Consider the following 121896-nt stretch of genomic DNA (forward strand, 5'->3'; position numbering starts at 1 on the left):
TGACATCTGAGTTCATAAGTGTGCACCGAACACAGATTCAGCATTTATTATTTCTTTTTTTGTTGTTCTGTTTTCCAAATGGTCCCTTTCAAAATTTTTTTCTTCTTTTTCTCTCTAATCATGTTTCATGGATTTTCTTTATGGCTCCTTTTCCCTTCTTTGTATATTTTTCTTACAGATTGTTCAACTTCTTCCTTTTCCTCCTCTGATTTCTCTCATTCCCTCTTGTTGGAGGTGTTCTTCTTAAAAGAATAATACAACTACATAAAAAAGGTTAGTCAGATCCACATAACCGTGCATTCCTACCATTTTTACACATCCTTCACTTTCTTCCATTCCCTTGGGCTGTCCATGACTTTACAAAGCACCCTGGAGTCACTGCATGAGTCTCAGTGAGCTGTGCCCAAAACGGTTGGTGGCCGAGCTGCCTGTTGGCAGTGGCAGCTGCTCGGTGCCGACACCTGCGTAAGGTGAGCGCAGTCTGCCTCAGGCCATTGTTAACATGGGATGAAGCCATGCAAACACTGAAGCAAAACAAAAGATTTCAGTACAGTGCTCAGGTCTGTGCTTCTGCCTGGTTAGTTTACTAATGCAAATATCCCATGTTGCAGGAGCCCAGAGGGAGTTGTTTTCGAGGTGTGGTTAGTGGCCATTGCTGTTTTTCCCCCCTGATCCTTATATCCAGTGTGGATGCAAAGTGAGTGCATGAGGTTCTCCCAGAAGTTAGACTATAAGGGACACCTCCATCTTTTGGATGGAAATCTGCAGCTGATGCAGCCTCACTCATTACAGATTTTTCACAGCAACTAATTTCTGCCTTGGTTTTGTTTGTTTCTTAAACACACTCCTCCAATTTATACTCAAAGAGGTCAAAAGATTTTAGTGCTTTTTTACCAATAAGTGTTTCTTGGTGTTCGATAATTGCTTGAGCAAATAACCTTGGCCATAGCCAGTAACTGTACAGATTCCCAAATTAACTAGCGAGCTGGAGTTGATCTATTACCTATAGTTGGCATTAAGACAAAGGGGCTGCAGACATAATATGTGTGCAGAATTGACAAATGGAAAGGAGAAAATGGATTTTAAAGATCAAATAAAACAGTAGACACGGTATTTCTACTGAATATAGTGCCATAAAAAGGGAAAGTATTATGCAGCAAAAGAAGAAAAAATAAGGGAAGGTCATTCTTCTGGGTTTTGTGGGTGTCAATGCACATCCCCAGCACCAGCCATCAAACAGTTCACACAGGCTGGCTTCTAGAGCTCACCTATGAGTGCTTTGAAAGAGACTGAAGATAAATTAGTATATACTCATGGTGCATATTAATTTTTAAAAGTCCTTCCTTCCTGTGCTGGAAAAGCAATTTAGAAAAGCCTCTCTGTCCATTCAATGCAATCACAGGCTCCGTAGACAGAAATTCCTGATGCACTGAAATCAATCTGCCTGTGATACTCCTCCTCCTCCATCACAGACAGCACAGTAAATCCTGATTTGGTTCCAGAGACCTGCTGTGGAGAACTGCTTTTAGAGTCCTTACGTGTCCCAGTGTCCTCATATTACGAGAAATGTAAAAGGCAGTGACACCAGGAGTCTGCATCTCCTACCCCGCCGTGGGGGAGGTGAATGAAAAGGGAGTTCCCTGTCTGTAGTTTCTAGGAAAATCAGGTATTTGTGTGTCTGTCTAATTACAGGAGGGAATTGCTGACCTTCAGCTACATATTTTGCCCTTTGTCAGTCCCTTTTTCCTTTTCCTACAGCCCCTGAGGCTCTGCATCTTGTCACGCCTACCCAGAAGGTGATCAATAATGTATTGGCCTTACATTGATTCAGTTCAGCCTTGCCACAGATAACAGCAGCATTGATAGAGGAGGAGGCTGCGTTGGGAGCGGAATAACTGTTTTCAGCCCATCACCCTCAGCCGGGAAATGCGCATGTTTTTTGAGTTATGAAAGCCTGGACCCTGCTGCTAGTGGGTATTTAAAAGCTGCATATCTTGATACTTGGGAGGAAAACCAGAAAGAAGCTAAATGACACACAGCATCTTCTGATTGCTTACAATCAGGAGTGCTTGACATGTGAAAATCATACAAGTTTTGCTTCACCTTTACTCTGGACATACAGGCACACACAACCCATAAATGGTGTGCTGGAAAACTCCCAAATTCTTAAGGCAATAGTCAAGTCAGTCTCGAGTAATATCAGATTAATCCGTCCCAAATAAAATAGAAATGAAAGCCACAGAGCTTGACTGCATTTTCAAAGGGAATTTTAGCTGCCAGCCATCTAATTATGTTTACATGTTTCTCTGCCCAAAATGCAAGTTATGGTACACTGGTGAAAGAGGAAACTTTCACATTCCATAGGGTCCAGACATCACAGAAACAACCGTGAAAAGTTCACACGGCAGGTCAGCTCGTCCTGTATTGCTTCAGTCAGGCACCATGCATTTGTGAGCTGGTAAACTCATTGTCAGTGCAGCCCTGGCAGGACTGCAGACATGCCAGAAGGTGTGCCAAAACACTGCTTAGGGCTGTGTGGGTGTGCAAGTGAGTTGCTGTTTAAAACCATTAGGTGTCTAACATGAATGTACTCACTATTAACTGAGAATATTACAGTTAGATAATCCCTGCTTAAGCTGATATTCAGTTGTCAGATATCCTTTATTAGAGATGCAGTACAATTCTCAGCTTCTCCCGTTTCCTTGACACAGTAGTACGTAACAATGATAGAAGTCAGTCTAAATTGCTAGTATGATAAATATAAATTCTTCACGGTAAAAAAAGTCACCTCTTTTGCTTTCCAGCCATGACCACAGGCCCATTTAGCTTCCAGCCTTTGTTATTCTGAGTAAATTAATCAAATAGAGGGTTTAAATTAGAGAGGAGCCAGAATCAGAAACCTGGATCCTCACCAACACTCTGACCTTGGGCATGTTTCAATTATTTTCAAGGCGTTTCAGCTGGGCCACTTTCTATAAAAAAGGCCAGACGTAAACCCTTGATCTGGACATGCTGAAACTGCAAAGGGATTCAGTTTCAGGTCTAAACAACATGGCTTGAGCTTGCGAAGAGCTGAAACCAGGTTTGTCATTGCAAAATAGTGACTTTGGGTGACTCCATTTTGGGCTGTTGTATACAAGATAAAATTAAGGATGTTGATTTTTTTAATGTGGGTGCTTGAAATATTTTGAACATCCCATTATTTTAGAGGCACTTATACCTCAAATCACTTATCGTTATTCAAATTCTTTTTCCTCCATAGAACTGTTTAATGGTGGCCAGGACTTACTTGGAATTAATTGTTTCACAGATAACGGATTTAATAACAGAAGGATGGTGATTCTACATATATTAACTCATCTGGCACACTTTAATGTATTTGGAAATCTAATTCAATGTGTACAACTCTATGCTTCTGCTTTACAACTTTGCCAGCAATACAATCTGTATCATTCACTCAGAGATGTCCACTGAGGTTTTACACTTCAATATCTGCTAAGTAAATCCTATAAGCATGCAGCTGTCCCCACATTTTGGCACCACAAGTAGATATATCCTGAGCCTTTGGCTTGTAATCAAGAGGGTCCTGGAAAACACAAGCCACCTACCATTTTGGGTAAAAAGTTCCTTTAGCCCACAACAGCATCTAGAAAGCTGGGTAAGGTGAAGGTAATGTCCCTCTGCAGAGCTCGCTGGTCTAATGGTGTCGTAAGAATTAAGCATGGCCAAAGACAAATTTTGTTCTGATTTGTGCCTTCTGAATTACAACTCCGATGACAAGGAAATTACCCTTGTGTAAATGGCAACAGATCTCAAGCCCAAAGTGAAGTCCATCTTAAAGTTAAACCAGTTTCAGTACTTACTTAATATTGATTATGCTGTCCGTTACACTTCAAGGTAAACATCTTGTCTGTAAAAGTCTGTTACAGTCTTTCAGCAGAGCAGTCTGTACTTGCTTCCAACTGTCCTTAAAATAGCACTGCACCAAGACTTTTGCTCTAACACTCTCGCTGTTTACTGGCCTTTCTCTGTTAATGTCTGTGTTTTTTATATGAACACAAAACATACGTTTTTCATTTCCTTAGAATAGTAAGAAATCTTTTTACAGAAACTGCTGCCTAAGCAAATTACAAGTCTATAATATTTCCATTAAGAGATCTTACTTTCCCAAAGTCGAATGCTTTTGGTGGTGTGTTATGAAGTCCAGAAACATGGAGTGAAAATTGTTCTTGTGACCACAGAAGCATTTTAGATTTTTCTGGTGAGGCCCATATCCAGGTCATTTAAATATATGTTTGCTTTATGCTTTCTTTTTCCCTTTGCAAGTTATAGGGATTTAAAAGAGATACAGGTTTCTTTCTGAAGATTGTTGTCTAAATGAGAGCAGACTAACTTTTACAGGACTCATGTTATACTTCGCCTTACTGGGGAGAAATAGGCACATCTGGATGGTAGCTGCACCAGCAGTCCACGACTACCTTAATGTCCTTATGGGGATCATTGCTGGCCAGTACAGGTTAAAGCCATCATTGGCTTTCTGAGGACCTGGTGGGGTAAGAGGCAGGGGAAGTGAAGAAAGACGCAAACCCGCATTCACCAAAGTGATCCATCTCACTTTTGCTCCACACAAAGCTCCTTCTTTTGGGAATGAAGTAATTCTGTTGGGCCCAACATAGTGGATCAAAGTGTCAAAAGTTTAAAGCTGTCTATAGTAAAACCTGTATTACAGACTCAAATACGTGGCCTGAGATCCTGATTTACATATGTGTGCAGGTTAGGAAGTTGTTGACTTTTTTATACACATATTGTAGATCTATGTCAAACTGAACCTCACATTTACTAGTCAGGTTTTCAGTAACTACAGGTGCAGTTTCACTTAGTCATGTAATCACAAAACAACTTTTGCAGGTATTGCAGTTGTATGTCCTAGCCAGCTACCTGGTTGTGTGCCCGTGGACTGATAAGGACCCAATGTATGAGGCCTCTGACTGTGTTTGGATATATACAGTCACGGTTTTCTCTAACTTGTTTGCTGTGACATCTACTTCCCATTTCACTCAGCTTGAAGGAGTCAAGGGAGGGTCCTTGTATTTTATGAAGCTAAACAGATGTCGCAGTGCAAACACCCAAGGCAGGGATGGTACACAGTGCTTTATTTGCATAGTTATCTCAAACAAAAAAAAGCCACTGAATCCAAGAGTCCCACTTGGACCACCTCCAGCTGCAGAGGAATGTAAGGATAAAGACAGAGTAAGAGTTTACTCAGGAAGAAACAGGATCTGGCTTTGCATTGCAAGGCTGGAAACAAGATTACAATAAGTAAACAAAAGAGAAAATCTCCTTCTTCACTGCTTCACTGGCCTGTCCCTTTCCTGTAATTCCTCTGGCCTGCTCTGTACTGCAGATGCTGGGGCATGTGTGCCTGGCGTCCCCTGCCTCGGCAACCAGACAATCCAGTGAGACCCAGGTTTCCCTTCTGTCCCCCCCGTTACAGCTCTCTAGCTATACTGGACCTTTCCTGCCCATGGAAAAGCTCCATGGCTTAATCAGGACCGTGATATTCAAGTCCTGTAGGGATTCTGGCTCCCGTCCTGCCCGTCTTTCCCAGTTAGGAAGGCCACTGTCTTACATTTTTCTCCAACTCCTCCTTCACTAGGCAGCGTAATATACATGGGAAAGTCCTTCTTAGCTCCACTGTATTCGCACTCTGCTATGTATTCACTGTAAAACACTTCTATTTTGTTTAGCGGTTTTGGTTTGCTACTGGAGATCTCACCCCATAAGGCAGGTCAGGCCACTGGGCACGTTGACTGTCCCAGCTTGCTGTGAGCTACAGTACTTCCCTGCATCACAGGTGAAGAGGTCACTGCAAAGGACTCAGGCTCAAGCTGGTTGAGTTCATTACCCAGTTAGCACAGGTCTGGAAGGAGTAAATAGGAAGGGACTAAGGCAGGAGCTGTGTGATGAGACTCGGGGGGGAAAGGCATCTCTGCATTAAGGTCTGGAAAGGCTAATGAACAAAGGTGGGTAATGGTGGAGCTGGGAAATTCAAGCTCTCAGACCTTGATTGGATTTGACACTAGTTGTGAAAGGAAGGCGAAAGTCTGATCAAGCTGATTAGGCTGGGATGGCACTCATCTCAAGGGACTGCAAAGGGTTAGGGCCGATGCTGCCTGGGACAGGCAGGGTGGCTGTATGCTGACACTGCAGCAGGGCTTGGATTAACCCCAGGAGCATTCAGGGATAGTGTTTCGGTTGTCAGGAGCTGATGAATTGGCTGTGGTTCAGAGGTGATGCTGAGCTAGGGGAAGCGAGTAACTCGTCTGTGTTTCAGTCTGACTCTGCATACGTGGTCTGTGAATCCATTTATTTAGCCTTCTCACTGGCCAAGAGTCAGCAGGCAGCTGGTCAGTCAGATTTCCTGTATCTCTTGGTCTCTTGGCTGGCTGTGATTGACTCTTTATCCAGACCACGATTCAATGGAAAGGAGAGGATTTGGAAGGGAAAGGGGAAGGTGGGAAAATTGTGTGTGCAGGGAGCAGGGGTGCAAGCTGTTTTTACTTGAGCATCCATGAAGATTTTGAGCCAGTGTTGGATTTTTTACCAGTGCATCCATTCAAGTGAGTTAGGCACAACTGCTCAATATATTTAACTGTGTCTTCCAGATCTGGTCCTTGAAAATGCTTGAATCATGCTGTGACAGCAAACAACCTTTCATTTGGTAGGCTGGATAAAAGTAACGGTGGTGTACAAATCAATCATCACCTCTGCCTCAGAAGCAGAATCCATAACTTCATTTCAAATTTGTGTCTTCCAGAACTGTCTGACATGTCATCAATCTGGCTTCTGCTCCTTCCACTCCACTCAGCAGACACAATCCTCAAAATGCTGTTCTCCCTCAATTTCACTGCTCCATCCTGTCCTGATATTCCTCAGACCTCCCTGATTTTCCACTCTTGTTCTGTGGGTTCCTGTCTTTGTCCTCTCCACCATATTGGGCTGATCTTCACATTGTTATCCCTTCTCTCTTTCCTCCGCTTACCCGCAGATCAGTCTCTCCATTTCTGAGGCAAACTTTGTAGATGTTTTTCCCAACAGCTACACCTGCCTAACCAGTTCCTACCCACGCTCCTGGTTGTGTCATCCTCACGCCTCCCTGTTACTCACACTAAAAACAACTGTTTATGGTGCCACATGTGATGTTACATGTTGGAGCGGGTCAATGAATTCCTCTATGCTAAAAGTGTGTAGGGAGAAGGAGAAAAAGGCATTGCCCATTGCAATTCCCTTCAGCGCTCCTCAGGCTGCTGTGTGGGAATAACGCGGGGGTGGCGAGGGGAGAGGAACGAGTGCTGGGAGCACTTGAAAACCACAGGCTTAACTTGGCTTCCTTCAGACACGCCTATCGCTCTGGGCATTTGCATGGGTGGTGTATGGTGAGTGGAAACAGTCTCGCCTTGCCTGTGCTTGGGGCTCCCTGGAAGCTGTGTGACTATGTTTGTGTGGCCCAAAGTCCAAACTAATAAGCTTCGTTAAAGACAGGTTATACTGAACCAGCCTCAAACCACCCTCCCCTGTGCTTCGTCTGTTCTTCTCACAACTGACATGGACAGAACTGAATTCCTCTCTCTCCGGCTCTCTTCCTCGCACAGCGCACAGCACCACAGGGGCTCCAAATCAACTGTGTCCAGCACATTTTTCCCGTGATTTTGTGTGCATTCTTTGGATGTCAGCCTCATGGACTTAAGGCAGTTTGTGCGTGCTGATGCCTACATCGGTACTACCTAGCAGATCCTGCTAGCTGCTTTGCTTCTTCTTCTATGGAAAAGTGTTCAGCATTTAATAGGGATGAAAATAATAGTTTTATATAGAAACAAAGTTGGAAATATCTGGGATATACCCAACAAATGAAAATTCAATACTGAATGAGATCCTTCCAGGTGAACTTTTAGCCCCACCTAAGCAATTTAATAGAAAATTCTATCCATACAAATTGCTATAGACTGGTTTAAATATTTTGTACAAAGGCACTAACCTTCTGTGAAATTCACTTGGCCCTTTCCATAATGTTCCTCAGCTGCTTCTGTTTAATATTTTCATTCTGATGGACAGTGTTTCCTGAAGATGCTTATTCTAGATTACACTTTCTGTCCACTGGTTTAATGGAAAAATTAAATAGAAATATTAAAAATATCACTTGATTGGCATATTGGTGAGAAAACATCCAGAGTTAAAGACTAAAAGGTTGCTTTGCTATGAGGACTGGAATTCTTTGGTGTGCCAACAAAGTTGCCAGCTGGCTATAATAGAAGAAAAATGAGCAGAGCATCTGCAAGATATTTACAGTAATGGTAGAGGGAGGAGGGGAGCAGCCTTCAGAGTTTATCAGTGGTATGCAGAGGTCAAAACGTTTATCAAACTAATTTGATGTGAAAAACCCTAATGAGAAAGGGATTTTGAATATTCTGAGCAAGTCCCAGGCTGATGAGTTGCGTCTTCCTGAGTGCACTTTGGTTCCCTTGGGAACGGGCGGAGGGGAAGGCAAGGGGCAGTGGGAGGAAGGGGGAGGAGGCTGAAGGAAGCCGATTCCTGCGTGTAAGGGTGTATGGCCACGGTGTGGAACCGCTGGGCTGTTGCCTGTGCACAGCCAAGGCCTTGGCTTGGGCCTCCTGTGCTGCCTTACCTGCTGTCCCCATTCCCCCTGCCCTGAATGGATTTCATTATCCCTGTCTGGAATGCAGAAGGCATTTCTTCCAGACAGTAATATACGCATATAAACCAAGTGAAAAGGCAGAGGAAGTAGATGCTGGTCTCCCCCAGTCTCAGCTGACCCCTGGTAACGCCTGTCCCACATGGGATGCTAGGGGAGGAAGGAAAAATCCCCTCAGTCATCCTCATTTTCCTGGATTATTCCCTGCCCAGGCTCCTCTCCACCACCCTCTCCTACTGTCCTTCACCATCCTGTAGCTCCCAGTCCTGTTGTTTTGCAGCATGTGCTGCTCTGCCCCACTGACTGTGATGCTCTCCGCAGCCCCTGCCCAGCTCCGCAGCCTGGTTGGGCTTTCCAGGAGTGTAACACTGGTCATTTCAGGCTCACCTCCCCAGCTGGGGGCTGATGGAGCTGCCAGGGGATTTCCAGGAATGGGGAAGTTTTCCAGTCTTTGCTGTCACTGCACTGCTGGAGCACAAGGGGCTTTCCAACATGCAGACTCTGATTTCCGACACTGACTCAGAATGAAGGCTAAAGGGGGTGGGTGTTTTAGCCTGACTCTCCCTCAAGAGGTGAAAAGTGAGCTTTAAATCCCCAGGTTTAGATTAGTTCAAGTCCTCAGGTATGAAGGGTATCAAAGATGGTATGAAGAAAGTTTTGTCTTCCCACTTTTCTGCTCTCATTTCTCATATATTAAAGCAGGCTGGTTCAGGGTCGCAGCTCTCCCCACCACAGAAAGTGTGCAGCTCCTGATGGCTGCTTCTTCCCCAGGACAGAGAGAAGTAGGGCTCTCCTCAAGTGAAAATTTCAAATTTCATTGCCAGGAGAGTTCACCCCATCCTTTTCCCTGTCGTCTCTCTGACCACTCTTCATCCAGTATGTCAGTGATACTAACCAGTTCAGCCAGAGGTGAGGTGGTCAGGCTGGCAAGGATCGATGGGAAGGATGAGTGTGAGAAGCAGTGATGTTTGCACAGTTACTGGGCAGTACAAAGAAGTGTGCTTATAGTGCAGCTCCTGAGCTGTTCCGCAGAGCCTTGTTCAGCCCAACATCGGGGCGAGCTGTGAGGCAGCAGGACCGTGCAGCAGCAATGTCCCACCGCAGCCATTCCTGGCGGATTAGTCACTGACTTCCCAGGAAACGGGATCCAGTCCTGAGGGTCAAAAACTTTGTTCTCTGGTTTGTGCATGATGGTTGGGGTGACTCCTATGAAGCAAACGCAAGCACAGAACTGATTTAAGCAAGAGCCTTTGCCTTTTTTCCTCCACGCCCTGTCCGAGGACATTTATTAGCTGCTGGTGGCAGTTGTTCAGAGGGAGATGAGTGAAAGCACACTTTAGACATCAGCCATGAGCAATGGCAACTGGTTTCAGTCATATGACTACCAAGGAGAAGTAGCAACTCCTTGTTCCTCGCGCTGTGCCTACTCTGCTTGCAGTTGCAGTGTACGTTAGAGCTCTTTTCTGGCTGCTCTCAATGAAGTTAATTAATCCTAAGAGACCAAAACCACAGCAGGACTAAACTGCATACAGTCTGGTTTCCCTCCTCTCCCTGCCCTCTTTTCCTCGACAAACTGCCCTACCCTGAGGCTGACCTGAATCTCAGGTAGATGAGACTTCCCTGACACTCCTGCCTTCAGCTGTCTGAAAACACCTATATAAAAACCTGTTGTAAAGTGCTTTAGTTAAATGTTTATGATCAAATTTGTCAAACTTAGTAGGCCACATACCTGACCTCTGGTAAAAATTACGTTGGCTTATTCACAGCATCCTGCTGGCAATTTCAGTCCTGCAAAACTAAAACCAAATAGAGGTTGTGAGGCGGTTGTTTCGATTAGAAAGCTATGAGCTGCTCAGTGCGTGGCAAGCCTGGGTAAGCGATGGGTAGAGAAGAGCAGAACAAGATCCTTCCCTGCTCCTCAAGCACCTCACACTAAGCTTTCTTGGCATTTGCAAGTCACTGCATTGCCCACCTAATACCCTGAGATACATGTTTCAAGAGAGGAAGGACTATGGAGAGTTTTGGAGTGGTCAGCTGTGGCTAGTCTGTGCAAGGCACAGAACAAGGTTTTGATGGGAAATTTACTCTGAGAAAACAGTGACAAATGACTGGTCTGTGGAGAAGGGATTAGGAAGGAGGGGAGAGGAGAGAAAAGGGAAGATAATAGGGAAGGAATGTTGTTCTTGGAAGAACATTTTAAAGAGGAAGCATATCGTGTAACAGCCATGGGCAATACCACTTGCATCTTTCATAAAACAAGGGAAATCAGAGCTATGATTCACCTCGTAGCATGATACCATCAGCCTTGGACAAAGAGGCAGTGAGGGTCAGGGCTGGCTGTGCACGTGTCTCTTGGACAGTCACAAGCCTTCTGCTCCCCTTGTGATTTGATTTACCTAGGAAATGAAGACATATCTCCAGGACTATAACTCCAGCAGAGCACAGCTTACCACGTGAGATGGCTTTTTTCCTAAACCCCTCTTGAAAACAGGGCATAAACCCACTCTGAGGCTCCATAGCATGCAGGCAGCCCTGCTCCGCTCCAGCTCTTTGCAGGGAAGAGGGATGAGTGCTGCCAGCCCAGGGAGCACAGTGCCCAGGCATGACTCCAGCTCTGAGGTAGCAGCAGTGCAGCGAGACGATGCAGAAAATGGCTGCGTCAGGCCATATAGTGCCACAGCATGGTGCATAAAGCTGGTATCAGCATCACTTTGATATTCCTGGGTTTCATTGCATTTGGAATTGCAATTACTGCTCCATTATATTTTGCTCCTGCTTCTGGGACTCCTGCCTGTGCCCATAACTTATTTAATTACCCCTGTTTCATCTTGGGAGAAACCAAATTACCTCCAAAAGCACTGAGCCCTTCAGTGCCTTCTCCCATGCTTCTTTTAATACCTATCGTTTTATTGCCGTTGACCCCATCCACAAAAACTTTGTGTGTCCATTAAAAGCAGCCTCAGCTCTGATCTGCAGCAGGCACGCAGGAGCCACGCAAACCTTTCCACTTCCTCCAAGGCCGGTGCCTCCTGCTCTGTAACGTGGTTCCTCTGGGCACAGCATTGCTTCAAAGTACAAATTCCATCTGGAAGGGATCTGATAGCTCGTTGTCTGGTAGGAGTCATTTCCTTTAGGTAAAATGCCTTTTTTTACACTTGGCAGGGACAACAGTTTCCGAAACAACTCTCTGCATAGAAGTGTTAGCACAGAGTGTTTTTCTGTTGCTTTTTGTCTGGAGTCTTGGTAGGAGGCATACAGGGAGACTGTTCAGGCAGGGACCTCTTGACAGAAAGCTTGGTCTCCTGTGAGCAGCTCCACGGGGTGTGACTCTGGGGGGCTCCTCGGTGCCTCCACGGGGAGCAGCAAAGGCTGTGCCACTTGTCCCTATGGTGTGAGAAAAACACTGTCAAATATAAATAGGAATGCACACACAGAAATGCTGGAAAGGGAGCTCCAAGAGCTATTAACTCACTAATTTCATTATTCTGCTGGTTTTTTCATGGGTCCTGTATTCCTGTTCCGTGAAGTTTTTCAGTGACCTATTTTCTCAGCAAGCCACAGACTCCAGGGATGGAAAGGTAAATATGGAATAACCTGGTGTGGACAAGCCTGTCTCCCTCAGATGTGGGCTGCTGGGGGACATCACATCCCAGCGTGGCTGCGACAGGAGCGGGCAGCTGAACAGCCACTGACAAGCTCCAGCAAGAAGCACGGGGTGGGAAGTGGCCTGCAGCAGCCTCACCACACTGGTCTCTTCCCCCACCACAAAGGATGACCTGAATCTCTCCCAGAGGTCCACATACCACAGCCTGCTTTTCCTTCAAGGCAACCACAGAATGATTTATTTGTCTAAAGAAAGAGGAAGCAAGGCTTTTAACTCCGTACTGCTGTAACTGGTCGGTGGATTGCTCCCTTATGTAGCTACCTACCAGGTGGTCTAAGCTTCCCAAGTCAGGGAGCTCTAGGACTGTGGGATGCTGTTATTTAACTCTTCCTTTTCTCGGGAGGAACGGATATCTCCCTCATCACGGGAGGTAACACCTTAAATCACTACAGCTGTTCCAGCAATGATCAGGCCCTGGCAGCTGTTAGAGATTTTAGCTATATGATCTCCCCAGTTTCAATACAGCTGTGCTGAAATAGCTTTGCTTTGCGCTCCAGACACTCCCAATCAGCCGCTCACCCTTGTTTCTTGGGGTCTAAGTCTATACCCATACTGTGTCCCTTGCAGCACTAATCACAGACCTTTTGCTTACACTGGGATGTTTCAATTTCCATCACAGGCTCCAGAGAAACTGCCACCGTCCGCAGGATTTATCCTTCCACAGCTCTGGCATCTTGGCATATGTCACATGGAAAATGCAACCAAAGCAAATACTGATGCTGTAGGAAATGTGCTTGGCAGTGCAAAGACATCGTTCTGCTCTCTGCCTTGGACCAGGAGCTCTACTCTCCCCCTCCATCCCACCACTCCTGTCTTTTCTGGGCTGTGATATTTTGCCCTTGTAACTGTCCTGCTCCATACCTTATCCAGCAAAAATAACTTCACTTGTTTTTAGAAGCTTTGCCCTGAGCTATGCAATGGGCCATTATTTATTATTCTGTAAAACAGGTTGAAGCTTTAAGAAGGTACATGGCTACATTTCTACTCTGCTGTGGCAAACCTTGCTCCTCTTCTCTGTCAGGAGGTCAGAGATTTCTTGACATGTGCACTGTGGAGAGGAGAGGAGAGGAGAGGAGAGGAGAGGAGAGGAGAGGAGAGGAGAGGAGAGGAGAGGAGAGGAGAGGAGGGGAGGGGAGGGGAGGGGAGGGGAGGGGAGGGGAGGGGAGGGGAGGGGGCTAGGGTGCAGATTCTACACCAAATGCCTGCAGAAGAAGGCCTGGTTTCAGACAGCTTCTCATTTTCCAGCATTTCAGTTAAGTTGCTTGTTCAGTGTCTGCAGACAGTGTCTCATGGTGTGTTTGTTTAACCATGACAGCAAGTGATTCTGGGGGACCACAAAATGCATTTTTCTAATAATAAACACTCCCCATTCTGTTAAGTGACTATGGACCACACATAACTTAGCCTGGATTTTCTTCAGGTCTGGATGCCTGGAGCCCTATTTATGCTCCTGTGGAATTTCTGCTAATTGTCCTGAGACCTCTGTTTGGACTATGCTTTTCCAAATACACAAGAATGCTTGATATCATTTTATCTCAAGCAAAAGATGGAAAAACTTCTATCTCTGAGCAGAATCGTTGGGCCAGGAAACCTAAAGACCTTTGTGATTACAGAGTGGGATACCACTCATTTAATTTTAGCCATCTCAAAGCCATGGCACCTCACCTAAGCTATTTGTCTGGTCTCTCTCTCTCTAACCAGTGGAAGCAGATAAGCCTGTCTGGGGATGACTCATTCCATCTATTTTAGGGTGGGGTGAATCACCCCTTTGCAGCTGGCTTTCTCTATCTGTTGACTACAGAAGGAATCAAAACAAATCCCTTAGACCAGATACCTAATCTGAAGTAGCTAGAGTTACAGCTAGAATCACCCACTCTTGGTAATGCTGAGAAGCACAGTCAAAGAACCCTTTCTGCTGCCTGGATGTGATGCATCTTCATCTCATTTCCATGCACTGCTATGAAGGACCCAGCAGTTCCTTTTAACCTATTGCATTTTCACCTTCTGTCTCTTCTTTGGATGCCAGAGAAGTTTTTTTAGCAGTTAAATAGGTTGACTGAGTGTATCAATGGCAGCTGTCCCAGCCTGTCCCCTGCATGTTCCCAGAGCGATGAAGAGGCCCCCCATAAGCCACACAGGGGACAGGTGCAGGAACTAAAGACCATTTCCTCAGCAACTTAGTCCTGGATTGCTGGCTGACTGCAGGAGCAGGAAGAGCATAATATATGATACAACATATAGAATAACTATAAATGCAATTAAGCATCACAGCGCCTTTCCTATGACTTTGACCTAGAGCTGCCTCCGTTCTGTATTCCCTTTTGTGCATGAGAGCTCACTTTGACCTTGCTCACTGCAGCTGCACACCAATACATTCTCCACTTAAATGCTAATACTATATTCCCGCTTAAACACAAGTGAGATGTGAATCTGGCCCAGCTCCTCATTATGTTCTTCTTGCCTCCTGATTCAGTGAAAGCGGCCATTGGGTAAGAAACCTTGCCTGGCCCAGGTGGTCCAGCTTTCAGTATGGCTGGCTGGCTGCACCTCCAGATGAGAAGGTCTGCGAAGGGGCATTGGATATATGTTGGGGGACCAGCAGATCCCCGACGTGTGCATGTGGCCTGGATTGGCCCTGAGGAATGTCATGTGAAACTGAAGTGAGGTGGTGTGCAGCAAAAGGAAAAAATTAAAGAAAGTTTGGAGGGAGGGAGAGGCAAGTGGTTGTTTTTTAACAGGCGTGTAACATCACTCTGTAATTGCTGTCTTTATGTCTGTGTTGGTGCTTGCATGGTCTTATTACTCTTGTACTTCTGTCACTGACTAAAATTGTTTAAGCAGTGTGTAAATTACAATTAAAAAGTATCCACGCTAGCTTGTCCAAGGGGCTGATTTTTTTACTCAGAAGTACCTGGTCCCAGGCCAAGGTCTTTTCCGCAGGATGCCAATGTGCTACGTGGCGAGAGCTTCTGTTTCAGAGTTTTCCATCCGGACTTTTGAATCTTAGGCATTTGCCAAGCTGCCCGCCAGGCCAGTTAAGAGATCACTCAGGGTAGCAGTCCAGAGTCTGTTTAACTAACATTTTCCTACAGTTACGTAAGGAGGGTGTAGAATACCAGTTAGGGAGGAAAATTTAAGCTTGTCTCTAAAAGGCGAAGTGAATTTCCCCCGTCTCACCTGCTATATCTGACCTCACCCTCTGCTCGTGTACCGCCAGTTCGCTGTCACTCGATAGCTGTTTTCATCTTCTGTGCTAGTGCTGTTGTGGAAACCTCTTGTAAGAGCTCATTCCCTGGCCAAGAATATTTGCTTATCGAGTATTTCTTTATCAGTCCTGGCTGACTGGCGGTCTCGCAGTTTGCAGCTTCTTCTTTAGCTTCCCTTCCAGTATGTCCAAACTGGCAGCACGTTCTGCACTGGTTTTCACTGTGTCTAGTCCCTCCTCAGATCCCTTCCCCAGGCTGCAGCTGCGCAGTCCCATCTCAGCCAGGCAATGCAAATTCAAATTCTCTCCAGCCATTTGTTCTAATATTGCTTTTAAAAGAGTGGTGCTGCGAGCTCTGGGATACCTGGGCAAATTCCAGCTGGAAAATCCTGCTTAAAAGAACTTCCTTTAGTAGTGACTGCATGAAATGTTATTCTTCCCTCTCTGTCCTACCAAAAATGGGTGCGATCTCACTGCTGTCATCCCATCCTTGGCTGAATTTCAATAGGAGGATGCAAATATGATGAAAATGGTTTCAAGACAGATTTGTATGAAAGTGTCTTCAAATAATTAATACCAGGATCAATCTAGGGAAAAACTGTTATTAGCAATTCACATGTGGGTGTTAAGTGTCAGTCCCCAAAAACTGCTTCCATGAGTCACCTTAGAGTACCTTGTGCCTTGATACAATGAATAGTGTATCTGCAAAAGAGTTGTCATGGAAACATAAAAATAGCTCTGGAAGGGATGTTGAAGGGGCAGTTAGTCCCTTCCCCTGTTACAAGATAAGATCAAATATAATTTAACCATTTCCGACAGATGTTCTCTAACCTATTCTTAGAAACCTCCTCAGCTTCCCAAGGCAACCTGCTCCATTACTTCACATTAGTTCATTTTTTTCTGGAAAGATAGCACTTTCTAGACAGCTGATCATTCTTGTTGGCATCCTTATTCCTCTTGGTCTGCATCTTTTGTGAAGAACATTTCCCCAAAACAGGTTCTGCAGATGAAGCTTTACTAGTGCTGATTTGAGGTGAATTACTTTCTGCATCGTATTTATTACACTTCAATGTGGTGTTTACATTCTTGCATCAGTATGGCACTGCTGGCACATGGCAGGATTGCAACCTTCCAGAGCTCCCACAAAACATATTCCTTCTCCAAAAGAGAGTGAATGAACTGTGAATATATCATATAGTCCTAATAGCACATTACCAAGGGGGCCTTCCCTTTCCACAGCTTTGAAAACCTTATGTAGCAGGGTAATTTGGATAGCAGGAATCATGGTGAAATTCAGGTACTCCTGTTTGGACTGAAATGGTTTTAGCTGGGACAAATACCACATCCCTAAAGATGAGTTCAGAGTTTGCTGCCTGAAGCCCCAGATGTGCATGGAGGAACGGGTCCACGGTGATTGGTCTGGCGCAGTCAGAGGTGACTCCTTCCCCCTGGGAAGCCAGTGTTTGTGTCATGTGTTTACCACTGAGCAGGGCTATTGCCAAGGTTCACGTGCAAGATTATCGATTAGGCTGTGCTTGGAAAGCTAACCCACCCAGAGTTCGCAGGCTGTTTTGTTCCCTGTTGGGGATGTGTCTGCTGGGGGTGGCGTGGCTTCTTATGCTGTCTTAACCAGTTTTTACTTCTTAGTATTATTTGAAACAAAATAATTTGATAAAACTATTTGAATTGTTTTATTTAAACTGTTTTACCATTGAAAAATATGGGGTTTCATTGCATGTGTTTTCTGGGGGGGGGAAAAGAAAGGTGTTTTTAAAATTTGTCTTTAATTTATATACTGAAATTATTTAGTTTGGACATTGCATTTGACTTTTCTGGGAAAAGGTGCAGTCGGGTTTCTTTATACCTCTGTACTTTTCTGTACTCAGGGTTCTCAGCTGAACTATATCTTCTGTGATATGGTTCCTGCAATATAACTGTCTCTCTTTATCATGATGAATGATGGTGGTATTTAACAGTTTGATAAGCTTCTATTTAGGAAACACCTGAATTCCAGCTTCTGGGGTTTAAGGTGAATATTTCAGGCTTCAACTTCTCTGCCAGTGAAAAGCTATCTTCTTCCTCCAGAGTAAATTAAATTGTACTGTTCTGAGAAAAAAGTTGGTGCCTTGAGCAGCTCTGGGTCTTGCTGTGGACTTGAGAAATGTCCATTTGCAGCAGGGCAGGTGGGATGCCCTGCTGTAATGGCACTTGTCCCTTACCAAAGAAACCCTCTTAAATGTGCTGCTTGAAGACACCTCCAGGCACTCATTCTTGGAGGCACCCTCCCTTCACAGGGGATGGGACCCTTCGGACCTACACCTGGATGTGGGGATGATTTGGTGTCCACGAGAGAACAAAACCCTCTCTGTGTCCTCCATCAGGTCTTTCTGCTGAACTGGACCCAGTACCTCGAGCACAGTGGCACCACTTTGCTCCCCCTTACCCCCAGTATCTGTGTTCTCCCTGCAGGTGCCTGCTGGGCTCACAGTTGTGCTGGAATTAATTGGCAATACTTCTCATCAAGCTCAAAGGGCTGCCGTGATTTCATATGGCAGAAGGGAGAGGGTGCAGAGGGACAAGATGCAAGCTTGCTGCCAGCCTTCGGTAGCCACGAGTGGAGTTAAAGCTCCTTGGCCTTTGTGTAGCAGCGATAGGCATGTAACCAGTAATTTCAATCTACTTGCTAACAGGTAAATGAAAACTCCACAAGGACATTGTTGTTCTAGTGCTTGAACAGGCATTTGACATCTGGTGAAGTGAAGAGTGTGTATTGCTAGGGTGGAGACCTAGGTATCATTCAAGGGAAAATGTGCCTGGCAGGGAAGAAGAAATCTGTAGTAAAAGCATCTTGCAGCGACCCAAGAGCATCCGTTCACACCATGGCGAAGGGTGTGGAGGGCTGCCACAAGCAGCCCCCAGCCAATTTATTGCTTGCTTTAGGGCAGGAGAGGACTTCATGCAGGGGGACTGGGCATCCAGGACACATCTGCCTGTGCCAACTACAAGGGCCAGGGCAGCGGCTTGCACAGCCCTTCCCTGCTGTTTAATCATGAGCTCAGGTCTCACACTCTCAAGGACAACAGCAGGGTCAGTGGGTAGCATGAACCAGGGACAGTTTTCGGTAGGCCAAGGACGTGGCCACCCTCTTATTGAGGGACAATAACTGAACATGAGCTTTTCTGTGCTTGTTGCTCCCAGAACACCAACATTTTCTCCCTGCAGAAAATGGGGATCAAATGAAAGTGTGGGATTCAGAAGACACAGCAGCCAGCCTCTGAGCTATGATGGGCCACATAGCCACTGCAGGTGTTTGAGGGACACATGCCATGTCCTCTCCTGCCGTGTCTCATCAGATGTGCTCCAGAGAAGGAGTAGCTCATCTATGACCAGAGACTGTTGCGTGTCTCCTTGGACAGCTGGATGCGTGTCCATCACATCCAGTCTGGGTCAGAGGACTGACCGTCAAATCAACAACCTGACAGGCGATCGGAGGAGAAGGGAATCATGTCTGTGGCCACATGGTTGCACATCTTGGGGACTGAGGAAAGGGGGAAGCTGGAAGTGGTCTGCCAGCACAGTTCAAATTGGTCCTGAGGAAAGATGGTGGAAGACTTGGACAGGTGACAAGCTTTTTTGGGACTTGCCTTTGAGGAGGCCAAAGAAGGGCACTCTTGCTGCTTGTGTCAGCATCTGCTTCCCTGTGTCTCCGCTGAGACTCTGTCCTGGTGTGTCTTAGCACCAGTTCTCCCACGTCAGCACATTTCCATAATATCCTTTCTAGTTTCTGCTAGGCAAAAATATACCAGTGAAAATGTTTTCCCCATTTCTAAAGAAAAGACAATCATGAGGATAAACCTGATCTCTTTTCCATTCACTAGTAAAGACTGACTTTTGCATAATAAAGTTGCAAATACCCAAATGGAAGGGGGACAATACAGTATGCACTAGATTAGAGGTAAGATTTCTTAACCTGGCTATATGACTCAGTTATTTGAATACCTGCATCTCTACACCTTACAAAGGAACAATGCTCATCACCTTCCTTCCTACAGCTGGTACAGCCAAGACTGTTGAAACTGTCTGCCTAAAGTTGTGTCCCCAGGCCTGCTGTTCAGCCATCTGAATAAGCTGCCTGATTTTCAGACATTCTGAGCCTTTTACAATTCCCACGTGATTCTGCTAACAGAAAATCTTGGCCTCCAAGCCTCGCTGTTAAATTAAGCAGCGCCAGGTCTGGCTGTGATTATCAGAGCTGAGAAAAACCTCCATTTATGTTTCAGTGCATGCCAGGCAGAACTGGCTGGTGTCCCGAGCAGACTTGTGCTAGGTTGCCTTTTCAAGCAGATTTGCGCAGCTGTGCTCAAACAAGCCCCCAAAAATGTGGCCCCACATATAAAAATGCTGTGATAGGACTTCTGTAACTCTAGTATTGATGCAAAGCAGCTCTGAAACCGGTGTAGGCACCAGCAATGGAAGTGGTGAAATAAGCAGCGGTGGAAAAGCCTGCTAGGATATGCCCATCTGAGGAATTTGAGATATTCTGAGAAATGGAATTAAATTTGCTGAGGTTTCAGCTCATGAGATGGAAGAAAAAGTCCTGTTTCAACATATGTTTCTAGTTTGTATACTAAACTGCTTTCGCTTAGATATTTTTGAATATACAAACATTTTTAAACTGTGTTATATAATACAATACAAAATACAAACACTCCCATTTTGTCAAAATTAAATCTTCATAGGCTTGAGGCAAGGTTTCTCTTCATAAAATAAATTCAGAAGGTTTGTTCCAGTTTCAAATGAATCAACCAGGAAAATCTTTAAATCTTCCACAAAACAGAATTTTCTTCCTCCAGACATATGTCAGCAGCTGCTGCAGCTGGTGTGTCTGCCTGGATCAAAGGGATAGGGAAGGGGCGGCGAGACGGCGTAGCATTCATCCAGCATGTGATAACGAGCGCAAGGGTTAGTGCCTGGAATCATGATGTCATCGTATGTATTATAGAATATCATCGGAGTCAAGGGAGACTTTTGTGTCCCTTTCCTGGTTTGGAGAATATTTATTTTGTAAACTGACTGTGGAAATATTTAAGAACAAGTTACTGTCAGTCAAACCTTTACATTTCAATTGGAGTTTTGTATTACTCAGGAATAAAGAGTTTAAAAGTTAGACTGATATTCCTGCAGATGTGCTCTACTTGAATACAGAGACTTGAACATTTGAGTCACTAAATGTGATACCTGGCAACAACAGTGGCTTTTAGGACAATACTGTTCTTCTTGTGCTCTGTTTTTTGCAGGAATATTAAGCTGTCAAGGTTAATTCGAAGTTATGCAGAATTTCCCACCTCCCAGGTGGCTTAGCTTGAACGTGGCCAGTGAGTTCATGTGACTTTGAACTCAGCATTGCTCTCCTCCCTCCGCTTTAGTTCTTTAATGATGTCTTTTTGTTGATTCATTGCCTGTGAGTGCATAGATAACGCCTCGTTTTCCTTGTAGCTCAAATCATCTGTGAGCACAATATAGCCTGTATGATCCAGCTGTCTGATTACCAGAGCTGCCTGAGCTTGGAAATTATGCTTTCCATGTTCATCGAATTCCAGATATTCAGTGGGAGAAGCAGTTCAGAAATTACAAATTACAGGCCTGGTGCATGAAAGAGAACCAAAATTGGTACTAGTTTACCTTAACATGCCAGGTTATAGTTTGGTTACAGTTATAGACAGTTCAAGAGTGTATAAGGAGACATTTAGCTATGCCTGCAGCTGGGGTGGGAACCTCCAAAAGAGAGGGGGCAGGTGGTCACGTCAGCTCTTCCATACTTATCATAAGCCCATTAGTGAGTTAGAGCCCTCACCCCAGCTGAAGTCGTTACAGCTTTTGTGTGTCTCTAGCAATCAGACACATGATGCAAATGTGGGTGTCAACCGCCAGTGTTGCAAACTGTACTTCCTTGAACGGGCGTAGTGAACCACATGGGGGGAACCACAGGCACTGATATTTATGAAGCAACATAAAAAGCTTTGCTTCAGGACCCATGTATGGGTTGGGTTTATGTATGTAATTACCCTATGCTTTGCAAAGTGCCTTTTATTAGAAAAATATAATTTTAAACAAAATGCAGTCATTTTTGATTGATAGCAAAACTCTGTAGATGTAATACTCCTCTGGGATGGGTTCTTTGGAAGGCAAAGGGAATGTTAGTGCTGTCTGGAGTTATCTAATGGGAGGGCATGACTGAGCCAGGCAACTCACCTCAAAGGTGTATGGTGGTAGGACAAGAGGCAACAGGCACAAGTTGGAGCATTAGATAAAAGGAAAAACTTTTTCATTGTGTCGGTGAACAAATCTTGAAGCGGGGGCCAGAGATATAGGGAATCCGCATACTTGGAAATCTTCAACACTCGGCCAGAAAAGTGCCTGAGCAACCTGATCTCACCTGCTTGGAGCAGGGTGTTGAACTGGGCGACCTCCACTTGGGTGTCCCTCACAAAATTATTATTTTTAATGATTCTATGAATGCAACCAGCTGAAACCCACATGTATTCCTCAAAGAAAAGCAGATTCCTATGGAAAAGGTCTCTAAAGGTGAAGTTACAACTAACATTTCCCACCAAGAAGAGTAAGAGCGCTCCTGTGCTCCTCGCTTGCATCTCTGCTCCCAGACGTGTCTTGCCCTCTCCCTGGTGTTTGTTCTGGCACTCACTGGGCCTTCCATGGGGCCACCCCGGTCCCCAGCCTGGCAGTGCTATCAGGGGTGGTGCAGGCTCAGGGCAAGCCAGGTCCCACAGAGCGAGGGTGGTCATGATGTTTGGAGCAGGTGGGATGTCGCAGAGAAGAAGCCTTCTCCTTCCTTTCAGCCATGGTGACCTATTTGATTAGCTCAAGCCGATACATACAACTGCACCCTGGTGAAGCATCCATGATGCAGACCATTCAAAAAAGAAAAAGCACCGTGCTTCCAATTAAAGTCGCATAAATCATGCAGCGATGCAACTTAACATTTGTTGGACAATTATCCCTAAGCAACTCACAGCAAATATTAGGAGTGCTGAATACCGGTATGCTCACGATACAGGCACTAGAATATGTTTTACTCGCTTTTCCAGAGAGCTCAACCAGAGGAGCTTTGCAGGATCTTGGCCATCCTAGACCTGTGACTGCCATCTAGAGGGCTCTGCTCTTCAAGCAAGCTCCAGCGAGGCTGGTGCCTCCTGGAGCAGCTTGCTGCAAACGGCTGTGCCGTGTCCTTTCCTGCCTTTGCCGGATGGTAGATCCTATCCCATCTCCTCTGGGCTGTGTGTGTCCCTGCTGTGCTCTGTCCCACCAGCGTTTGCAGATGGAGCTGTTGCTGCCATCCCACTGCCCAGCTCCGTTGCTGGTAACTGGCTGAGTCCCAGGGCACTGCAGGGCCTGTTCAGAGGCGCCCAGGAGGACACACACTCACCCCTTGTGCCAGTGAGCAAGGTGTCCTCTCATCACATCACCGAAGACATTGTATTTATCCCCTGCCGCATGAGGCTATCTAGAGAGAGCGGGTTTGGGAGGTCTCTTGCTCAGGGAAGCTAATGCAAGGCATTTTCTGAGCAGTGCATGAAGCAGGGCCCATGCCTACACCAAGGAGACTGGTTACACTCCCTTGGGGCATGAGTGCTTTCTTGCTTTGCAAACTGCCCGTGTGGATGGCTGTCTCCAGAAATAGAGGACCACACTTGCCTGACAGCAGCAGGATGGCGTGAGCTCTAACCTGGCCTCTGCTAGATCAGGCTGCCTGACAGACTGCAGCTTTTCCATACGATGGCATCCCACAGTAATGAATGATGCATTTAGCCTGAACCAGAGCTCTGTCCTGCAAACAGAGATGGGAACCACTGGACAGGTATGGACTTGGGCTTCTCACCATGTGCTGGGGAAGGGAAAAGCCTGTCTGGGCATGGATGCAGGGACTGGGTTCCTGTGTCACTACATATCCCATTGCATGGTATGTCTGTGGCATGGCCTGAGGATGAAACTGCTTTATTTCAGTCTGACCTGTACAATTAATTGGACCTGCTTGTCCTTTCTGTGGCATTAATGGCTGAGGTCTTCCGTTCGGGGGAGGACACAGGGGTAAGAAGCTGCCGAGGGAAGCTGTGGAGAGGGCAGAGGTCCACAGAGAGGTGAGCAGACCCCTCAGGGCTCCACTGTAAGGCATGAGCTGCACTCAACCTCCAGCCATGGTCCAAAAGGAGCTCTGCCACCAGCCTCCCCGCTCCCAGGCATCACTAGAGGGAGACGGAGCACCATCTTGTGGCACTGCCCAGAAGAAGCTCCTTAAGCCCCATTTTCGATGCCTTTTCTTTCTGCCTGAGATTATTAATGGAAATACAACACAGCGGAGTACGCCAGACTCACTGGACCCTTGGCATCTTCTGCCAGGACCCCGCGGAGCTGCCCCTGCCGACACTGGGGGCCCGGAGCCCTGTGATAGCAGCCTGCAACAACATGAATGCACCCAATCTGTAAAGCAGCTAAGAGACAGTGCATATATTAGGGCCTATACTGAACGTGTAAGAAGACATCAGAAAGAAGAGTAAGCTGGGGAGGGCTTGCGCCATTGCAAGGGAAAAGCAGCAAGAGGTCCCGCCAAGCAGGAGTGTAAGTGACAGTGGGGGGAAACGAGAAGCTGAGAACGGCTGAATTGCAGGAAAAAGGCAGGGTTTGAAGAAAGAAATCTGTTTTTACTGAGGAATGTTTGTATAAATATGGCCAGGAGCGACCACTCTTCCCATGCACAACAGATAGCCTAGATCTTGGGTTAAAGCAGTGGGTGGCTGGGAGCTGAGTGAAGCCAGAGGAAGGACAGCAAGTGGTGACAGCCACTGCTGCCTGATCACATCAGATTGAAAGGGACTGTCAGGCAGAACCAGGACTCACCTCACAGAACTTTTTCTGAAGGTTAAGTGTCGAGAAGAAGCTGTATCATCTCCCAGTCCAAATAACAGAGAAAGACACCCAAATAAGGCAACTCATCACCTCCTGGGACTGACATCTGAGATAAATGGTGTGATTCATTCTCTTGATTTACTGTCTCTGTAGGCTACTGAAGGTGCCTACACACCTCACCTAGAAGAGCTGCCTCATTGCTGGTTTGTGCTGGACTTTTAATTTAGCTTTTAATTGGATCCACTGTGCGTCTTTGCCCATTCCACACTAACCTATTCCTCCTCCATCAAAACCAAACATATCCCCCAGCAGAATGCCTGACAGGCATATCAAGGACTGGGCAATGCATTACTTGCATAGCTTTTCTAGTTTCTGATTTGAATTCACCTAATTTTAGGTTCTAGTCACAAGTTCTTGCGATGTGTTTCTCTCTTGGTAAGTGTTTTCTCCCCATGAATTTATTTAGTCACGATATTCAAATGCCCTCTCAATCTACATTTTGATAAAAAGATGAAGGAAGAGGTTCTTAAAGGCATTTTGAATAATTTCATTACTCTTACCTTCTCCAGATTTTTTGAAATCTTTAAAAAATATTGCCAGCAGAACAGTTTGCCTGGTTCCACAGCTGGACTCATGAAGGCTACGTACAGGATCAAAATTACCTCCCTGATCATGCGTGTTTGTCCCTTGGGTACAAATTCAATTTTGTCACATCACACTGGGAACTTTTGCTGAGCTGTTGAATCACTGTGACTGTTGTGTTGTCTCACCGCCAGAGCTTTCCAGGAGACAATCCATAGCATATGTCCGATATTTTTGTCTACAGCTTTGTAACTTTGCTTCAGTTGTGTTAGAAATACATTTTTACAGGACACTTCCAAGATAAATACAGTAGTATTGGAAACTTTGCCCTGAATTTTTTCGATTTGATGAAATAAGGCCTTTTGGGAAAGGTTAATTTTTTGTCCTCTCTAGTTCACTTTCCATGTCTCCTTTATTTCTGCATTATATTTACCTTCTTCTCCTGCCTTTCCTCAGGACAGACATACAGATACAGATGAATCTGCATCTCTCAAACATTTGTTTCCTAGTCTTTGTCATGTGGATTGTTTTCCCAATTCAAAACTTATGCAAGTTGGAGGGTTTGCATTCTGAAATATGAATGCCACATTATATGAGAAGATTATAGCAAACAGCGTGAAATCCAGCTATCATGATGTTCTCAGCAGTTATTTTTCTCTGGTACATTACACTTTTAAATTTATGTCGCTGCTGGTGTAACACTATCTTATGTATAAAATTGCAACAAATTCTATTTGAGATGGTCTTGTGTTTCCTTCAAACTTGTTTTAGAGAAAATAAGAAATGCCAGTCCCAGGACTGGAAGTGGGAGATGCCTGGGGACTGGGGGACTTATAGTACTGTTTTTTACCAGTGGGTAAATCCGTTCTCCTTTTTCTGTTTGATTTATCCACTTGTGTTGTGGTTTAACCCCAGCCGGCAACTAAGCACCACACAGCCGCTCGCTCACTCCCCCCACCCCAGTGGGATGGGGGATGGGGGATGAGAATCAGGAGGGTGAAAGTCAGAAAACTCGTGGGTTGAGATAAGAACAGTTTAATAATTGAAGTACAATGAAATAGAATAGTAGTAGTAGTAATAATGATAATATAATAATAATATAATAATATACAAAGCAAGTGATACACAATACAGTTGCTCACCACCTGCTGACCGATGCGCAGCCCCTTCCCAAGCAGTGATCCCTGTCCCCCAGCCAGCTCCCCCAGTTTATATACTGAGTGTGACGCCATACAGTATGGAACAGCCCTGTGGCCAGTCTGGGTCAGCTGTCCTGGCTGTGCCCCCTCCCAGCTTCTTGTGCACCAGGCAGAGCATGGGAAGCTGAAAAGGCCTTGACCAGTGTGAGCACTGCTTAGCAACAACTAAAACACCACACCAACGTGCTGTCAACGTTATTCTGATACTAAATCCAAAACACAGCACTATACCAGCTACTAGGAAGAAAAAATCAACTCTATCCCAGCTGAAACCAGGACACTATCCACCCCTTATACCATCTACATCACGCCCAGGTCTTACACTTTCCAATACATTCCAATTAATCAGTACCACTTTTCCCATCTTTTGAGATAGATATATATAAATATATATATACACACATACACATACATTGATATAATTTTTTTAGTCTATAGGCTATCCCTCTAAAATGTTTGTTGAGTTCATTTAGTCCATTACTTTGGGGTTCATCCATCATAACAGTCTTTCAGGGCAGGAGAGATGGTGTGTGGTGTTGGATTGTTGCATGCTGGTCAGTTCTGGTTCCATCACCACTCCACTTTGCTCGGTTTCCTCAAAGTTCATTCTTCATTAATTTGGGTGATTCTTACTGTATACTATTGATATGGCACATAGTGATCATTGAAGTGATGACATCCAGTATTATATAGCAACTAACATTATATAATTCCGTTTATTGGCTATTTTCACCCAAAATCAAATCCCCTTGAGGTACACATCAGACTTCCCCATCCTCCCCCATCACCCACCAAGTGCACCCAGGCCCTTGAGCAAAAGCAATTCCACGAATGGGTTTGCCTCTGCCTGAGGCAGGAGTAACCCAGACTGTCTTCCCTGTCATATTTTTTAGGTGCACTACAGGGACTTTACCCCCCTCTACAATACAAAAAAGTCTTGATTGGGCAGGGCCAGCTCGATTGGCAGATCCCCTAGTGTTGACTAACCAGGTGGCCTTTGCTAAATGTGTATCCCAGTGTTTCAATGTCCCAGCACCCATTGCTCTCAGTGTAGTCTTTAACTGTCCGTTGTATCATTCGATTTTCCCGGAGGCTGGTGCGTGATAGGGGATGTGATATACCCACTCAATGCCATGCCCGTTGGCCCAGGTGTCTATGAGGTTGTTTCAGAAATGAGTTCCGTTATCTGACTCAATTCTTTCTGGGGTGCCATGTTGCCATAGGACTTGCTTTTCAAGGCCCAGGATAATGTTCCGGGCAGTGGCATGGGGCACGGGATACGTTTCCAGCCATCTGGTGGTTGCTTCCACCATTGTAAGCACATGGCGCTTGCCTTGGCGGGTTTGTGGGAGTGTGATATAATCAATCTTCCAGGCCTCCCCATATTTATATTTCAGCCATCGTCCTCCATACCAGAGAGGCTTGAACTCCTTGGCTTGTTTTCGCATTCATGGATAACCTGTGCAATAGTGTCCATGGTCAGGTCCACCCCTCGATTATGAGTCCATCTATACGTTGCCGCTCTTCCTTGATGGCCTGAGGTGTCAAATAATGATGACTGCAGTGCCATACTGCCATACCTTACAAAATGATTTGACACCTATGGACAGAAAGTACATTTATAAACAGGGACTTATGATTAGAAAGAAAAAGTTTGCATTAGATCAGCTATGAATGTGCATATAAAAGGTCAGCAAAATCCATGCAGTTCTCCTCATATTGCCATCACAGTCCTGGGCAAAAAAGATCCTTTCTGCAGAGCAGCAGCAGTGGATGAAGAGGAGTGCTAGTGTTTGGGAACAGCCAGCTCTGCTCTGAGGACTGCACCAACTGGGATGCTCCAGACCAGCTGGCAGCATGAGGAAGTGACCTTCCTTTAGCTGAAAGGCTGTTTGGCCCAGCCAGAGAAGCCCTGTGGTCTCCTCTGAGAGTATCACTTCTGCCCCTTTGGGTCCACCAAGCTTTTCACAACCTCCTCCTTCAGCAGGGCTTCGCTGCTTGCCCTGCCCGGCTGTGTGAGCTGTTGGTGTGGCTGGCAGCCGTCCTTCCTGCTGTCAAACCAAACTTCTCATCATTAGAAATCATTGCCTTGGGAACCCGAAAAACCACCTCCCAGCTTTCTCAGAGACCATTCAAAAGGTTGAGGCACTACAAGCCTGTCTTCTTCTTCTGTCCTCTTGAGGACATGGTATAGATGGACTTGGCAGTGTTTGTTAGGTTAACGGTTGGACTCGATGATCTTAAGGGTCTTTTCCAACCTTGACGATTCTATGATTCTATGATTCTTCCAGCTCCAGGCAGCCAACCTGTCTAAACGGAGCCCTCCATCCTTCCCTGCCAAGTGCGAGTGCTGCACTGGGCGCCCAGAGCCCTCTGCCAAGTAGCTGGTGTTGCCCTGCGTGCTGTGTCCCACCTCCTTCTTCCTGAGACAGCCTGACCATCTCCATTGGTGAAACACTGGCACAGGTTGCCCAGAGAGGTGGTAGATGCCCCATTCTTGGAAACATTCAAGGCCAGGCTGGATGGGGCTCTGAGCAACCTGATCTGGTTGAAGATGTCCCTGTCAATTGCAGGGGGATTGGACTAGATGGCCTTTAAAGGTCCCTTCCAACCCAAACCATTCTATGATTCTGTGATTCTATGATTATGTCTTTAAACAAATGATCAGATATGAAATTGCAAGATTGGGTCATTAGGAGGAGGGGGAAACAAAAGGAAATGAAAAAGAAAAAAGGAAAAAGGGAAAAGAAAAATAAAAAGAAAAAGAAAAAAGGGAAAAGAAAAAGGGGAAAAAACCAAAACGAGGAAGAAAAACAAAAAAGGGAAAAATAAAAAGAAAAATAAAAAGGAAAAAAAGGAAAGAAAAAAAAAAAGGAAAGAAAAAGGAAAAAAAAAAAAGAAACTGCAGCATTTCCTGGGTCTGAAGGAGTAGACAGCCGGAGGGAAGCTGTGTACTTTGAAGTGGCTGTGCTCCCCCAACAGCAGCAGCTAAGCAAAGGCTGACCAGGGTTATATTCCACACGCACAGCTTTGCTCGCGGTGGTGTCAGGATGTATGACTGAACTGTGGGGAGAAAGGAAAGGGAGGAAAGGGAAGAAAGATTACAGTCAGATCCCCCCTTCCAGTGCACACTGTTTGAATGGTTGCTGGTGGTATGGTGAACCCCTTAGAAAATGCTGCAATTCGCCTTCTCCCTTTCTCTAAGAAAATGAAGATGAGCAAATTCATGCAACCACTGTATTTCATTCAGGCTTCTCCAAATCCTGGTGGAAAGCTCCTGAGGAAAAATCTAGTTAGTATGGGACCTGTGCCTCAGAGCTACAGGTCCTGCATCTTCCTTGAGTGCCCTTGACTGAGTGTGACATTTGGAGAAACATAAAATATTTAGAATGGGAATGCTCCTGCGGAGAGTCCTCAGATGATGCTCACTGTAGCACAAGACATTGTATTTCACAGACGTGGCGAGATCCCTTCTAAGTTTGTACATTCAAGCTCTTCCTCAGCTGCTCAAAATGCCTGAGAGACAAGAAGCCATGTGTGTACCTACATGTACGTCAAGCCCATCACCTGATCCTGCGGCTCCTTTTTGTTCACCCTCCAGACTCACCGAGAGTCACTCTCACATCTGCTTCTATTTCTAGGATGCCTGTGACCCCTCTGCTCCCCACCTTGTGGCAGGGCCGATGTGGGGACACCCTGTCATGCTCTGCTGGTGGCACCGCTCTCCTCCATGTGTGCCCTGGTCTCTGCCCCATGCTAGGGGCTCTTCATGCACCTCGATTTGTTTTCCTACGACTCCAGTTCTCCTCTTCCCACCTCTTACTGTGTCCCTGGCTGCATTTACCCTCTGCTGTGTGCCCAAGGGCCACCCTGTATCCTTCAGGCCTTTTTCCACCTTTAGCTCCCTGTCTGTCAGGACTACATGCCACAGAAATCCAGTCTGGTTCATGCTTTAAGACACTCTGAAATTCAAAGATGGTCGCTATCCAGGGATCTGGCAGCTAAAGATACAACACATTTGTGAAACTGAGATCCTATCTGCAATTTCAGACATGTCCAAATTCAGAGGATGTTCAGACATTTTCTTATTTTCGCTCATGCCTGTCTTGAATTAAGACCCTTGAAGAATAGCTGTGTGACTGTGTGGTCATGCTGGCACACTCCGAGAGTTGCCAGCAAGTCACTGACCATGAGCAAACACTGCCCTTGGCAGGGGGGCCTGAAGCACTGGCCAGGCTGAAACAAGGGGACCTCGGCTGAGACAACCGCAATTGCTTCTCCTTCTGCTTGTTCCAGCTGTTTGCAGGGCCATGGGACCGAGGGCATGTTATGTGTTAATGAACTGTAGTATGCTGGAAAGATGGCTGAATTGTATAGTCAGGTTTTTCCTCCTAATGGAAACAAGGACCCAAGTATCACTAATCATCCTAATTGGAGGCAGTAATGTGACAGATCCAATAATAAGAAGAAATAAATGCCTATTTCCCAGGAGGAATCTCCATGGAGATGAGAGGGTATGGGACACATTTGGCCCCAAATACCCAGGATCAATACATACCTTACGAATAGCAGTGGCCGATGTGTGCACTCCCATCACCTCCAACGTAACAGCCCGCCACCAGCCTGTTTATGTCTGTCACAGTGTAATTTCATTGCCTGGGGATTTCTCCTCAGCCTGCAATTCAAGAAGGGGGGACCATGACTGCAGGTTGTCGCGTTTCTCTCTGAACCTACCTACCTTCAGCAATATCTGGCTAAGCAGCTTCAAATACTTGTCAGAAGACATGGAGCATCAGTGGACATATTGCTGTTACATGAAAGAGCCACAGGTGGTTTTCCTCGGGTTAGACCAAGCCCCAGACAAGGCTCTTCTCCAGACGTCTTCTCTGAAGCATGACACTGTCTCATGCTGGGCAATGGCAGGGCTCATTGGCTGAGGTCCTTGTGAGCCTCCCCGCTGCGCTTGCAGCAATGAGTCACACATACAGCTCCTTCTGATCCCCAGCTGCATAGCTGGTGCTCCCCAAAAGCCCTGGAATGTCTGCTTCATTCCTGCTGAGCCCCCCAGCACTCCCAGTTGGGATGAACACCAGCCCTTTCTGCGGCAGTCAGCCGAACATGTCCTGCTTGGCCCTTTTTCTGTTGTGTGTGGCATCCACTTTACCCCTTTGCCCCACCAGACACAGTGTTTCAGATGTTTTCATGGACCACAGCATCTTCTGCTCATTTGTCCCACCAGAAATCCAAGTCATGCCCCAGCCTGGCAACCCTTGTGGCCTACCCAACACTGACACTTACATCCTATTAATCATGAGATTAGCCCATGGGTTAATAACCCGGAAGGTAAGATACCTACATGCACTGAGTATAAACTGGGCCTATGGTGTGAAAAGTGATGTCTTCCGCTAGAAGTTGACTTGTATGAAGGACATCATGTGCTCCATACTTGCAGGGATTTGCTTCTATTATTTTCAACACATGCAAATATCCAGTCTTGGCTCCATCTCTCCTAATTAGGGAGGCCTCATGATTCACCAGCATTACACTTAGTAGATGTCTGTGAACAAACTTTAAAATATCAAGGTTCCAGGGCACAAAAGCTCTTTTATAGCCTTCATTCACAATTAGGCTTGTGCTACATTCTTGGCATTTTGAAATGACCCTTGTCTTGAACACTGCATCTTGTGATGCGCAAATTGACTACAGGAAAACGTTTCAAAACTAACATAATTCATTATTGATAATACAACAGTTGTACGTTTTATCTACAGATCTCTGGTCTAGGGAGTCATTATTTCTTAGAGCTTTTGCCATACCAAGGGAAAAACACAGCAGAGTATTATTCAACATTATTGTGTGTGAACAGCACATTATTTTACAATATTTTCATAACATAAGCCTGTTCTAAGTACCAGAAGAGTGCTCTTAACCAATGGTTCCAAATTCCCCATTGGCACCACGTTTCAAAGTGGCAGCTATAACCTCCCCAGTCCTTGCATGCATTTCTCATCTCCTACGAAATGCGTGTATTTATACAGAGCCTGGCATGACTCCAAGGAATCTGTTGTGATTTATCAAGTGAATATCCCGCATTCAGAAATTGTCTGCATACTTATCTATACAATGGGGTCCTCTGCTACATGAACCCTGTTGAGACAGCTCCTTCCCCAGTTCCCCCCACCCCCTCCTCCTGTTTCCTTGTTTATTCTCTTGCACATCGGCATTTCTGGCTGTGCGCCTCCATATTCCCACACGACTTTTTGGGAACAGCAGGTCACGCTGTCTGCTGAGCCATTTACCCCTCATATGTGCATGTGCGGTGCTGGAGAAACATATCTTCATTTCACAGAGAAAAGCCTATTTATTTTTCTAGGCTCTTTATGGCACATGGGTAAGCAATGCTGAGGTGAGTCAAATTCCTGTTGGATTTGCAAAGTGGCTGCTTTAATTTAAGCACGAAAAACCTTGTCTTCCATCACAGTTCTTTTCATAACAGACCTATAATCCTCCGATAAATTATACTTCATTTTATATATTATACTAATTACTTAACTGATACTCCAGGAGTAGTTTTCACTAATCCAGCCCATGTAAAGCTCTGACTAAACCAGTCCCGTGGCCTTTTCCCCAAAAGCTCACTCTTCCCATGCAAACACACTCCCAGAGTTCCTCTCCTTCCCCAGAAACCTTTAAAAACACACGGCTCAGCCATGCGAAATAGTTGTTCTGGTTTTATTTATGCTGCAGAAGTGAATGCCAGCATGGCAGGACCCAGGCTGGGCACTGGTGTTGCCCTCAGCCACAGCCACGGTTTCAGCAATGTGGGACATCCCTGTGGTTTTCCCAGACTAGGGGCTGGGGGAGGTGAACAAGTCTCCTTCTTCTTGAACGCAAGCAGAGACGGTAGCAGGGTTCCCTCCATCTATTGCAGAGATGGAAAAATATGTAGGAGAAATGCTTCTTTCAGCTTTCAGGATTTCTCCCCCTTTCAGATTACCTTGCGTGTCCCAGCAGGTGAGAGGCAGCACCTGAGTAAGCACTGCAGAGCAGACAGGGCATACGTGCTGACACCCATCAAAGCAGCCATGTCAGCCGAGCCCGGGCAAAGGAAGGTCTGTGGTGGGAACCGAGAGACATGGAGGAGAGGGAATGGATTTGTAGGAGAGCCTTTCAGTGAAGAAATGAACCTTGTGTTTTTTTAAAAGAAAAACTTAGCCTCTCAGCTATTTGTAAGGGCAGCAGCAGCAGGTTCAGCGGGACTCCTGTTTGGGAGGTAACAGCAATTAGGCTTGCAACTAGTAATGATAAATGAGGATGTCTACAGCTGTGCAAGCTTGCTGCCCCACTCTGCTCCTGTATTCAGGTGGGTGCATCTGTGGCAATGTCAATCTGTTAGTTGTATCCCAGAGTTATTAGTGTAGCCCTATCAAGAAGGCGCATCTGTTCTTGCTTATGTTCAGCTCATCTTTTCCAGCTTCTCTTCATAGCTGTCAGGGGCTATTTTCTCAAAGCAGAAGCTGACAGATGAGCCTGGAGTTAACAACTTCATCTAAAAAGCTGGGCTGCATGTATAAGCCTAAAGCGTTTGTCCATATGGATATATAGGCTAGACATTGGTGCTGCTTTCAGCCAGCCTAAGTCATGTGAATCCCAGTCCCTGTCTATATTTCACTATGAGGGCAGCACCAAAGTCTTCTATGTTGTACTTTGTATTTCTTGACCATGGCACTGAGATGTTTAGCACTCTCTCATGGAGCTGCTCTGTGGGCTTGTAGCTCCTTCTGAGCTTTTCTCTGCTGTTGAGAGTTACTGTGTTGACAGCTGGTGGAAATGGGTCTTGCAGGGGTCTGAAGGTCAGTTTGAACTAGTAGGATAGGTGTGGCCACAGTGGTTCTTTTCAGCTCCCAGACCCAGCCACTCTGCAAAACTATTCAAACTTCTCAAGACTATTTCATCAAACCCTTTTGATGCTGATTTTGTGCTGTGACTGTGTGTGAAAGCTGCAGGGGACGTGCCTTTATATCACCACAGAGACATGTGAGGGGAAGAACGGTTCTTATTAACAATTAATCTTCCCCTCAGGAGCATGGATGAAAGACTGTTGTAGCATAAAAAGGGTATGAAGTCAAAGGACCAAAAATATAGCAGATGTGAACTTGCAGACAGCTCCTCTTTCAGCCAAATTTTGCACTCAGTTCCTTCCTATACTACTTCAGGCACAGCAGTGCCATCAGTTTGAGTATTATTCCTTCTTTTTGTGTTTGTTTGCGTGAAGGCCTTTGACTTTGGTATCAAACTGTAGGTCTCATCACACCAGGACATTGAACATGTATGTAAGAAACAAGTAGCCAGTGGCTTGGACTCCACAATACAAGAAAAGTATGGGCATGAAACTCAAGAATATATTTTTTTCCCCTTAAGAATGCATTTCTATTGCTTTGTAGAATCATTTTTATATTTCTTTTCAGGACATAAAGAATATGTTAGCCCTGGATATACATAGTGAAGTGTCTGCATCTGAATTTAAGTACTGAAAAGGACTGTGCTTGGACTAGTGTGACAGGTGTCTCTCCATCAGTGACCATCCTAGATATTTTCAGAGATACAGGTGCTTCGGAGAATGTGCTGGAGCTTGAGATTTGGGCAGGATGATTGGAGCTGCCCTTGCTGGCAAGAGGAACAACACTGGCTCAGCTGTGGTTGGTCTCTGTGGGACGCCTTGAGGCCAGGTTATGGTTTCCCTTGCTGGCAGTTATACTGGTGTGAAGGTGAACAGCGCTGAGGGACTGGAGAGTAAGGGGTGTTGGCCCATATTGTAGAGAAAAAGACTTGGAAACATGCAGACAGTGCTGATAAGTGTCCTGACAGCTACAAGCAATCAACCAACTTGCTGTCTACCTTTGTTTCTTTGCTTTGAGGGTTATTTTGAAAAAGAGATTTCTTCTGTGGGATCAAACCAACATTTCCCACAGGGCTGGGGAAAGTGGAAGGTAAATGGTGGAGAGAAGGCCGGCAGCAGTATCATCAGTCAAACTGCAAACAGTGTCCAAAGAAAGAACCCAAAGAGACAAGGCTGGAAGCTTCCCTCAGACTACTCTTTCTCCCACTCCTCACCCTTGGCTCAGAAGATCCCGAGTACATGCTGGCAGGTCCCTGAGGTGTGCCATGCTTGCCAGAAAGCCTTGGCTGTGTTGAAGCAGGATTGAGTTGTTGAAGCCAGCCTACTGCTGCTCTTCATGTTGCTGTGTTCAGACCGAAACAAGGTAAAGTTCAGCTGTTACCCCACTTACTTAAAATAATGGGTTTCTTTGGGGTTATGCAAGTCTCACATGATACCCGAGACCCAAACCTCAAAGGTGCCTGTGTGATGCGGTGTTGCACTCAGGTTTTTGCAATCTTCTACCTCCTAGGCATACAGTATTACCTGGGCATCTTCGCCACTGTACGCACTCAGAATTGCTCTCCCCAGCAGTGATGCGATCTCTGCTTTATTTGGCACATAAAATTCAACCTTGGTGGCCTTGCTGGTAAGAAATTATTCTGGTTTCAGCACTGCCCTGTTGCACCCAGGGCTCCTGCATGGAGCCTCCTCTCCTGTTCCCTGGCCTAGTGCCTCCTTCTGCGGGTCAGTCTCACTTGAACTTGTTCTTCAGGAGATGTTTCCTGTCATGGCAGAGCATCTTCAGCTGTAGCCTCCCATACTGTGGAGCTGAGGCCACACCACTGGAGACTGGAGTATTGCTTTGTAATTTTTTTGTCTTCGAGCTATTCCCTTTATTTTATCTAACCATAAAACCCAGAACAGACAAAAGTCAAGCACTGATATATGTACTTTCTGCAGTTTCCCAGATCTCACAGAGGAAGCACTAGTCCTCCTATATAATGCACTTTTGACTGGAGTGCAGTGATATCCTAACTTTGCATTTACTGTTTCATCCTCCAGCAGGAGTTGCTTCCCTGATCTAGATGGGGCTAAGTTAGGAGGGTGTTCTTCAGCTGTGGCTGTGCCCTGTGTGCTGCAGTGGCCATGTGAATGAGGGGAAGCCCCATCTGCATCTGGCTTTGCTGCAGAATGTAATTCGTGCGCCAAGAGGTCCGATAATGGACAGAGAGCACAGTCGGAGGCGTTCATAAATTCCTCAGCTTTCACCATTGAGTTTAATACAAGTGGCTAGAAAATGTATCTACCCCAACTTCGTGTGCTAGCCTGTGCTCATCAAGGGGTATAGACATTTTGAACAGTTATTGCCAATTTCAGACAGACCCCACATGTTCTGTCTGCACGGGAAGAAATCCTCAAGCAGTTTTGACAAATATTTTTCCATCAAAGCCTGTAAGGTAATTGATGTTGAAACCTTTTGTAAAATAGCTTTGATTTCTGACAAAAATCTCAGTGTGAAAAGTGCAAATTAAGTAACCTAGTGTACTTCTGAAAAACAGCTGAAGAACAAAGAAAGAAATTTTTAGTTTCACTGTGCTCTTTAGTTTACTCTGTTTCTGCTTTTTTAAAATCTCCACGTTTCCCCTCTTTTTTAATATCTTCTCGCTTTTTCAGTGGGATGACAAGAGAAACCATTCCAAAAAATCAAAAAGCAAACAATTTTTTTTCTTTTTCTTCACATTTTAAAACTTGAAGTGAATAAATGGGACTTGATGTGAAACAAATGTCAGTCTTAGTTTCATATTTTATGTAAAGAAACCAAACACTTGACTGTGGGGAAAGAGGAGGGGAGGGGAAGAAGTCATATTTTCCATCAGGCACCATTAAGGTATCTCGACCATAACGCCGATGTCCAATTTTCCGAACACAACTTTGAAGTAGAGGAGAACAGCAGCTGCCAGTCTCCTCTGACTGTTTCAGCACCCTCTTTCGATTGCTCAGAACAGAGTAATTTGTTTTCCTCACCTCATTTTCAAAATTCAGACAAAGGAAATTATTGGCGCTCGGCCTGTGCAAGGCAATAGGCAAGGGCTGCAGCAGGGGATGCAGCTCCTGGTAGCTCTCCTCTGATCTGCGACAGGGACCTGGAGGCCCTGTGGTCATTCGTGTCACTAAGCACTATGGCTGGGCACTGGGGAGCACAGGACCAATGCAGCACTACTGCCCTGAGCGACCTTCTGAGTGTTGCTGCTCTGCCCTGCAGACATGTGGATAGCAATAACATTACTCCACTGCTTGCAAAAAAGCAAGCATGCAGAGCTTGCCCAGCTTGCCTTGGCACCAGCCATCGGCACCGTCTGGACTCCCCAGAGGAAGCTCTCACACCTAAAGAGAGAGCTGCAAAACCTAGACAAACAGCAGTGTTTTTCTTCTAAGATGTGGACAAGGATCTCCACCTCCAAGGAGGAACTTCATGAATGATGAACGGCACTAGCATAACAGCCCAAGAGCTCCCTATTCAGATTTCTGCCATGGTTTGCCCATGTCTGCTGCTTAGCCCAGACGCTCTTTCATGTATTGGCTCACACTGCACCGAGGAAAATGGAGAGAAATTTTCCACCGTTGCTATCAGGGCTCAGCCGCAGCAACGTGAGAGCCCTACTGTGAGACAGCTTCCAGCTGGTAGCAAGGCTTTCAGCACGGTGTCATCTAACCCTTCTGGGAGCAAGTGTCGGGAAAGCAGTCCAGAGAAATGCAGCGTCTCAGCCAATCAAATAATAACGGGTGGTGCTACTTGGATAAGATGCATCCTGAGAAATATACTCAAGATGACATTTAGGGATCAGACTAAACCTAGAAACTATTTTCCATCCCTAGTGGTTATAATTTTATGAGGGTCATTCCTACACTGCAAAACTGCTGGAGAAATGCAAAATCAGCACTGCTTTTACTAGGTTTTTTAAAAAGCCTCATTGATTGGGCATTGTTTTTGTGAAATGAAAAAGCAGCTGTGATTCAGCCCTACATGTCCAATGGATCAGGTTAAATTACTCCAGTCTAGGCCCACCCTGAAAATAAACATTTTCCTCCTATTTAATTTCTGTTGCTTATGGTTCATTTCTCCTAATCATCATCTGGGCAGAGAAAAAGCTGCTGTGATTGACAGTAGAGAAGGCAACAGATGGTGCTGTTTCTGTTCAAGTGAGACCTAGAGAAATAAGCCTATTCAGTGGCATTACTCTAACTTTATCTCTTCAAAGTCACTTTATTGTGATGAGCTCTGTCAATACCTTCTAAGTCAAGCACTCCGATACACACCAACTTTAAATTAAGAAAAAAAACAAAACAAAACAAAGCAAAGCATTTCTAGGCTTGAGTTCTTTACCAATATTTCTCACAACTTTGAGAGCAGATGGTTTCTCACACAAGCATCAGTAGGGGTGCTGCAGTACAGAGCAACATATTCACGGTGCAAAATTGCCTAGTGATTGCTAGGATTGATGGTACTACTCACTATGTAACTACCATGTAACACATATGGGAGGTTAAAAAGCATAGCGAGTTTCACAAGAGCAAAATAAGTTAGTTGCTTGCGTGTGTATCCAGAGTAATTGTAGATATTACTTTGAAATGGATTGGTATAATTGGGAATACCGTGTCTGGGTAATTTAAATAAAAAGAGCTCAGCAAATTCCGACTGCATTTCCCAGAGAATGAATTTTCTACACCCCATTTTTTCTGTGCAGTCAAAACACAGCAGGGCTGGAAAGCAAAGTCCCAGTAATCCTGATGAGCAGGAAATCTCCCATGTAAAGGAGAATTTCAAGCTATTCATCTGTGGTTTTGGTCGTCTAGACTAGTTATCTCTCTGTGTTTTCTAACCTTGCCCTTTCCCTCTCAAAAGCATATCCAACCAATGTGGTTGCTCGAACACATCCTCCTCTTGGGCCAAAGGCAGTTTCTGAATGACCTTTTTAAGCAGCTCTGAGATGTAGCTTAGTGTTGAATTCCCAAATTCTCCCTGGCCTGTGGGGCCAGCAGCAGCTTCTTCAGCCCCTCCAGCACCCTACGTGCTGTGCATGGAGTTAGGGTTCCTGATGTAGCCCCAGACCAGGAAAGAAACATAAATGCTTTGCCCAGTTAAGGGAGATGAAAACATAGGTTTAAGGACTCTCAAAAACTGGGACCAGAATTGGAAGTTTGGTGCTACCCTGGAGTGGCAGCACTTCAGAGACTTCAGTCATTATTTTCACCAGGTAAGTTTTTCAAAACTTGGATCTCTAAAAAACCTGAGAAAAACTAATTTTGCCATAAGTGAGCCTAATGTTAAAACACTTCTTGGTGCTAATTATATTGATCAGTAACTAAAATGATTTCTTCCCTGCCCATCCAAGTGGGTGAAGTGGTTGGAGATACTCTAGTGCGTGTTGTTATTTCCCAGGGAGGGGGTGGAGGAGCCAGAGCAAAAATAAAGTTTTCCTTTTCCAGGAGGAGCCTTCTTTGGCTGCAGGAGCTGAAGGTGGTGAAAGCCAAGCACCCCATGCAGGGAGCTCTGCCACAACCATCACCCACTTCACTATGCTGCAGGTGTCATTCCACCAGGATCCTGTGCACTCGTGGGGCTCTCTCTTATCTCAGCCATTTACATTGCTCTGGTTACAGGAGAGGGCTCTGCTGTCTGCATGTGTGCGAGGGAGACAAAGTACCTTAATTTGCTTGAGCTTTACATGTTTTTCATCACAAAGCTATAAATGAGTTAATAAAATTTTGACACAAACTCGCTGTTCAGGTCTGTGAACTTGCATTAAACCATGAGCATTTGGCTTGTGACAGTAGAAAAAGACAAGTAAGTTTTTCAGTGATTTTTCCAGCCCTATTTCACACCAGGGCTCAGACCAATGTGTAAACTGGCCATGGTCTATAAATGTGCAAAGGCTGTCCAGCTTCCACAGGTATGGCCATGACCTGTATCACAGAGCAATGGAGACAGTCATATAAAACCTATGTCCTTCCTGGATGTAGATTCTTTTCTTCAGTCTAATATGGGAAGACAAGATAAAATTCAAATCCATGAGAGGCACAGCATGAACCATGAGCAAGACACTTTACCTACAGCTTTCAACATGGATCTCTGAAATAAGGTATTAAAGCTGCAGGTGGATGGATGTGTGGATGGATGAATGGCAAGAACTGGTCTTGCTACATTTACAGGGTACTGAGTAAGGAGATCCAATGGACGACATATGAATTAGAGGTTTCACGTAAGGTTTTTGAACCTGAATGCTAGTTTTCTGCCCTTCAGGGTTGGAATGAGGGTTATTCAGTAGGTAAATGTGTTGCTCCCCTGATCCCATTCCTTTGAACACATGCAGCCTGACATTTGGAAGGCACTCCGGAGTATCAGGTGGTTCATACAGAAGCAACATTCTATTCCCATGCTATCAAAATCGGGTTTGTCCGTAACTTCAATACATTTGATCCCTCCCTCAGCATTATTATTAATCCCACTGCCATGAATAGGCATACAGTGTCATAGCTTTTGCTCCAGTCAGCTTCTTCCAAGTTAGGAAGGAAGGACACTCAGGAAGACACTGGAAGAAAAAAGGGGATAACTCATCCATACTCACTCCTGCGACATGATGTGGAACCAGCACAGAGAGAGCAGCTGCCCCGCAGCTGCCCGCGGTGCTCGCCAGCAGCACGCTCCAGCTGGCGCAAGCGGCTGACCGCTCCCTGGTGACATCCTCCTGCAGATCCCATTGTCCTGTCTGACGCCAGGTTCAGTTCCAGTTTTTCCTCAATTAAAAGGGATGTGTGGCACCGGGCAGGATCTCTCTCCTTCGTCAGCAAGCTGCACACATTCTATGCACTCCGGGCATGGAGACAAGCTGGGCTGCCTCCTGTCTCTATTGATGGAGCTTACATGAAACATGAGTATTTTAGATAGCTGAGTCCAGCCTCAGCTGAAATGTTCCTTTCCCCTTTTTGCCCTTCCTTCCCTCCCTCCTCTGGCCCCAGCGTGTCACTCCACTGCAGGGGATCCACACTGGGCAGTGCTGGGGAGTGCTGATCCCACGGCAGCTCCTGCTGCTCTGCTCACTGCAAGAGTAGCATCCTACTTGCTTTGATAGTAAAGTAAAGTCAGACCACTAGAAATTCTGGTCCTTTTGTGGCTTCTTCTCCCCAAAAGCAAACGTTTCCCCTTTGTGGTGCCCATTATAGCAGGACCTCATGTCACACTGCAGCTTCCTGCAGGGCGTGAACCTCAGTTTGGATGCAGGAATGAATCTACAGCAAGACCCCAGACTAAGCCAGGCAGAAAAGCATGTTATAAATTACATTAGCACATGTGATGGGCAGTCTCTGGCTAATATTGCATACACTGAGGACTCGGTTCAGGCTTGCTACTAGGAAGGAGGCAGCTGAGGTCCCTTTCCCCTATGGTTGCTGTGCTGGATGGCGCTGGGACAGCTAGCAAACCCTGTTTGACAGAAGCTGTGAGCCTAGCAGGGTGTTTGTAGTCAGCTAGACTTAAAACTTTAGCGGGTTACTTTGCACCCTCCCAGCTCCAGCCACATACACTGCTGTGGGATGGTAAATCTGTGTTTCTGAGTTGCCTAAGTGCTTCTCTCCTGCCGGGTTGGGTGGATGCCTTTAGCCTCTGTCTCTGCTGCTCATCTTTGCTCTGCCTGTGTAACCTCCTGGCATACTTCTGCTGGTGGGGATTGATTTTTCCTGGTTTTCAGAAAAACACGTGCTTGCCTGTTGCCTAGGACACAGGTAATCTGGGCAACATGATACCTTTCAGGAGGCAAGGGGAAATGGGGCAATGACCAACAGCAGAAAATCCCATCAGTGGGAGCACATGGTAACGATATCACTCCAAAGACTCCCCGAAGTTATTTGAAAGGATTTAATTTCATTTTTCAGAGGCACCTTGAGAAGCACAGTTTTTCCCTGAAAAAAAAAAAAATTACTTAAAAGGAACATCTGTGGCTGGTCTCCTGCATCAATTTTATCAGCAGACAGGTGAAACTAAGTCTCCAAGAGGAGCTGAAAGCTGCTGCCCTGGGGAGAGGGGGTAAAATGAAGATTTGCCCGAACCCCACTCCCTCAGACCCTCCTCAGCCAGTGGGGAAGGAGGGGGGGCCGACCTTGGCCAGCCCCTTCCCAGTCCCCTGCTGCCCTGGCGGGGCTGTGGTCCACCAGCTTCCCCTCAGGCAGGCAGGCGCTGCTGGCTTTGGTGCTGCAACAGCAGATATATTGCCAAAGGCTGCTGTGTGGTGCAGTTTCTCTCTCTTGCACACCTCTGCAATACTGCTGCCGTCTTCCAGGCTGCACCCTGGCAGCTGCTTGCTTCACCCGTGCCTACAGCTGGCCATGGGGTGCAGCAAAATAAACACGCTGATTGCAATGATAGCATTGCTTTTCCTACATACTGTCCTTATAACTTAGCCTAAAGGTGGAGGCATAGGCTGGGCTTGCTGCCTTGTGTGTCAGGAGCGTCTCTGCTCAGAGATTTGCTAACAATCCGGTGGCTGAGCCTTTCATGATAATACTCAGGTTTCTTCCTCACCAGAAACTGAATTTGACATTACTGATGAAGTTAATAGAAATTACAGGTGCGGGGTGAAACTTGTTGAGCCAAAAGTGTCCCATTGCAGAAGATCTCTTGGCCATAATTCAGTGCCCCATCTGTTTTTCTTATGACCTAATGAGCAACATTAAAATCAGATCAGTAAATTTAATGTCTGCTTTAGCAGCTTCTGTGTCCTGAGGTTTCTGAGGCTTTTCTAAAGATGTGTTAGAGAAATAAGGTCTCTATTTCTCTCCAAAGCCTGTGCTGGCTAAATGAATCTGAGCTCTATGTGGAAAAATTACACCTCCTATGAACCCATCCAGACTTCTGCACTTGTTAGCTTTAAATTGCCAAAGGTGCCAAGATGACTGACGTCTCTAAAAAAATCATAATATTAAAGCCATTTTTTCTCCTAAATAGAAACAGTAATGAGTCAACAAGAAACCAAATTAATTTATACACCTTGGAGTAATTGATTTAGGAAACAAGCCTTATCTCTGTCAGTTTTTCCATGGTAAGACTTGTAGAAAGAAACGTTTTCTTTCCAGAACGCATATTAAAAATGAAAAACAACATATCTTTCCATAACATGTTTCTAATAAGTAAATAGAAGTAGCAGTGCTGTGGGTGGCCTTAACACAGCAGTTACAGGCTGATAGGGAAGGTGGTTTTGAAACCGAACATTCTGGCACGAGATGATAGCAGAGATACCAGCTCAGTGTCCATCCACTTTAAATAAGTCTAATACTTTTTACTTATTATTCGGAGTCAGTTTCCTAAAATAGAACTTCAGGATGTGTACCTAAGCCTGCAACTTTGGTAGGGTCAGTGTCACCTGAAACAGGCGATGGGGCAGCTCTGACTGCCTCTCACTGCCCTGCCTCTGAGTATGTTGGGTGTGTGTGGCTTACACCATATCATACAGTATGAATTGCTTATACAAGGTCTTCAGCCACTTGTGTGACTTCTAGTTTTATGTTACAGAAAAAGAAGCTTTTTGGCTATCCTACTTGTTGACAAAACTTCTGCAGGATCTGTACACGGGAAGAGAAAGCAAGGGATCCTGCTGTCCTCCCATGGCAGGGTACAGAGCAATCAGTAGAGTAACTGGCACTGTGTGGATCATGTCACTGCGGACCTGAGAAACCACTAACCCTTGTTAAAAGCAACGAACCAGACAGGGAAAGAGGGATGGAAACAGAGTAAGAAATTGTCCAGTTGAAGGGAGTTCACAGGTTCCTCCATCTATGAAAGCTCAGGGAGAGAGAGAACTGCTCTGCGAAGGAATTATCCACGATCGTCTCGGATGGAAACACCACTGCCTGTGGCTGGGCCATGACCAAAAAGGCTATTCTAACCTGTTTTGAGTTACCCCAGAGCATCAGCCTTATCAAGACAGTGGCAAGACACTACTCCAGTGCTGCTAGCAGAAAGAATTTGTGGAAATCCTTCAGTGCTTGCAGGCCTAAAGGGCAAAAACCTTAGATGGCATTGGTTTCCCACTTATTTTTTACACTGTCTACTGAACTGCAGTCTGTATTTGATTTATACCATGACAGAACATTTTATTCGTCTTGTCAGTGTGCATGCTTGTGCTCATGGAAATCGACTCACATGATGCATCTTCCCTCCAGGACAGCACACCATGGGCTGGAGACACTGCCTTACTGTGCCTGGCCTGCTCACGCTAGCAGGAGAAGGGACTTCTCCAGGGTTGAAGGACACCCTTCATATCACCTGGCCAATGCTGAAACAAATTCATAGCTCTCAGAGGCACCCTCGGCTCTGTATGGCACCTATTCCTAACATCCCTGACTCCTGAAGAGACTATACTGATAGATTTGGCAGGTTACAACATCAGTCCCTTGATATACAGCCATAAATATGTTGCTCAGGCCCTTAATTTCATCAAGGAGCCTGGGAGCTGGCAGACTGCTCTTGTGTCTTTGATACAGTGAAAACTTCAAGTAACATGGACACTTGAAACAGCAGGAGAAGCAGGTATGCCTATAGCACTGCTAGAGAACTGAGGTGTCCAGCCAAAACATTTGGGTCTACCTTGTTTTTATTTCCACTTCACTCACTCTGAGTCAGCCCAAGAACTGCCATAAGGGGATGAACGTTTGGTAACAAATGTGGCGGCCAAAAACTGGACAAACTTCTGGAATTTTTGCAAGAACCATCCCTTCAGCCAGAGAGAGTCATTGCTGACAGTCTCAAGACTGAAGGCCTGGATGCAGTTGGTAACAGGTCTAGGAATCATCTGTAAATTTGTGGAGCATTGTAGGAACATCCATCCTTTCCTATGGATGAATAAGGAATTTCTCAAGTGTATAAAGCCGTAATCTTTTGCAAACACCATAAAAAACCCACCATGGTGATATAATTTCCTTTTCAAACTATTTTTTTTTCTTCTCCCTCTGAAAGTGAATATTTAGAAACCAAATTAGGAAGACAAACACAGCTTTCCCTTGCAGGAAGCTCATTCTTTTCTGTTATAAATGACGCTAGTTGGCTGGGCTTTTACCCAGCAAGGGCTGCCAGCTCTGTAAGAAAGGTTACTCGTCTCCAGTCCATGTGGCTCTTTCCCAGTTATTCTTGAGGCATATATTTTAAAAAATATTTTTAGCTCAAACAGGCAGGCAATGAATGAAAGTGAACGTGCCAGATGTCCCTCTCAATTCTGTTCAGTCTACCCATTTTCTGCCTCTTCTGGGGTAAACAGATGCCTGTGGATGGGGTATTTACCAGAAACCTTTTACAAAAGGAAGAAATGAAGCAAGAAGCTAGGCCTGCAGCACACCACAGCTGCTGGCTTTATAAGTTAGGTTGGCCTGGGTTGGTCTGATAAGCCCAACTTTTTCACTCTTTCTAGGACTGACTTCTTTGCTCCTTGCAAGCTGGCCCATTCAGGGTACCTATTGTTGGCAGGAGATGCAGGTAATTTAGCAAAATCAGATGGTGATGGACCCCCCTCCTCTTACCACAGTGTGATTTATTTTATCTCTTTCGTGACCTTTTGATCCCAAACATGGTGACACAGGTTTTCTCATTTTGGCTGGAGCCTGGACACAGTGTGTTCACAAGCAAGTGCTTGGACCTTTCTCCTAATGATCTCCGCAGAGCTCACCAGAAGGCTGTAGTCCAAAACCATAGCACTGCCATTTTCCTAACAGCCTCACTCTTGATCAATGGCATCTCAATATACACATAAAACAAAGATTTAATAATCTGATATGAACAGTCAAGAACTATCCCAGTAACCAGGTCTTACCAGGTTAATAGATTATGGATCAGCCACAGTTCATTTTCATCCAGTGCCCAAGTAAGGTAGGGGGAACTCCTGGGAGAGTTTGAACATTTATACAAGCCCTGTTTTTCACTTGATGGCACAGTTTCCTGAGGATATAATGTGTTTGATACATCTTAGGAATCTGAGAAACTCTGTTAAATATGGGCCCTTAAAAATGATTCATGTGACATCAGGTCACATAAATTCTGGAATTCTGCTTACAGTCCCCAGATAAATGTTTTACAGTTTATTCTTGACCTCTCCTGGATACGAGAGCACACTGAGAGCGTTTTGTCTTCATGCCTTTCATTGTGCAGAGCAGAAGAACAGTCCTGGGTATTGGCAGGCCTGAAACTATGTCTTGGCTTCCCATGCAAAACCAGCACACCTTATCTGAACTACCCACATCTCCTGCATGTGCAAAGCTTGAGGTGGGGATGCAGTCAGAACAGGATTTCTCACAAGACGTTCTTTATTGCTTGTTGGGTGGTTAAGATAATGAGCAGTTGTTTCTGTGGTATTTTAGCCGTTACACTTTTGGTCCTGGCCAGAACAGAGGAATTGCAGAGAAGAGCATATTTCAAGTAATAAACTTAAACATTTTGAAACTTGAGGGAAAAAAGGTGAATTAAGATGAAGCCAAAGATTCAGGTTAGATCTTGTTTAATCCAAACCAGGATATCCACCCCTGACAAAAATGTTGACCATGGCTATTTTTTTGGCACTGTGTCTGTTCTCTCCCCACCCTGCTTTCTTGGAAGTTACTGTGCTCTGGCTCTTCAATTAGAGACGGATAATTGATGCATTGCAGACTGGAAAAAAGCTTATCATGCTGCATTATTTGTTCCACCACTGAAGCCCTATCACCACTGTGAAATCTATTTCCTCAAGTTTGAAAGAGACTTGGATAAACCACCTGGTGATCCCATCTGGGACTGTCGACAGTCTGATCCAGGCAGTTTTTCACGGACCCTTGAAAATGGCATTGATGGAGTGAAGGGGTCTGTGGCTCCAGTGTGTATTTTGGAGCGAGGGTTTGTGCAGACAAACTGGCGGAGGCCGTACTGTGTTTTGGAGGATAACCTGGACTGCAACTCTGCTGGTAGCCAGGAGCTCTGGCCCAAATTTCTGCCCACTGCTGATCCTTTCATTTAGGAGATCCCTTAGTTTAGGTGTATGGAGGGTGGGAAAGATGCTTTTTAGGCTGTAAGAAGTGGAGGGATGAGGTAGCAGTGGCAGTCCAGGGCTGCTGGGGCACATCACTGCAGGGTACCTCCCTGGGCAAACTGTGGGGGCCCAAGGAGTTGTGGAGGGTGGCAGAGAGGCAGGACCTCAGCCCCGTCTCTCATATTATATTGGAAAGAAAATGGTAGTGTCAAGTAAGGCAAGAGGATTTCCTGATTGATGGAAAAGTCAAAGTTAGGGAGGATCCAGACCCTTCTGGAGACTTGTTTACTTTGGGTGAGGGCAGAAGCCATGTCATGGAGCTGGATCTGCCCCACTCTCCTCCTCCGACAGCTAGCAATAGCTTCCCATAATCAGTGAGGAAAACACCTGCAAAACATACCTCACTGCTACGTACCTCTGGGAACTGGTGTAACTGCAAACTACACACAGCTTGAGTGTCATGAAACAAACTGCCCAAAGCACTCACTGCGCCATCGCTCTCCACAGACCTCGGTGGCAGCAGGTTGCAGGAGAAGAAAATGTTCAACCATGGAGAAGATGTTGCACAGACTATGAGTGTAAACCCTTTTTGGGTGGACAACACTTGGAAAGCCCCATGAATCTGCCTTCCCCTTGGTAGCCCATCTCTGTGGAGGCTCCCCTGGGGAGGAGGGTTGTGGGTTTTTCCTGAATCCCCATTACTGACCAAAACTCCTGCAGAAACAAGGAGCAGATCACAGAAGGCTTGAATGAAAATACCTCACTTGTTCCTGTGGGTTTGCAGTGGTCAGCACAGAGGTGGGAAAAGGCTTCAAAGCCATTTTCTCCTTACAGCCGCACTGAGTATGGCTCAGTAAAGATCGCTTATGAAACAGCAGGTGTAGATTCTCTCTGTGTCTGGTACAGAGGAGTTATCACTGCAAACAGGATTATTTGTAGGTGAAGGAGCTGCAAATGTTTAATTACAGATACAATTCTGCCTGGGACACAGCAGGCCTTTTGATTTGTTTTTCTTTTTTTTAAATTTTAATCATTTTGTTTTGTTGCCTCTTGAAATGGTGGTCTGCAGTTTTACATAATAACCTCACTAGTAACCCACTTTCCCAATGTCAATATGAATAACATAGAAATTAGAGTCTCCTTTCTCACAAAGCAGAGTTTTTGCTAGCAGAGAAGGTGGGAAGCAGCTTTCACTCAGCAGTTATTGCATTTTAGCTGATATCTCATTATCTGACATAAACAGATCCATGGGCTTCACTTCATCTTAAACTGTTGCCTACCAGACAGAGTCGTATCCTACTGCCAGAGACTGACATGGGAAAGGTAAATGGCTGTGCTTGAGCTTAGCTAGCAAAGGCTGGACGGTCAATGCTGGGTGTGCAAACACACAGCGAAGAGGTAGGGAGTCAGTCAGATTTTGTTCTCTCTGTCAGCACTCCTACAATGCACACGGGCCTTCCAACTAAAGGCAAAACCAAACCTTTTAGGTCAGTCTTTTTCTCATCTCCAGATCAGTAGGATCTGTTCTTCTCAGCACGAAGCATTTTCAGTATTTTATTCCAGTACAAATTTAATTCAAAGCACTGCTATTTCGATGTCCTATTATTTTAGATTCAGTTCACACATTTGGATAAGTGTATTTGACCACTTGGAGATCAAGAATGGAGAATTAGCATTAGTTCCTCCATTGCTTTTTAATTCTGAGCCCAAAGTTTCTGCCTGTAGACAATGATCTTGTGGGCCAGCTATTCCTTGCTGAAGGCACAGAGGAGAATGATGGGCAGCAAAGATAACTGCAGATGGGATTCTGTTCAAAAGATTGGAAACAAAAGAGCAAAGTCTAAACTCTATTATTAATTTGGACCAAAAAATGTGTGTAGCATCAAATCACCAGAGCAGTGATGGGTAGGAACCAGGTGGACTCTATTAGAAAGCGAGGAAGGGAATCTTTCTTTCTAATAGCTGCCAAGAAACATGCTTGTTTCAGCTTTTGCATGAAATGATAGATGGGGGCTTTGAAGCCCAGATCTCTTTGGTTTTATTCCTCCTCCCTTTGAGACATGGGTGCTGTGGATGTTCATTACTCATGTTGGAAACATTTGCCACAGGAAGCTCCTGGAACGGAGTTTGGAAAGCCATGAAAGCCCTAATGGCAGCTGAAAACATCAGTGCTGTCCCAGCACTTGCTGAATCAAATTATTAAGTGCCAAGATAAATTAATGTTTGTCTCTGAGTCATTCCCAATTTTACAGAGTCCAGGGTTTTCAGATTCCCTTCCTACTAAGAAAATCCTCTCTCCTTGAAAAAGAAACCCCATTTTGGTGGCAGCAGCTTCCAAAATCTGGGACTGTGTTTTCAGAAGTCTTGCTTCACTCTCCAGTAAATTCTTTTCCACCTCTCCTTGCCCAGTGAAATAACTGGAATATTTGCATTTTTTTAAAATCAGGATTTTCAGTAGTCATAAAGCATAGGCTAACGAGCCTCTTCTGCAAGGCTATTTAGTTAATTAATATTTATACACTGAAGCAAGGCTCAAGAGCTAATCTATGAAGTATTATTCAATGCTCCTGAGCATCTGGATTGAGAATCCAAGATTTCACTGAAATTGAATTAAGATTGCTGCCATTAGATCTTCAAAATAAAGGAGATAAATACAACAAAAGCATGTAGCAAGGAGACACAGCTCTGTCTGGCCAGCCTGTGGGCTGAGATAACTAGGAGCCGTCCCTGTTCCTCGGGCTGTTGCTGAGGCAGCTGGGGTGCTGCAGGCAGTGGGTCATGTTTATCCTCAGGAGGAAACACTGAATCCACAGCAGCTGAGGTCTCTGTTCCTACGCCATGCTTGGCTAGTGGAGAAGGAGAAGAAGGGAAGACCTGTCCTTGGCTGCCTTTGCTCCCAGTAGCCCCAAGTGCTGCCCGTGCTGCTGGCTCAGCCTGGACCCTGCGTGTCCGTGGGGGCTGGCACTACCTTTCTGGAGGACTGGTGCAGCCCCACACTCCACTCTGTGGGCTGTTTAAATAGGAAATAACTGAGGAAAGTGGCTGGGTACAGGCTGACACTGACACCCCACCCAGCACTTGTGACACTGGCAGACACACCCTAACTGAGCACCTTCTCCCGTGACGTGACTTGCCCTGCTGTCTCCCACAGAAAAGAGCAGAGTATAAACCAGAGTGCTTTCTCACCATCATTCAAGCTCTTTCTCACCATCAGTCAGCAACCATCAATTGTGCATCCCTTCCAGCATCTACAAGGGTTTGAATGAGAAGCCTTCACATCACAGATCTCCCTGCTGGGATCATCTTCCATTTAGACAGGAGAGCCACAGCCACTTTCAAAATCCTTGCTGCTTGAGCCTTATTCTCCTTACTTGGGGTCAAAAAGAGGGTTTCCTATGATTTCACAAGGACTAAGATGAGGCTTTGTTTCTTCAGAATCTCCGTACCTCATCCCCATCCCAGTAATAGGCCAGGCAGTGAAGACACATAATGGCTGCTACTTGCAGCTGCAGTCAATGCAGTTGGGGCATTTTTCCAGATGTAATTTATTTCCCTTGTTTAGCAGTGCCTGTGGTGTTACGCTTTGCTGCTGTAGCATGTTGGTATGCTTAAGCCTTTTTACATTATTGAATAACTTAGCACTTCTTGGTCTTGGTCATCTGGTTGGTCATGTCCTGGTTTGTTCCCAGCACCTCTTTTCAAGTGCACTGTCTATTTTTGTCCTCAGAATTAAGCCTGGGTGATATTTGAGGATCATTAGCTTCAGAGACTACCTTCTGGATGGATGAAATCTTCATCACCATCCCAACAGGCCCCTTGTGCTCATGCAACCTCAGCCTCATGTCTAAAAACAACCAGTGTAGTACCCTCTACCACAACCCTCACATTTTGTCAGGCAACTGAACAGGAAGAAAGAGAAAACTGAAAAAAAATGGGATAATGTAGGGCAACAGAGCATCCCAGAGGTGACAGAGGAGCCCCAGCCAAACATTAAAAGCAGGGTGGTCAGCCTTGAACAACTACAGTATGAGCCAGTTCATCACACTGAGGGGCCAGGGATCATTCTCTGGGGCTGATGGCTTCAAGTAATGTTGTTGTAGCCACGTACTGGTGCAGTGTTCCTCACAAACCAAGGAGCTAGTTGCTTTTGGGAAGGTTGGGAGTGCGTGTGGATGTGGATGCATTTCCAGAACTGCATTCTGCAGCTGTGGCTTTCTAGAGGATACTAGTGGGTGGTTCAAAAAATATAATAAGGATATTATTATACATATATAATTTGATTCTTTTAGTCTGAAATAAGCCCCCGGCAAGTTTATATTTACTTGGCAGCAAAGATATAAGACTTGGTTTGGCAGTTACATTTAGCAAAACACTGGGAACTCAAGGGAAAAAATATTGCCTGGCTGAATATGTTGAACTAATGCTGAGAAATGGGGCTCTGTGAATCTGAATTCAACCCAGTTTTTCAGAGCTACTTACCCAGTCTCCTTCCACCATTGGCCAACTGACAGAAATTCAATATTTTTCTTCTAGTGAATGAAAAGCATAGTCAGAAACAGCCATTGGGTCAGGATCATATGCAAAAGCTCCTCTTGTGCTTTTGTTTCCTAATTGCTCTTGGAAGGATTTTTCGGACTGAGCTGACGCAGTTGTGTGTGTGAATTTCCTGGCAAATAAGGAAGGTAACTGTGTCCAAAAGACATTTAAGAGTGTGAATTCACAGCCTTTCCATGTCTAATCAAGGAGCGTAAACCATTAGCCACATGTTCTCCATTTCCATCACATTTTTTCACACTTAAACAAAAACATGCCAAAGAAAAGGTGATACATTTTTTAATGCCCCCAAATAGGAACCACGGGAGTCCGTTAAACACTGTGGTCATTTCCAGCATACAAATCAATTTTCCTTGTGGTGGTGAAGTGGTGAATAATGCCTGGTTTGTTTAAAGGAGCATGACTGATTTTGGATGAAGGATCCTGTCACTTTGGCATTTTTAGTTTTATTTATTGCACGCAACCGTATAAAACCTGGTACTAGCCTCAGTGCCAGGCTTACTAGTGGAAAAGCTGAAAGGACAACATAACTCCTGGTGCAGCAAAGAGGTTCTCCTTCTGCAAGGCATTTGCTGGACTCCTGAAAAATTATTTTCAGTAACATGGCAGAGAAGGATTTCATCAGCTGGCATCTACTGGCTTTATTTTTTCTTCCATTTTGCCTGTGTCAAGATGAATACATGGAGGTGAGCAGAAGATCTTATAAACCAGTGGCCAAAGTATTGCAAAGTCACCACCAGACTGGCCATAAAGGTTCCAGAAGCAGGGAAATATTGAAACAGCGGAGTCAACTTATAGAGTGGACTGTTGATAATAGCACTTCTACAGACCAAAAAGTCCTGAGACCAGAGGTAGATGATGTAGAACTGACTACCTCAGATAGAGTCCAGGTACTCTGAATTAATCTTCTAAAGATATCTTTAAAGCTAATGCTTTTTTTCTTTTTTTTTTTTTTTTTTTGCTAATATTATTAGTAGTATATTTATGAAATTATTTCTATTAAGCTGTGTATTGGTCTGTATCCTGCTGGGTTGCTTTATAGGATCTTTTAATGAGCTGGTTGGGGACACTGGTTTCAACATAGACAGCAGCCCTTTGTTTTGCTGAAACTGTTCCTGTGCAATCATATATTCTGATATACAGTCTCAGTTATTTCAAGGTATTACTTATTTAATATATTAAAGTTTTAGATTCTGTTAACTCATTTGGATCTGAAGGAAAATCACAGAATTTATAGAGGTATTTGGAAAGATTCAATTAGCAGAGGATAACTTTACTTGAAAATTATGTATATAAAGTATATTCTTTTGAACTTGAGACAAACAATGAAATTCTGAGTGTTCACAAATTTTATTCTAAGGAATAGCTGGATAAAAATAGATACTAATGTAATGAGTAGATTTAATAATATATATCAACTTGACAGTTTTAGAGGAAAAAAGACTCAGAATGAAACTCTAAATCATCTGCAGTATTTGTGTTTTAAACTGGGAATCTTTCTATGCCTTTTACATGGCATTTTAGATATTACAGTCATTAGCTCACAGCAAAGGGAAAATGGCATAATTTCATTATACATAAAATATCGCAGTCCAAATTTAAAAGGAAAAATCTGAAGGGCAGAAGATGAAGATTTTTCTAGCACTAGGCAAGCCAAAATTCCACTCAAATGAAGTTTTTGTTGATGTTTTTTAGAAACAACAAGAACACGAGTGTTTTGTTCCTATTGCTGATACAAGTGTTTGAGTCTTGTATAGTTCACCTTTTAGCATTTGTTTTTTAAAACTCTTTCAGATCGAACTGTGATATTTTGAATTCCAAAAATCATGGACATGCAGACAAGTGTTCAATAATAACCTACTTCATGATAAGCAGAGATGAGATTTGATTTTAATCCTGTCCTAGGCTTGAAGAACTGAAACACATCCAAGTATGGCAATAGGCTTAATATACCACTATATTTCCTGTATTTAAATTTCGTAGTGCTTTGCATTTTGTATTTCTTGGGCAGGAGTTATATGTTCCTCCAGTGCACTCAGGAAAATTTAACTGTAGGTATGTTAAATTGCACTTGCAGTATATAAACAGTGTAAACCATCAGGTATGTGGTCCAATGAGCCGTCTAGTGTGTGTGTACCTCTTTAGTGCAGAGAGAATTGTGCAGCTGCATACTACAGACCATGTATTATTGGTACCTACAGAAGATTCCCCTTTAAATCAACATAATTTCAGATAATGCAGGATTTAATACAAAATTACAACCTTTTCAGGGGTCAATCTCTCCCTCACAGAAAGTGTCACTGTGTTTGGGGTGCATGTGTCTCTCATCAGAGAGTTTAAGGCAGCATGTTTGGAGTTGCCTGCTGGGGGAAGAGGCTGTGACATTAAAACTGAGCCCAGTGAGTCTGAGTACAGCTGATGGCAGTCATTTACCTGCCAGACCCTCTCTAAGAAGCAATATTTGCTGGGGAAATGATGCAATTCTTGGCTTACTGAAATGAAATGGAGCACTAGCAGATGCATGACAGGGATAATCCATCACAGAGTGGCTGATGCAATAGGTATTTTCCAACTCCAGGGATTTCCAGGCAGAGGAGGAGCAAAGATGGCACAGACATGTTTTAATTCTTGTCAAACCTCTCTCTTCCCCTTGAGCTATCTGAAAGCTGTTTCACCCCTAAGTCCCTACTTTCTTGGTTCTCTTAGCTCTGGCTGGAGAATTTCACCCTCTTGCTAAAGTGTTTTAATGGTCCTACTCCCTGTTGTGGAATAGAGACAAAGGCATTGGTCTTCACTGCATTGGGTACAAGGCCAGTTTCCACACTGCTGGTAACTTACATAAAATATAATGTGCATTTCTCAAGCACAAGAACTCTTAGTGGCTGGGGAGAACCATGCCAGACACATTCTTCCTTTTCAAGTTGTTCTTTGAAAGCCTCCAGGTACCCCTCAACCTACTAGTGTTTTACCCTGAATTTTAGCAATTTTGGTTTGTTTAATTCTTTGCTAGAGAAGGGGCATGGAGAGCCTTAGTGCCCACAGAGACCTGCTATTTTGCATTCAGAACAGGAGCCAAGAATGGTGGATGTACATTACTCGTCCTCTGCATTGTCTTAGACAATATAACAGAAAACCATAAAATTAATCAGGAAGTGAAAAGGGGCTGGGTGTCCAATTATGGTTCATTCACAGCTTTAAGTTAAGGGAATTTTACAGACCGTCTGTTGCCTAGAAGTGCTGCCTACGTACTAAATCATAGGAAATTCAGCAAATAGCCTCAGAAATATTTCCACTTTTCTATCTGTATTGGGATATCAATGTGGCAGACGCATTTCACAAGCTCCTAAATCATATTCGTGTTCTGAGAGCAATGCCAAAGATTCATTGTGCAATAGAATTTATGTGTAAATGGCTGCATAGGACACCTTTGGCAAGTAAGTTGTAATTAATCTCTTTGTCCCATTTGAGTGTAATTTTTCTTTAGGAACAGGTTTTTCCTTAAATGTACTCTTCATTAAGTTCTCTGTTTCTAGAGATTAAAAGAGTATCCTGAATATTCATTGTTCTTGGCAGCTGACTGAGCATTTTTTTTCCTCCTAGTCAAAGGATCAGTAAAGATAATAAGTCAATACTACTTTATGACTTGCCTAAGCAGTTATTTTGAAGTCAGTGGAACTGTTCTCATACAACCAGGCTGTCAGGACTTGCCTCATTTCACACGTAATAACCTGCTGAGCTTTTCGAGAGGTAAATGCCAAATAGCATTTCTTTATGACCAGCACTAGTATTTATTTTATGATAACGTAGCTGCTTAGCTAATAATGTCGTTCAGGATTTCAGTGCCTTGGGTAAAAAAAAAACAAATCTTACCTGCACAGAGAGAGTCTCAAGTGCAGTTCAGTTTGCTAGATTCATGCCTCCTCTTACCTATAATCCATAGTTCTAAGTCTTTGGATATTTCTAGGCTGATATGACTTATTTGCTCCTGGCAGATGTGCATAGTTTGCCTTCTCATTTAACATGAATATGAAGCACTATCAAAAAAGAGCTGGAAATTTTAATCTCAGTGCAACACTCAACATTTGCATTTCAGGTGGTGCAAAATGCTTGCGCAATTCCAGTCCTCTCGTACTTGGCTCTCCTTCAAGGACTGAAAATGAGCTGAAAGCAGGCCTACTTCTTCTCTCATATTAGGAAAGCTTTAAACAGTGTGTCTGGTGATTGTCAGTTATGTTCTTCTTAACAACTGGGAGAGATAAAACAGCAAGAAAGATACAAACAGGTTGTCCAGGAACACAGTGCAACAGGCAGAACTCATTTTTCTCATAAAATATAGACCTTATCCAGAATTAAGGTAAAAAGCATAGCATTGACCAAACCCCCATAAATATGAAGCCCTTCTGCCCATTGGCAAGTCAACATTTCCATAACTCTTTGAATATGAAGAATATTTGTTGAGCTCTCAGGTCAGCCTTTATTCCCATGGTAGCTCCATTGTTGGTCGTTCCAGCTGGAGATGGCATGTGTGTGTCCCATTGGAGGAGTTGCAGTATTTTGGTGGCATGAAAAGGGTTTTCTCTATCCATAAAGATGAACTCCAAAGACTCTTGAAATTGATTAATTCTGGGGGTGTGCTTGGTATTGTTCAAAACATGGGCAGAAAGCTTTAGTGTTTCAGATCAAGCCAGATGATGACCTTGAGGGCAGGAATACAGCACATCTGTATGTTTGTTTGGCAGGTCCCATCCCACCAGAGGCTCGTTTTCTGCCATTAAACCAACAGGTCTGCATTAGGCAAGTAATTTGAGGCTAATAAAGATGTGTGGAATGAAAGGGAAGGAAGACAAACAGTAGAATGATTAGAGAAAAGTAGCAGTTGGACTGGTGTAACTATGCCCCTCCAGAATTTAAGAACTGCAGATTTGCACCCCAGGATAATAGCAAAGAACTGTAGGAAAAAAGAAACAAAGAAGGAGAAATGAAAAGGAGGCAGAGAAATAAAATCAAACCCTGGACCCCTACCTCAGCTGACCCGTCGGAAGATTTGTGACCACTAAGTCATCGCAAGAGCCTAGTTACAAAAGCCAGCCAGGATTGAATGAGACTCCATTAGCATAAATAGAATAATTTGGGAAACAAAACTATTATCAAACTATTATTACAGTAGCTGAGCTGTGTATAATAAACTCATTAGTTTATTTATGCTGCTATATTAGTTTCAGCATATGAATAGGTTTTCATAGTTACACACCCATAACTACCAATAATCAGATGTCCATAACACCAGGTGTTGTGGCCAGTTCAAATTTTTGTCATGTATCTTGACACTTTTTTAGGTTCTCCCAACTTTGGTAGCCTGTAAATACACAAGTCTGGGGCCATGAACAGGCATATGCTGCACAGACATTTTTGCACACCTCCTTTGGGCAGTCCAACACAGTTTTCTTTATGTTCAGTGGAGGATAGATCATTGCTGAAGGTCAAATGAAGTCCCTTGTGTCCTACCGCTTGTTGTACGTAGGCTTGTTTGTCGAGAAATGTTAGCTGAAATGAGGGATCAGTGAAAAGCAGAATACGAACCTAAGTGAAATAGTCATCTAACTTTTATTACTTGATATTATTTTATTTTCAAAACCCTCATTATTTGACAGGACAAGTTGGGGTTTTTTTTAATATCCGTATAGCTCTTAGAACACTTGAACAACTATTCCCTTAAATCTTCCAAAAATAACAACTTCAGGGACAACCCAAGTATGGGAGATTTCAGCCCAGATAAGAAGTGTTTGAAAACTTAGCAAATATATAAACAGAGAATATATAATGAAGACCCTGTAACCGATATGCATATGATTGATGCCTTCCATGAATGAGCTATTTAAAGCTTATTTTTGTGCACTTAGCCCCCACAAACCGGACCACAGAATCCAGACTGTAGTTCCTGCTGCCGTGGTGACTTTGGAGTTCGACTCTACCAAGGGCCCCCAGGACCTCCTGGGCCCCCTGGGATGCCAGGTAAAGATGAAGTTTAATTGATTTTTCGATCAGTCTAATTACAGGTTATAAATTACAGGCTATACTATGAAATATCAGAGAATGGTCCAGATATCAGTATTGGGGGACAGACTCAGAAACAAGTTTTTCTATAATTTCTGGGGAGACAAGAGATTTTCAGTTAGACTCTAAAGTCTTTTCCAGTGAAAACCCATTTGGTATTAAAATTCAGCTTTCACAAATTCATACTGAAAGTAATCTTCTAACATTTCTAGAGCAAATTGGTCTGTCTTCTTAAAGTAGCATGAAGCTTCCACTAAAGTAGGAAGAACCTGTTTCCTGGAGTTGATTATTGCAATCACCTTTGAATATCCAGCTGTGCTATTGTGTACTGTATTCAGGAGCTTTTTTTCATCTAGCATACTGCTAGCCAATATTTTACAGAGACACACATGCTTCTATTCTCTCATAGAAATTTCTTCTTTTCCTTCTTTCTTCTTGTCTTCCATAATAAAAAGTACCTTTTTTTTCCCCATTAAAAATGCATACAGGAGAAGAGAATACACAAGAAAAGGGTATACCTCAATCTGATAATTAGTATGGAAAAAGAAGAGCCTAAGAAGGGAAAAAGATAGTTAGTTGCATGTTGGTGTAAGTAAGTTTGTTATAGCAGCTACCTTCAGGGATTTGAAAAATCACTGTTCCTAAAGCAGATGTATAATGTAAATGAACATGTCACTGACAGATTTGTTTCATCTTCAGAAGCTTATGTCTTCTGTTACCGCAATAAAAATGCAATTGCATAATACTTGTGTCTCACAAATGTACTAACAGTAACAGATATGACAGAGAACGATCCACAAAAAAAAAATCAATGTAGTGATTTTTGGTAGAAACAGTTTACAGTAACAGTTAAATCTGACTGTTATGAAGTTAAATGTGAGTGAATGAAGTGTTTCAAGAACTAGCGTCAGCTGGCAAAATGTTGAAATAAATTGTTACTTTGACATAATTTGGATATTAGGCAAAATGAGGTCATAGGCATGTTTGGTATTAGCCTGCTGTAAGCTATTCATGCATCAACCCTTTGTAAAAATACTATTGACCATTACAGAAGTAAAAGAAATCTAATTGTAAGGCCTCTTGTGCAGAAATATTGCATTACATATTAATAAATCATTGGCTTCTTAGAAGCAGGACACAATTTTGTATTAGACCCACACTTTTAAGGCTGCAGTGGACATACTGGGACACAGCCCAGTCCCAGCTTTGCCTTTTCCTCATGTGAGAATGTATCTTAGTCACACTGTCTTGGCACCACAGGATGCCACAAACGTATGGCCAACAGCAACCTTCTGAACCTTGGAATTTCTCTGTCTCCTTCATCTGCTGCATTGCATATCATTGTGCCCGTAAGGAAAATGACAACAGATGCTTTTCTCTTGACTAAACCAAATGTTGCTTGCAGACTTCTGTTCTGAACTGGTAAGAGAAGTAGTTCTGGTTTTACATGAAGGATCATTCTTGTTATTTTTAGGAGCTGTTGATTTCTCTATCCAAACAAAAATTTGCTTCATTTCTTCCACCATTTAGCTTCCTTGTTTGAAGTAAATTTTTTCTCAATACAAAAACTCTGAAGAATCACTTAATCATTAGGTTTGATCTCAAACACCACCGTTCTTCTTGTAAATGCATAAGTAGAGTGACTAAACAGAGAACAAGCAGAGTGGGAAAGAATCTAATTTCAATTCAGGTAGAATTAGAACAATGATTACAGTAATCCCCTGAGTAATTAATTGAAAGGTCAGGCTTTTGCTTCAGCTATGCATACTAATTGCTGAGTGATTCTAGCCAACTTTAAAATTTTGTCAGTCGCATAGATGTTTGCTCAGTAATTTCCTCAGTAAACATCAGAAAGTAATACTGCAGATGCAGGAACATATTTTTATAATGACCCTTTTTACAAGAAGCCATCTGAGAAAAGCTTCATTATAAAAATTTTGTCTTTCTTTAAATCTAGGAATGTGCAATCAATCAAGCCCTTCAAGCTAACCAGCACCCTGAGAATGCACAGTCTCCCAGTTTTGGCACAGATGGGTCATTTAGCTTGTTTAAGGCTACAGACATTCTTCAATTGTGTAGACATGTTTTAAAGACAGAAAAATGTTATTCAAAATTATCTTATCCTATCCTAATAAACTTAAATTATCAGGAAATAAGTTTTTACACAAAAGGAGAAGCAAGAGTGCTTATGCAGGCTACCTGGTATGTGTCAATAGGCACTGACTTTTGCTTCCCTTCAGCCTCATGGCTGCTGAGGTCTTGTCCTTGCACATCTCCTCAGCAGCGCAATGACTTGAGACTTCGGCAGTTTACACAGCAACACCAAGATAGCATGAGAGTTAGCTCTTAAACATCAATCTACATCCTCTGGAAACTTGCTCATCAAAACCTTCATCTTCAGCCTAACCATACAGCTGTTTCTTAGCCATAGCAGCTCAGTCTGGGTTTTACGGTACTGAAAAGTTCATGTGTTGCAAACTGGTGGAAAAGGACCCTGTCACAGTTACCTGTTAAAATATATTATATGAAATTATTTAAGTTAAACAGAAAGCTCTGTTTCCTTTAAGGAAATCATGGGAACAATGGAAATAATGGAGCAACTGGCCAGGAAGGAGCCAAAGGTGAGAAAGGAGACAAAGGAGATATGGGACCAAGGGGAGAGCGTGGCCATCATGGACCCAAAGGCGAGAAGGGTTACCCTGGGATTCCCCCAGAGCTACAGGTACAAAATCTCTGGCTTGTGTTGGCTGCAGCAGTTCTCAGGTTATGGTTTTCTTCTCTGAAAAAGAGCACCTAACTACTGTAAGATAGTTAAGAAGCAAATCACCCTGTAAATTAATACAGTGAGATACATAGATAGCCCTTGTCATGACTGACAAATGTGCTCTGCCAGATCTTCCTGAAAAAGAAAGACATCAGGGCTTAGACTTTCTATAGAGTAAAAATCCAACTGAGAAATGGGCAGGAAGAAACATATATGGTTCCCTTTTAGGGCAGAAAGCCAGTATCTGGGTCATTAAAGGAGAATAGCGGGGACTATCATTTTTCTGTCAAGCTGTATCACATACATAACTGCGCTTCCTGTGGCATATGAAAAGAGTAAAGGAGTCACTCAGGCCCATGTTTCTGCGGTTAATCAGCCTTTGTGAGATTCTCAGAAGCATATGTATCCAACTCCTCAAAGTACGGGGTCAAAACATCTGAGTGCAGACAGAAGTCCTCTGGTTTTGAAAAAAAACTCTCAGTAGCTATCTGTGGTTTTATGCGTCTAGATACCTTACACATGTTGAGAAGCATGTAGGTTCTGCCTATGAATGAACTACCCAAAAGCCAGATGAGCATTAAAACATGGGTTCAAACCAGAGCTGACAAGCTCTGCTGAGGGATGGGATGTATTTGTTTGGGCTCAGTACTGTGTTGGCATAGTCCCATAACTTTTGCGTTAGAGCTTTTTCATGTCCCAGGAATCTGGCAGATGGCAGAGAGCTTATGTATATGTATATGTATATGTATATGTATATGTATATGTATATGTATATGCATATGCATATGCATATGCATGTGTATGTGTATGTGTATGTGTATGTGTATGTGTATATGTATATGTATACGTATATGTATACGTACCTGCAGTACAGCAGAGGCATGGTGTAGTCCGGTTCTTAAGGCAACCGAAAGTAAATGGGACTTGGATAACTTAAGACCCTTGGTTGCTGTTGCAGAGGGGATTTAAAAAGAGTTGTCCACACTGTATACTGCAGTGTAGCAATATATGAGCAGTTCATCTGCAATAGCAGGAAGACTTGACTATCTCCATGTTGTAGCACAGTTAAGGTGCTAAAGGCAAGATTTAGATGCATGGCAAGCCTTCGAGATGTATCCTTCCTGGTCTCCAGCTGCCACTGTGGAAGGCGCTTCTGTAGGTCAGATCAGCCAGCCCCGTGTGGGGGAATCCTAAAGCACTTCAGGTGACACTAGGTGCATTTGCACGGACAAGTGATTGCAGTCAGATTCAGCTCCAGAGAGCCTACATGTGAGGGAAGCATCTAAGCTCCCATTACAATTACTGAGGATCTAGAAGAGCAACTCAGCTTAATCTGACAGTCATTGCTGCTTTTGGGCAAATGAGACTTCAGACACCACGGAGTACATAGATCTCCAGAAACTATAAGGGAGTTTACACCCTCACTCACACATACACACTTTAATGGAAATGCATTAGTCTTGATCTGATTCATACCCCCAAAACCAAGTTCACCACAGAAGGGACAAAATGGGATACAGCAAACACGCACAAAAAGAAATCCCACTTCCAAACACTCTGACTTTGGGGAAAACTTCTGGGAAAGTTCTGATCTATTTACAGATCTACACCTTTTAACCGAAGGATACTGTTTCCCAATAACAGTTATTAATATATGTTTTATATCCTCATAAAAGGCATGCAAGTTAACAGCAAAATCAACAGTACAACCAATGTGTGCAGTGTGGAAAATGGCTTTGGATTTCCTGGCGTTGTGTAGGTTTGAATTCTCCACCCTAGGATGCATGAAGATGGGATAATTGCACAGAATAAAATTCACAACGAAAATAGTTTCCAAAATTACTGGACTTTTGTAACAAAGCAGAATTATTTTAGTATTTTTAAAGAATTATCTGGAATTAACATTATAGCTGAATATCTTTGTCGTGGTTTAACCCCAGCCAGCAACTAAGCACCACACAGCCGCTCGCTCACTCCCCCCCGGTGGGATGGGGGAGAGAATCAGAAGAGTAAAAGTGAGAAAACTCACAGGTTGAGATAAAGACAGTTTAATGGGTAAAGCAAAAGCCGCACGCACAAGCAAAGCAAAGCAAGGAATTCATTCACTACTTCCCATCAGCAGGCAGGTGCTCAGCCATCCTCAGGAAAGCAGGGCTCCATCACGCGTAACGGTTACTTGGGAAGACAAACGCCATCACGCCCAATGTCCCCCAGCTTTATATGCTGAGCATGATGTCACATGGTATGGAATAGCCCTTTGGCCAGTCTGGGTCAGCTGTCCTAGCTATGCTCCCTCCCAGCTTCTTATGCACCTGGCAGAGCACAAGAAGCTGAAAAGTCCTTGACTGGTGTAACCACTACTTAGCAACAACTAAAACATCAGTGTGTTATCAACATTATTCTCATACTAAATCCAAAACACAGCACTATACCAGCTACTAAGAAGAAAATTAACTCTATCCCAGCTGAAACCAGGACAATCTTAAAAACATATTTGTTGTAATTACATTCAACATAAAGCCTTTTGCAATTTTAAAATGAGCTATCAGCATTTTATTCTTACATAAAGATAGTGGTAGTAAGTTAATTAAAAACTGAATAATGAAAGAGGATGAATAACAAAAATTCATATTGCAATACCTACTTCCAAGTAAAATCCCACCACTGTTTTTTAACAGCTGTGTTCAAAAATTCTTTACACAGTATAGCGTATAATTTCTTTTTAACTTCACACTTAAGAATTTTAGAGCAGGGGTAGGTAGAGGAGAAAACACTTTTGAATACAATACTGTTTTAAGTACGAGATTATTATGAAAGACTTGGCATGTCCATGTTTGATCTGCTGCTTCAAAATGAGACCTGGGGAGAAAGAGCATCTTTTTCAACTCTTCTGATCCACCCAAGAGAAGTAGCTTGGGGTCAAAGAGAATGTGAAATGGAATCTAGACAAAAAAGCAATAAATTCCTTCAAGCTGCCATTGCAGCTGCTTTGCTTTAACACATGATGAACTTTGATGTGATCCTGGCTGAGAAGCAAGAAGTTAACAATTTGCCGTCATAGAAAATGCACCCATGCAGGGATAAGGAAAATCAGTCCAAGCTTTCAGCTTACATCTGGAGCTTCTCAAATTTCTGAGCAGATGGCTAATGATTTCCATTGTTGGATCCGGACTTGCATTTGATTTTGCCTGTTTTGGTTTTGTTCTCATTTGGATCTGAAATCAAAAGAAGTCTGGGGTGTGGGTTTTTGTTTTTTTTTTTTTTTTTAATGCCAGTATAGCTGGAATCTCACGAAAAATGTAATTTTTGTGAGCAGCAGTAATAACTGTAATTGAACACTTCTCATCTAAGAAGTTAAGAGATAGAGATAAAATGCCAAGTCACTATGTGACCTTCTGGCATCCAGGTGCAGCAATTCTGCCTGTACCATGTTTACTGACAGTCAGGTGGGGCGATTGCAGACTCACAGAAGAGATAACCCACTTCCCTGCCCATGCAAGTTGGCAGGGTCGTTCCCTGGTATCTTGCTGAGGGTAATTTGAATTGTCCAATGTGAGAGGTTTTGCACTGCTTCCTATAAAACATTTTCCACAGCCAATACATCTCACTGCAAGAAGTCTAACATGACGTTGAAGCACGGTTTTCACTTTCTTAGTTTCCTCTTTTGGTCTCCACCACCCTCTGTTGTTGTGACTGAGGGTACAGGGCAACCGGTAAGAAAGAAAAAGCACTGAATGTTGAGTCCCAGCAACTGCACTTCCAGAGGACCTCTAATAAAAATGCTTAATGTATCTCTGAAGGTAGTTAGCAAGGAACACTAACGTGTATGAATTTTACTGAGCATTATTTATTTCACACATTCAGTTAAAAGCAACATCCCATCTAAATGCATTGGGGAATATATAAAAACTAGTTAAATCAGTTTTGTCAGAAACACCATCCATTTCAATACCACTTTTCTGTTGCATCATTCTAGAGAGACTTAAAAGTAAATAAAATCCCAAATGAAGGTCCTGACCTGCAAACACTTGTGCATACGCTTACTTTTACAGTCATGAATAGTCCAATTGAATGTAAGAAGCCTAGTCCTCTTCCAGTTTCGTTCAATGGGAGTTTTGTTACTGGAGTTTAGTGGCCTTGGAGCAGGCCCTAGAAGAACATCTCTGTCAGGAAGATAAACAGACTGCAAATACAGGAAAAAATTCTGTAGCTGATTCCTCTACACATGTGCACTTTGTGAACGACTGCCTGAATAAGAACTGCGTTTTTGCAGGTCGCATTTATGGCTTCCATGGCTACTCACTTCAGCAACCAGAACAGTGGGATCATCTTCAGTAGTGTTGAAACCAACGTTGGGAATTTTTTTGATGTCATGACTGGGAGATTTGGTGCTCCAGTGAACGGTGAGTGTTTGCAAAACAAAATAATGCAATTCTGGGAGCTATAGGGAGAAGCGTGGTTAATAGTGATGAGAAACTAGTTAACTACCTTTGCACAAGGCACTGATGAGACTCGCTCTGCATAGCTCTTGCTACCTACTTTCAGAAAAAATGAAACTAGAAACTGAGCAAGCAAAGAGAGGGCTTGCCAGCCAGTGAGACTATTGCTGGCACAAAGGCAGAAGGAAGAGGCATGGCCAGAGCCAGGGAGGGAGCAAGACCATCTGCTTTGAGACCTTTAGCCCTTCAGCCACTCTGATGAGATAACCATGGCCTTGATGTGGCAGCAGCAGCAGCTTCACAGTTGCCTCTTCCACCTCCTGCCTCCAGTCACTCTCTTCATCCCCATCTTCCCTCATGCCAGTTCAGCCGTGAGCTGGCCTGCAACAGATGTGTGGCTGGAAATGAGGCGTTACAGTTTTTCCTGAGTTATTTTTCAGCTGCATCAATCCTCAATCTTACGCAGCTGTGGCGCAGGAAGAACAATAGGAGATGGGGGAGGGAAGGCCATAACCAAAAACATGTCTAAGCAAAGCCTGAAATCACTTTCCTTCGCTTGGCCTTTCTCACCCTGCTATTCATTTACTCACTGCTATGGGAAACGATATTAAGTTAAATAAAAGTTAGGCCTTCCAAGCTTGCTGTAGCACATCTTTTACTGACAGTTAGGGGTGTGTGTCCTCACAGCTGCTTCCTTTTGAGGTTAATAAATATGTGGATGTCAATAAACTTTGACCCACAATGATTTAATGACTTCGATGCAAACTCCAAGCTCCCATTGCAGAGCCAATGCTACAGACTTACTGTTCAGGAGCCAGGAGCTTGTCTTCCCCCCCTAAGGGAGTCTTGCAGAGCTCATGACCCATAACATGGTTGCACTGACAACATTGTTGGGACCTTTCAGACAGAAAAAGAGCTAAAAAGAAAAAGGGTGATGGTAAGGGTGTGTTGTGCAAGCAGAGAAAGTGGTGACCATGTCTGCATTGTTCAGGATGCAGTGGGACCAGGTGAGCCGCTGCTAAAACCACTCATGCCCTGCCTGACCTGGGCGACATGCTGGCTGGCTGACAGCCTCTGAGGCTGAGGCCTGGCTGGCCTGGAGGCTGCACTTTTGGGAGAGGGCAGGAGCAAGAAGATAAGGAAAAAAAAAAAAGTGAGAGAGGGGTCACTAGACTCAGCCTCTGGGAAATTTCCCTTTCACTGAGAAGGAAGGGATGAGTGGTCCTGCCATGTTCAAATACAGTCATTTCTCTGGAACAGGATGTGGCTGAAACCCTGCCATATGCAGAATAAAAATTAATCAGATTTTGGCAAGCTGTAAGCAGAAGCAAGTTACCAACTGCCAACTGGAAGGTAATTTTGGCCTCAGCTGCTATGTTTAAGCAAGAAGCACAAGTCTGTAGCATGACTACCTCCCTCTATGAAGCAAACGTGTCGTATTTGGTGATCTTTTCAGGGGTGTATTTCTTCACCTTCAATATGATGAAACATGAAGATGTGGAGGAAGTGTATGTATACCTGATGCATAATGGTAATACAGTTTTCAGCTTATATAGGTAAGTGAAAGGCCTGGCCATTTTAATGCAAAAGACATGTTTGCACAGATGTGATAGCCTGCTCACATTTCAAGAAACATGAAATTGTTCATTTTTTGAAGAAAATTCTGTAGGGGAAAATAACCAACAACAAAAAACTATTGTATTTTGACCTCCTCAACTTGCAAATTTGGATCATACCTGCCACAGATCCTGGACCTAAAATTCAGCCTTGATCACAAGTTCCTCAAAGCTCAGGGGAAAGGAATTAGCAGTGCAAGTCAGGGTTGGAGTCCAGTGGTAATTCTGCTAAAATGTCACTCTGCTAAAATGTATCTTCATCCTCATTTTGCCTGTCAGATTGGTAACAGCCTTGTAAAGATTAGGGAAGAGCAATTTACTCTAGAGGTGGAGAGTATTTAAATGGCAGTAGTAAGGATGAGTAAGAAGCAAAGGTCCACCATTTACTGGCTTTGCTATCATTAGCACACTTGGAATAAAAAGTTTCTGAACTCTTTATGTTAGCTGGAGGATCATCAAGAATAGGATTCACTTCTAGCTTATCAACTTCTATAAGGACCAGGTCAAGAAGCTTGTAGCCAGATGGACATCTGAAAAAAAAAAAATGTGTTTGGAAAAAACTATTACTTCTTTAATACCAACCAGGAGTTTGATGCCAAAACCAAGCTTCTCTCCTGAGCCTGAATAAAACAGACACAAAAGCTTAGATTGATCACACTGGATTTTAGGCACTTGGATGATAGCACGCTCATTTAAGCTGTCAAGGTTTCTTCAACAGCCAGTACCTGAAGCACCACCAAAGGGTGCTTCATTCCTGATAGATCTTTCCTGAAAAAGAAAAAGTGCCCAATTTTTTTCCCCTGAAGCACTGATGTCAGAAAAGGCAACAGGTGGAAGAAAGGGAACCAACACTCACGCAAAGCCAGCAGGTTAGCCCACAATAAACGTATCTATGTTCCAACGAAAGGCCTCAGGATGGAGTGAGCTGCCTGTTACTGCCCACTGCCTGTGCTGGGAGCACAGGGGCTCAGCTCACATGAGACTCCTGACCTGGAGGCATTTAAAATTAGCTGGGATGAATCCAAGGGAAAAAGAGCAACACAGGAAACCTGGAGTGCTGTGATGAATGAGCAGGGGTTTATTTTAAACAACTACTTTGTTCCTGTGCCCTGTAAAAAAATACGTAAGTTAAACGTACAGAATTTCAGAAAGGAATGAAATGATGCAATTAGGTAAGGTGCAAAATTTGACTAGGAGATCAAATGCAGAAAGATGCCAAAATTTCCTTATAAAGCTGAAAAAATGTTGGCAAGCCTTTCAAGGAAGTTTTGCTCAGGATAAAAATGTGCTTTCTTGGATTCTTTTTTTTTTAAGTTGTTTGCTTGATCATTTTTGAGAAACAAAAATCTGACTTGTTAAAATCTTCATCCTTAGCTATGAATCAAAAGGGAAAGCAGACACTTCAGGAAACAGTGCAGTGCTAAAACTTGCCAAGGGCGATGAAGTTTGGCTGCGAATGGGAAATGGAGCCCTCCATGGGGACCATCAACGCTTCTCTACCTTTGCTGGGTTTCTTCTTTTTGAAACCAAGTAGAAAAAGAAACAACACAATAGGTGCTTATCTGAGGAAACTTCTTTTTTGGTACTGGTATTTTTCTCTGTACTGTGGGATAGCATTACAACATTGAAAGATCAACAAGGCTTGTTTTCATGCAATGTGTTGCTATTTGTGTATCAAAGATGAGCTAAATACATTGGGTAGTTGACACACTTACAGATTCACAGAAGATGTATTGTCACCTGGGTTATATCTAGTGAATCATTAAATGTTGCTATTGCTCTCTTCTCCAAAGTGACTGAAAAACAAAGAAAAAGGAGTTTAAATAATTCAGAGAGCAGTTTGCGCAGTAAAGTCAATTTTGTCAGTAAATATACTTTAGTGAAGTATATGTCAGGAATTGAACAATTGATTAATGTTTTTCTGTTCATTTATTCAGTTCTTACTACATGTTCATTTAAGTTTGCGTCATGGAAACAGGCCTGAATGGATTATAAGTAGGCTCAGCTGAGAGCAGATTTAAAGGAAGATGTTTTTACTGGACTAGAATGAGCTTTACAAATAGAAGAAAAAAATGTGAAAATAAAAATGTCAAGGATTCAGGTTTATTGCATTCCAATCTAAAACCTCTGAAGATGTATCTGATGTCATTTTTCATTGATTTTTAGTACATATTTATGCTCTCTCTCTCTTAAAAAAAAGAGTGGTAGTAATTCTTGCCTTAGTAGCAGCTTAAAGGTAAGGTAATTTAGCCTGCAGTGTAATGGGGATCAGACAGGGGAACTGTAATGTTTCTTCCTAGCCTTCAAACTGTTAAAACCTGATGTAACTCAACACAGGTTCAGTGTCACAGCAGAGGCATATAAGCTGGACACGTTGGGATATGCCAAAAGCACAAACAGAGGAACGCACGCTTTGTGGAGTCTGGAGATCTTTTAGAAGGATGTACCTTTTAATATTGCATATTTACTTAACAGTGAAGTTGTGGATACAATTTTCCTACCAGCCTTCCCAGAACCAGTTATTTCAGGAAAAGGCATTGCAGCCTGGCAAAGCAGCACCTAACTCAGTTCAATATTGAACTGGTGAAAGCAAACGTTGACTGGCTCAGAAGTTCTGGTCACAGTAAACTGGGCCATTCTTCAGCGTTAATATTAACGACCAGCTTTTCAAAATTTGGGTACCTGAAATCCTGCCTAGCTATTTTCTTTTCATGGGAATCAGCACCAAATATACTAAGACAACACTGAAGTTTGAATGTATCTTCTGCACATTCTGGCTCTCCACACACAAGCTAACGAAATATAAATTACATTTTAACAGACATTACATTTTAACCAGATATTACCTGCTGTTAATGTATAACAAGCAGGTGGGGATAGGAAAACATTTATTTGAAATTCTTTTATACTGGATACAGATAACAGTAGCATGACAATAGAGCAAGTGAATCAAAATTTGCTCTATGAATGTGTACGTCCTTGTACACATTCCTAGTAAATCACATCTTAAGATGAAAAATGCATGTTGTTACTTAATGATTATGACTTGTGATTTTTTAGTTTTATGCATCAACCACTGAAAATATTAGCTTTAATGAACTGTCATTCGATGAGTTTTATTGTTTCTTTATGAATTTTGGTCAGGTTTGCACCACACAGGTTTCCAAAACCTGAGACCATGTTATTTTAATAAGCATTTTAGTAAAATTCTGACATGCCTTCAAACTAAAACCCACCCACCAGGTAATCACATAATGTTATTCTTTTGGAATAAGAGCACAAGTTGTATGAGATATATGGCATCATGAGCTAATGTTCACAGTAGGAAAACTCTTTAAAAAAGTATTTCTTGTTGTGTTAGGAATGTTTGCTTACTTTGTAACACATACATTTACCTAATAAAGTTTAATACTCATAAAACTATACGGGTTTGTTCATATCTATACTTCCCAAGGACCTTACCCTTTGGAGACAATGGAGATATATTCTTAATATCCTCCCAACAACATCCACAGCCTTCCCCTCATCCACTAAGCAGGTCACCTTGTCATAGAAGGAGACCAGGTTAGTGAAGAAGGACCACCCTTTCATAAACCCATGCTGGCTGGGCCTGATCCCCCGGTTGTCCCGCGTGTGCCATTTAATGGCACTCAAGATGATCTGCTCCATGACCTTCCCCGGCACCGAGGTCAGGCTGACAGGCCTGTAATTCCCCAGATCCTCCTTCTGACCCTTCTTGTAGAGGGGCGTCACGTTTGCTAACATCCAGTCATCTGGGACCTCTCCGGTTGACCAGGACTGCTGATAAATGATAGAAAGTGGCTTGGCAAGCTCCTGTGCCAGCTCCCTCAGTATCCTCGGGTGGATCCCATCTGGCCCCGTGGACTTGTGGGCATCCAGGTGGAGGAGCAGGTCGGTGACTGCCACCTCTTCGACAACTGGGGCTTCATTCTGCATCCTATCTCCATCTCCCAGCTCAGGGGCCTGAAAACCCCGAGGATGACCAGTCTGACTATTAAATGCTGAGGCAAAGAAGGCACTAAGTACCTCAGCCTTCTCCTCATCCTTTGTAATGATGTTTCCCTCTGCATCCAATAAAGGAGGGAGATTCTCCCTGGCCCTCCTTTTGTTGCTGATATATTTGTAAAAACTTTTCATGTTATCTTTAACAGTGGTGGCCAGTTTAAGTTCTAGCTGGGCTTTTGCCTTTCTAATTTTCTCCCTGCATAACCTCACAACATCCCTGTAGTCCCCCTGAGTCACCTGCCCCTTCTTCCAAAGGCCGTAAGCTCTCTTTTTTTTCCTGAGTTCCAGCCAAAGCTCTCTGTTGAGCCAGGACGGTCTTCCCTGCCTGCTCATCTTTCAGCACACGGGGACGGCCTGCTCCTGTGGCTTTAAGACTTCCTTCTTGAAGAATGTCCAGCCTTCCTGGACTCCTTTGCCCTTCAGGACTGCCTCCCAAGGGACTTTCTCAACCAGACTCCTAAACAATCCAAAGTCTGCCTTTCTAAAGGGTAGTGGTTTTGCTGACCACCTTCCTTACTTCTCCAAGAATCAAAAACTCTATCATTTCATGGTCGCTGAGCCCAAGACAGCCTCCGACCACCACATCGCCCACCAGGCCTTCTCTGTTCGTAAGCAGCAGGTCCAGCAGGGCACCTCCCCTGGCTGGCTCGCTTACCAGCTGTGTCAGGCAGTTATCTTCCACACACTCCAGGAACCTCCGAGACTGCTTTCTCTCTGCTGTGTTGTATTTCCAGCAGATATCAGGTAAGTTGAAGTCTCCCACGAGAACAAGGGCTAGAGATTGGGAGACTTCAGCCAACCACTTGTAGAATGCTTCATCTGTTTCTTCATCCTGGTTGGGTGGTCTATAACAGACTCCCGCCAGGATATCTACTTTTTTAGCCTTCCCCCTGATCTTTACCCATAAGCACTCAACCTTATCATTACCTTCATTGAGCTCTAGACAGTCAAAACACTCTCTAACGTGCAAGGCTACCCCACCACCTCTCCTTCCTTGCCTGTCCCTTCTAAAGAGCTTGTAGCCATCCATTGTAGCACTCCAGTTGTGTGAGTTATAGAATCATAGAATCGTTACGGTTGGAAAAGACCCTTAAGATCATCGAATCCAACCGTTAACCTAGCACTGCCAAGTCCACCACTAAACCATGTCCTCGAGCACCACATTGGGACTGGTCCCTGGCTTGTGCCAACTTTCAAGTAATACTAAGTTGGGGAGATAGCTCCTTGCCATGGGCTAAAGGCATTCTCAGCACCTTTCTGCTAACGTAGTTGTATAACCCATCAGTTCTGGTAACACAACACTACAATTCCCAGACATGGAAATTCCTGTTGCTGTTTAATTCACTAGTGTGTACATCGTCCTGAGTACGTTGTAGGCTGAACAAGGACTGATAATAGGTGTGGGAAGAGACTATGCTGGCTTCTTGACATTGCAAATTTCTCCCAACAGGAGTGACTGGCTAGGTCACTCTTTTTTACCACTAGATTGATGAAATCAGTGCATGGATGTTGGCATGAAGACTGTAAAGATGACAGTGGAAGAGGCTCAATACTGTGCATTTGCATTTGAAATAGGGCAGGGCATCCCCCATGAACACATTCAAAAAATAATAAAACCCATGTGGTGCATGGTTTTATTAAACAAAGAGACTTCTTGTGTTAACTGGTGAAAAAGTGCACAAATGGAGTTTTATCCTTCTGCTTTCCTGAAAACAATCCAGCAAATGTGCAAAATTCCACAAAAAGCCGTGTTATAAAAGAATCGCATTGTTACAACACCAAGAATGGAAATACCCCTGGTAAAATCATCTTTGACATCTTAGCTGCTGTTCCCTGTGAACGTGTCTCACAGGATGTTCTTCCCATCACATAGTCACATGCTACTTTTTGGCCTCATCCAGCAACAATTACATGATGCTTGCTGAATAAGGCATGGGCCATATGCTGGAATGTGATAGCAAGAGATGAATATAGAACAGTTTCATTCACTAACTTCATCCAAATGTATCATTAATGAAGCACCGTTACTATAGAAAATAAAGCATACTAATATGTATTAAAGAAATATGTAACATGTAAGAAAGAACAGAGGAATTAAATCCACAGCAGCAATGTTCATTTTAGCATTTTCTAAGTTTCTAAGAGATTCATTTTTCAATCTTAGCAATTCTATGAAAGAAAAACACTCCAGGCTCTCGCAGTACACCAAAATTGATGAGAGTCAAAGAAGTCCATAAGGACTGGAACTTTGGGCCAGGAGATGGGAATTCAGAGTTCGTGCCATTCTGTCATGTGAAAAGCTCTGGTCTGCAGCTGAAAGTGCTGGATGGAATTTAATTTGTCTCCTGTTCATCTTTTAAACTAGAAAAGAGTGGAAGTATGATTGTTTTGAATAAAACCTTTCAGGTACTGCATCACTTCAGATCAGTATTTTCTTCCCTCCAAGACTACCTGCTTCTCAGAATGGCCCATGTTTTCTTTCTCAAGTTATCAAAGGCACACAAAATAAAGAACATGAATTAGGTATGCCATAGCTAAGGTGCTAATAAATGGCTCATGGGCAAGGTGATGGAAATGCTTCACAAAAACAAAGGCTTCTTAATCCCTCGCACTAGCAATGCAGGAGAAATTGTCTTTAATGAATGTGGTGGACAACACTATCCAGCAGGAATAGCTCGCTGGAAGTAAGTTAGGGCAGGATGGCCAAGTGTTAGTATGTGTGGTGCCCAGCACAGAGCTGAAGTATTCAGGCAAACAAGATCTAGGAATAACCCTGGTCTAGAGTTTCCAGTCCCTACAATAGTGGTTAATAATAAACTTGCAGGAAAATATTTATTTTCTACTGATTAGCCAATATAAAGATTAGCTATACAAAGCTACTTGCCAGTCTCTTAATCTAAATCATGAAAGCACAGTAATACCATAAGCTGTGACTCAGACTAAATAAAAGATGAGTATTTTGGTTCAGGTACAAGGGTAAAGCTCCAAAGTACAGAAATCACTATCACAGGCATCAGTAATTTGTTCTCCTACTTTAACAGAGTACCAGGGGGCAAATTTCTGACACTGTGAAAGTTAATGGCAAAGCTTGTTCACTGCAGCAAGGCCAGATCATTAACCCAGTGACTTACTGGACTAAAGAACTCACAAACAGTAGTTTCCCTAGGATATGTCAATTTTAATGAAGTAGCACAAAGCAGCTTATACAATCACTTTCTGTGGATGAGGCTGAGCTTTCATTTCCAAATCTGTAATTCATAATCTCAGACAGAGCCAGATTCTCAAGCAGCATGAATTCACAGCTACTTTAGAGGGATATATCAATCTCAGGATAGACTCACTTTGAGGCTTTTTGCTGGTGTGTGGTGGGATGTACACATAAGAGAGTGAGCAATAATGTGCAAATCCACACTCACACAGAAGCAGAGAAACACAGAAAGGTGAAGAGATGCTCCAAGCTGAAGAACCTATTGAAATTGCAGAGATCAAGCTGCTGCATTTGACAAGCACACTGTATGAGGGGAACTGTGTCACAACAGCACACAATATGAGGTCAGGAACGTGGAGTATCACCTACACTGTCTTTGTGGATATCGAGAAGCGTTGTGAATGGAGCACAGCTTCTATTCAGGCAAGGCATAAATGCAGGCTTTGGGATAAAGCACCCATGCTTGAAAGCTTTGATAAACTTTGGGCACAAAAATACCACTATAAATTTCATAAGAATCTTTAAAGTTCTCGATTTCAGATTAATGCAGATATGTTTGTATTGACTAGAGAAGTTTCACTCTAAGTAGTGACCTACTACTTGCATTTTTAGGCAATTATAAATATCAAGATTTGAAATGTTATAACAGATGTGAGCAATTCTTGCTTTTTCATTTAACAAAGCCAATACCAATTGTACTGATACCACTATCTCTTTAACCATGTATTAAGATGGACTAAATTGTAAACAATATATGTGTGAAAGGGCAGAGTCAAGGTTTTGTGTACAGCTATAATTTCACATTCCTGCCTTGGCATTTTTCCAAAGGACTGAAACGTAAGAGTAATTGTAAACAACAAAGCTGATACAAATTGTAAGTCTGGCATGCAGTGTAGCCAGCCTGTATCACAGAAGTGCCTGTACCTGTGCAAGAAAAGCAGATAAAACATACAGGATATATAATTTCTTTTTTTTAGCATATAATTTCTTTTTTTATGTAATTTCTTTAGAGGAATACACTAATTTCAGTATAGGAATTACATAAATTTCACATGATGACACAGATAGCGACTCATTGACGTAATTCAATAAAGCTCACAAAAGCAGTCTGACAAGGTGTGAAACGCAACCGAGTGTCCTGCCACCCACACTGGGGTTTTAGTCTCGAAACAATCTCCTTTCCTACACCTATCACCTCTGCAGTGTTGAATTCATACAGCCACCTACTTGCTGCCACACATTAATGATGCATATTAAATGGTATCGCATAGATATGCACTGCACTGTTTTTACTGCGAGCCCATGCTAAGGGATGGCTCCTTGGTTTTAACATATATTTTCTGCTGGCCAACTTGCTTCTTCAGGAGAGTTTGCTGGATTCAGATCATTAGCCTCTGGGTTAATTAGAATATCTGTTTCTCATGCCTGTTTATTTCTTAGTTTGTTCAAATCCATTTTTTCAATGCGGATTTAATGCTCATAAAATACTGCCCTCACCTCCCTGAAACTGAAATAATTTAATAAGGTCCTGACTCGAATGTTTCTGCCAGAGAGTACCTATTGTAATGGTGGATGACAACAAAAAAGCAGGTGCAAAGGGCTGCTCAGTTAAACCACAGCAAAATCCATACATTATCCAGTGTGTGACTATGGTGTTATTTGGTTGTGATAAACTCAAGAGCATCAGCTGAAATGAAAGGAGGCGACACAACAGAAATTACCTGTTCCTATTCAACACCAAGTCGAAGACCCGAAGGTGAGAGGGAACAAATGAAACTGAAAATCGTTTAAAGATAAACAGTGTCCCAGTAACATGATGATGTCTGTGGAAACAAACCTTTGTATGGAATAGTGTCTCTAAGGGAGATGGATAATAAACAAAAGAAGCCAGTTTGATTTGAAGAAAATGCATGTATTTTTCTCTCTGCCATTTCTTGTGGGTGGCAGCATACATGTGGATACAATCAGTGCCTGTATTACAGGATCAGGTGTCTGCCTGGAAAATAAAGGGTATTCTGGCAACAGACCTCTTCTGTTTGTTATTGCAGAGTTAGAACAAATTCTGCATTTGTATTTGCAGCCTTTGCACATTTTTGTAGTCCAATTAATTTAAAGAAAGAAATAAAATTAACATGGATTGATTTTAAGGGCCTCTTCACTCTGTCTTCTACCTGGTAACCTGAAAAACTGGCAGCAGGACTTAAGTTTGAAACACTGTGTTAATGCAATGCCTGTTTCATCACCTCTCCTGGATGGATGTTCGTTCCTGTGAGCAGCCTAAACAAAAACAAAACGACCATGGCCTCCAGTCAAACATGGCTGCTTTTCTGGCAGGCTGCATTGAAAGAGCAACTGTGCATGAATGCGGGCTTTATTAAACCTGGTCTGATTTAACCAAACACAAGCCCTTGTGCTCTGCTTAGGGGAAATGGTGAAAGTGTCAGGAAGACAGCATTCTCCTGGAGAAGCTGGCTGCTCATGGCTTGGATAAGTGCACTCTGCACTGGGTTAAAAACTGGCTGGATGGCTGAGCCCAGAGAGTGGTGGTGAATGGAGTCAAATCCAGCTGGTGACCGGTCATGAGTGGTGTTCCCCAGGGCTCAGTGTTGGGGCCGGTCCTGTTCAATATCTTTATCGACGATCTGGACGAGGGGATTGAGTGCACCCTCAGTAAGTTTGCAGATGACACCAAGTTGGGTGGAAGTGTTGATCTACTGGAGGATAGGAAGGCCCTACAGAGGGACCTGGACAGGCTGGATCGATGGGCCGGGGCCAACTGCATGAGATTCAACAAGGCTCAGTGCCGGGTCCTGCACTTCGGTCACAACAACCCCATGCAACACTACAGGTGGGGGGAAGAGTGGCTGGAGAGCTGCCTGGCAGAAAAGGACCTGGGGGTGTTGCTTGACAGCCACCTGAACATGAGCCAGCAATGCACCCAGGTGGCCAAGAAGGCCAATGGCATCCTGGCTTGTATCAGGAATAGTGTGGCCAGCAGAACTAGGGAGGTGAGAGTGCCCCTGTACTCGGCACTGGTGAGGCCGCACGTTGAGTATTGTGTTCAGTTTTGAGTCCCTCACTACAAGAAGGACATTGAGGTGCTGGAGCATGTCCAGAGAAGGGCAACAAGGCTGGTGAACAGCCTAGTGCACAAGTGTTACAACGAGCAGCTGAAGGAACTGAGGTTGTTTAGTTTGGAGGAGGCTGAGGGGAGACCTTGTGGATGTGGTGCTTAGGGACATGGTTTAGAGGTGGACCAGGCAGTTAGGTTAACAGGTTGGACTCGATGATCTCAGAGGTCCTTTCCAACCTTAACGGTTCTATGATTCTATGATGCTATGACAGGAGACATTTCTGTCTGAAGCTCCACGACACTCCTGGCGGGCAGGAGGCTGCTGGGCTGACGGCCTCCATGGTGACGGTCTTCCCTTTGTGGCACTGCTGAGCTAACGACTCCGCACTGGTGAGCCGTGAGCATAGAGATCTTGATTAAAATTTGTATTTATTTAAAATCCCGGCAGCGTGCCTTCCTGTCCTGGTTTCAGCTGGGATAGCGTTGATTTTTCTTCCTAGTAGGTGGTATAGTGCTGTGTTTTGGATTTAGGATGAGAATAATGTTGATAACACACTGGTGTTTTAGTTGTTGCTAAGCAGTGCTTACACTAAGTCAAGGACTTTTCAGCTTCCCATGCCCTGCCCGGTGCACAAGAAGCTGGGAGGGGGCACAGCCAGGACAGCTGACCCAGACTGGCCACAGGGCTGTTCCATGCCATATGCTGTCACGCTCAGTATATAAACTGGGGGAGTTGGCCGGGGGGCAGCGATCGCTGCTCGGGGACGTGCTGGGCATCGGTCGGCGGGTGGTGAGCAATTGTGTTATGTAGCACCTGCTTTGTATATTATTATTGTATTATTATATTATCATTATTGTTACTATTACGAGTACCTATTTCATTTTACTTCAGTTATTAAGCTGTTCTTATCTCAACCCACGCGTTTTCGGAGTGTCACCCTCCCCAGCCTCTCCCCGATCCCGCCGCCGGCCGGGGCTAGCCCCGGCCCCGCCGCCACGCTCCCCGCCCCGGGCCAGCGGGCGGCCCTGCCCCCCGGGCGGCCTTGAAGAGCCGCGGCCCTTCTGATCGATGTCTCGGCGCTCGGCCGCCGGCGGCCGCCATGGCGCTGAGCGGGGTGAGGGTGCTGGAGCTGGCCGGCCTGGCGCCGGCGCCGCTCTGCGGCATGATCCTCGCCGACTTCGGGGCCCAGGTGGTGCGGGTGGACCGGGTGTCCCGCTCCTCCCTGGCCGCCGACGTGCAGGGCCGCGGCAAGCGCTCCATGGTGCTCGACCTCAAGCAACGCTCCGGCGCGGAGGTGCTGAAGCGGCTCTGCTGCGAGGCGGACGTGCTCATCGAGCCCTTCCGCCACGGTGAGGCGAGGGCGGCCCCGGGGAGCGGCGGGGTAGGGGTGGGGGAGCGGGGCGGCCGCGGCCCGGGAGCAGCTCAGGGAGGCAGCGCGGTGCAAGCGGGAGGCCGGGGGGGTGGCAGGTGCGGGGCGGCGGGGTGCGGGGCCGAGGGGGCTCCTGTCAGCCTGTGACCTCTTGCCGGGCACCGTGGGACGAAGGGACCGGCTTCGGGGGCTCGTTTCGTGTGACGGGGTGAAAAATGCTACGGGCCGGGCCGGGATTTGTGAAGCGCAAGCAGCCCTGCAAAGCCGCAGGGAGGAGGCTGTGATGGTGCTCAGCCAGGGTGTCGTGGTGTAACCCCAGCCGGCAGCGGAGCAGCACGGGGAGAGAATCGGGAGGGTGACAGTCAGAAAACGCGTGGGTTGAGACAAGAGCAGTTCAATAATTGAAGTACAATGAAATAGAATAGTAATAATAATAGCAACAACAATAATAATATAATAATATACAAAGCAAGGGATACACAATACAATTTCTCACCACCTGCCGACCGATGCGCAACACCTTCCCAAGCAGTGATCCCTGTCCCCCAGCCAGCTCTCCCAGTTTATATACTGAGCGTGACGCCATACGGTATGGAATAGCCCTGTGGCCAGTCTGGGTCAGCTGTCCTGGCTGTGCCCCCTCCCAGCTTCTTGTGCACCGGGCAGGGCATGGGAAGCTGAAAAGTCCTTGACTTAGTGTAAGCGCTGCTTAGCAACAACTAAAGCATCAGTGTGTTATCAACATTATTCTCATCCTAAATCCAAAACACAGCACTATACCAGCTACTGGGAAGAAAAGTTAACTCTGTCCCAGCTGAAAGCAGGACACAGGGCCTTGCCCCACTGACTGAGGGACTGAACAAATAGTTCTGGACGGCATCGGAGGATGTCTGAGCTGAGGAGTCACACATGAGCTTGGGCATCAGTCCTGCTGACATAATTCAACTCACATTTGTAAGGTTAGCATGTGCGTAAGATGTAGCCGATAGTGGTCTAAGTCTCAGAGGTTGTGGTTCCTCTGAATACAGCAGATCTAACATGCTCTCTTCGTTCATAAACCATACCCAGACGCTCATCTGATGCTCATGCATGGGCTCTTTCAGTATCCCTTGTGTTCCCTGAGGATGCTGTTCTGTTATGAAGAGTATCATCAGGGTCAGGCTGGGCTCTGAGCAACCTGATCTGGTTGAAGATGTCCCTGCCCATTGCAGGGGGGCTGGACTAGGTGGCCTTTAAAGGTCCCTTCCAACCCAAAGCATTCTCATGCTTCAGTGAGGAGCTAGCTAAAGTGTTTTGAGGTTTCTGCAGTCAGTTTAGAAATAGAAGGCTGTATCAGTTAAACATCACACATCATAAACAGGTTTACATGTCCTCTGTCACAGATAATGCTTTTCATTCTGAAAATGGGATTTTATGATTGTGATGTTTTTTACCTTAAGAATTTTTGGTTTTGTTTGTTTTCATGGTAGCTACTTTCTATTTTCTAGTGGAATTTTTTTTTTTTTCTTATCATGGAAATTCCTGTTTTCTTTGGTTTTATAGGCACTTGCTTTTTTTTTTTTTTTAAATCTGGAAATGCAGGTAATTTTGTAACTAGACATTAGCTTTTATGGGCCTGTAACTAAACTTGGCAAGTCTGTGATCCAGCGTGAACCTGGTGTGAAGCAATGAGAAGATGAGAGCCCAAGTGGCAGGAGAGTTTCTTTAAACGCACATGTACCGTTGACCTTCCAACAATGACTTTGTGACACCAGGGTTTATTTGGCAGCCAGTTCTCACTTGTGCTTTTGAAAATCTTGCTGTTTACGAAATTTCACTGGTTTCTCCTTGGCATTAATCACATGGCACTGCCCAGTAAGTAATACAATAGAAACAGATCTTAAGCAATTTGAAGATTTAGTAATATTATGGATTAGCTTGTGAAACAAGTTGCAGTAATAGATTCTGGGGTGGAATAGGCACTGAAGTTCTGTTATCCCTTCCCCTGCAAAATGTGTCTCCCTGCAGTGTCAGTGTAGATTATATGGCATAGTCTGACCAAGATGCACTGAGCCAATAAAAATGTATCATTTATTTGCAACTTGAACTTGCTTCTTTTAAAGCCACTATTTTAGATCTGCAAGATCAGAATTTTAGCCTTGATTATTGTAAACCCATGCTGACCAAACATACATTTCATTGATTTCTAAAAGTTCCTTACCCTCTGCATTACAAAGGAACACATTTTCTTTTGTGCAGTTGTTCCAAATCATTTGTGGAATAGTGGCATGGTCCATTTGCATCAGTGAGCTAAAAGATCTAGGAACACATGGGGTACTGAGAGGCTAATACAGTAAGGAAAGTATAGTCCAGTGAAAGATGGAAGCAATTTCAAGTAATTTTAATGTGGAAAAGGTAAGAGTTTGCTCTTTCTCTCACTCTTTCTCTCTCTCAACAAGCCTTTGGTAGCTTTCTCTCTCATCCAATAGTACATGGATTACAGCAAGCTGTCTGGCAGTCTTTTGGGGAAGTAAAACAGGAAAAAAAAATGAAAAAAAAGAAAGGACCCTAAAGCTTAATTTCCACTTAATTGGCTTGTATTCAAAATGTATGCAGTATGTTGGTAGTTTATAACATCCTGGCTGTTCACATTGTAATACAGATACTGAATTAGAATGTATTACTTCATGAATTGCAATTCAGTTCTGTGGTTGTATAGTTTAACTTTGAACCATGTATATTTTGAGCCTTGTTAAAAATAAACGTGAATTAGGATTACATGCCTTTGTCTTTTTTAGGTGTCATGGAAAATCTTGGGCTTGGTCCAGAGGTCCTTCTACAGGAGAATCCCAGACTCATCTATGCTAGACTTACAGGATTTGGCCAGAAGGGAAAATATGCCAAGCATGCAGGTCATGACATCAATTTCTTGTCTTTATCAGGTAGGCTGTAAAATTTTCTGTCAAATAAGGCTTTTTTTCCCCCCTTAAATCAAGACTTAAGAGTTTATTGAAAGGTTATTTGCAGATAGCTCAAATCACCTGAGGTGCAGTCTGCTGAAACAGCTGAGCAGATCTGAAGCATCTCTGTCAGTGAACGGAGGATTTCCTTCTCTTTCTGTGTGCTTCTCCCTGCTCCTTTCTCTCCAGATGGCTTTGGCACTTGCTTAACCCTCTGTAAGCTCCCTCACAAGTCAAAAACTGGCCAGGAGAAATTAGGATGTTTTTCTGCCAGGTTATTGAGGTGAAGCAGTTCATTAAGGGATCCAACAAACATAAAAAGTCAGCACATGGAAAACGTGGGCTGGACAGGCTGTTCGTTTTGGCAGCAGCAGTGAGCTGTTAGGCTGGGTCAGCATGTCTTCTCAGGCTGTACAATATTTTGCTTCCTTTGTGCTGTTCAGTCTGAGAAAAGTTTTTCACTTTGAAGAGAAAGCTGAAGTTTTTATGCATTTTTGTCTGTCTTCAGGGCCTCTCTCCTAGAAAATCTGTATGCTTATAATCCCAAAAGGGCTGCAGATTATTTTGTGTGTTTGTGAGCAGCTTTTTTTTGAGCAAAAAAAACCTAGGCAGCCTAAGTCATTTGAGCTCTTGTGCTTTTCTGCTGTAAATATCTCTCCATTGCTACCAACCAAAAGGAAAGTAGGCTTAAAATAAAGCGGCAATGCTATGTTTCCTTAAGGTGTTGCAGACAATATGCTGGTTTTAAGTGTCATGTTTCTAGAAGTATGCAGTAACAAACAGCAACAAAATCACCCAGCTCTGGTGGTAGCAATCATGGCCCCACCTACTGCTGTTCACGCTGCTGCTGCCTCTGCTGCTTCTCGAGCCTGTGAGCGAGGAGAGAAAGTGGCCCAAAACTTCTTAGCTTCTAACTGGATAAAGCATTTCTTTTAGCCCCAGCAAAGGGCCAGAGCAGAGGCACTGCAAATGTGGTGATCCAGTATCACCTACTATGGGGAGCCATTGTGTTGTGGAATTAAGTTTCTTCAGGGATGGGTTCAGTCTTCTCTCGTTATGTGAGACTGTCAGAGAATAAAAAAGATTAAAGAAAGGACGCCTCGTTTGAAACACTTTTGACTTTGTGTCCAGATGATTTCAAAGTATTATGATATTTTTATTTGTTATTAGCACTGGGAAAGAGTCAGTACAGAACAGCATAGTCCGTCGCTACCTTAGATTGTAGTACTTTCTGTTGACAAAAAGAAGTGTTTTTTTTTTTCTCTGGAGCTGATTTAATCAGTAGTATTTTATTTAGTGGTGTCTTCCTAAAATTAAATCATTTTGCTTGAAATCTCACAGGTCAAGTTTTTCTGCCTATTTAAAGGAAATAGGACAACGTGTTTGGGAGGTACCATTCCTCAAAAATGAGATCTCATATCCCGAGTATTTTCCTGATGAGCTTTGGCTTTCTTTAACTAAAAAATGGCTTGCCTGAGGAACTCCAGATATATGTAAACATGTTAATCTGCTGGTGCCTGTGACGACCTGTTTAGACTGTTAAAAGTGAGGTTTTAGTCAGCGACAGGGCTTTACGTTTGCACTACAGGCTTTAGAAACTTCTTTATACTGTGCACTCAGTTGCTTGCGCTTAGGAAGTGCATTAGACCATTAGCTAACTAAACAGTGCATCAGAATCATGGAGTTTTCAGGAGACTTTGACCGTGTATGCTGCAAGTCTCAGACCTTAGGCTACAGACATAGGAGAGGTATGATCATACTGCAGAGTTTCTTGCTTGCCCAAAGGGAACCGCAATGAGGGAACTACAAAGAGTAAGGTGACAGTAAAGAGGTTGTTCAGGATGGCAGAGAAATGCTAACAGATTCAAAGCTCCATCTGAAGTAAACTGGTTTAGCCTTTGCTCTATTCCCTTTCTTTTCTGCATGATTTCTGGCATAAGCATTGGTTCCCTGTGTCTGTGTTGCACGCAATCAGAGATAACCTTTCTGTGTTACTCACCCACTCCTCTTTTTTTTCCCAAAGGTAGCTGAAGAGGGAGGATAGGACTAAAGTGCAGTTGTTGGTGTGAAAGACTTTGTTATGATTATTAACTCATGGCTTATGTGCACAGAAGACTACACGTCTGCATTTTTACTTTAAAAGATTCAAAGAAGAAAAATTTACCAAAGCTTCTTTGGGACATGTTCATAATGCCTATTGAATTCTTGTGAGGGAGGTTCTATGCATGTACAAAGTACTAATATAGAATTATTGCACACAAGTTTTTTTGGATGAAATTTTGTCCCTATATAGCCAAATTATCAATGGTTTATCTGTGAGACTTTTATTAATCTATTTATTTAAATGCATCGTCGCTAATATGCTTTCAGATATTCTATTCTTCTGTGAATTAAAGAGTAACTATTTGCTAAGACACAGCCGAGTAGAGATGGAAAACTGTTGGTAGAACTTTGCTTTGTCCCTTGTTTACTTGCACAGATTGAAAAGAATGAAACTTTAATTGTAGAAATGAATGTTTATCATTAATTTTATACTTATGTTTGCTTTGTTTGCTCCACTGTCAGGTGTGCTGTCAAAGCTGGGTAGAAAAGATGAAAATCCTTATGCACCCATAAATCTTCTGGCTGATTTTGCTGGTGGAGGTGTCATGTGTGCAATGGGCATTGTTACAGCCCTTTATGAACGTACGAAATCTGGCAAAGGGCAGGTCATTGATGCAAGTATGGTAAGTTTGGTCTTGAGGAAGGTGGGGTTTCTTAGGTTTGTTTGTTTGGGTTTTTTCCTGCTCTAGGTCTGTAAAAGGGAGGAAATTGGAGCTATTCATAAGGTTTAAAATTGAGAACTTGGGAAAGGAAAAGTAAGTAATAACATAAAAAGGCTATTCCTTCACCTGCAAGCAGTTTTCACATATCACTGTTGCCATAACATCCTTATCACACGGGACACACACTGTGGCTTTCCCTCTGTGCCATTCCCTATCTTTCCTTTTACCAGTCTGTCTTCTTCAAAAAATATTAGCTGTATATATTTTATGAGTAAGTTTGATGTATGGAAATAGGGTGTATAATAAACAATTAACATCATGCATAACAGCAAAAATTACGATCCTAATAAAATAAAGAATTGCATTAACTTTTTCCAACATACATCTGCTTATGAATTTGCAACAGGTCTTGTCTTATTGGAAGCACTGTGAATGATTACACTGCCACAGATTATTGCCAAGAAGTCAATTTCAAACACTTTGCGTTAATGTGCCGTAAAATAAATGAAAGGCTAAATTAGCTTAATAATGAATACTATGGAATTTTTCATTGCAAGGCCACCCACTTACACACAGAGGAAAAATACGTATTTACATTTATCCTTGAAACCTATATTATCTGCAAGTGTTTATTCTCTCTCTGTCTTTCTCCTTTTCTGTTTTTCTTTTTAAAGAGCATTGCAATTAAAATTTGACCTCCCTTCAAGGTGTTGTGATACAGTGAAAGCTGTAATTTGGACTTAAATATAAATTGAAAAAAATTATATTAATGTAAAAAAATCCCTTTGTTGAAGAGCTCTTGAAGGTAGGAGAATAGCAAGGGATGTTAGCTATCTTGACTTGAGTAAGTTTTTGACAAATTCACATGACATTCTCAGAAGCAGGCCATGGCATTATCGTCTAGGTGAAAATTTTATGGGATCAGTGCAAAACTGGTCTAATGTTTTTACCCTGACAGTAGTTATTAGTAGTTGATTGTCAAAATGAAGAACTTCTCAACTGGAGTTCCACAGGCATCTGTTTGTTAGGGTTTTTTCGGTGTTTTCTCCAATAAGCTTAATGGTGGATAAGCGATTGTGTTTAGTAAATTTACAGCTGATATGCATGCGGGAAGAACTACCAGTGTGTTGGACACTTGGATTAGAATTGAAAATGACCTTTTCAAATTGGAGAAATGACCTCAAAAAATTGGCTGAATTTCATGGAGACCACTGCTCTGTAGTTCTCTTAGGCAGAAACAATTAGCTGCACAAATGCAGCATGAGAACAATTGGCTAAAGTACAATCCTGAGGGTTTGTAGTAGTCACAAGCTGAACATGAGTCAACAATATCATGCTGTTGTAAAACACATACACACTGTATTAGGATGTATAAACAGGAAATAGAGCCAGCAAAGTTTCTGAAGTAACTCTTCTAATCTATTCAACATTTATAAGGCCTCAGGAAAATACTGTTTCTGATGCTGGCCATCATCTTTCAAAAAAAAAAATTACCAACTTGAGGAAGTCCGAGAAACACAACAAAAATTATGTGAGTCTGAAAACAAGACCTACAAAGAAAAACTGAAGGAGTTTGTATATTTGTGAGGCAAAAAGTGTGGAGAATTGTGACAAGTCTTCAAATATTTTAAAAGATATTTCTTGTAGTTTCGAGTATTACCTTGTTTTCACTATCGGTACTTTAAGTAATTGAAAGAATTGGTTATGAAAAGAATCACTGTAGGTGTGCTAATGTCCTAATGAGATCTCCAGCTCATTGGGAATGGAACGTGTTGTGTTTTTTTGTGTTTTAAGCCCTAAGAACTTCTCCCTTTCAATTTTTTCTTGTCTCATTGTAATTGTGGAATTTACAGTTCCCTGCTGATGTTCCTGGTGTCCTGTGAAATGGATGGAATATTGTCCCATATCACTGGATGTACTTTACCTGGCATTTTGATACGTTGATTTCACTTGAACAGACTTTCAGTGAGATGGTGAAAAACATACATGCATCATCAACAGCAAAGACAGTTAAATAGACTGGGTTGATGAGCCTGTTTTTATATCTAAGTTTGTTTCATGGAAATAGATATTTTTAAAATGGCGATACCGCAGCATTTCAGCTGTCATTTTGCTTTAACATTCTTTTTTAATAGGCCTATTACTTAAGTTGTTGTACAGTTTAGGTAGTCTGAATATGTTAATGACTCTGACACATGGTGGAATTTTCTCCAGTAGAAGAGGGAAAATGAATTTCTTTTTTAGCAGCTTTGTGTCCTCAGGATTACATTTATTAAGTTTTCATCTTACTTCATGGATTGTTTTGCTGACCACTTGTTTCTTTTTTCCTTTTATTGTAATGTCCATTTTTCTGAGGTAATCTAAAAAATTAATTATTTCTTGTCTTTGAGGCTAGTAATTCTAGATTGAGATCCAAATTTTTGTGATAGAAAAATTTGGTTTTTATCTTTTAGTTCTAATTACTATGTGGAAAGCTGAAAAATGGCTTTGGAGCATTCTTATGATCAGTAATATACACACGAGGAACGCCTCTAGTTAATGAAACTAAACTAATACAAAAAGAGGGTAGAGAGGATCAGGCCAAGGGCTAGAATTGCATCACCTGCTCACAGTGTCCCATGTTATTGTTGCGCTGCGTAAAAAGTAGACACCAGGTCCTGTGTTTCAGCTGTCTACCTCAGCAGAATTAAATATCTGGTCTGAACTGATTCATGTTAGTTGCTGTCTCTTCTTATTGACTCTATGGGGATCATAGGTATCTTACAGTGAGCCCGATAGTTCCCACGTGCCCAGTGGGATGTGGAGTGGACACTGAGGTATAATGCGGTAGGCGCAATGGTACATCTGCACTGTTGCACCACCCTGGAATAGAGGCATGTGAGCCAGGGCCACACTTCAGGTTCACACCAAACTCAGACACAGAGCCTTCTGCTGATGGTAGGCATCTGACCAAGCATGACTCAATCTTTGTGAAAAGACAGCCACAGGAGAGGATGGTGGTAATGATCACTTGCATAATAGTCTCATGGCAAGAGCATTTAGTTGTCCAACAGATGACTGGGGTTCCAGGTGTTTCTCAGCCTGGACGTATTCAAAACTGAAACTCCCACATCCTAGAGGCGTTCATCAGTCTCGAGGATAAAAATTAGGTTAGTGTGGATTCATTCTCAGTTTTGTTTGAACTGTTTCACTCTGCAGAAGGAACAGGAGACTTGCGAAGCAGACAGGTCACCCAGTGGGGTGGTGCCTCTGGGTTCTGGTCCCTGCCTCAGAGACTGCTGATGCTTTTAGCATGAGGGAGACATTAAGTGAAACACGTAACTGTTACTGTAATCATTCTGCAATTAGGCTAAGTGGAGTCTCCCCATGGTGTTCTTTTCATGTTTTAAAAGAAAATGACCATGTTAGCGTGTGTGTGTGGTGTTAGCATGTCTTTGGAGGTTTGGTGCAGATGTTAGACACCTTTTTACTTGTCTCTGAATTGCAGTGGGCCTCAGGCAGAAGCTAGCTGTCCAGTTGCCCAGCCAGGGATATTTCTAAAGTCCCTATACCAGTCCAAAACAGACGTGCTATTTTATTTGAAGTGTTTCCAGAGTTAAGTAGCACTGTACATAGGTATTGTAAGTAGTTCTGTCAGCACCAAAATCTAATTTGCAGTTAGAGTTTATTCTGATATTATCCTCATCTATTATTATTCTTACTTCCAATGTTTTTGTGTATTTTTTTGTTAATATGAGCAGTGCAGGATCAGAGCATTAGTAAAGCAGACACTATTTTGATATCCTTGCAATCATTTTGCAAACATGTAGATGAAGGTATACAGTATTTTCTCATATGAAAGTACTTTCATTGACTTTAACATGTGACAAATAGGACAGAAGTATTCCTGTCCTTGTGGCAGGTGCTTGAGAAAGAGCCCAAGTGATACACATTAAATGATGAAGCCTTCATGACTGCGTACTTCAAAGATTTGCATGTTTTAAATTCTTGTTTAGAACGGTAGAAACTAGTAGATCTTTCCATGTGAAAATTCAGTAGCTTTTTATTTTGGTACAGTCTCTGTGCTTTTCTCTATAGACAATATTAGGTTAATTTTACACAGCTGAAAATGAATCAATCAAAATGATACTCAAAATGGTACAGCTCAGGTTTTTCTCTGTTCCACTGGAATGTTTCAGGCCACATACTGTTACTGCCTCATCTTCTCTTACAGCTTTTCTAATGCAGTTGGAAGGAAATGGATTCTGCTGGTGAGCAAAACTGTAGGATGTGATTTTGCTTGGAAAGACTGGTACAAGCTTGATAACTATTGAAAAGCTGAACAAGCTGCATTTTCATCTTGTTATACTCCACATAGCCAAAATTTTAAGGAGCAAGTTGGAACGGGATTAAACATGTTTTCTAGTGCTGTATTCATCAGACGCTTGCCTATTTAGAGATTACCTTGCTACGTCTATGTACCTGCCAGTGATGAGAGTGGGAGAATAATTTTTGTTTTTACTTAGTGATGAAGATGAGCTTCCCAGTTCCCATGGTATGAGAGCTTTAACCTTTGATTTCTTTCCAGTTTTCTTCTAAAAATAGCAGTCTTACTATAATCAGTAAATCCGAAGAAGTTAATGTTGAGGTAAAAGTTTGATACTTACAGGACTGGTATAGGCATCTTGATTTCCAGAGGTTTAGGAGGCTTGACGGCTGTCAGATACTTGAAGTTCTATAGAGCCAAGAAGCTTGTCCCATCACCTAATTACTTACATTCTCTTTGTGAACTCCTAAGGATTATAAACTTGCTAAATGAGGAAACTTTGTGTGTTGAAAGTGCGTTATCCATCTGAAGCTGCATTATTACACCTATGCTCCTTGTTATTCTCTAATTCTAGATGATTTCACATATGCAATATATACAGTAATTGAAAATTTTAAGAAATTAAACTGCTTACCAGAGATCTTGTTATTAAAAATCTTACCAAAGGACAGAACCAGTAGTACTTCTTTGCTGTTTTGTTTATGTAGAATTAAGGTAATATGCCAACTAATTTACTGAAGCTGTTACTTTTCCTTTAAACCTTCAAGGTAGAAGGAGTAGCATACCTAAGTTCTTTCCTGTGGAAATCACAACATTTGGAATTTTGGAAGAGACCTCGAGGTGAGAACCTGCTAGATGGTGGTGCGCCTTTTTATGACACCTACAAGACCTCCGATGGAAAATTCATGGCTGTTGGTGCCATTGAGCCTCAATTCTATGAGCAGTTAATAAAAGGTAAGTAGCTTGGAGCAGTTGTTTCACATCAGCAAAGCATGACTGAATGAATTCTTTAATACTTGATTTTGATTCATGACATCGGTTATGTTGTTTTCTTTGTAAAAGCCAAACACTTCTTGAAACTACTTGGGTAGTAGTGTAGCAGTTCCGTTGACTTTCTTCTTCTAGCAATAGATTTCTTTCTTTTCCATCCCTTCTTCACCTTACCCTCAGAAACTACACTTCAATTACAGGGTTTCTTCTGGAGTTATGGTAATGGTAGTCTATGATGTGGCTGGAGTGCTAAACAACTATTTTTGGAAATCTGTTTTTTTTGAGGGATTGTGAATATACTTTAAAAAGGAGACCTAATCCTTTGGTATTGCAGATAAAATTTCAAGCAATTTCAGTTATTTGTGCTCTAATTTTTTTTAAAAAGAAACTATTTCAGTTGTTTCAGAAATGAATGTTCATTGGAAGTAGTTCATAATATGTCTTGATAGACTGGAATTTTTCTAGAAGCAAAGTTCGCTTTCTAAATTAATTTCCACCACAGAATTTCAGAGTGCTTTTAGTGTCTGGCTATGGATATAATTTTTAAATTTGACTGAAGACTCTTTAAATATTACTGTAAAATATGATTTATCTATTTGGTAAATTAGAATGGGTCATGTAAAATAATTGTGTGAACTTAAAACAGAAATTTGCAGGTGCCTCTTTACCTTTGAAACTATTTGTGTGCTTCAGGCTTTTGATCAGATGTGCTCTTAGCTTCTTATTGGTTATTTAATTTAAAAATAATTTCTTCTGTTGTGCTCCTTTGGTGGATTGCTATGCTTTCCACACAGAATTTATGAAAATATAAAAAATTCACAAAAGAATTTGGTATTTATTGTCTTTCCATTACTCTGACTATGAAGGATATAAAAAGTTCTCGATCTAATTTTAGTTTTGCTTAATGAGTAGAAGGAATACCAACAAAGGAAATACTTGAAGTGGATGTACCCAGTATTATGTGAACCACTTTTGTACATGCATGACTTACGTGTGGTAAACCTTTGCTGAGTGAGGGTGGCAGTGGAGTAGCTTCTTATTCTTGCTCAGTCTCTCCCCACTGATTATTCCTTGAAATGCAGCATGGATACCTGTACTGTTTTTGGCAGGGATAGAGTTAATTTCCTTCATAGTAGGTTGTAGGCTATGTTTTGGATTTGTGCTGGAAACAGTGTTGATAACACAGGGATGTTGTAGTTACTGCTGAGCAGTGCTTACACAGCATCAAGGACTTCTCTGCTCCTCATACTGCTCCACCAGCGAGTAGGCTGGGGGTGCATGAGAAGCTGGGAGGGGACACGGCTGGGACAGCTGACCCCAGCTGACCAAAGGGGTATTCCATACCATGGAATGCTCAGCAGTAAAGGCTGGGAGGGAGGTTGGCTGGGGGGCTGCTGCTTGGGGACTGGCTGGGCCTCGGTCAGTTGATGGTGAGCAATTGTTTTCATTTGCATTGCTTGTTTTTCTTGGGTTTTATTTTCCTCTCTCATTGTTATTGGGTTTTTCCCCCTCTTTTCCTTACATTTTTTAAAATTTTTATTATTTGTTTGTAATTATTAAACTTTTTATCTCAACCCACAAGTTTCTTTCTCACTTTTACCCTTCCAATTCTGCCCCCATCCCACCAGGGGGAAGGGGAGTGAGTGAGCAGCTGTGTGGTGTTTAGGTGCCGGCTGGGGCTAAATCATGACAATTCCTCTCACAGGCAGTTACGGCCAGCTCAGCCCAGATCAGCTACATTGTGCTAACAAGAGCATAGTCAGTGCCAGGGCCTGCAATTCCAGGAGTTTTTGAAATTCAGGAGCACAGTAAGATGAAATGAAGGTATGGTGTTGTAAGGTGGGGTATGCCTTTGGTGAGCAGGATCCCAAAGAGAGAACTTGTTCTGTACACTTTGGCTTTGTTCTCTTGCAACCTGTGGTGCTACCAAAGTTCTTGCGCATCTGTGGCTGTAAATGGCTGCTTCTCTGTCTAGCTTAAAAAGGGCTGTGCAATTGCATAGAATATCCAAACTGGCACATGCTGATACATGAAATGCATAAGGCAGGCTCCTGGGGTGACTCAGGGACATGTCCAGCATTATATGGTGCCCTCAGATCAGATGTCAAGTTTGGAAGAGCCATGTTCTTGGCTGAAGAAGCTGGTACTTTGTCCCTCATTGTCCTGAGAATAACTTGTTTGTGAACTCCAGTTCTAAGCTATTCAATCTTGAAAAGGACAGTATAGTTGATTGTTTTACACTTTGCAGTTCTTTGAAATGTTATTCTCATTCAATCCCTTGAGATTTTTTTGCTTTCAAGAAATGGAGTTGGAGAACAAAAACAAATATAAAAGTGTATCAAAGTAAAATGTAAGCGCTTGCTCTGGAAGTCAGGGAATTTGGAATTCCAATACTCTTCAGGGAGAATGTCTGTATTAAATACAGAGGAAAAAAGAAAGTAATAAAGCTGCTTACTCAAATACCCATATGTTTGTCTTAAAGTGATGAAACACAGGCCTGCAGTATTCATGGCTGCAATATTTTATTCTTCTCTAGAGATTAAGTTGAATAGTACTTAACTTCTGAGCTACAGGAGTGGGATGAAATCTATATTCATTCAGAAAAAAATTTATAATGCAGTCTGGTCTTGTTTGTCACTCTTCTTCTCAGTGAACCTTTGCTGGACACTCCAGTGTTCTTGTATTGATCATTGCTACAGGGCAAGACTCAGGCTTTTCTCTCTCAACCTGCAAGCCAGCTTATCTAGAAAGAATCATAGAATCATTAAGGTTGGAAAGGACCTCTGAGATCATCGAGTCCAACCGTTAACCTAACTGCCTGGTCCACCTCTAAACCATGTCCCTAAGCACCACATCCACAGGTTTTTGAATACTTCCAGGGACTGTGATTGTACCATTTCCCTGGGCAGTCTGTTCCAATGCCTAACCACTCTCTCCATGAAGAAATTTTTCCTAATATCTAATCTAAATCTCCCCTGGCACAACCTGAGCCCATTTCCTCTTGTGCTATCACTTGTTACTTGGGAGAAGAGACCAACCCTCACCTAGCTACAACCTCCTGTCAGGTAGTTGTAGAGAGCAATAAGGTCTCCCCTCAGCCTCCTCTTCTCCAGACTAAACAACCCCAGCTCCCTCAGCCGCTCCTCATAAGACTTGTGCTCTAGACCCTTCACCAGCTTCATTGCCCTTCTTCGGACACACTCCCGCACCTCGATGTCCTTCTTATAGTGAGGGGCCCAAAACTGAACGCAGCATTCCAGGTGCTGCCTCGCCAGTGCCGAGTACAGGGACGCTCTCACCTCCCTGGTCCTGCTGGCCATGCTATTCCTGATACAAGCCAGGATGCCATTGGCCTTCTTGAGCACCTGGGTGCATTGCTGGCTCATACTCAGCTGGCTGTTGACCAACACCCCCAGGTCCTTTTCTGCCAGGCAGCTCTCCAGCCACTCTTCCCCCAGCCTGTAGTGTTGCATGGGGTTGTTGTGACCCAAGTGCAGGACCCAGCACTGAGCCTTGTTGAATCTCATACAGTTGGCCTCGGCCCATCGATCCAGCCTGTCCAGGTCCCTCTGTAGGGCCTTCCTACCCTTCAGCAGATCGACACTTCCACCCAACTTGGTGTCATCTGCAAACTTACTGAGGGTGCACTCGATCCCCTCATCCAGATCATTGATAAAGATATTAAACAGAACTGGCCCCAGTACTGAGCCTTGGGGAACACCACTCGTGACCGGTCGCCAACTGGATTTGACTCCATTCACCACCACTCTGTGGGCTCAGCCGTCCAGCCAGTTTTTTACCCATCAGAGAGTGCACTTATCTAAGCCATGAGCAGCCAGCTTCTCCAGGAGAATGCTGTGGGAGACAATGTCAAAGGCCTTACTAAAGTCCAAGTAGACAACATTCACAGCCTCTCTCTCATCCTCTAAGTGGGTCACCGTGTCATAGAAGGAGACTAGGTTGGTCAAACAGGACCTGCCCTTCGTGAACCCATGCTGACTGGGCCTGATCCCCCGGTTGTCCCGCACATGCTGCGTGATGGCACTCAGGATGATCTGCTCCATGACATTCCCCGGCACCGAGGTCAGGCTGACAGGCCTGTAGTTCCCCAGATCCTCCTTCTGACCTTTCTTCTAGATGGGTGTCACATTAGCTAACTTCCAGTCATCTGGGACCTCCCCATATGACCAGGACTGCTGGTAAATGATGGAGAGTGGCTTGGCCAGCTCCTCTGCCAGCTCCCTCAGTATACTCGGGTGGATTCTGTCTGGCCCCATGGACTTGTGGGCATCCAGGTGGAGGAGCAGGTCAGTGACTGCCACCTCTTCGACAACTGGGGCTTCATTCTGCATCCTATCTCCATCTCCCAGCTCAGGGGCCTGAAAACCCCGAGGATGACCAGTCTGACTATTAAATGCTGAGGCAAAGAAGGCACTAAGTACCTCAGCCTTCTCCTCATCCTTTGTGATGATGTTTCCCTCTGCATCCAATAAAGGAGGGAGATTCTCCCTGGCCCTCCTTTTGTTGCTGATATATTTGTAAAAACTTTTCATGTTATCTTTAACAGTGGTGGCCAGTTTAAGTTCTAGCTGGGCTTTTGCCTTTCTAATTTTCTCCCTGCATAACCTCACAACATCCCTGTAGTCCCCCTGAGTCACCTGCCCCTTCTTCCAAAGGCCGTAAGCTCTCTTTTTTTTCCTGAGTTCCAGCCAAAGCTCTCTGTTGAGCCAGGACGGTCTTCCCTGCCTGCTCATCTTTCAGCACACGGGGATGGCCTGCTCCTGTGGCTTTAAGACTTCCTTCTTGAAGAATGTCCAGCCTTCCTGGACTCCTTTGCCCTTCAGGACTGCCTCCCAAGGGACTTTCTCAACCAGACTCCTAAACAATCCAAAGTCTGCCTTTCTAAAGGGTAGTGGTTTTGCTGACCACCTTCCTTACTTCTCCAAGAATCAAAAACTCTATCATTTCATGGTCGCTGAGCCCAAGACAGCCTCCGACCACCACATCGCCCACCAGGCCTTCTCTGTTCGTAAGCAGCAGGTCCAGCAGGGCACCTCCCCTGGCTGGCTCGCTTACCAGCTGTGTCAGGCAGTTATCTTCCACACACTCCAGGAACCTCCGAGACTGCTTTCTCTCTGCTGTGTTGTATTTCCAGCAGATATCAGGTAAGTTGAAGTCTCCCACGAGAACAAGGGCTAGAGATTGGGAGACTTCAGCCAACCACTTGTAGAATGCTTCATCTGTTTCTTCATCCTGGTTGGGTGGTCTATAACAGACTCCCGCCAGGATATCTACTTTTTTAGCCTTCCCCCTGATCTTTACCCATAAGCACTCAACCTTATCATTACCTTCATTGAGCTCTAGACAGTCAAAACACTCTCTAACGTACAAGGCTACCCCACCACCTCTCCTTCCTTGCCTGTCCCTTCTAAAGAGCTTGTAGGCATCCATTGCAGCACTCCACTCATGGGAGTTATCCCGCCATGTTTCTGTGATGGTGACTATGTCATAGTTTTCCTGCCACGCAATGGCTTCCAGCTCCTCCTGCTTATTGCCTATGCTGTATGCATTGGTGTAAATGCATTTCAGTTGGGCTATAGATCTCTTCTCCAATACAGGCATGCCACCCCTAGGCTCATCCCTAGCAAGCCTGGTTTTATCCCCTTCCCCCTTCGCATCTAGTTTAAAGCTCTGTCAGTGAGGCCTGCTGACTCCTGAGCCAGAATCCTTTTCCCCCTTTGTGACAGGTGGACCCCATCTGTCTCCAGCAGGCCTGGTGCCATGTAAACTGCCCCATGATTGAAAAACCCAGAATTCCACTGCTGGCACCAGCCTCTGAGCCACATGTTAATGAGGTGGGTCTTCCTGCTCCTTTCCATATGCCTCCCGGGTACTGATGGGATGGCGGAAAACATTACCTGTGCTCCTGATCCTTCAAGCAATCGCCCCAGTTCTCTGAAATCCCCTTTGATCGTCTTTGTACTTCTCTCGGCTACCTCATTGCTGCCAACCTGAACAGCCAATAGTGGGTAACAATCAGATTGTACCAGCCTAGGGAGCTTCCTAGTAATGACTCTGACCCGGACCCCAGGGAAGGAGCACACTTCCCTATGGGATGGGTCTGGTCAGCATATCAGGCCCTCTGTTCCCCTCAGAAGGGCGTCGCCTATGACAATTACCCTTCTTTTTTTCTTACCAGTGGCCGTTGTAATGCGTGGGGCTGACTGGCTCACCCTCGTCAACCCGCTGGATGGATCTTTGTCCGTATCTTCATCCTCCTGACCCTTGAGTTTCAGAGCCCATACCTATTGTGTAAGGGCACCTGGGGGAGCGAGATCGGCCGGGAGAGGATTTGCTTGCTGCGCTGAGCAGGGATCTGTTTCCATCCTCCTCCTTCTCTTAGGTCCCCTCCTTCTGTCTGGTGGCAAGAGGGTAGGGGAGCCTCTGCTTCTCTTGATGTTTCCATCTGGCGTGCTTGTCTCAGGGATGGTAGGGAGTGGCTCCACCAGTCTATTTCCATCTCGCAATCCCTGATACTCCTCAGTCTTTCTACTTCTTATTTCAGCTCTGCCACCATGCTGAGCAGATCCTCCACCTGGTTGCACCTCATGCAGGTGCTGTCTCGGCAGCCCTCCATCACCAGAGCAAGGCTCTGGCACTCCCTGCAGTCAGAGACCTGGACGGCTGCTCCATTTGCGTCGCCACATCCCTTCTGGCGATGGCTCTTACCTGAGTGGGAACCATGGCTAGGTCAAGAGGCTGAAGCCTCTGATGGATGAATCCAGCGGTCAGGAATATAACATGATTACTGACCAGTCTCTGTCTTACTTAGATAACTCTTTACTGAGGAAAATGTTAAAATTATCTCTTTTCCTCTTAGTTGTTTCTCAGAAATTCAGAGCATAAAGTTGAAGCAGCAGCTATGAATTCATCTGCCTATACTGGGAGACCCACATTGGACAACTTTATTTTCAAGTTTGAAAGTATTCCTTGTGCTTACAATGCACAGAAATGGCTTGATTTTAACAGCTGAAGTTTCAAAAATAGTTATTCCAGCAATAAAGAACTGATGTATCTGTTTGTAAGTAGACAACAACTGCAGTCACAGCTGTGCCTGTGTTTCAGTCTGTTTTGGTCATATTTTAAAAATCCTACATACAGAGTACAATCTTCTAAGGAAATTTTGCTTTTTGCCTTTAATTGTATCACAGTCTTTGCTTGCTTAGAGTCAATAATTTTTTTTTGTTTATTTTGTAAAAGTGCGTTGTTTAAAATATCAGACCGAACTCAGGGTTTTTTCACAATATTGCTTTTAAAAATAAGTGGTCTTTCTTCATTGTATTTTAGGTGCATATTATGAATTGTTCAGATTTTCACATAGGAAATATTTATCCCCTTCAGTAGTTATGGTTGCAAGCTCTCTGAAGCAATAGTGTACTAAATTAAAACAGCAGATCCTCCTTGTGGCTTAGGGATTTTTTCCTTTCTGGGATATCTATTGCAGGCATTCAATTCAGAATTTAAGCCTTTGAGTGTTATAGGGAAGAAAAAGCTGCTTGTGAGAATTTTATTGCTCTTTCACAAACCCAAGGTGCTTTGACTTAGACTGAGTTGTCTGTTCCAGGCATTAATTCCCTGCTTTGAAGTAGTTTTAAAATGGTATGTTCCAGTTATAATTTCCATAATTTTATTTCATACTTTTTTTCCATAATTCTGGTCAGTTCTGCTGGTGAGCAACTTGGTGCTGTTCCAGATAAAATATATTCAAAAGCCGCTCTATGTCTCTCTGAGAACACAAGGACATGAGTGTTGCAGATGTAAGAGTTGGAGATATTAAGATTGCAGAATTGAGAAAGGAACAGGATTTCTGAACCATTTGTCACTGCTCACAGAATTCTGGTTAGCCAAAGTGAAACTAATTTCCTTTTGGTTTGGGTTCACTTCAGTGTTTCCCTGCAGAATTAGGAACCCAGTGCTGGACCAGAGCGCAGTTAATGACAGGGTGAGGAAAGTTCTTAAGGGGTCTGCAGAGGGAAGCTAAGTTTAAGAAAATACAGCATCTTAGTTTGAGAAGATTGTTGGCTTTGTAGATTGTGCTTGGCAAGGAAAATTAAATTTCTGCTTGCCATGAATTTATGAATTTTTTAAAAAAAGGTTATACGAGAAACTGAAGCTATATAAAACAGATGGTAAATATTTGCTGTAGTAGCTGTGATATTAGGAGTTGTATTCTGGGCTCACTATAGACTATTTGCTGTTAACAAACATTCTGTAATCCTTTTGCTTATGTTAATTGTATTACTACAAAAGTCAGCCAATAAATAAAATGCCTTTGCATCTTATGAAAAATCTGATGTAAGAAACGTGTGCTACTAATGTTAAGTCTCAACATTTTGACAGAAAGAGACAGAATGTCTTTCAGCTGACCTGTAAATTGCTTCTGCAGGTTTCCCTTGATTTTTAGCAATATGTGCTTAGTATTGCTGTAGCCGTGCTGCAAGAGGCATGCACAACACAGTAAATTTTGTATATCAGGTGAGAGTAAAGGTTTGGTTCTGCATTAGTCATATGGTGTGCACTCAGTTACATAAGGTGAATTTAGTGTCAACTTACATTGATGTGAAAAGCACCAACAGTCACTAAAGTTCTCAACATGTATTTGATAGTACTCCTTTCATACTACTTTGATAATTGTACATTGTGTGACTTCTATTTAAAAATGAGAAAAATTATGAAACACTTGAAAAACATAGTTTACATCATTATGAAGGATTTCCGCAGGCCCCTCCATTTTGTGATTGTAAAGTATTGTATACTGTATAAAAAAATCTGCTAATACACTGAATTCAGTACATTATTATTATTAAGACATGCAAAGTGGATGAACAGTTTCCTCATTACCTTTTAGACACCCTCAGTTACACATAATGTTAAACTTTATTTGAATGTACTTATCATGGTAAGCCTTAAACATTGTACAGATACTGTAGAGGGCCAAGTTCTTGCTGCACCAAAACATTTGCAGTTGTGGTAATTAAATACGTAAACTTGGAGGACAGCTATGCATGCATTTGCAGTGATGCTCTTGTAGTACTCTGGGCCTGATGAACCTTTTGCTGAACTGTCACTTTCTAAAAAATGATTTAGTTTCAGAAGTTTGAGCACAGAAAAAACTTTACATAGTTAACTTCAATGAACATTCACTACTGTCTTGGAATATTCTAAAGTTTAATTCCCTCTCAGAATGAAAATGAATTAGAGAGAGAGTAATGGCATACACCTTATGGCTGTGGTTTGGGCCAAAATTAAGGATTCCCATACTAGATGGTTCTGTTCGGTCATGTTGTGACAATATAATTTCAGAATTACTGTGCTATGAGCATACAATTTTGGAAAGAAAATCAGCAAGTTAAAACAAGAAAATCTTGAACAAAGCTGTGCTAGGGATCCTCAGTAGTCTTTTAAAATAGTATGGCTGAAATACTGTAAGAAACCATTTCCAACATACTAAAGCAACTTCGCTGATTTATCTAATGAATTTTACTGTTTTCTCTCTCTTGAAATAGGTGCCTAATTTTACTGCAGTTTGTCCAAGAAGTTCTGTAGAAATAGAGATTTCAATTTGTTGCATTAATAAAGGACGTGCAGATATATGTCAACAGAGCTATAGCATTTAAAGGAGACTTAAAGCTATATCATTATAAGGAGGCTTAATTTTTCATTTTTCAAAAATCATTGTTTGAAGTCTGTACTGGGGTAGGTTACTGGGCTTTTCTAAACAAAAATCCCTAGGTGAAAATTTGAACAAAAAAACTTGGAAACAGGTTGTGATTGCTTTACCAGGTATTCTGTGCAAAAGATACTTTGCTTTTGATTATGTTGGGTGAAATCTGTCATCCTGTGGTATCCCAAACAATTCTGTGCTGTGTAATTGTTTCCTTGTTGACTCAGTCGCTCCTGCTGTGATTCTGTTTGTCTGCACCACAAGTGGTTAGCACAAGCTGGAAAATGAGAAGCTGTAGTGTTTAAATGCTGTCGGTTCGTGCTATTTAAAGTTGAAGTCTTCAGTGGTCAATGGAAAATGAGCATGTAATATTAAATTCCAGGTTCTGCATATTGTTCTATTTTGCTAGAGCATGTACGGTTAGGTTCAGCCAGCTTTCCATCTGGCATGATCTTCAAATATAATTGTGTAATGGGGTAATGGTAGAGCTCTGTTCATGTTGGACTGGCTGCTAGAACCCAAACCATAATTAATAAGCAAATAAATACTTATGAAACAATGTTTCTAAGGAAGCTGTAGAAATAGAAGATACAGAAAGGGTGTTTTTTGCCTATCTACAGATAAAGATTAGAGGAGTTCTGTGTAAATTCTACCTGCAAACAGGCATCTAGTAGCCAAGCCTCTTAACAGTTGCAAGTGAAATCATCAATCTGATACCAGATATCCAAAGATATAAGAAAGCATGTTCAAAATCTTTGCAGAACTCCACATTTTCTCTGCCTTTTACACAGAGCTGTTGTTTTCTAAGCAGCTCCCTTTTTTTGTTGTTTGTGGAGCATTATGATGATAGTTGTTCTCTAGCCTTTCTAATTTCTCAAATTAAGTGGTTTCTTATCCCTGCTTTTTCTGAATTTTTCCTGCTGTGTTCATGCTCCTGAATTTCAAGATGTGACTGTTTGGACAGCCTTCAATATACCACGTGTTATTTCTATTTGATGTCGTAGAGTCTGTTTGTACCTCTGTTTGTACTATCTCAATTTTGAAAGCGTGCTTTAAATGCCTTTTCTCTTTCTTGTTTCTTACCTCCTTTTTGAGACAAACCCTACATAACAGTTCTTGGATCTCCTTGAAGTAGGAGAGTGGAAGGGTAGGGAGTGCAGAGAGCAGAATCCATGAGAACAGAAACAGAGATGGGAAACTGGCTGCACAGGAGAGATGTAAAGGTGGTGCTTAGTTAAGGGAAGGACCTAAGACTTGCCTAGTTCAGGAAATTTTCAGTACAAAGCATATGTGTCCATCTTCTGCTCTTGTGTCTCAGAAAGAGCGTGTGTATTGCGTACCTAGGTGGTCTATGCGACCGATCTTCTGGGAAGCAGAGGTCTTAAGCAGTTTAGTGAGTGGAAGGGCTATGGTTTCACGTTTCCAAAAGAGCAGCAGTGGAGAGTTGGAGCCTGGGAAGAGGGGAGAGCAGCAAACGCTGCTGGAGTCTGTTTGGAGTGAGGGAGTCGAGAAGCAGGTTAGTTAATCCACAGGCACCTGCAGCTGGGCTGCCTCATGCACGTTGAATCTGGGTATATCTATCCACACCATCTTCTCATCTCTGGCATAGACATAACCCAATCACGCTGGACACACTGCAGCCTCCTGAATGTCTAGCTCTGGCAGATGTACTGGCTTCTAAGAGATAAGTATATTGCTGTAGTCCAAGACTCATTCAGCAGACTTTTGTGTTGCTGCTGCCAGGTAGGGAATACAGTGCCTATTACAGAAAATATTCTCAGGACAAAATGTTATCTCTAGGCAGCTGCTGCTCTTATGAAGTGTTTATACAAATGACTGTTTATTATATATACTTAGTAAAAGGTTATAGCTGATGCGGCTTAGTCTAATTGCAAATAATAGAACATTTTATTCTTCTGCTCCCTCCTCCTCAATCATAGATACCATAATAAAGTTTGAAGCGACTTTTAGTTAGTATGTTCTGCTGCGTTGGACTGCCTGCAAAACATTAGCTTCTCAAGGAACATACTTCATTGTGGGCAGCACTTCAATTTATGTAAGCTATACTACGTAAAACTTTGCTTTTCTCCTTTCAGGTCTTGGGCTAGATTCAGATGGACTTCCCAGTCAGTGGAGTTTCTCTGACTGGCCCAAAATGAAGAAAAAATTTGCGTCCGTATTTGCACAGAAGACACAAGCTGAGTGGTGCAGCATATTTGATCATACTGATGCCTGTGTGACCCCTGTTTTATCCTTTGATGGTGTTGCCTCACATGAGCATAACAAAGAAAGAAGATCTTTTATCAAAAATGATCAGGAAGAGATAAGTCCTAGACCTGCTCCTCATCTATCAAGGACCCCTGCTGTTCCATCATTGAAAAGAGATCCTTTTATAGGGGAACACACAGAAGAGATACTTCTAGAATATGGATTTACTAAGCAAGAGATTACTAAACTTTATCAGAATAAAGTAATAGAATTCCGTAAACCAGAAGCTAATTTGTAACCTCTAGCTATGCAGATCAGAAAAATTTCAGGCTGATACAGTATGTTTTAATGCATTAAAATTGAATTATATGACACATAAATATTTACCTGATATAGCTTTTAAATATTTTTTTTTAAATTATTGAAGTTTTAAATTTAATTGGAAACAGTGGGAGTTATGTACTTGTGTACCTGGATGGTCTACAGTCTAGAATGATACCAAAATTGTGTTCTGAAGATCTACACAGTTTGCTTAGTAAGCAGCTGTAAATCCTCAAAATGTCTCTTTAAATATCATATCCTGTGAAATGTTTCTTTTTATTTAGTTACATACATTTAGTTTAATAGTTACACCGTTGCTTTGCTTTCATGTAACTACAACATGTATTACAATACTTCTCATAAAATATATTCTTCCTAAACAAGTGATTGTGTTGCTTAATCATAGATTAGAAGGGATTTTTTTCTATATATTTTATTAATTCATTTGTATTATCATGCCAAAGCAATGATCAAAATAATGCTGTTTTCTTACGTGCTGCTGTAGTTATTATTATAAAGTAATTCTATTAAGTAGCTTGACTACATTTTCCTAATGCAGTCTCCTGATTTTATTACATTTGGAATTTCAGTTTGCCTAGAAAATCACTTCAGAATGAAATTTGTTATTTTAAAAGAGCTGTCAGGTATTAATACTTTCCTCTCTTTTTGGAAAAATGGTAGGCAACTTAGCTGCACAGGTTTTAAACAATGGTTGTTCCATGGTGGTTTTCATTTCCTTCAAAATTAAACTGTTATTTGAAACAGTCTCCTTCAAGGCAAAAAATATATGCTTTTTAAAAAGAATTAGTTATATGGCCTTAATACAGTTTTCTTTAGTCTGACATGTCAGGAATTATGATATGAGGTGTTGGGTTTTTTGATAATTTTGTCAGAGTATTTACCTTGCTGAAGATTAGTTTGTTGCTTACGAAGACTTCCAAAGCTGAGATATACTTTAGCTCATTTTACATGGGTCATGCCAAAATGTCAGTATTATTACTATAAAAAAACCTTTTACGTTCTACTACATAAACACCTGTCTGGAAGCAAGAATTATCTAGTAGGTCTTGACAAATTAGATAAAAAATCAGCAAAAACATCCTAAGTTTCCAGCTGATAATCACTCTAATGTGAATTACTGAATATTATACACCATTACAGTAAGATTTGACAATTTGCTGAGTCGCAGATGCATCTGATTGTGTTGGAAAACAATAAATGTTGTCAAATGTCATCCCCAGTGCACCTAAGTTTTGATCTCAAAATCGCTGAAGACAATTTAAAAACTCATGTTAACTACAGGTGTTAACCTCAGGGGTCCGTAGTGGGACCAGTACTGTTCAATATGTTCATCAGTGACACGGACAGCGGGATCAAGCGCACCCTCAGCAAGTTTGCAGGCGACACCAAGCTGAGTGGTGCAGTTGACACACCTGAGGGACAGGATGGCATCCAGAGGGACCTGGACTGGCTGGAGAAGTGGGCCCATGTGAAACTCGGGAGGTTCAACAAGGCCAAGTGCAAGGTCCTGCACCTGCGTTGGGGCAATCCCTGGTATCAATACAGGCTGGGGGATGAAGGGATTGAGAGCAGCCCTGCCGAGAAGGACTTGGGGGTACTGGTGGATGACAAGCTGGACATGAGCCAGCAGTGTGTGCTCAGAGCCCAGAAAGCCAACTGTGTCCGGAGCTGCATCAAGAGCAGTGTGGCCAGCAGGTCGAGGGAGGTGATTCTGCCCCTCTCCTCTGCTCTGGTGAGACCCCACCTGGAGTGCTGCGTCCAGCTCCGGGGTCCTCCGCACAGGAAGGACATGGACCTGTTGGAGCGGGGCCAGGGGAGGCCACAAAAATGATCAGAGGGCTGGAACACCTCCCCTGTGAGGACAGGCTGAGAGAGCTGGGGTTGTTCAGCCTCAAGAAGAGAAGGCTGCGGGGAGACCTTATTGTGGCCTTCCAGTACCTGAGGGGGGCTGATACGAAAGATGGGGACAGACTTTTTAATAGGGCCTGTTGCGATAGGACAAGGCGTAATGTTTTTAAACCAAAAGAGAGTAGATTCAGACTAGATATAAGGTAGAAATTTTTTACGATGAGGGTGGTGAAACACTGGAACGGGTTACCCAGAGAGGTGGTAGATGCCCCATCCCTAGAAACATTCAAGGCCAGGCTGGATGGGGCTCTGAGCAACCTGATCTAGTTGAAGATGTCCCTGCCTATTGCAGGGAGTTGGACTAGATGGCCTTTAAAGGTCCTTTCCATCCCAAAGCATTCTATGATTCAGCATAGGTTGAATCAGCTGCCTCACTCAGGTGGCTAACCTGAAAAATACAGTTTTGGTATGTCACTACAGATTTCTTTTAAGGCCTTCTCTTGGCAGGTAAGACTGTTAAAAAAAAAAAACAAACAAGTGATCCTGATATCCTTTGTTTTTTAGAAATGAAGAAAATAATCAGTTGTATTGATGGTGGCACACAGCAGATATACAAAAAAGTATTCCCCTGTTGCTGTTTGACAGGCTTCTGTCAAGCTTTTTATCTGCCACTGACACTCTAGGGCAATAGGAAGGTTCACTTACTTATCTTCGTTAAGTGCACTGAAATCCTTTTCTGGATATATATTATAGATTCTTTTCCCCCTGTTCAGTCAGCAGGAAATCGGCGCTCTGTCTGGTGCTCCTGTTGTTTGCTGAACAGAAAGATGAGGGCTCTGGTTTCTTGGTGTCACGCTAATCCTGCGTTCTAGCTTTGTGTCACGCTAATCCTGCGCCTCGCCCATGTGGTATATGTTCCCGTTATATGTGTGTTTCATGCTTAAACAGTAGTTCTTCAGTTGTGGATAGTTGGGAGCTTTGCAGATGCCCAAGAGCTCAGATCTGCTAATGTTAACACATGCTTCCCTGCCCCCTTTCTTTCATAACTTGTGATCACAGAGCCATGAAAGTATGTGAGTCCCTCCCCCAGCACAGACCGATCCCACCCAGCATATGATCTGGGCTCCAGGTCAGCCAGGGCAGGCAGCACCGACTTGCTGGAGCGCTGTGTGTAGCCAGAGCGATGACCTTAACGGAAGCGAACTTCCACGGGGCTCTTCCACCCCCTTCTGAGATGGCCAGGGCCGACATGGACAGCATCAGAGAGAAGGCAGAGACTCTGCTGCAATCTGTGACGAGAACTGGAGCAGTGGTGCCGAAGAAGGGAGCGGTGGGAAGGCTGGTCATGCACAGCATGGCGATGTTCGGCCGGGAGTTCTGCTACGCCGTGGAGGCTGCCTTTGTCACGCCGGTACTTCTCACTGTAGGGCTGCCCAAGCACCTCTACAGCCTGGTGTGGCTCATCAGCCCTATCCTGGGCTTCATGCTGCAGCCCGTGGTAGGTTCAGCCAGCGATCACTGCACCTGTAGCTGGGGCAGGAGGCGACCTTACATTCTGGGTCTGGGCATCATAATGCTGTTAGGCATGGCTTTGTACCTCAATGGGGACGTGATGATCTCAGGTGAGTGAGGGGTATACGCTGTGCTGACAGACAAAACTCATCCTAGCCTTTTGAATCTGAAAGAAAAGAAGGGTTCCTTTTTTCCCTGCTAAAACGGACAGTTAAAATTGGGTGTCCTGTTACCCAGCTGCATCGAAGCAGCTGGGGAACACCAAAATCTTCATATACGTTCAATCCTAATGCGGCATGTTATGTACCCTGTACATAGTGTTCTGTAGTTTCTGTGTGTGATTACAGTATGTTGTATGGTGGTGTGGTTGCCTGATCAGTTCATACAAGTAAAGTACTGCTTAGGCCCAGAGAAGTTCTCATAAACTAAAATCTACCTTGTTAAGTTAAATGATCAATATTGTTTGTGGTTTGTAATAAACATCCAAACTGAGTGTCTGTTAATCCCTGTTTTAGATGGATTAGCATTCAAAATACATATCTCTCATTAATGCAGCACTGGCTTGACATGTGGCTCTGTTATGCTGATGAATAACAGAAATCCGTAACTCCTTGGAAACTGTGTTGCACCTGCAATATGAAAAATCAAATAGGAGTGACATCCCTAGATACCGTTATATTTCAGCTTGGGATGTAACTTCTCAAAGTCTTGATGGAAAGTTATTGCTGTCCTTATGACTTGGCAGAGGGGGGAGGTGTGTGTTTTTATGGATTGATTTATTCTCTCTTCCTGGATATCAGTGGTGTTGAATATACTTTTATTGATTTGCCCAAAAAGAGATGTTACAGTCAACTCTTGATTATCTAAAACAATGGAAGGGTGGGACAAATAGAATAAAGCAAAAGAGTAGTACAAAATGCATGTGTGTTAGGCTACCAGAGCATGCCGTGGAGGTGCGAAGGAGTAGATTAAGGCTAGTGATGCTCTTGATGGTGGAGCTTAGAGCACCCTGAGCTTGTGCTGACTTAAGGCAGTAAGTCAACCTAGCACAGCTCAGCGCTACACAGACTCAGTTACCCCGCTTCTCTGATGTGATTCTGGCATCGCTGCTCTCTCTTGCATAATAAAGCATTGTTTAGATTTGGAGGTATCAGGAAAGATACAATGTGGTTTTGCAGAATATGGCACTGTTGCTGTCAGAATGAGGTCGTTTTTCTTTTTGTAGCTGTCATCCATGAGAGAGACAATCGGCGGACGTGGGCAATAGTTGTTACCATGCTGGGAGTAGTGCTTTTTGATTTTGCAGCTGATTTTATTGATGGCCCCATCAAAGCATATTTATTTGATGTCTGCTCTCATCAGGATAAAGAGAAGGGTCTACATTACCACGCCCTCTTTACAGGTACTCAGATCCCTTCCTTTCCCCCCTACCTCTTGAAGGAGGGGAAGGTAGTTGCATGGATTTTATTCTTACTGTGTTTCTAATCTTGAATGAACTGATCATCTGATCCCGCGCTTCAGTCACGAGTCGTTTGTTGCTGGGTTTTCTCCACTCCAGAGAACAGCAACTCGTGATTGCTGCTGCAGGAGTTCTGCTGCAGAAGGCTGCAGTCATAAATAATTACAGCAACATAGCCGTGATTTAAGTAAGAGCAACTAATTATTTAAAAAGTGAAATAGTGGTTATTCAGCTTGTTCTGATTTTTTTCAAGTTTTCGGTGAAGCAAGAATTTAGCGATATAACTTGTTTCCTTGCCATAGCACACAAAAATAACATTTTTGACTCAGCATGTGGCATAGAGCAAGAGCTGCACAAACCAGCACAGTTGATTTCCATTCTTCAGCAGTGCTCCAATATGTGCTGCCTTCCTGTATAGAAATAGGAGCTCTTTGTAAAAATTCAGAGCTTCACAACTTCCACAAAGTAAGTCCAAATGGTTCAGTCCAGGCTCTTGCAAATGAAGTAAGAGCTTCTTTTGCCTTTATACATGTCTGGAATGATGCCGAATTACAGAAGGAAACCTTCTGTACAGAAGGAAACCTGTATTACGTGAGCCCTGTGTGGAGAAAATGCACAGGGAAAACACATAACGCTTTGTACCTGTAATGTGAATCGGGAAGAACTTCCAGCCATGCCCAGGAGCAGTCACTGTGAAAGGACTAGACAAAAAGCAGACTAGATGAGAAGTCATGCAGTCTGTGTTGATGCAGATTTTTGTGCCTACTGAGCTGTACCAAGAGCAGAGGCATGTAGATTCAGTGGCAGTTACTCTAGTCGAGGAGGGAGGTGTAGTAGCTATTGACAACAGGCCGGTTTTGGACATATGAAATAGCTGTTTTTTGTGATTAGTATCTGGAGAATGATTATACAGGCATTTCTAGAGGGGATCACATGTTGGGGGTATTCTGTACTGTTTGTTTATTTTATCAATGCCAGTAGATCTTTCTTCTCCTTTTTTCCCACCTCCGTAGGTTTGGGAGGAGCCCTGGGTTACCTGACAGGTGCTACGGATTGGGGTCAAACTGTACTAGGATATTCCTTGGCATCGGAATTCCAGGTGATTTTCTTCTTCGCAGCCTTGGTTTTCCTAATCTGCCTTACCGTACATCTGTGCAGTATTCCTGAAGTCCCACTCAGATATGAAAATGAAGAGACAAAGCTTTTGTTGGAAGTGACTGAATCCTATAAATATAGCTCCATAGAGGAGGAAATCAAGAACGGTTACTTAAAATCAACACGTACAGAAATAAAGGCTGCAGCTAAACCAGGGCAGTGCGCTGTTACATCACGTACAGAGGTGAGTGCAGAGATCAGTTTGTAACCCATATCTTTCCATCCTTGGAGACCCTTTCATTAGCTAATGCTGACTGTTTGGAACAGAGCCCTTTCACACACACAGAAAAAGAATCCTGCACTAGGATACAGGGTCAGTAGAAAGCCTGCTTGCTTTTCTCTTTTCTTATTTATAAAGTATTTCCACCAAGAGGGACAAGATGGACTAGTCCTGATGCTTTGAACAATTGGCAGGGATGAGGGAGAACCAGGTTCAGGTTTCTGCTCTGTGTCAGTCTCCTGATACCCTCCTCATGTGAATTTTGTCAAGAGGATATACTTTGTCCTTTAGTCCTGACAGAATTAACATCAAATTGCAGACAAGGACTACAGACCATTCATCTTTGATATAAATCTGTAACTCCCGCTGAAGTCCAGACACTTACGTATGTAGTACATATGAAGTGTTTGTTCCCTGGTCTGGTAAACATTCCAGTTATGCTGCTGCTCAGCATTTCATTGAGGGTTTATTGACAGTACTGACGCATTTAGAATGACTATGTCTACAACAACACTACCTCGCTTCTGGAGTTTTAGTTTTATTTTGAAGTGACATTGTAGCTGTGTCTTTGGCAGAACTTTTAGGTAGGAGAGAATAGCGGGTCTGACACCCGAGGTGAAGCTCTGGCATCCACTGTGGGCAAGTTGTGCCATTGCCCTCCTCTCTCTGTTTGTAGCTGGACAGCCTGTCAAAGGCTTACAGTGCTTTGATCTGTCTCATGTTTCTTTGATGTGCCTGGGCATGTATAAATTCTAGACACTCACTGCCCTCATGGTCTGTCTCTTGTGGCACATGTTTTCTGAGTTCATTCATTACTGTAATTGCTTCCTTGAAGAAATGGTTTGGCTTCCTGTTTTTCTGTGTCTCTTTTTTTGCTGCAGACATCATGGCCTTTTATCTTTTAAATTAAGGGCTATGCTCTTACATGCTAATAGCTACTGTGATTATTAATGAGATTTGACCTGTTACAGTATGAACAGACATCCAAAGTGATTTGTCTTTTGTTCTTTAGTTTGGTGCCAAATTACTCAGAATCTACTTCCGTAAAACCCAAGTCATATTGATTCCCCTGTATCCTTATGAACCGTCTTAGGCCATGAGTTGTAGTGGTTTTATAGAGAAAATGATTGGGTATTGTGAGCTTTTGAAGGATGAGGCACTTACATGGAATCAGACTTCAGCATGTCGTTTAAATTAGTGTGGGGTTTGTGTGTTGGTGTGTATTGAATGTGCATTAAACATTTCAGTTTCCATTTCCACTCTCTAAAATATCTAAATACAAAGCAAGCATTTCTATCTAGCTGTCAAGTTACTGTTTGTAGTTACAGCAGTGTCCTTCATAGTTCCCTGACCTTATGTTAACACTTTGATTGGAAAGGCTGTTTTAAAGAACTGTGTGGAAGAGTTGAATAAATTAAATAAGCCAAGTCAAATGATAGTAATTATCCTTGAAATAACTCTAATGAGTCAATGTGGATTTTTTTTGTTGTTTTTTATAAATGTAGAAGAATAGAAAGCTTACGCTGTTTAAAAGAGAGTGATGCCAAGAGAAATTCCAAGGGATTTGGACAATATGCGGTTCAAGGTGAAAGTCAGCAACTTGAATTTTGGCATTCCAATGAGGATTAAAAACCTCCCACTGGAGCAAAGCATTTTCCAACTTTATATGTGGTGATTATTCATAGAATAGCTTGCAACATAACTTAATTCAAAGGAAGGCAGAATTGTGAAAAGTAGGTAAAACATTGAAGGAAGGAAAAAAAGTCATTATCTTACAGCAAATTGAAGACAACATTCAGATTTCCAGTAATGAACATAACTTTTACAGTTCTTCCATATTTCATGACCATACAGTGTCCCTTACCATCTCTCCCAACACTGTTGCCTCCAAACATCACAGAGAAAACTGGAAGTGTTTCATCATGCACAGATAAAATCATACCTTTTTTTCTTTAAAAGCAAAGAACCATGCAGGAGCTTTAAAGCAGTAAGAATTGTGTGTTGCAAATGCCTGACGTCAAGCGTACCTACAGTACTAAAAAAAATTCAAGTGATACAAGTGATCTGATGAATGTGGCTGGAAAAGAAACAGAGAGAGTTAGTGGGCACAGGGCTCAAGGAGGGAGGTAATGTGGAGCATTGAAGGTGGTGAGAAATTTTGTCTTTCCTCATCAGTGAGATTTGTTAACCCGCACCAGATTTTGAAATTACTTGTTTCTCCCATAGGATGAGATGTTCAGGTGCTGGAGCTCATGTTCTCTGGGTGCTAGGATTTTGAGTGGTGCTGCATCTCCTGTGATGTATCACAGTCTCTCCCTGCTTCATGGGGACGGGAGGGGAGGACAGTACATAGTGGAAATCTCATGATACGCCAGAAGAGGTGAAGTTTGCTAGGGAATTTAGCACATAGTAGGGAAAGGCAAGGACGTCTCAGAAGTGCTATATTCCACAACTGTTACATTTTAATTCTCAGGAAGTATTTTGAGTTTCTTTTTTTTTGTGGCAACTTTAGATTTTCAATGTAAAGTTGATTGTTTCCATAAAGAAATTATTTTTGTTTCTGGTTTTGTTTTTTTTGAAACTCCACTGAATCTGTTTTGGAAAAAATTTTCACTTGGTTCTACAAGTAAATAATAGTCCTACTGATTATAACAGCAAGAAATGTTACATCCTTACTGCTATACCCCAGCTCTCCCAGATTCTCTGTGAATCTTTCAGATGATTTTATTAGGCAATGGCTCTACAAATCAAATATATATTGAAGGACACTGAGTACCCAACCAACCTTCCCTAAGCAAAAAATAAAAAACTTTGGAAGTTTAGCAATGAAAAGATGCTGAGGCCTTCTTCATTTGCTGTCAACTATTTTATTAGCCTTTAGGGCAATAATACAGTGTTATTGTTAAATACTTGCTTTTAGGATCAAAGGCGGATGACACTTAAATCACTCTTGAAGACACTTGCAAGCATGCCATCCCACTATCGCTGTCTGTGTGTGAGCCACCTCTTTGGATGGATGGCTTTCCTGTCCAACATGCTCTTCTTCACAGATTTCATGGGACAGGTAAAAGCATAAAATCCTCTTGCTTCTCTTTCCTCGTAGCATCTCCTCCTCGACCAAAAAGAAATGAGACAGTGTTATAATCCTGAAGAAATGACAGTGGTGGCAGAGCCTGTTGTATCTGGATGGCTCAACGAGAGTTTTGTAAAACTGCTAATTGATTTCAGGCCCTCGTTCTGAGCCAGTCTGTTGGATCTTTGGGGAAAACCTTTTAGTATTTGTAAGGCCATTTGTGTCTATTTAACTGTTCCAAATGAAGCTCTCGGAGCTGATCTAAACACATTCATTCTCTGCTTTGGCTTCGGAGCCGCTCTGGGATGGGCAGAGTTCCTAACTAAAGTAATGCTGATGCTGCTTGGATGCAGCTGGCTCTATCCTGGTGCATGGGCACTGTCGGCACAAAGCTGTTCACCAGCACTGCAGCCTCCCTGGCCTCAGGCTCTGCAGCTTTTGCACACAGTGAGCTACTTGATGGCTGAAAGCTCTTGTCTCCTTGAGTTTGGCTGTCCCTGCCATACCTCTTTAAACCTTTCCTGCAGTTCCTTTTACCAGCAATTATTTAGCTTCGTGATACCCAGTTCTCCCTTTTCCACATCATTCCCAGGCAGTAAGACTCTATGTCCCTGACAGTGATTCTTACCTATCTGATCCTGTCTGCCTCCTTTCTTCCAGGGTGCAAATACACTCCTGGCACAAATCCTCTCATTGCCATTTCCTTTTTTCTGTGGTTTCCACACAGTATTCCCATTTCCTTGCCTTTTTTTGTCTCTGTAGGCAAGAGGGTGTTTTTTTTTTTTTTCCCTGCAGTGTATATGAACAACTGAAAGAATAAGTTTTTCTTGCCTAGATAAGGAACTGAATATGACAATTACTGAGCGGAAAAATGAGTGTGTTGGGGTAAGCCTGAAAGAGAAAACAAAACAATTAATTGTAGATAAATAAGGGAAAGAAAAGCTAAGGCAAGAAGGCAGAAGCGGAGAGAGAAGGAGAACGGGAAATAAGACACCCAAAGGAAAAAGAGCAAATGAGTCAGCGTAGAGTGTACAGTCCAGGAAAAGGCAGAGGGTAATAAATGAGGAGGAGCCTGGGATGTGAGAATGTGGGAGAAATGAGTGTGAAACCTGGAGAACTGTGAAGGGATGGTTAGGGCACTGCTTAACAGATTTCTTGGTGCTAATTATCTCCCCTGCCAGGGATGAGGCCCTGTGTTGGCTACCCTGTTCCCGTAAGAAGGAGGTATTATACAGATGCAGTCCATCCTTGCCTTCTGTGATCTTTGTGGTCTCTTTCAGGTTGTATACCAGGGTAGTCCTTATGCACCTCATAACTCCACACTTTACCTTACCTACAAAACAGGAGTAGAGATGGGATGCTGGGGGCTGTGCATCAATGCAATTTCTTCATCAGTCTATTCTTGTAAGTACCCAGGAATATACTCCAACACTGTGTTTTGGAAGTGTTTAAACTGTTCACTATTTGCCATTGTTTAAAAATATAAAGTGTTGCAAAATTAACTGAATTTTTTTTTTCCATATTAAAACTTTAAGAAATGTTACATTCTCAGCATTGTTAGAAACTTGTATCTTAACATGAACAGTTCCTGACCACATGATGAGGGGTCACTTTGGGAGTACGGCATTGTTCTGCATGGGAACTGACCCTGAACACTGAAAATCATCCTGAAGTTAAATGCCAGACTAAAATGGGTGCCATGGGCATCATTCTGAGATGCTCTTTCACCTAGCAGTGCTGTAGCTGTAGGTCCTTGAAGGTAGCTCTGATGGACTCTCCCCATCTACATTCGTCATAAAATAACTTTTTCACAATGCAGTAGAAGTTCTTGCCAGAAGCATGAGCCTTGCTCTCCAAAATTACATGTAAATATGTTAGCACAGTTCCCCAGATAGATTTCACCATAGCTCTTTCTTACCAAGGATTTAAAAAAGTACTTGCAATCTGAAACTCAAATGAGTAGCGGTTTGAGGGATGAATTGAGCATCTAAGAGAGGCTTGAGGGAAATCTTTTCCCCTTTGGAGCTTTAACTACAGGCATTTCTGTAGTGCCTTTCTCAGCTCAGACAGAGGTTGATGCCAAATGTTCGCATTATAATCAAACAGCGGAAATGTCTGATGTTGTCAATGAGGGCAGTTCTTCCAGAATGGTTGTTAACTACTTCTTCTCTGGAGTTGGCTATGACAGAATAAGACTACCCCCAGAGAGAGCAAGTATTCTTTGGCAACTTTCTACCTACAATAATTTGAGGCAACTTCCAAAATCAGTAAGATTATCTCCTTCATTGCATTTTACAAAATAGAACCCCTTAAAGGAGCTCCCTGATGAAATGTGACCTGTTTTGATTTAGTCATATTGGCATTTTCACTTTCTTTTCACAGACCTGCAGAAAATCCTTCTGCCATACATAGGATTAAAGGGACTTTATTTCATTGGATACCTACTTTTTGGATTGGGTACTGGATTAATTGGCTTGTTTCCCAATGTGTATTCCACCCTGGCTCTATGTTCCCTCTTTGGTGTCATGTCCAGCACGCTGTACACGGTGCCATTCCACCTCATTGCAGAGTATCACAGGGAAGAAGAGGTGAGTTTAATGTCTAAGGAAGGGTAAGTTTATGTCTGTCTGGGTCTGTTTAGTCTATTTTGGGAGAAAACTGGGTAGAACTGGTGAGCAGCTTTTAATTTTAATTTCAAACTGTTTATGATGACACATGTTATGAATGGAAAGTTTCTGACGGAGAGAGTTAAGGTCCCAGCTCCAAACTCTCCAAACAGTCCTGTAGTGAGACAAATAATTATTTATCATCACAACCGAAGCAAAGCCAATCACAGTATGTGTTCAGGCAGTAAGCAGATTACAGGCGTCCACTTTGTGTTGCTTCCAAGTGCTACTTTCCTTATATCCTTCCTTCTAGCTGTATTAGCTGAGGACTTGACTTCTGAGTTCTTAAGGTTAATAACCACACTTTAAAGGCTGGCAGAATTTTAAGTTAGCTGCAAAGTGTTACGAAACCTGTTAGCTAATAAAGATATGAAATTCAAGTGCAAACAGTTTTATATAGTTCAGTATTAAATTATATACCACGTTCTCATTATCTCTCTGAATGTCTAGGGTTGGTTTTTGGTCCTCCACAGCATGAAATCCTGTTTCCAAGGAAAACCTGGAAAAGCTTGCATTTCTTATATCATGTTACTAGGCACACTAGGATCTTTGTGTCTTGTCAAGTGTTGAGCTCTTTAATGGAAAAGTTCTCTCAAGTCTCTTAGTTAGCGAGAGAGCTGGAAACAAGAAGGATTAAGGAGAGTTGGGAGGACTTAGGAAAAGTTCCCATTGTATCTGGGGATATTTGAAGAAATCAATAAAGCAAATGTTGAACCATTGAAAAACAACATAGAAACATAGTTGAGACCAGCACAGGGCTAGATCAAGTCCTTCAGAACATGTCTTACTGTTCTGTATGACTTTTAAGCATCACCGTCTGAATGATGAATACAAGAAAACTCTTAATTATTCTATTGAATCCTAAGAGGATGTCTCAATGTGGCTAAATATTTCATAGATCTGATTCCTAATTTTTCAGTTAATTTCTCTATTCCTTCCAACAGAGAACGATCATGATGAAGAGTTGTAGAAAGATATAACAAAGGACAGAGAATTAACCCAGTTTAGGGTGAGATCACCATCCTAACTTTGGGCCAGCCAACTCAGAGAGCGGGAGTAAAGGCAAAATTGTAGTTTAGCTCTGATTCAGAGCTGTTCCAAGACAGAAGAGAAATAAAATATGCTGAAGTGTGCATGGACTTTATATTTAATAGGCTAGTATTTTCAAATGTTACTTGTAAGACAACTGATTGTTTCTTGTTTGATGTGTGGTACTTGCTATGCTAGATGTTAAATGACATATAATTCTATGTTAGATCCGATATTAACCGAATTAGGTTTATCTAAAATCTTCTATAATGTACAAGATAAAAAAAAATAAAGAGGGAGACATCAAGTGCAAGATTGCATTCATTTACACATTCATATGATAGTGGTCAGAATTACTAGCACATAGGAACACTGGGCACAGCCCAGAAAAATAGATATAATCCCCCCAAAAAATTGTGTCTAAAATTGGAAATGCTTCAGGTGAAAGGACTGTATCGTTCCAGAACAAAGAGCAGACATTTTCCTCACTATGCATTCTACCAAGATCACGTACTGGGTTTTAAAATGTTTCCATTTCAATTCGTGTTCCGTGCTGCTGTTCCCTAGGATTCAAATTCAATTTTGTCTACTGGATTAGGAAGAGACTGTTTGTCTCCGGTACTTTTGAGCTTGGTGTGGTAACAGGTCAAAGGCAATGTAATTAGTCTTGCGAAAAACAAAAAGCATCTTAATGGCCGAGAGTGTTTGAATACCAGAAGACAGCAGCACAGCTAGCCTACAGCATGGAAACCTGTTGTTTGTTACAATACAGCCTTCTCCATTCAACACCCTATGCAAGGAGAACAATAAATATGTAAATTATCACCTGATTTCCAGCAAAACAGAATAAATCCCTCCTGGAGGGAATCACAGAACAACTGAAGTTAGAAGGGACCTCCAGAGATCATGTAGTCCCAGCCCTCTGCTCAAGCAGGACCACCTGGAGCAGGTTGCCCAGGGTTATGCCCAGTCTGGTTTGAATATTTCCAAGGATGGAGACTCCACAACCCCCCGGTCAACTTGTTCCAGTGGTCAACCACCCTCACAGAGTACTTACATATAAGACGCTTGTATATAATAAATGAAGCCTTTTGCTCTGCTATGTAGATCATAGCAGATATGCAGATAATCAGTAGTTAATAATGGTCTTCAGTAGTGTAGAAGAATCCTAGTCTAGATGTTTGTTTTCAGATTATTTTTTTTTCCCCAGTAATAAAAACATTACATTTACATTTTAGTACTGAACTCCTTTATGCGCTTTGAGGCATAACATCAGAGCACAGTGCTCCATTATGACGAATTATGATCTGTATGTGTGTGGGACAGTATGACTCATCTTAACGTCCCTTGAGGCTCTCCTTCAACAATGAGAGTTGGAGCTAAATTATCTGTGACAGAGCGTCCTGTACTGTGAAACGTCAGTTTGCCAGAGCTCAAATAGACCTGAACTTGAAGGAAATGGCTAATTTTTCTAATCAAGTTTCAATTCTTTCCTTGAGAGAAGGGGTAGAGGGAAAAATTGCAAATGGGAGAAACGGGACAATTTGAGGGGAGCTTGGAAATCCCATTATCACTTTTAATATCTGTGTTTGAATTCTGTAACCTCTGTGGGACAAGCAGAAAAAACAGAAGGGAAGCAGAGAGCTATTGGCCTGTCCTGCTGCACCTGGGGGTCGTGACAGTGCATTGGCTGAGAGCTGCAAAAGTTATCGGCACTGTCTCATTTCACTGGGTTTTCTTTTGTGCTTATTTGCAGAGCCTGAAGCTGCAGTATGGGGAACAACCTGGAGAGCACAGGCGAGGGAAGGGCATTGACTGTGCCGCTCTCACCTGCATGGTTCAGCTGGCCCAGATCATTCTCGGTGTGGGCCTGGGGCTCTTGGTTAGTATTGCTGGCAGCGTGGTCACTGTGATTTCGGCATCTATGGTGGCACTGATCGGCTGCTGCTTTGTTGCTTTTTGTGTTCGATTTGTGGAGTAGGACTGTGTGAAGCACTTGGAAGAAATCTCCCGAGGGGAATGCTTTCTTTCTGGGTCAGTAGCACTGGTCCTGTTGCCGTGTTGATACTGCTGGCATATCCTCCTCTCTTACCTCCTCGGAGCCATTGCAATTCCAGAGCTTTACAAAATGGAGACTTGCCCAATGCCTCAGGTTGAGCCATTAAGAAGTTGCCTAATGCCTCAGATTGAAAGCTTTTGTATTTTGACTGCTTTATTACTTCATTCCTGCTGCCCTCAGTATATTAACATGCTATTACACATCACGGTGTGTACGCCTATGGTATCTCAATGCCCTACATAAGGAGTCGTTATGAAACTCCTCATTACCAGTTTGTGGAATTTAATAGATGAAGCATGTGATAAATTGAAGAAGTAGTAAAAATAGACAGAGTTAGGAAGAAAGTTGTTATTTGTCTTGTTTTTCCAAGTGTCTTAAGTTTGGGGATATTCCCTCTGGTAGTCAAAAGCTGCAGGAGGATCAAATAGGTGTCAGAGGCCATGCAGGGTGCATTTGTGTTATGATTAGTAGTACTGTTAAATGGGATCAGTTAACTCCCAGCTACTGTCAAAAGCAGATTTGGGTGTGAAAGATGATTGGAATATAAAAAAGATTGAAGCCTATTGTTTAAAACCATAACTGTGAAGTAATTATTTTATACTGGATGCTGCTGCTTCTGTATAAATTAAATGAAAGTACTGACTGAGCTTGTCATGAACGTCTGCCTCAGGCTGCTCTGCAAATCCACGTGTAGGCACCTAAACAATCCATCTATGGGAAATAGCTGCCATTTCTTCCTTCTTAAAAAAATGGCCTCTTGACTTCGATACTGTAATTGAAAAAATAAACTTAGCCAAAATAAGAATTTTGTGAATGGTTATAAGCCACTTAAATCTTGATATTGGATATGACAGTATTTACCTTAAAGCAGCATCTCTGTTTTCTCTATTTTCTTGCACGCATCTAGCTTTGAGTGAAATGGCATTTGCTCTTTACAGAATATTGTATTGTTCTGCAAAACACTATCAGGAATTATTGTACAGTAAATACTTAAGTCCAGTTATTTGTATTTAATCACACATGAAGCTTCATTTTTTTTTTAATAATATTGCCAAAGTTTTGAAAACCCTGTGTTTGTGAAAGTGATACACTGTATTTATGCTGTGCTTTCTCTGTCCTGAAAACTATCATATCCATTTGCTATATTATATGCTAAGCTACATGAAGCTATCTGCTAATGCAATATTGTTAATGAACAGTGACACAGAGAGACTGTTGCCAGGTATGGTGTTTGTGTGTTGTTTTCTTTTTAAATGTTGCACATGTATTATCAACACTGTTCAGTCAAATGCAGTGTTGAGCTGATCAGCTCTTAGAAGCTCTGCGTGATACAAACTGACAGCACCACAAATAAATGGTTATGTTTGAGCATAAGATGCCTCTGCAGAGATGCACCAACTGCATCTTTTTTATATGTTTTCAAGAGTAGAGTGAGCCATTTACTCTCAGAAAAAACAGTTTTCCCTTAGACAAACTCTTATTAATTATAACCAGTGATATTAATTATAACCATGGAGTCAAAATGGGGATCAGTGCATGGCAAACCTTACCTTTCTTCACAGCTTCTTCATCCTGCCTTATGAAAAAGCCACATTTTATCGTTTCTTTGATTTTGTGTCTCTTCATGAATCCCCCTCATGTCACACCCATGGAAGAGAAAAACTTGGAAGAGTGAGCCCCTGGACTGTGGTTGAAACATTTTGCAGGTGCTGAGATGGCTGGAGCACAAGGGTGTCAACCAGGACAAACAGGAGAAGGCCAGAAAATGAAGGATGGTTGTCTTCTCCATTCGCTTTATGCCATCATCAACTCACTGACTTCCGTTAACTCAATATCTCCTGGGAGGAGGAATTTTTAAGGGAAGAGCAAGGCTTCTGTGGAGCCATAAAAATAGGGACAGGAGGAAGTGATCTTGTTTTATAGGACTGCAGGACTTGAAGCACCATGTGAACCCATGCTCCAGAAGCTGAGGATATAAAGCTCCAAATCCAGTATGAGGCTGGGAAAGGAACTTTGCAATGTTTACCTATGATGTCTTTGTCAATATTTTCTTTGAGGTTTAACGCCATCAGCACATTAAAATTGGAATGGTCAGTGCTATCTCTACTCTGTTACACAAAGAGAAAGCTGGCATTGATTCAAGCCCATGAAGTGACTGTTGATCTGTAGCAACCTAACAAGAATTGTGAACCTGCAGAGAGAAGAGAGTCGTGACCATCACGTATGTCAATGCTTTTATTTACAAATTTATTCAGAGAAGACTGTTTCAGGAACGTACATTATCATCCTTCTCATGATCTTTCCTTTTAAAATTCACTGCATGCTACAGAACACAGAACAGAATAGAGTGAGTTTTTCTTTGGAAATCTTTCCATAAAAACATCCTATACTCGTTTCTAAGACTTCAAAATAATATCTTTCTTAATGGGTCTTTGTCAAAAATAGCAAGCAGACAAAAAACTATGAACAATTTGAAAAACAGTGTTTAAAACAGAAAAATTATGGTGGTGCTCATTCTGAAGTCAAAAATGTATTTCAGGTGTTACTGAAAACAATCTAAAATGTTACTAATTCATAAGAGGGGATAAAATAAGTATTTCTTTCAGCAATAGAAATACTAAAGTGTTAAAAATGTTAAAGGCATTGAAAAACTGTATTGTGGTGCTACTAATTTAAGAAGTTCCACCTTTTCTGTCCGTTTACGTTAGTTCAGGACTTAAGTTATCAATATGATCAGGTATTGTACTTAATATCAGCTTTTATTGCAATGATGTGAGTTACAAAGTTAGAAGTACACTGTGTGTGATCTTTCACATCTGGCTGTATTTCCATATACATAAAATCCAATAAATAAAGATCTTCTGTTTATTGTGTTCATGCAAATGATATGTTTAGATGAAGATGAGATGTCTTGAGATAACCAACCCCTCCTCCCTCCCACTTTAACAGAACTAGTCATGGTTGAATGAAACAAGGCAGGAAACAAATCTGCCATCTTGTCTTCATGACACTTGCCTTTTTCTTTCTTTTCTGAATGCCTGCCACTTATTCCCATTTAAAAAGCAGGCATGTCACACAAGAAAACCACTCAAGGAAGTTTTGGTACTCTTCTTTAGAGGACTTGCAGTATTAGTAACATCATTTTTTTTTCCCCAGTGTTCATTCTGCCTTTCACAGGGATCTCATTAAGTTTCTTTGACTTCCTTGAAAACAAGAAACTCAGGTGGTTTATGGGAGACACTTCTCTTCCAGATAAACTACACAAATCAGGATGAATCATAAATCTCTTTGCCTTGGCAGAACTCACAGCTTTAGCATTGGTGCCCGTGAACTGGTACCAGTCCCTGCAGCATGTCAAAAGATGGGGAGAATGGTGTAAGTAGGAGATGTGGCAATGATGACATCTGATATTTCTGAGCTGTAGAGGGATTGCTTCATAGAGGAAAAGGGTGGAGGTATCTGCTGTAAAATGTCTTCAAATTATTTTTGGCATGATAAAGCTATAAAAAAATACCCATAAAACAAAAGTTTTCCCTCTAAGTTTCCAGCATTCATTTCTTATTCCCTAGCTGCTCCTTCTTTGTTTATTTAAACAGCAAATGTTTGGGGCCACTTATCCAAGACTAAACTGTGAAGAGCAATTTGTAATTCTGTTGCCTTCTGTGGTGTATTCAGTTTCATACATTGCTCCTTTAGGTATGCAAAGTGTGATAATCAGTTTTATTTCCTAAAGTTTCTTTCTGGAAATGAACTTTATACCTCCCCATGCATTAACATTTTACCTGTGTATTAAGTATAATGACTTCACATCATGCAGAGACATCAAACCAGAGAATGTTGACGTGTGTTGTTCCAGGTAAGTACTTGCAGTAGTGGAAAAAACCAAAATTCAGTGCTTTCCGCTCTGGATTGCATAGTAGACAGACATAAGCAGATCCTGCCTGATATTTTCAAGGAGAGAGCTCTATGACCTTTTCTAAAAAATGGACTGCTTTTTGAAAGGATAATTATCAAAGGTTATGATGTCTGCTCCAAGGAGGAGAGGGAATGGGGCTTCTGTCTTTCTGAGGATCAAGTACTTCCCTCCCTGAAGGCTGGCTGCTTGCCTGCCCCCCGGTGTTCAATGACATTATAGCACTTCTCCAGGGCGCAGGAGCTGCCTGCCTTTCCTTGCACCACTTTCCAACCTCAATCCTGCCCCTCTCTGTTTCATCCTACTCTGAAGTTTCCTTATAGTGATGCATTGCTGCGGTTCAGTTCTCTTTTTTCGTGTGTAGACAGCAAAGGAAAGTTGCTGGCTCCTAGCTGTAAGCCAGCTGCGTAATGCCGATGAAGACACTGCCATATGGACACATGGTGGTGGCAGCCCACCAAGGACACGCTTAGCATAAAACTCATGGTAGAATCTGGCCTTCAAAACCTTCAGTGCCAATACCAAGAGTTAATCCTGTAGTGCAGCCGCCCCCCATTTGTTTGGCAGATGAATATTTGTTGCATTGGTTCCCAACAGGTAAGGTGCATCAGGAGGCAGGGACAGTGGTCATCAGCCCATATAGAGAGGGCAATAGGCAGCATCAGGCTCTTTGACACCTCTGTTTTCAGGGCCCCTCTGCTCATTAGCTACTGAGGAGGAGAGGGGAAAATAGCAGAACTGCAGGGTCTAAGGGGTAGCATGAGGGAAAGGCAAAGGTCATGGTAGAGGTGCCTTTTGTTAAAGGCTGGGAGCACTAGCCTGGAGTTGCATGGCTGGCAGATCATCATATAAGTGTGACTGTATCCCAAATTATTTGATTTGCCTGTCAACATTCAGATCTGATTTTGTTTTGTTTTTAAGAAAAGAAATGCCATCTTGCAATACAATTTGCAACCTATTAGATACCAGGGATTTTAAGGGCTGAAGTACTTGTTTCTTTAATAAGTGCTGAAATTCCAGTATAACACCCAATCCCAATAAGTGGACCTTTAGGAAATATATCCCTAATATTGTTAGATTGCCATAACATTGCAAAATGTGGCAATAAAACAGCTGTTAAAACTATGGTTATCTCTGAGAGGGAGATGGCACCTTATCAAAGGGTGTTGTTCTTTTCTGAACAGGAATTTTGTTTTTTGGAATGTTTTACTTGGAATGACTTTACATCAAGCGTGCTCAAAATTCAAGATTTTAGTCTACATCTCTGAAAATGTAATCCCAAATCTGAAGTTCAAACTAGATTCTTCTTTTCACTATTTATGATCGGCTGTACAGATTGAGCAGTTATTTAATACAGTGCTGTGGGATCCCTGTTACCTTCAG

At 43.0% G+C, this 121896-nt stretch overlaps 3 protein-coding genes across 6 annotated transcripts; all 3 read left to right on the forward strand.

Annotated features, from left to right (window-relative positions):
- The first annotated feature begins 52286 nt into the window (after nucleotides 1–52286).
- On the forward strand, nucleotides 52287–68664 carry C1QTNF3 (C1q and TNF related 3). Of its 2 annotated transcripts, none has more exons than XM_009468043.2 (6): nucleotides 52287–52645; nucleotides 57656–57767; nucleotides 60377–60531; nucleotides 64847–64976; nucleotides 66469–66568; nucleotides 68003–68664. In XM_009468043.2, the coding sequence occupies exons 1-6, from the start codon at nucleotides 52358–52360 to the stop codon at nucleotides 68160–68162; spliced, it is 945 nt and encodes a 314-aa protein (XP_009466318.1). In that variant the 5' UTR covers nucleotides 52287–52357; the 3' UTR covers nucleotides 68163–68664. The 2 variants fall into 2 exon arrangements, with proteins under 2 accessions (XP_009466318.1, XP_009466319.1); XM_009468044.2 differs by having other exon boundaries at nucleotides 52287–52441.
- Nucleotides 68665–77988: 9324 nt separating this feature from the next.
- On the forward strand, nucleotides 77989–101942 carry AMACR (alpha-methylacyl-CoA racemase). Its single transcript, XM_087773259.1, has 5 exons — nucleotides 77989–78285; nucleotides 81083–81226; nucleotides 83810–83970; nucleotides 89083–89269; nucleotides 101126–101942. Exons 1-5 carry the CDS (start codon nucleotides 78036–78038, stop codon nucleotides 101533–101535), a joined length of 1152 nt encoding a protein of 383 aa, XP_087629385.1. The 5' UTR covers nucleotides 77989–78035; the 3' UTR covers nucleotides 101536–101942.
- A 2668-nt stretch (nucleotides 101943–104610) lies between these two features.
- Nucleotides 104611–119304, forward strand: SLC45A2 (solute carrier family 45 member 2). Of its 3 annotated transcripts, none has more exons than XM_009468042.2 (7): nucleotides 104611–105049; nucleotides 106165–106341; nucleotides 107412–107737; nucleotides 110694–110837; nucleotides 112127–112250; nucleotides 113229–113434; nucleotides 116298–119304. In XM_009468042.2, exons 1-7 carry the CDS (start codon nucleotides 104611–104613, stop codon nucleotides 116520–116522), a joined length of 1641 nt encoding a protein of 546 aa, XP_009466317.2. In that variant the 3' UTR covers nucleotides 116523–119304. The 3 variants fall into 3 exon arrangements, with proteins under 3 accessions (XP_009466317.2, XP_087629369.1, XP_087629368.1); XM_087773243.1 differs by having other exon boundaries at nucleotides 107412–107497; XM_087773242.1 differs by lacking the exon at nucleotides 106165–106341.
- The last annotated feature ends 2592 nt before the right edge of the window (nucleotides 119305–121896 follow it).

Source organism: Nipponia nippon, unplaced genomic scaffold (genome assembly GCF_047370975.1).
Source record: "Nipponia nippon isolate SJK-2023a ecotype South Korea unplaced genomic scaffold, ASM4737097v1 scaffold_39, whole genome shotgun sequence".
Taxonomy (NCBI): Eukaryota; Metazoa; Chordata; class Aves; order Pelecaniformes; family Threskiornithidae; genus Nipponia; species Nipponia nippon.

What these genes read in the sequence shown, in the direction of transcription:
- C1QTNF3 (XM_009468043.2), top strand. Translation starts at nt 52,358, where the DNA reads ATGGCAGAGAAGGATTTCATCAGCTGGCATCTACTGGCTTTATTTTTT. An exon ending in TGGGCCCCCTGGGATGCCAG is followed by an intron (nt 57,768 to 60,376) that starts GTAAAGATGAAG and finishes GTTTCCTTTAAG; the next exon opens with GAAATCATGGGAACAATGGA. An exon ending in ATTTGGTGCTCCAGTGAACG is followed by an intron (nt 64,977 to 66,468) that starts GTGAGTGTTTGC and finishes TGATCTTTTCAG; the next exon opens with GGGTGTATTTCTTCACCTTC.
- AMACR (XM_087773259.1), top strand. Translation starts at nt 78,036, where the DNA reads ATGGCGCTGAGCGGGGTGAGGGTGCTGGAGCTGGCCGGCCTGGCGCCG. An exon ending in CATCGAGCCCTTCCGCCACG is followed by an intron (nt 78,286 to 81,082) that starts GTGAGGCGAGGG and finishes TGTCTTTTTTAG; the next exon opens with GTGTCATGGAAAATCTTGGG. An exon ending in AGGTCATTGATGCAAGTATG is followed by an intron (nt 83,971 to 89,082) that starts GTAAGTTTGGTC and finishes TAAACCTTCAAG; the next exon opens with GTAGAAGGAGTAGCATACCT.
- SLC45A2 (XM_009468042.2), top strand. Translation starts at nt 104,611, where the DNA reads ATGACCTTAACGGAAGCGAACTTCCACGGGGCTCTTCCACCCCCTTCT. An exon ending in TGGGGACGTGATGATCTCAG is followed by an intron (nt 105,050 to 106,164) that starts GTGAGTGAGGGG and finishes TTCTTTTTGTAG; the next exon opens with CTGTCATCCATGAGAGAGAC. An exon ending in TTCTTCATCAGTCTATTCTT is followed by an intron (nt 112,251 to 113,228) that starts GTAAGTACCCAG and finishes TTCTTTTCACAG; the next exon opens with ACCTGCAGAAAATCCTTCTG.